The 142646-nt window shown below is 33.6% G+C and overlaps 15 protein-coding genes across 23 annotated transcripts; 7 read left to right on the top strand and 8 right to left on the bottom strand.

Annotated features, from left to right (window-relative positions):
• Positions 1–3191: 3191 nt before the first annotated feature.
• Positions 3192–10244, bottom strand: LOC110645530 (uncharacterized). Its single transcript, XM_058133771.1, has 12 exons — positions 10110–10244; positions 9819–9957; positions 9237–9279; positions 8585–8638; positions 8002–8065; positions 6762–6818; positions 6458–6576; positions 6315–6353; positions 5207–5295; positions 5027–5105; positions 4172–4219; positions 3192–3549 (listed from the first exon to the last, which is right to left on the bottom strand). The coding sequence occupies exons 1-12, from the start codon at positions 10219–10221 to the stop codon at positions 3469–3471; spliced, it is 924 nt and encodes a 307-aa protein (XP_057989754.1). The 5' UTR covers positions 10222–10244; the 3' UTR covers positions 3192–3468.
• A 1157-nt stretch (positions 10245–11401) lies between these two features.
• On the top strand, positions 11402–15406 carry LOC110645541 (putative receptor-like protein kinase At3g47110). The gene is made up of 3 exons (XM_021798747.2): positions 11402–14539; positions 14743–15137; positions 15268–15406. The coding sequence occupies exons 1-2, from the start codon at positions 11860–11862 to the stop codon at positions 15108–15110; spliced, it is 3048 nt and encodes a 1015-aa protein (XP_021654439.2). The 5' UTR covers positions 11402–11859; the 3' UTR covers positions 15111–15137; positions 15268–15406.
• Positions 15407–25559: 10153 nt separating this feature from the next.
• Positions 25560–27310, bottom strand: LOC110645527 (uncharacterized). 2 transcript variants are annotated; one of them, XM_058133769.1, is made up of 3 exons: positions 26736–27310; positions 26150–26192; positions 25560–25767 (listed from the first exon to the last, which is right to left on the bottom strand). In XM_058133769.1, the coding sequence occupies exons 1-3, from the start codon at positions 26924–26926 to the stop codon at positions 25696–25698; spliced, it is 306 nt and encodes a 101-aa protein (XP_057989752.1). In that variant the 5' UTR covers positions 26927–27310; the 3' UTR covers positions 25560–25695. The 2 variants fall into 2 exon arrangements, with proteins under 2 accessions (XP_057989752.1, XP_057989753.1); XM_058133770.1 differs by having other exon boundaries at positions 26136–26192; positions 26736–27295.
• A 316-nt stretch (positions 27311–27626) lies between these two features.
• LOC110645528 (putative disease resistance protein RGA3) lies at positions 27627–32800 on the bottom strand. 3 transcript variants are annotated; one of them, XM_058133768.1, is made up of 4 exons: positions 32660–32800; positions 28552–31973; positions 28402–28453; positions 27627–28025 (listed from the first exon to the last, which is right to left on the bottom strand). In XM_058133768.1, the coding sequence occupies exon 2, from the start codon at positions 31870–31872 to the stop codon at positions 28555–28557; it is 3318 nt and encodes a 1105-aa protein (XP_057989751.1). In that variant the 5' UTR covers positions 31873–31973; positions 32660–32800; the 3' UTR covers positions 27627–28025; positions 28402–28453; positions 28552–28554. The 3 variants fall into 3 exon arrangements, with proteins under 3 accessions (XP_057989751.1, XP_057989750.1, XP_021654427.2); XM_058133767.1 differs by lacking the exon at positions 32660–32800 and having other exon boundaries at positions 28402–28470; positions 28552–32650; XM_021798735.2 differs by lacking the exon at positions 32660–32800 and having other exon boundaries at positions 28552–32649.
• An 11318-nt stretch (positions 32801–44118) lies between these two features.
• On the bottom strand, positions 44119–46661 carry LOC110645536 (putative disease resistance protein RGA3). Its single transcript, XM_058134753.1, has 4 exons — positions 45845–46661; positions 45543–45785; positions 44864–45016; positions 44119–44330 (listed from the first exon to the last, which is right to left on the bottom strand). Exons 1-4 carry the CDS (start codon positions 46659–46661, stop codon positions 44119–44121), a joined length of 1425 nt encoding a protein of 474 aa, XP_057990736.1.
• An 8914-nt stretch (positions 46662–55575) lies between these two features.
• On the bottom strand, positions 55576–56570 carry LOC110645543 (protein LURP-one-related 14-like). Its single transcript, XM_021798750.2, has 3 exons — positions 56325–56570; positions 55965–56186; positions 55576–55805 (listed from the first exon to the last, which is right to left on the bottom strand). The coding sequence occupies exons 1-3, from the start codon at positions 56568–56570 to the stop codon at positions 55677–55679; spliced, it is 597 nt and encodes a 198-aa protein (XP_021654442.2). The 3' UTR covers positions 55576–55676.
• Positions 56571–58197: 1627 nt separating this feature from the next.
• On the bottom strand, positions 58198–60422 carry LOC110645542 (uncharacterized). The gene is made up of 6 exons (XM_021798749.2): positions 60091–60422; positions 59924–59990; positions 59737–59844; positions 59524–59622; positions 59079–59204; positions 58198–58483 (listed from the first exon to the last, which is right to left on the bottom strand). The coding sequence occupies exons 1-6, from the start codon at positions 60385–60387 to the stop codon at positions 58344–58346; spliced, it is 837 nt and encodes a 278-aa protein (XP_021654441.2). The 5' UTR covers positions 60388–60422; the 3' UTR covers positions 58198–58343.
• Positions 60423–69751: 9329 nt separating this feature from the next.
• Positions 69752–74170, top strand: LOC110645533 (cytosolic endo-beta-N-acetylglucosaminidase 1). Its single transcript, XM_021798743.2, is given in 12 exon segments — positions 69752–70274; positions 70430–70567; positions 70827–70936; positions 71048–71159; positions 71269–71376; positions 71543–71655; positions 72072–72091; positions 72094–72152; positions 72341–72421; positions 72622–72677; positions 72867–73002; positions 73229–74170. Coding segments are annotated over 12 exon segments (2058 nt in total). The 5' UTR covers positions 69752–69893; the 3' UTR covers positions 73973–74170.
• An 827-nt stretch (positions 74171–74997) lies between these two features.
• Positions 74998–79832, top strand: LOC110645532 (cytosolic endo-beta-N-acetylglucosaminidase 1). Of its 2 annotated transcripts, XM_021798741.2 has the most exons (13): positions 74998–75591; positions 75745–75882; positions 76128–76237; positions 76349–76460; positions 76554–76661; positions 76854–76966; positions 77326–77407; positions 77583–77663; positions 77844–77899; positions 78090–78225; positions 78431–79166; positions 79312–79427; positions 79516–79832. In XM_021798741.2, the coding sequence occupies exons 1-13, from the start codon at positions 75208–75210 to the stop codon at positions 79720–79722; spliced, it is 2379 nt and encodes a 792-aa protein (XP_021654433.2). In that variant the 5' UTR covers positions 74998–75207; the 3' UTR covers positions 79723–79832. The 2 variants fall into 2 exon arrangements, with proteins under 2 accessions (XP_021654433.2, XP_021654434.2); XM_021798742.2 differs by lacking the exon at positions 79312–79427 and having other exon boundaries at positions 79516–79659.
• Positions 79833–82946: 3114 nt separating this feature from the next.
• Positions 82947–90412, top strand: LOC110645531 (cytosolic endo-beta-N-acetylglucosaminidase 1). 4 transcript variants are annotated; one of them, XM_021798737.2, is made up of 13 exons: positions 82947–83532; positions 83736–83873; positions 84591–84700; positions 84793–84904; positions 85000–85107; positions 86486–86598; positions 87764–87845; positions 88000–88080; positions 88256–88311; positions 88474–88609; positions 88819–89554; positions 89895–90010; positions 90112–90412. In XM_021798737.2, exons 1-13 carry the CDS (start codon positions 83020–83022, stop codon positions 90334–90336), a joined length of 2526 nt encoding a protein of 841 aa, XP_021654429.2. In that variant the 5' UTR covers positions 82947–83019; the 3' UTR covers positions 90337–90412. The 4 variants fall into 4 exon arrangements, with proteins under 4 accessions (XP_021654429.2, XP_021654432.2, XP_057989749.1 ...); XM_021798740.2 differs by having other exon boundaries at positions 82952–83532; positions 89936–90010; positions 90112–90252; XM_021798738.2 differs by lacking the exon at positions 89895–90010 and having other exon boundaries at positions 82959–83532.
• Positions 90413–93422: 3010 nt separating this feature from the next.
• LOC110645539 (non-functional pseudokinase ZED1) lies at positions 93423–96046 on the bottom strand. The gene is given in 8 exon segments (XM_058134752.1): positions 93423–94395; positions 94588–94728; positions 94788–94800; positions 94835–95103; positions 95105–95277; positions 95279–95446; positions 95448–95614; positions 95921–96046. Coding segments are annotated over 7 exon segments (1869 nt in total). The 5' UTR covers positions 95601–95614; positions 95921–96046; the 3' UTR covers positions 93423–93443.
• A 2085-nt stretch (positions 96047–98131) lies between these two features.
• LOC110645534 (cytosolic endo-beta-N-acetylglucosaminidase 1-like) lies at positions 98132–106314 on the top strand. 2 transcript variants are annotated; one of them, XM_058133763.1, is made up of 11 exons: positions 98132–98715; positions 98905–99042; positions 99757–99866; positions 99959–100070; positions 100166–100273; positions 101811–101923; positions 102784–102865; positions 103478–103558; positions 104287–104342; positions 104752–104887; positions 105474–106314. In XM_058133763.1, the coding sequence occupies exons 1-11, from the start codon at positions 98209–98211 to the stop codon at positions 106194–106196; spliced, it is 2166 nt and encodes a 721-aa protein (XP_057989746.1). In that variant the 5' UTR covers positions 98132–98208; the 3' UTR covers positions 106197–106314. The 2 variants fall into 2 exon arrangements, with proteins under 2 accessions (XP_057989746.1, XP_057989747.1); XM_058133764.1 differs by lacking the exons at positions 99757–99866; positions 99959–100070; positions 100166–100273.
• Positions 106315–112744: 6430 nt separating this feature from the next.
• Positions 112745–113579, bottom strand: LOC110645535 (LOB domain-containing protein 12). Its single transcript, XM_021798744.2, has 2 exons — positions 113298–113579; positions 112745–113126 (listed from the first exon to the last, which is right to left on the bottom strand). Exons 1-2 carry the CDS (start codon positions 113451–113453, stop codon positions 112770–112772), a joined length of 513 nt encoding a protein of 170 aa, XP_021654436.1. The 5' UTR covers positions 113454–113579; the 3' UTR covers positions 112745–112769.
• Positions 113580–122898: 9319 nt separating this feature from the next.
• On the top strand, positions 122899–126160 carry LOC110635366 (ferritin-3, chloroplastic). The gene is made up of 8 exons (XM_058133765.1): positions 122899–123320; positions 123828–123911; positions 123988–124048; positions 124179–124266; positions 125197–125258; positions 125469–125534; positions 125663–125726; positions 125906–126160. The coding sequence occupies exons 1-8, from the start codon at positions 123013–123015 to the stop codon at positions 125959–125961; spliced, it is 789 nt and encodes a 262-aa protein (XP_057989748.1). The 5' UTR covers positions 122899–123012; the 3' UTR covers positions 125962–126160.
• A 2027-nt stretch (positions 126161–128187) lies between these two features.
• Positions 128188–135085, top strand: LOC110635352 (uncharacterized). The gene is made up of 12 exons (XM_021784654.2): positions 128188–128380; positions 128741–128828; positions 129467–129760; positions 130042–130200; positions 130937–131077; positions 131255–131311; positions 131680–131818; positions 132481–132585; positions 132728–132918; positions 133048–133089; positions 133473–134584; positions 134705–135085. The coding sequence occupies exons 1-11, from the start codon at positions 128268–128270 to the stop codon at positions 133635–133637; spliced, it is 1494 nt and encodes a 497-aa protein (XP_021640346.2). The 5' UTR covers positions 128188–128267; the 3' UTR covers positions 133638–134584; positions 134705–135085.
• The last annotated feature ends 7561 nt before the right edge of the window (positions 135086–142646 follow it).

The following is a 142646-nucleotide window of genomic DNA, read 5'->3' as shown; positions in this document are numbered from 1 at the left end:
TTGCAACTATCTAATTTGACCGAAGCTTAATAGGATAAATTTATGTTGTACATAATTGAGTTTAAGATGAGTTCGAATTTAAAAAATAATACTGAAATTGGGTTTTGGATTTTGAGCATTGGGTATCCATTAATAAAATATATCTTTGTTATAATAATATTTATAAAATTTTATATATTATATTTTAAATAAATATAATTTATAATATTTTATAGAATTATTAAAATTTTAAAATATAAATTATTAATGAAAAATATTTTTATATAAATTATTAATTAGAATATATAAAATGAAACCGGCTTGAATATTTTTCAACAATAATAATCATAGTCGGGATTAATTTGAGTATTAAGGATATTAATCAATTTGGATTCAGGTAAAATAATTTTAGTAAATACCTTACTTGCTTTTACCTCTAAGAGTGACTAAAAAGCAAATGAAATAAAAATATAAAAAATTAACTAATAAATTTTTTAAAATATAAAGAGTAAGTAGTTAGTCCCTTTAAAATAAGGGACTAAATAATAAGCTTCCCAATTGTTTAATTATATTGAAGGTGCAGGTGAGAATTGGTGATATTTCAGTGTCAAGTGGTTGGTACTCTTCCTTTTCTTTGGTTATTGACAACAAAAACCATGAGATAGTTGTCATTCAGCCTAAAATACAAATTGCCAGTTGGAATTCAGCCTAAAATATAATTGCCATCTAACAACCATAACATACACTAAAAAATTTATTATCTAACTAATGATTATTATTAAACTTAACAAAGATGGTGATGAAATGATCACATAATAAGCAAGAAAAATGATAAAAGAAATCTAATGTTTCTACACTTAACCAATAATCATTGCTAAGTAGACTCAATCATTAATTCGAATCAGTTCAATTTTAGATTAGGATCATTGATTTTAAATTGTGAAACTAGGAATTTAAAATTATATTACTCAATTTTCCCTAATTTTAGACTTAGATTTCAATTCTGATTTGATTCGATTTTGATCCATTTTAATGATTGAAATTATTTCAATTTTTTTTAAGAGAGAAAAACCAATTTACGTTTGATTTCTAAATTCGAACCAGACCGCGTATGGGTCTATTATAAGGTTAACAATCAATTTTTTTTTTTTCTTTTTTTCACATTTCTGTGTTTTCTTCCCCACAACTAGAAATAGAGATTAAGATTTGAAATTTTGAACTCTTATTAGTCTTGCTCAACATTAGGTTAGAGGATAGAAAGGAAAAAATGATTTGAAATTTTGAACTCTTATCAGTCTTGCAGTGCACAAGTATGGTTCAGAAATGAACAAATTTTCGAATATTAAGCAAGACTGTTATGCCATTATTTCTTCCACTTTCCAATCTTGCAGAAGAGGGTGAAAGGAATAGTTCTGAAATGAACAAACTTTCGTTTTATTAAAAAAAAAGTTCTCTTTACCTACAATAATAAATTTTCAAGTCAAAAAGAATAAAAATTATCTTTTTACTATTTTTTTTATCTTTATAATCAAATTAATTAATAAAAAATAATTATTATCAATAAAATTATTTTATTTTTATTTAAATTTATTAATAAAATTATTAAATTTATATATTTTATTTATCATTAATAAAAATTTAATTTATAATCACCTAGAAAAATAATAATAATAATAATAATACAATAATAAATTTTAAATTTTAAAATAATATTTTATAGTAACAATAAATAATAATTTATAAATTTATTTCGATTAAATATTAATTTAGTGATAGTTAAAAAATATATATATAAAAACCTACAATTATAAATTGAAGGGACTTTTTCTAAAATACAACTGTAATTGAGATATTTTATTTGAACAAATTATGGTGAAATGACTGAATAAAATAATTATCTAAGTTAAGAGATGGTCGATACAATTTACCCATTAAAAGAGGGCATAATTCACCATTATAAAATCAATACCCACTCCAAAGATTAGTTGAATTTAGGACACTATAATTATGATGACACTATTGAGCAGAAACCTTTCAAAATCAGTTAGGTAAAACTGGTAGTTGGTTGAGCTTCATCTATTCATAAGAACTAATCTCCAATAATACTAATTTTGATATGAGAAGAACAGAATCAGAAACAACAGGGACCCAACACCTTTCTCCAATTACAACCACATTAGCAAAGGTATTAAAAATGGCTGGTGAGTGATATATATGACCGTTTCTCCAATTACAACCACATTAGCAAATGTATTAAAAATGGCTGGTGAGTGTTATATATATGTATATTCTCAGTTTTCTTATTGCAGAAAACAAAAGACTTTGGAGGATCAAAGGAAAACTGTGCTGGGGCCAAGAAAGATAAGTTACAACAGCAGAAAGGATTTTGCAAATATTTTATTTTCTGGCCCTTTTCTCCCTTTCTTAAATTTGTTTCTCTAAGATAGCTATTAAATATCCAATCTGCACTGCTTCTTCTAGTCTATCAACATGCACGAAATAAAGTATCCCTACTGCCAGTTCTGTTTCAGTCTTCTGCCACTTTCGAGGGCGAAATTCCATATAATGCCTTCACAGTTGCTAAATGCTTGCAATGTAACACTACGATCTCATGCATCATCAAGGATTCAATTTCGCAATGCATAAACAAGAAGTTTCCCATAGGAAAGTACCGAACCAAACGTATAAAAAACACCAGGTACTCATCATTCAAGTGGATCACATGGCAGAATAAAGCTAAGAACAGTAACAGTAGGCTGAATGTGCAGATATCGATTGTCCATCCACCATGTCTGTCCAACCATGGTGGACGGAGGAGATACCTAGCAAAATTTTGGTCTGCCCCAGTTTACAGCAGTTTCATTGATACTCTCATGCAGCATCAACCACACACAACCTCCAAAAACTTTTGCAAATTTTCTACCGTGCAAAGACAACCATCAGTGAAGAATACAAATACCTGATAAAGTTTACTCAAGTAGGATTATCTGAGGCTTGAGGATGTCATTTTTCGAGGAAACTTGGGTAGAGGGGATAAAAGTTGCATTGTAGGTGGGGCAGTGTGGAGCTGAGGCAGAAAGGATTGGGATTATAGTGAGTAGGGTTGGAGTTAAGGAGCAGAATTGGAGCAATTGATGATGGATTACAGGTGAATAATGTACATCAAAAAACTTGCCTGAAGAATAGCTAAAAGAATTTCAATAAAAAAGAAATAAAAACAAACACTTAGCTACTAGAGATATTATAATCAAATAAATATTACTGAAGAAAGAAATTGTGGGAAAAAATGAAAATGGGGATATGGTTGCACTGGTGTACAAGTCAACAAAAGGGCAGGACATTTCTGCAAAGGATTTCCAAAGTCTACTTCAGTGAGATGGTCACCTTAGACCATCATCAATCATTGGCAACTTGTGTAAAAGTTTTATAGCACAGCCCAGATGTCTCAAAACTGATTCACCACTAAATGTGGAAACGAATTGTAATAGCTTAAAAATTGACTGGAGAATAAGAGCTTCGATAACCTTCTGTTGGTCTTCTAAATTTCCGCACCAGAGATGCACAATAACTCTGCAAGGAGATTAAAATAATACATTCCTAAGTTCAACAAAATGTTATTCTTTTCAGATGTTTTACCAAACATGCCTATTATAGGTAAAGTTTGATACTACTTTGATTAATTGAAGTAGTCAGCAAATTTATTTACATTGCACTCCATTGGCTTTTCTCATTCTACAGTTGATCAATCAAAAGTTGTAACTAAATTAAGAATTTCAAATTTTCTTCCTAATCTGTCTCACATTCAGAAATCCTACACTCTTATGAAACTTGCAGTTACCCAAAACCTAATATTTTCCCTCTTTTTAATTGCATCATAATTACACACTTCTTCATCCCCCTTTTGATAGAGATTAGAGTGAGGCAGTCTTACACTTCAAAATAAGAGATCACAGCTGCAAAATATTTCAACTTCGGGAGCTTTGCAAAAATAGATATCTGTTTTATGAATGAAACCTTAATGGACCTTAAATTCTGTGAGAGTATTATTTTGCATTAAATTTGTTTAATCAATGATTTCAATCCCGCACATAATGCCATATGTGCAGTCAAAGAATATTTGCATGCCGTGTTTTACACTACAGAAGCAACAGATGAAAAATTTGTGGCGAAACCAAATACATAAAATAAATACCTGTGTTCTCTGAGGCAATCTGACCCAAAAATCCAAGTTTGGAATCATCTGATAATTGATATAATAAGAAAACAGAATCAGTTAAAATTATAAGTTTGTAACTTACAGCAGCAGCCGAAGTAATGTTGATAAATTACACTATGAACTTGTTAACTTTCAGTAAAGAAAAACACGTAATGCTACTCGCAGATTTCTAAGCTGCTTGTGTTTAGTTGGTATAATAATATAAGAAAAGCAGTAAAATGGCCAAGACGCATGATTGTTTTCAATACATGACTAAGTTTGTGTTTCCAAATAGTGGAAGTTGGTATATGGAATGACACATATTTGAGAAACAAGAGCATTAGGTATCACATCTACTTCAATCTGAATATATTTTTTACTTCTGGTTGGAAAGTAAACTGATCAAGCAGCCTTATTATAGATCTTTGCAACTTTTCTATTGCTTCTCTGCCATCCTATAGATCATGTTTAGGACATTGTCATTTGCATTAAACTGGCTATTCATGCTAGAAGCCACTGGAATGACAAAGCACAGTGTTGCAGGCCTCAATAGTTAGTTGAGCACAGAATATCAACATATTCTACATGCTTGATGTTCCAAACAATCTAACAGCATGATAACCACCAAACACATAGTCCGTTTAGTCATCTTACAAAAAATATCTTAAGGAGACTCAATCACTTTCTTTATGCATATATTGCACAGATATGAACAATGAGGCTCCATAATGTGGAGATGACATGAAATATAAATTGCATTATTAAGCAAAGATGTCTTCTGATAAGATAGTGTGTCATTGACAGTAAAAATAGTTCAAACAATCAGGAAAGAGATTGAGAGATGAGGCATACATCTAAACCACGAACTCCAAGGAAGAAGTATCGATAAACTGCACCAACCAACATATACCCTCCAAAAAGGCATAAGATACTGAAAATTAAAACTATCAGTCAATCAAGATGACTCATTTATGATAGTTTAACCAGATCAAAACTATTCATGAAGAAAAGAAAAAGAATTGAAATCCTTACATGATTACCAAGATGCCAAACCAGCCCCATCCTCTCCCATGAACAGACACAACTACAGCACAACCTGAAGGATGTTGTAGTACTGCAGCCTGTTACAGTAAAAAATTACAAACTTGAAAATTTCAAACGCAAGTCAAATCCTATGAATCCACTACTTTTTTAAATGTTCCAAAACCTTAGTTGATTGGAACAAAATAGAATTACAAACTTAAAACTTTATCCATGATAAAACTACAAAATCCACAATTTTACTAGCTATCCTGTTACTTTCACATGCTAAAATCTTTTAGCTCACTGCAAAAAATACAGGTTCACTGGTTATAACACATTATCCATTATACATCACAACTTGCAACCAAAAGCAATGCCCTTAAAGAAGATCACAACACATGCATAACGTGGAATAGCATGGAATGGGTTGAGAACATTTTTTTCCATAGCAATGTAAAAGCTATCAATTGGGCCATTTAAGCCAAAGAAATCAGGCTGGATTCCTTTTTTTTTTCTTTAAAAAAATGTTTTTTATATTTCTAACTTTTAACTAAAGACTACCAAACAAATGATGCATATCATCATTAATCTCCAGAACGCCATCATTAGCAAGCAAAGGCCTTCCTGTTAAGTGAAGTAACAGCAGGGAGAAATGAACACTTCCAATCAAATCAGTCTCAAGAAATGTAGAATCAAGCAGAAAACTATATCCCGTGTCCTTGATTTTATTGAAAGAAAGCACGAGATAAGAAGCAAAAGAGCTATCAGTATAACATTAGGATTAGGTGATTACAATCTGTGATATGATATAGCCAACACCTGATATCCAAGACATGCAAAAACACAAAATGATTCTCAAATATGTAGTGATTGCCAGGAACTTGATTGTCAACAAATTCCAATGACACACCATTTATAATAGACTTAGAAATAATATTTATTGTTCAAATATACAATCCTGAAGAAGTTAAAGGGGTCTGTTGTACATTTAAACCTGTGAACTCAATCTGTGCAGCACATATTGCTTGCTGCTGGAAAATTTTTAGCAACATAGGGCTGATAAAATACTTTACAGAACACTGAGCATTTAAGTGATGCATGAATTTCAGAGACTTACATAATTGCAGGTCCCTAATTTCTCCAGTGAATGTGGCCCCTATGAAGCAGAGTGATAACGAAGTCAAGGAATAAACAAGGTACTACCAGCTTTAGAGAGATTTAATGCATTAGAATAAGCAGGGGAAAAAAAAATTCTCTCACTTGAACACCATTTGAATCGCAAATGACAGATACAGAGAGTGAACAATTCTCAGAGCCAGAGGACGTCTTAACATAATTTGACATCGTAACAATGACACCCTTGTGTGGATTCTGCTTATCTGAAAAATTGATGATTATAAAGAAAATGTTAGTGCTTGCAAGTGTATTCATATTGAAGGGTCGAGTGGATCACTCTCACAATCTGGAAAGCATCATGTACCTTACCAAGATACATAACTGACCCTCATAACAACAATAGGCACAAAATTTTTATTCAAAATATTTGAAGGAAGAACTATCTTACCAATGATGCTAGTGATAGTGCTTGAGACGTCTCCAATGGTAGTGCATACATCATAACCTGCAAATGTAACATAGGTCTATTTAAAATACACAAGGGAAACTCTCCAACCTATATGACCAAACCAATATTCCAAATGACAAAGACCAATAGTTGAGCTCCTTTTTGCCTAAAATTTACAATACAGGATTCTAGGAAACCTGTTATCCTGAGGGTGAGCCTGATGTTAAAGAAAAAATGTCTTCTTACCAAATCCTCCCTTCCCCATGGTTCCCAGGAGTATGAACCCAAATCTGTTACACACTAGCAAAAGTGCATTTTCCATGTCCTTCAAGTAGCTTTCTATTAGGTCATGCCAGAGTTTTTTTTTTTTCCCTTCATTCTTTGATGAGTCCTAGTTTGTTCTGTTTTTTTGGTCAGGGAAAAAACCAAGTTCATTATGGAATTCACAAAAATAAGGCTCAGATTGTTCCACAGGAATCAACTATGATTTCCCAAAAGGACCAATCCTTCACAATTTGGTAACTTACTATAACATTTACACAATGACATAGATGACAGTCATGCTCTGATAGGAAGGAAAGAAAACAGTGATACAGTGACTCCCATATCCGATAATAGTGCTGAGATTTTTCTTTTTTTTTTAATTTTTTTTAAGCAGTGGACTCATGTTCTCCATTATGCATACATAATCAACAATATAGTCAGTCTGCCTACATGAAAGAGACAAAAAGAACTTTTCCGTTTCAGCAAAAAGAAAAAAAGTTATATTTGAAGAATGAAATACGGAGAGATCAACTTGAATGTTACAGAAAAAGTTTGGATAGAGAGGGCCATTTACGTTTGTGATTGACATCTGCTATTAAATTGCAGGCTCAGGCTGTAACAATTTATGTGACTTGGGAAAAAATTTTAGCAACATTCTCTAGCTTAGTGCACAATGCAAATATACAAGGCATACTTCTTACATTCAAGAATTTAAATTAGGCATATTAATTAGAAAATTAGCAATAAAAAATATACAAGCCTTATCAGTTAGGTTATGACATGATAAAAAAGGATCAACACTGTTCAGGAATCAAATATTCTAGACATCTGAGTTCATTGCACTCTACAACTACTTGAAACGGACACTCCTAAACTAAAGAAACACAGCATAAAGAAATTATCCATGTACATTAAAATATCTGAAAAATAAATATGCACATGCCTCAAAGACAGGCATTTTTGCAATGCTATTTACCTCCTATGTTGTTTGCCAGAAGTGCACTACATTCCATGCCACAATGTAATGGCCCCCCACAATCCTACAGAATCAAAAAGACGGTTAAATCCAAAGAAAACCTGATATACATAATGTCTGAAGAAAACATTTACTTTATGATACCCAGCATACATAATTCAGTATAATAATTGGTGTTAAATGGAATTGGCAGGAAACAATGCTTGAAAATTGTTGCTTCTCCCACATAGTGCCTCATGAACAGGTAAAGCATGAAAAGTATTGCATTTTATCGAATATATGAATGTTTGGCACCAGATTCTAATGAAAATATGAAATGTTTTAACAGTCCAGTGGAAAATCTATACAAGGTTCTACTTAGAGAGTATCCCATATGGTCTAGATATCCTTCCACATGATAATTCTATAGTTCAAGTTGGATAGAATACAACCTTTCAGGGAAATGAATATGAAAATAACAGTACTTGATAGGAAGGTAAAATTATGTGAGAATCCTATATAATGCATACTTCACTAAGTTCTTGGTCTACCAATTTAAAATCGAAAAATAACTTCAGATATATCTAGAGAAGAAGCATTTTACCTGGCAGTCAACACATCTAGGTGGATCGTGATTAAAAATCATTCCATTGCATAGCTGGTCCACAGAGCCAAATAAGATAAATTCAATGGCAAATCAACTAAAAGTTATTGGCAATAAGTGCATAATGGCATCTAAAAGGTTATTATAAAAAATAAAAATAAAAGTAAAAATAAATAGCTATGTGGCTTTCACATCACACTTCTAACAATATCATCAACAAGTCTAGGTGGATCGTGATTAAAAATCATTCCATTACATGGCTGGTCCACAAAGTCAAATAAGATAAATTCAATGGCAAATCAACTAAAAGTAATTGGCAACAAGTGCATAATGGCATCTAAAAGGTTATTATAAAAAAATAACAAGAAAAGTAAAAATAAATAGCTATGTGGCTTTCACATCACGCTTCTAACAATATCACTGGGATTCCTTTTCTTTCTTCTTTTGTATGGCTCGTAGAGTTGAATTGCAATATGAAAATATAGCTAGCTTATACCTCAAAATCCAATTATCATTCATGACAACAATATACAATTTTCAAATTCAATTCAATTGGGACTTTAATCTCTCAAAAATAAAAACAAACTGCTTACAATAATCACAATCATGACATGGAAAATAAAGAAATTAAGAGTAACCTGATAGAGCCAACCTGAAACCAAAGCACAGATTCGTTCACTGCCACCTTGTAAAACCTACAGCAGAAAAAATGGGCATATTACTAAGGATTGGACCTAATTGACACAACTACTAACTTAATGCTACAGATTCCATTATCGAAAATTTTCATGCTGGATTAATATGTTAAAGAAATTATTATTCCCAAATGGGATTTTAATGTTTAATATAAACCTTTTCGATAAACCCCCAAGATTTCAATAAATTATGAACCATAAATACCAGGTCTATAGCACTACTAATATGACTTGCCAATAGTAATACAAGTAAAAAGCCCACCAATGCATTTGACCTTACAAGTTTCATTCAAATGCTAAAACGCTAAAGCAAATATTAAAAAATGGTTTCATCTAATTCCCTCCTTGATTAGCATGTACCAAACGGTTATCGTTCATTAGTAAATAAATAAAAAAACAAAAGAGTCTAGAATAATAGGCAATGGTCTAACACTAACGTAAAGAATATTCAATGAAGCAATGTATCAAACATTACGAGCACAAAATAAAAGAATCAAATGAGAAATACCCAGATCAAGAAACAGAGAAAGAGAGAATACCCATCTTCGCTGAGTACACCATGAGGGAATTTCGGGATAGGAGACGTTAAACTGAAGTTGAAAAGCTTGTGCCCATCAACAAAACTGAGTTGACAGACTGCAGCCACAGGGTTTAGAGACCCAAATTGGTGTAGAATCGCTACAGACACAATAGTTAGAAAAAAATTCAAAGAAATAATTCCTACTGTCATTTTTTACCAATTCAATTGTGTTTTGATCTTCCCTCTTTTCTTTCCGTTTTACCTATTCATTGTTAGCCGTAGAAGGCGTATCATAGAGAGAAGAAATTACATAGAAGTTGCGAGCTCAACGATGCTGGGCAAAGCGAAGGTCCTGAGCATTTATTAATGAGACGTGTGAAACTGAAAACGAAACGAGCAAAACTTCCAAAGAAAAAGGACATTTACTTTTCTTCGCTATTTATTTTTTCTTTTCATAATTCTAATAGAAAATGGCTTAACGTGCTGGGCCGGTCCGGACGGAGGTCCAGCTATATATATATATATATATATATATATATATATATATAACTTATTACTACCACTAGTTAATGTGAATTTTTAATTTCTTAATATTAACATAAAAATTTGATTAAAATTAATATATATCTATATTACGGATTATAATTGAAAAAAATGTATTTTATTGTTAACAATAATTAATTTTAATATGGTATATTAAATTAACTAAAATTCATTAATAATAATAATAATAATAAATATGTATAAATTTATCATAAACAATGATTAATATGTATATATTAAATAAAAATTTATTAATTTTATTATTATTACTAATTAATACGTGACTTTTTAGTTTCTTAATACTTAACTAAAAATTTTAAATAAAATTAATACACGTCTATATTTATGAATTATAATTATAAAAATTATTCATTAGTCTTATTAATATCACTAATTAATACATGACTTTTAGTTTATTAATACTTAATATAAAAATTTAAATAATATATATATATATATATATATATAATTTTAATGCATCTTATTTTTATCTTTTTAGCTATATTTTACCATTAATTATTAATAACTTATATGTATATATTAAATAAAATTTATTGTCTTACTAAATTTATGGTGATATTATTATCACTAATCACTTATTAATATGACTTTTCAATTTATTAGTTCTTAACATAACATCTATATAAATCTATATCTATATAAATAATATAAAACTGATTTATGAAATAATGTCACAACATAAAATTGAGTTATGATAAAAAGATAAATAAGCTTATGACAAGTAAAATGAAAAATAATTAATCAATATAAAAATGGCATATAAAAATTCCATAGTCACAAGTATACATGATGAATTAATACCATGTAGGAAAAATTCACAGTATGTACAACATTGCAGACGTCAAAACACGAGGGTGGAAACATTGTTTGCTAGTTGAATAAAGAATGCATGGAGGAAAGACAATTAGAATCTGGAAAATTTCCAGGATGATACTTTGTTAAATATAACAAATTCATGGGCCCCTGTGAATTTTTTTTTCACATATTAGTTTGAGCTTTTAGCCTGTGTAGTTTTTTGTTATAGAACAGCCAATGTGCTTTGTCTGTCACAGAAAATTTTTACAATCCTATTAGTTTATTCAGAATTCTCTGCAACATGTTGATCCTCTTGCTGACCGAGTTACTGAGTCAGAGACTTTTCATCAATTTCGTAAACGCTCTGCAAAGAATGATGTCCAATGAGTCTTCTCTACGTAGAAATTTTCTACCACCCTGCTAAGCTACAACTTCAACGAGTCTTGTCTATGTACAAATTTTCTACAACCACATTAACCTGTTCTGAAATTTCTACAACGTGATGTTTCCTCTGCAGACCGTGTCAACTGGGTGAATGCTGGAGAAGATCTACATATCAGTAATAGGAAAATGATATGGACTTAAAATTCCTGATATATACAAGTCTTTTCTCCATGTCTTGTTCGCTAAACCAACACCAATTAGGATTACTTAAATAAAAAGCTGCATTTGTAGTGAAACTTTTGCTTTTAACTTTGGGAATGGGGTGTGGATACTTCTGGTCATGTTTTTACATCAATACTGTTGTTTGTCTGTTGTTCTTTCCGTCATCGACATTTGCAATTGCTGGGAACGACACCGATAGACTAGCTTTGCTGGAATTCAAGGCCAAAATAGATGCTGATCCTTCTGGGGTTCTGAGCTCGTGGAATGGTTCCATCCACTTCTGCCAGTGGTATGGGGTTACCTGTAGTCGCCGGCACCAGAGGGTCACAGTATTGGACCTCAATTCCTTGAAACTTGTGGGCACCATATCTCCACACATTGGAAACTTGAGCTTTCTAAAGGTACTAGACCTTAAAAACAATAGCTTCCGCCAGTATATTCCTCCTGAAGTTGGTCGTTTGAGAAGACTGCATACACTCTACTTATATAATAATTCACTCAGCGGTGAAATCCCATCCAATCTTTCTACGTGCTCTGATCTTACTATTTTAAGTCTTGTAAACAACCACCTAGTAGGAGAAATTCCAGCTGAGCTTGGCTTGCTATCGAAGCTCCAATATCTTTCTGTATCCTGGAACAATCTATCAGGAAGTATCCCTCCTTCTCTTGGCAACTTGTCTTCTCTTGCTACTCTTTCTGCAGCGTTAAACAATTTTGTTGGGAACGTTCCTGAAGCTTTTGGGCGACTTAGAGATCTGACTTTTTTGGGCCTTACCATGAATCAGTTGTCTGGCATCATCCCTTCCTCGATCTTCAATCTTTCTTCTATCACACTTTTGGACGTAGGAAGCAATCAATTTGAAGGAAATCTTCCCACAGATTTATTCATCTCTCTTCCAAAACTTGAGACCCTGAGCATAGCCTATAACCAAATTAATGGTCCCATTCCTAATTCAGTATCCAGTGCTTCAAATCTACGAGAACTTCAGTTGCAGGGAAACAAACTCACCGGGAAAGTTCCTTCGTTAGAAAGGCTGAATGTTCTAGGGCTTTATATTGATCACAATCTTCTTGGAAAGGGAGAATTTGATGATTTGGGATTTATCTGTTCTTTGACTAATGCCAGCATTTTGGACGAGTTGTATATAAGCAGGAACAACTTTGGAGGGGAAATACCTGAGTGTATTAGCAACTTGTCATCTAATCTTGCAATGTTGTCACTATATGAAAATCAAATATCTGGAAAAATTCCAGCAGGCATTGGGAATCTCGTGAACTTGGAATCAATAGAGATGTATAAGAACAAGCTTTCAGGTATCATTCCCCAAAGTATTGGAAATCTGCAAAATCTAGTGAGATTGATTTTGGATGAAAACAAGATCTCTGGACCTATTCCATCCTCTCTTGGAAATCTAACAAATTTAAATAGACTTCATTCTGCTGACAATAACCTTCAAGGTACCATCCCTTCAAGTCTAGCTAATTGCAAATATTTGCAACTGCTGGATTTTTCTCGTAACAATCTTACTGGTACCTTACCCCCACAGGTTATTGGACACTCATCCTTGTCGATTTATGTTGGTTTTGCTCAAAACAATCTCAGTGGTTCCCTTCCAAGAGAAGTAGAAAATTTGAAAGACCTGGGTATCTTAGATGTCTCTGACAACATGTTATCAGGTGAGATACCAAGCAGTCTTGGGAGCTGTATAAGACTTGAGTACCTATACATGAAGGGGAACCAATTCCAAGGGCCCATTCCTTCATCTCTGAGTTCATTGAGAGGTCTTCAAGTTTTGGATTTGTCTTATAACAATTTGTCCGGCCAAATCCCTGAATTTTTGGGAGGTTTTAATTTAACAATCAATCTTAACTTATCTTTCAATAATTTTGAAGGCAGAGTGCCAACTGATGGGGTCTTCAAGAATGCAAGCATTACTTCAGTCATGGGAAACACTAAGCTTTGCGGAGGCATACCTGAGTTCCAACTGCCTGCGTGCAGCTTCGAAAGGTCTGACAAAAAGAGACTAAAGGTCATTGCTGCTACTATAGCAGGAAGTTTAGGAGCAATTTTGGTGGTTTTGTCCCTTGTATTTCTTTTGAGATTAAGAAAGAAAAGTCACAAACCCGCTTCATCCTACTCAGAAAATTCCCTTCTGAAACTTTCAAAAGTGTCATATAGAGATCTCCACAAGGCCACTGATGGGTTCTCCTCAGCAAATTTAGTTGGTACTGGCAGTTTTGGGTCTGTATATAAAGGAATTCTTGATGAAGGTGGACCAATGATTGCTGTTAAAGTGCTCAACCTCCAGCACCATGGAGCAGCTAAGAGTTTCATGGCTGAGTGTGAAGCCTTGAGAAATATCAGACATAGGAATCTTGTAAAGATAATAACTGCATGTTCAGGTGTTGATTATCAAGGCAATGACTTCAAGGCACTGGTATATGAGTACATGGATAATGGAAACCTTGAGAAGTGGTTGCATCCACCAGTATCAGTAGATGGCAATCATGAGGAACCAAGGAATTTAAATCTTCTTCAGAGAGTAAATATTGCAATTGATGTTGCTTCTGCAATTGAATATCTCCATCATCATTGTGGAAATCCAATAGTTCACTGTGATCTCAAACCGAGCAATGTTCTACTCAATGATGAAATGACTGCCCATATTGGTGACTTTGGACTAGCAAAATTCCTCTTGGAAAACATCCAGAATAATTCTACTAATCAATTCAGTTCTATTGGATTACGAGGAACTATTGGTTATGCTCCTCCAGGTTAGTTCATTTTTGCTCTTCCCATGTTATTCACATTAGCAGAATTTGAACTTCATAGCATCACAATACAATGCATTATTATTATTATTATTATTATTATTATTACTATTATTATTACCCTTTAAGATTTCTTTTTTATTTGTATACATTACATACAAACCCCTTTAAAATCTCTTTTACAATATCTGATGTGGGAACTGCAGAGTATGGATTAGGAAGTGAAGTTTCAACCTATGGTGATGTTTATAGTTATGGTGTTCTCTTGCTGGAGATGTTTACGGGGAAGAGGCCCACAGATGACATATTTAAAGAAGGTTGGAACCTTCACAAATTTGCAGAATCAGCTTTACCAAATAGAGTGGATGAGATTGTAGATCCAATTCTCTTTCAAGGAAAAAGCCATTTAGAGAATCCAAGGAGCGGAAGCGATAACAAAACTATGATGGAATGTTTTATTTTCATGGTTGGAATTGGAATTGCTTGCTCTGCTGAATTGCCAGCAAACCGAATGGACATCAGTGATGCTGCCAAAAAGTTGTGTCTGATCAGAGACAAGTTAATGGCCCCCTGATGGAGAAATGTACACCTGAACCAGCAGGTGATGATACCGCAGATATGTTTGAGTGATATTTTGTTTCTCTTTTCATTTGAGCAAGAGCTTGTTAATAAATCTCTATAAATAACTTCAATAGTTGATACCAGAGTTCTAAAATTTTCTACTTCTGTAGGTGCCAAGGTTGAGAAGTGTCAACACTTACAAAATATATTGTGCCATGCGCGGATATTGCAGAGATGCAACCTTTATCTTTCTATGTTGCATTTAGTTATCAACCTCCAATGTATAGTGTATATATATATATATATATATATATATATATATATATATATATATTGTTACTTATGGTTAGGAGCATACTCGGGCAGCTTAAATGCAGCATACATAAAGATTTTTAATAGTTTTTACCATTATTATTTTACATGTCTCTGAGAATTCCATCTGATCGAGTTTGCCACAAACCTGACCTGGAATAGTGGAATTCCAAGACCATCATGAAAATTAACAGGAGAAATCAAGAAGAAGAAGAAGAAGAACAATGCATTATAATAATCTACAAACATTTTGAACAGCAACTCAATATCAAATTTAAAACACAGGCTTTTCTCTAAATATGTAATTCTCTGAATTTAGGACATATATACAATTTAAGGTCGAAAAACACACAACGGAGAATATATAATGACAATAAGAAAAGCATTACAGATTACGAAAAGACACTTACACAACTGATTATGAAGAGCATACACACTACACATCTCCATTTATTCACTCTGATAGCAGGGCTTACGTTGCCTTGCTGTTTTAGTTAGAGTAGTCTTTTCATATAATAGGATTAGTAAGTCTACAAGGCTGCAGTTTACCAATTTGTGACTAATGGACTCACAAATTATAGGCTTTTTTTCAAAATAAAGTGACGAGAGTGTTATTAATGATAAAGTTCAGAAACAAAATAATAATTTAATTGTAATTGTATTTCTTTTATGATTGAAAAAATATGTTAAAATATATTTCAAAATAGATGAATAATTAACATATTTGACATAATAAAAATATTTAAGATAATTTTTTTTTTAATTAAAGAATGAAAAGTAATAATAATAATAATAATAATAATAATAATAATAATTTACACAATACTTTGAGCCTGTAAAACGAATTACAATTTTATAACAACCATGGATTATGAAGTGTTGAAGGAAATATTCTATATTAGAATTTTGATATCTCTGCACTTTTTTATAGAAAAACTGTGCGAGGGTGGTATGACGATGATCTCTTTGGCAGGAAACGCTCAAATTGGGAGGTGAAGTATAGCTATTAAGGGCCGGCAAATAGAATAATTAGGAAACTGTGACCCTTAGTATATATATAACAAAGAATGAAATTGACCTTTGTTTATCAAGCCGGCCTTGGCTTATCTTATTTTACTGCGACAGAGACAAAATAAAATATTGTGAACATTATCACTATTAGGGTAACAATTGCTGCCATTTTCTTCCCTTAAACAATTAAGTTAAATGTTAATTTAAAAAAACAAAAATAGATCAATGTGTTTTAGTTCAAGATAGTTTTCATGTTGTTTTCAGAATAGTACAAATTCCAGCAATGAAACAAACCATCTTTAAAATCTCTAAGCTAATTGGCATACACAGATGGAAATAAAATTGGAATCCTCAATTCCAATTCTCATGGAAATTGCAATTCCATGTTCTAATTCCAATCTACTATCTGTTTCTGATGGAAATAGGTCAAATCCAAAGTTCTGACTCAAGAATTTGAATCCTAATCAATAAAGTGGGAAGTAAATTAACTTACCAAGCCTAACACCTTATTATTACAAAAACAATGCTAATCCTTATTAGTGTCTGTATATTGAATATGAAATTTCTTAATATAATAAGGAATTTCATTAGGTTTATATGTAGAATGTAATTAGCAAACTTTGGAATTGGAAAGAGTAATATAATGTTCCCTTATTAATGTTTGTATAAAGAATATGAAATTTCTTAATATAATGTGGAATTTCATTAGTTCTATTGCCACACCCATTCTCCCTAGGACATGTATAACTTACACACAAACCAGACAGATTTGCTGCATGGCAATTGACTAGCTAGAACAAAGATCTACTATACTATATGAATTTCTCAAACACTTAATTTAAAATAAATAAATAAATAAGTCAATAAGCATTGACAAGTTAGATCATCTATACAAATTAAAGGCAATTAAAATACACCAATAAACATATTGCTAGTCAAATGATGCACTTACAATTACTGTTCACACTAATAGCTATAGGAGTTAAGAGTGGATACTCACAGTTATTAAAACAAAAAAAAAAAAAAGAAAAGTAAACAAGATTGAAAAAGGATAACCCAATTGTTGCAACTTGTGGGTTCAGCTAATGGTCAGCAAATCACCAAACTGGTGATGGGGACATAAAGAAGAGGCTCATACGAAATTAATGGCAACGTCATATGCTTGAATTTCATCGAAATATTGGATGTTAAATCCATAAGTTCTGTTTTCCCCAAATCTTGGGTTCCTCTTCATCTTTCAACTCACGGCTAAAAAAATGGAGGTTAGGGATGGTTGAATGAGAGCTAAAGGAACTAAATTCAAAACACATTGAATTCCCATCTACTCCAACCATCTTAACCCAAACCCAAACTACAAATTCAAAAGTTTACAGAATTTCAAAACTTCATAACCATAGCTCACAAAACAGATGAACTCAAAACTAAAACTCAGAAAATAAAGAATTTATAGAACCTTAAATCTTCAGCAGCAATGGCTCAAGAACTTCCATTTCTTTTTTCCTGCCAATGTTGGGTTGAGTAGTTGGAGGTAGTGACCTGTAGAGTAAGCCTAGGGTAACCACCATGGAAGCCTCTTCAAGCTAAAATTTCACTAGAGCTATGAGAATGGAAGCCGTAAGCTTCAACCTTCCAGAAATCAATTTGATTCTCCTTCAATCCATTCAAATCACTAGCCAAGAGAGTTTCTCAAGTGTCCACCAACAATGGGGAAGGGTCGAATGGCTGTCGGCATTGGAGTTATCAGAAATAACAAGAAGCATATATTGATCTGGTGTATTATCAAAGAGATGGCAAATGCACAAATGCATTTAGATGACAGTCATGCATTTAGATGATCTGGTGTATTACCAATCCTTCACAATTTGGTAAATTACGATAACATTTACACAATGATATAGATGACAGTCATGCTCTGATAGGAAGGAAAGAAAACAGTGATACAGTGACTCCCATATCCGATAATAGTGCTGAGATTTTTTTATTTTATTTTTTATTTTATTTTTAAGCAGTGGACTCATTTTCTCCATTATGCATACATAATCAACAATATAGTCAGTCTGCCTACACGAAAGAGACAAAAAGAACTTTTCCGTTTCAGCAAAAAGAAAAAAAAGTTATATTTGAAGAATGAAATACGGAGAGATCAACTTGAATGTTACAGAAAAAGTTTGGATAGAGAGGGCCATTTACCTTTGTGATTGACATCTGCTATTAAATTGCAGGCTCAGGCTGTAACAATTTATTTGACTTGGGAAAAAATTTTAGCAACATTCTCTATTTTAGTGCACAATGCAAATATACAAGGCATACTTCTTACATTCAAGAATTTAAATTAGGCATATTAATTAGAAAATTAGCAATAAAAAATATACAAGCCTTATCAGTTAGGTAGAATTTATGACATGATAAAAAAAGATCAACACTGTTCAGGAATCAAATATTCTAGACATCTGAGTTCATTGCACTCCACAACTACTTGAAACATGGACACTCCTAAACTAAAGAAACACAGCATAAAGAAATTATCCATGTACATTAAAATATCTGAAAAATAAATATGCACATGCCTCAAAGACAGGCATTTTTGCAACGCTATTTACCTCCTATGTTGTTTGCCAGAAGTGCACTACATTCCATGCCACAATGTAATGGCCCCCCACAATCCTACAGAATCAAAAAGACGGTTAAATCCAAAGAAAACCTGATATACATAATATCTGAAGAAAACATTTACTTTATGATACCCAGCATATTAAATCCAAAGAAAACCTGATATACATAATGTCTGAAGAAAACATTTACTTTATGATACCCAGCATACATAATTCAGTATAATAATTGGTGTTAAATGGAATTGGCAGGAAACAATGGTTGAAAAATGTTGCTTCTCCCACATAGTGCCACGAAAAGTATTGCATTTTATCGAATATATGAATGTTATATGGTAGTGAGTGTTGAGCACTGAAAAAGTCGTATGCATCTAAGATAAGAGTTGTAGAGATGAGAATGTTAAGGTGGATGAGTGGCCATACTAGGCTAGATAAAGTCCGTAATGAAAGTATTAGAGAAAAGGTAGGAGTGGTGCCAATTGAAGATAAGTTGAGAGAATGGAGATTAAGGTGGTTTGGTCATGTGAAGCGTAGACATACGGAGGCTCCAGTTAGACAAGTAGAGCATATTAGGTTAGAGGATAGAAAGAAAAAAAGGGGTAGACCTAAATTGACTTGGAGGAGAGTAGTACAACATGACTTAGAAGCATTACACATTTATGAGGATTTAACCCAAAATCGTTCAGAGTGGAAAAAGCGAATCCATATAGCCGACCCCAAATTTTTGGGATAAAGGCTTAGTTGAGTTGAGTTGAGTATGAATATTTGGGACCAGATTCTAATGAAATATGAAATGTTTTAACAGTCCAGTGGAAAATCTATACAAGGTTCTACTTAGAGAGTATCCCATATGGTCTAGATATCCTTCCACATGATAATTCTATAGTTCAAGTTGGATAGAATACAACCTTCCAGAGAAATGAATATGAAAATAACAGTACTTGATAGGAAGGTAAAATTATGTGAGAATCCTATATAATGCACACTTCACTAAGTTCATGGTCTACCAATTTAAAATCGAAAAATAACTCCAGATATATCTAGAGAAGAAGCATTTTACCTGGCAGTCAACACATCTAGGTGGATCGTGATTAAAAATCATTCCATTGCATAGTGTTAGGGTTCAACCCTAATTTATCCTCTGAATGCAAGATTGAAAACAGATCAAGAGAATAGAAGTAGATGAGAAGAGAATTTAGATTTAGATGAGAAAAGAAAAGATTAGAATGAGAGAGAGAAAGTCTGTTATTGATTCATTAATGGAATGCCTGAATACAGATAGGGTCTTTCCTTTTATAGAGCAATTACACAACTAACTGAGACCAGATTCAGTTCTTCCTTCTAACTTCCTCAACAACATTTCCCTCCAAAACATTCTCTACTAGATTATTCTGCCTAACATTATTATTTCTTTTCTTTCTTCTATAATATGTAACAATACCCCAAGACAATCTTCTTGTCCCCAAGAAGATTTGAAGTCAGGAAATTGGCTCTGGATAAAAGACTGATCTTCCCATGTAGCTTCCTCCTCCGGCAAATGAAGCCATTTAATGAGGCCTTGAAGGACCTGTTGCTGTTGCCTAGTTACAATTCTTGTCTTCAACACCCTCTCAGGAGCTACCACAATCATGTCATCCTGAAAAGTGGGAAAATCTTGGACTACAACATTACCTTCACCTACTTTTCTCTTTAAGAGTGACACGTGAAAAACAGGATGAATGGATGCTGTGGGAGGTAACTTCAATTTATAAGCAACAGAACCCACTTTAGCCTCTACCTGGAATGGACCATAGAAACTTGCTGCTAGCTTGAAATTCTTTCTTAGAGCCGCTGATGTTTGTCTCAGAGGGTGCAACTTAAGGTAAACCAGTCCCCACTTCAAAAGTCCTCTCAGACCTCTTTTTATCTGCATACTGTTTCATCCTATTCTGAGCCATTAGTAGATTGTCCCTAATTAGCTGAGACATGTGCTGCCTATCTTTCATAAAGTCAACAACAGCACCTACAACAGTATTATTCAAAGGCAGAAATGTCAAGAGAGGTGGCTTGTAACCATAGAGAGCCTCAAATGGAGTCATTTTCAAGGAAGAATGATGGCTAGTATTATACCACCACTCAGCCAATGGTAACCACTTGGCCCAAGAATGTGGTTGTTGATAACAATTACACCTCAAGTACCCTTCCAGACTTTGGTTTAGCCTTTCAGACTGACCATCTGATTGGGGATGGTATGCTGAAGTATAAGCCAATTTGGTTCCCAACAACCTGAATAGTTCTTTCCAAAAAGAACTAGTAAAAATCTTATCTCTATCAGAGATAATAGTAATAGGACAACCATGTAATTTGAAGACAAAATCCAAGAATAATTTGGCAACATCAGAGGCTGAAAAGGGATGCTGAAGTGGCAAAAAGTGAGCATACTTAGTAAATTTGCAAATAACCACAAGAATGGTGTCTTTGCCTTTGGACTTTTGAAACTGCTCCACAAAGTCCATAGTGATGTGCTGCCAAGCTTGATGAGGAATAGGCAAGGGCTGTAACAGCCCAGGGGTGGCACAAGTCTCAACCTTACACCTGGCACAAACATCACAACTTCTTATCCACTCAACTACTGCCTTAAGCATCCCAGGCCAAAAGAAATGCCTGCTAAGTCTCACTGCAGTAGCATTAATTCCTGAGTGTCCTCCTAAGTGTGAATTGTGATAGAGAGCTAATAAATGCTCCCTCAAATGTCCTGTTCTGCCCACATAAAGTCTGTCTTTGTAAAACAACAATCCATCTTTCAAAGAGTACCCAGGATGTGCATTTGCATCAATAGAAAGGTGAGAAATTAAGTCATTAGCTTGCTTATCAGTAGCATAGCTATGAATTAATTGTGACATCCAAGTAGGCTGCAGAGAAGAAGAATGCAAGGCCAGTAAAGTAGCTTCCAAAGGTGCAGGTCTCCTAGACAGGGCATCTGCCACCTTATTATCCACCCCTCTTCTGTATAGGATTCTGTATTGCAGACCCAGCAATTTAGAAACCCCTCGAAGTTGCAAGTTAGTATGCAACCTCTGCTCTAACAAATGTTTGATACTTTCATGATCAGTCTTTATGAAAAAGGGTCCCTGTTCCAAGTAATGTCTCCATTTTGACACAGCAAATGTTATAGCCAATAATTCCCTTTCATAAACTGATAAAGACCTTGTCCTAGGACCAAATGCCTTAGAAATGAAGGCAAGTGGATGCCCATCCTGCTGCAGCACAGCTCCCATACCCATACCACTAGCATCAGTCTCCACTATGAAAGGTTTTGTAAAATTTGGCAAGGCTAACACAGGAGCTTGGGACATAGCAGCCCTAAGTTGCTCAAAGGCCTGTTGTGCTTTCTCATCCCATTGAAATGCATCTTTTTTGAGTAAATCAGTAAGGGGCTTGCTAATTATTCCATAATGAGGAACAAATTTTCTATAGTAGCCAGTTAATCCCAAGAAACTCCTGAGTTCTTTAACTGATTTGGGAGTAGGCCAAGATATCATGGCTTGTATCTTAGTAGGATCAGTTGCTACACCTTTGCCAGAAATAATGTGTCCCAAATAATCAATCTCATGCTGCCCAAAAGAACACTTGCTAAGCTTAGCATACAGCTGCTGTTGTTGCAGGATTTTAAACACTTCTTCTAGGTGCTGCAAATGCTCTTTCCATGAAGAACTATATATCAAAATGTCATCAAAGAATACCAAAACAAACTTCCTCAGCAAAGATTGAAAAATGTGGTTCATAAGAGCTTGAAATGTGGCTGGAGCATTTGTCAACCCAAAAGGCATGACAGTAAACTCATAGTGCCCATGATGTGTTCTAAAGGCTGTCTTATGAACATCTGAGGGATTCATTCTAATTTGATGGTATCCAGCTTTCAAATCAATCTTAGAAAAGATTGAAGCACCATGAAGCTCATCTAGAAGATCATCTATAATAGGAATTGAAAATTTATCTTTAATGGTGAGATCATTCAATCTTCTGTAATCAACACAAAACCTCCATGAGCCATCTTTTTTCTTGACAAGCAACACTGGAGAAGCATAAGGGCTGTTACTCGGCTGTATGACTCTACTCCCTAACATTTCTTTCACCAATTTTTCTATTTCAGTCTTTTGGAAGTGTGGATACCTATATGGCCTGATATTAACAGGCTGAGCAGATGGCAGTAAAGGAATTGAGTGATTATGGCTTCTAAAAGGTGGCAACACTTTAGGATCCTCAAATATACAATGGAATTTGTCCAATAATAGTTGCAAATCCATAGGATAAGTAGTAGAGGATGAATTAGTTGCCATGGCAGTACTTTCAGCAGTAGACCCCTGCACTGGAGAAATTTGTAGACAGAATAATGGGGTTTGAAAGTCTCCTCCTTCTTATGAACTAGCTTACCACAGTTCATACAATTCAAAAGTGTTTCTTTGTGGAGTAGCATCTGTGATTCCTTGTAATGTAATCATTGTACCATACAGGAAACCGATCGAGGAACTCTCAAAGTCAAATAAAATTGGATTAAAAGTTTTCACCAATCAACTCCAAGTATTATATCAAAGCTCCCATATCCAAAGAATCAAGTCAAAACAGAAAGAATAATGATGCATTTTCCGGTTAAAATTAGGACTGATACAAGTCTGAAATTCTTCTCGCCATCACCATCTTTATCGCAAAAGCAATCACATCTACTACTGAGCACCTTCAAATCCCTTGCTACTTTAACATCTAAGAAGCTATGAATGCTGCGAGTCAATTAAAATCAATAACTCCCCTGTTATGCTTCCCTAACATCCTTATAGTTTTTATCCCTGTCTACCCTCAATAGCATGTACAGAAGGGTTATTTCATCTACTTCTCCATTCCCTTCCATAACATCATGCCACACTTCTTCCCCATCTTCCATATCCTCCCTTGCATTTGAAATGCATTCCTCATATTCACAAGATTGAATAGCCATCACAGATTTGTGTTGCTTACATTGATGACCAGAAAGTACTTATCTCCACATTTAAAGCAGGCCTTGGTTGTCTAATGTTGTTGGAATTAGGTGCAGATTAGGATTTGGTCTAGTAGCGCTTTGTTGTGAAGCTTGACTGTTACAAGTACTGGTTTTTGGGTGGAGATGGGCTGTTTGAGTTATTATTTTGATCGAATTGGGTGGTTTGGGTGCATAAGGAAAATTTTGATAAGTTGGGGCAGATTTGTAAGGAAAAGAAGATGATGATGGAACAAAGGAAGTTATGGTACTGCTCGTAGGTTCCGTGAAAGAATTAGGTTTCTTACTATAATTAAGTAGCTGTTCTTGAAATTTTGCAATTTCAAAAGCGTGGGCAAGACTAGTAGGTCTCATCATTCTCACCATGGGTCTAATGTCATCTCTCAATCCTCCAATGAAACCAGAAAGGAAATAGGCTTCTCCCAAACTAGGCATCACCCTTTCCAACCTTATTCTAATATCCTCAAACTTATCCAAGTATTCTTCAATAGATCTCTCTTGTCTCATCTTCATAAATTCTTCCACAATATCCTCTAGCCCTTCCTCTCTAAATCTTCCACACAATTCCCTTTCAAAATCATCCCAAGCATGAGATCCATCCCCCTTTATCCAATTGTGAAACCAGGCATCAGCCCTATCTATTAAAAACAGGCTAGCAATTCTGACCATTTGATCTTTAGGTACTCTATACACCTCAAAGTATTTGATACATTTCCTAACCCAAGCCCTAGGTTCCTTCCCATCAAATGTCACTAATTTGACTTTAGGCAAGATCTTTGACATACCTTCATTGTCTGCTGTAGATCCAGCATTATTATCTTCCTTCATTCTTGATTCCCATTCTCGTTTGGTTTGGGCAGAATTCCCTTCCCTCCGAGAGCAGCGATTCTGAGATCCAGCTACTTCATTTTCTCCAGAATTATTTCCCTTACTTTTATCCATCATAACAACTGCAAACAAGGATCGCATCTCCTCCAAGATCTTGTCTGCATTTTGCTAAATTTCTCCCCTCAATTCTTCCTTATCCTTCTTCGATACCTCCTGCATAACCCAAATTTGTTCCTCCAATTCAGCTATTTTGGCTGAATTAGTTGAATCCTGAGTAACTACTCCAGATCTGGTCATCATGCGACTGCCAGAATCACAATTGCAGATCTAATCCCGTCGTAACCTTGCTCTGATACCAAATTGTTAGGGTTCAACCCTAATTTATCCTCTGAATGCAAGATTGAAAACAGATCAAGAGAATAGAAGTAGATGAGAAGAGAATTTAGATTTAGACGAGAAAAGAAAAGAGTAGAATGAGAGAGAGAAAGTCTGTTATTGATTCATTAATAGAATGCCTGAACACAGATGAGGGTCTTTCCTTTTATAGAGCAGTTACACAACTAACTGTGACCAGATTCAGTTCTTCCTTCTAACTTCCTCAACAACATTTCCCTCCAAAACATTCTCTACTAGATTATTCTACCTAACATTATTATTTCTTTTCTTCCTTCTATAATATGTAACACATAGCTGGTCCACAGAGTCAAATAAGATAAATTCAATGGCAAATCAACTAAAAGTAATTGGCAATAAGTGCATAATGGCATCTAAAAGGTTATTATAAAAAAAAAAAACAATAAAAGTAAAAATAAATAGTTATGTGGCGTTCACATCACACTTCTAACAATATCATCAACACATCTAGGTGGATCGTGATTAAAAATCATTCCATTGCATAGCTGGTCCACAGAGTTAAATAAGATAAATTCAATGGCAAATCAACTAAAAGTAATTGGCAACAAGTGCATAATGGCATCTAAAAGGTTATTATAAAAAAATAACAATAAAAGTAAAAATAAATAGCTTTGTGGCTTTCACATCACACTTCTAAGGGATTCCTTTTCTTTCTTCCTTTGGATGGCTCGTAGAGTTGAATTGCAATATGAAAATATAGCTAGCTTATACCTTAAAATCCAATTATCATACATGACAACAATATACAATTTTCAAATCAAATTCAATTGGGACTTTAATCTCTCAAAAATAAAAACAAACTGCTTACAATAAACACAATCATGACATGGAAATTAAAGAAATTAAGTGTAACCTGATAGAGCCAACCTGAAACCAAAGCACAGATTCGTTCACTGCCACCTTGTAAAACCTACAGCAGAAAAAATGAGCATATTACTAAGGATTGGACCTAATTCACACAACTACTAACTTAATGCTGCAGATTCCATTATCGAAAATTTTCATGCTGGATTAATATGTTAAAGAAATTATTTTTCCCAAATGGGATTTTAATGTTTAATATAAACCTTTTCGATAAACACCCAAGATTTCAATAAATTATGAACCATAAATACCAGGTCTACAGCACTACTAATATCACTTGCCGATAGTAATATAAGTAAAAAGCCCACCAATGCATTTGACCTTACAAGTTTCATTCAAACGCTAAAACGCTAAAGCAAATATTAAAAAATGGTTTCATCTAATTCCCTCCTCGATTAGCATGTACTAAACGGTTATCGTTCATTAGCAAATAAATAAATAAATAAACAAAAGAGTCTAGAATATTAGTCAATGGTCTAACACTAACGTAAAGAATATTCCATGAAGCAATGTATCAAACATTAGGAGCACAAAATAAAAGACTCAAATGAGAACTACCCAGATCAAGAAACAGAGAAAGAGAGAATACCCATCTTCGCTGAGGACACCATGAGGGAATTTCGGGATAGGAGACGTTAAACTGAAGTTGAAAAGCTTGTGCCCATCAACAAAACTGAGTTGACAGACTGCAACCACAGGGTTTAGAGACCCAAATCGGTGTAGAATCGCTACAGACACTATAGTTAGAAAAAAATTCAAAGAAATGATTCCTACTGTCATTTTTTACCAATTCAATTGTGTTTTGATCTTCCCTCTTTTCTTTCTGTTTTACCTATTCATTGTTAGCCGTAGAAGGCGTATCATAGAGAGAAGAAATTGCATAGAAGTTGCGAGCTCAACGATGCTGGGCAAAGCCAAGGTCCTGTGCATTTATTAATGAGACGTGTGAAAGTGAAAACGAAACGAGCAAAACTTCCAAAGAAAAAGGACATTTACTTTTGTTCGTTATTTATTTTTTCTTTTCATGATTCTGATGGAAAATGGCTCAATCTGCTGGGCCGGTCCGGACTGAGGTCCAGCTATAGCTAGGCCTGACTGCGGGCTGAATGGCACAAATTTGAACCCTGACCAGCCTGGTCAAAACTGAATCCAAAATCGGTGTATGGGCCTAAATTTTTTTATTTTTAATTTTGAAGACATAATGTTCAACAATTTTTTTTTTATAAAAATGAGTAATTTTAAAATAAATAGATAAAAAAATTTAAACTCGAGAATTTCTCAATTTTTACAGATTAAAAATGAAGGAAAACTAATCAAAACTATCATTGAAATTAAATCAAAACTATATCATATTTTTAAAAAGGTCACATGAATAAATATTTAAAATTAATGTTAATTAAGTTTGAGACAAGTATTGATAGTTTACAATAAATTTCAATCAAGATTAAGATGAGTTTGGGTATTTAAATTATTAATCAGGTTGGAATTTAAATAGAATGATTTTCATGATGAGTATCTTATATGATACCATCTTAGGTGAATGTCAAGATTACACATGCATTTTATAAGCTCCATATACTACAATGAGGAATTCAACATATACATTTCACACCCCATGCTTTCAACTCAGCTTATAGAACACTTAGATACTAACACACACACAGAATGCAGTAATGAAAACCAACTACGTACGGAGGAAGAGAATCGAGCATAAGCAACAGATTCTCGATCCAAGCTTCTACCCTTGTTTCTCTGGCCAGAGTGTCAGGACTCAAGCCTCCACCCTCCACCCTTCCCTACACTGCTCACTGCCACACAGTTAAGATTCAAGCCTCCAACCCTCCCTTCTGCCTTGTTGCTCGCTTTTCCTTACACACTTCTGTTACAAAGATAGGCTAAATTAATCAATGGAAACCTGAAAATTTTGACAGAAAATTTAAGAACAACCAACAGATTGTATTCACAGGTTAAATAAGTTAGCCAAAAGAAAAAAGACCTACTTATTACTAAGAATCATTCCCCATCTTCAACGACCACAAATCATGCTACCAAATCAGATTCATAATCTCAGAAGCAGAACTCCAGGAGTGATTTCATAGTCAATAGCATAATTTAGGAAATAATTATGCATTATCATTGCTGATTTTTTACGTAAATGGTTCCTTAATTGTCTCTCTCTGAACTATAAACATATTTGCGATGAAAGTGAAAAGTGTGCAGCCTTAATAATATTATCGCTCTCACACAAAGCTTACCCAGGTTCAGATTTGTGCATTTAGCTTCTTCCTCAGCTTTACTTCTCACAATCTGCAATCCCAAAAATTCTGCAAATAAGTGCGTTTTTAGGGAGGAAAAAAAAATTATGTGAGAAGATGGACTGAGATTTTGAGAAATTTTAATCTTACCCATCATCTGAATTCACTGATACTTATTTCTGGGATATGAGAAATCTTGGACCACTCAGAGCCACTGTCCTTGGCACACCTTTCCTTAAGAAAGGGACAGCCATAAATTTTCAGCCTCCTTAATTTGGAGAGACCTTGCATTGTTGTAGGTAGATACATCAGTTCCTTACATCCCCCTATTTCAAGCTTTTCAAGAGATTTAAGTTTTCCCAACCACTCTGGAAAAGCTTCCACTGCAGTGAAATTAACAATCTGCAATGACTTCAAGGCAGTGAGGTCTTGAAGTTGACCTGGCAAAGACTTAAGTTCATTCTGCCCGCATATTAGGACTAATTCTTCAAGGGAGTCCTGGATTGAGTCTAAACCTAGGAAAACCTTCAATTCTTCAGAGCCAATTGTTAATTGCTTCAACTGAGTGAGGCAGCTTAAGCAGTCCTCTGGAGGTGAGCTAGCCAAACTTGGACAGTCTGATATGTATAAATAAACAAGAGAACGCAGTTCTTGCAAGTCTTTATGAACTGATGTTAGCTTTGTGCATCTTGTTATAGTCAATTGCTCCAGAGAAGAGCAGGATTGTAGCCCACTTGGAAGAGATGCTAGATTATAACAGCCTATAATGCTTAGTTTTTTAAGAGATGTGAGGCCCTGTATGCTTGGAATGGACACCAAACTATGACAATCTAATAATGATAATTCTTCAAGAGAAGTGAAGGCATGAAGTTCATCACATAAACAACTCAGTGCACCACAGCCATTGATGTTCAGTTTTATAAGTGATGAAAGATAGCTTATTGGAATGCTTGTCAACTGATGACACCATCTGATGGTCAAGTCTTCAAGACAAGGAAACGCAATTGCACAGCTTTCTCTGCCCACTACCGGCGCCATCCATTCAACTAGACCATTCATAAAAGCCAGAGAAAATTCTTTTAAGACAGGAAACAGTCTCCATGCACTGTTGGTGCTTTCACTGCCATTGCTGTAGTAGAACTCATTGCTGATACGTTTTACATTGTCCAATCTAGCTATCTTAAAAATTTTAAGATGAGGAAGAAGTCCAACTGTAGGGATTTGTTCACAGTTCTCACAGAATTTCAATTCCAGTCTCACCAAATTATTGAGGTGCAAGGAATTACCATGAGTAGAAGTGTTCATCAACAGCCATGATGGGAATTTTTCACCCCCATAACTCTCAATCTCCAGGCTTTCTATATTCGGATGAGGCTGGAGGCCCTCCAAGACACCCTCATCATTGCAGTTGTCCTCTCTTCTTGACTGCCATGCCAACCGCAACGCATATAATCCTGTTTTTTCTTGCAGGTTTGCTTTCTCAGCTTCTTGTTTGTCTTTGACCTGTTCAAGATTGATGATTGCCAAATTCCCTCTTAGTTCATTTAAGCATTCTAGCTCTTGAATGGAGCCCCCCTTATCTGGGCCCACAACAAATAATGGCAATGTTTGCAGATTAGTTAAGCATCCCACATTAGCAGGCATCTGGTGACCAAAAGAAAAGTGAATGTGCCTCAAGCTGATCAAGTTTTTAATATTTTCAGGAAGCTTTCTAAGCGATGTACATGCAACTAGTCTTAGTGTTCTCAAATTGTAAAGCTTGGTGATGGAATCAGGGAATGCTTTAATTTCAGTCCATGAGACATCAAGATATCTCAAATGTTTCAACTTGCCAATTGAAAATGGCAACTCTCTAATACCAGAACCAACCAAATTTAGAGTTCGCAAGCTTTTGAACTTCCATGACTCATCATAGAGCACAACATCCTTTACAACAAGAGATCTCAGTTTTCTTGAAACAGCTTTTGGCAATGATGGTGCTGGTTTCCCTCCACAAATGAGATTTAGATGACGAATATGTGACATGTCATCTACAATTGAACAAGCCTTCATAGCCATTGCTTCATTGTTTGAAACAAACATTGCAAGATCGTGCACAAGATCATGCATCTTACAACTTTTTACTTTTTCATACACATCCCTTTCCACATCTTGGAAGAAGCAATTGGCAAGCAAGTCATTAAAATACTTGTTACCAATATCTTCCATGAATGAACTTTCACTCGAGGTCCCCAGAAATCCTTCAGCCATCCAAAGCTGAACTAATTGTTCCTTTTCAATACAAAAATCTTTAGGAAAAATTGAACAGTATGCAAAACATGCCTTCAAAGCCGAAGGCAAGTGATCAAAACTCAGTTTCAATATAGGCAAAACTCTATCATTATAACCTGATACATCCCAAACATTACTTTCTTCAATTGACAACCAATCTTTAATCTCCCTTTTAACACGCATTGTCCCACCTAAGACCCTTGCAGCTAATGGCACACCTCTACATTTTTTGGCAATCTCCCTTCCAACAGCCTCCAAATCTGAGGGTATTGATGCTCCTCCATTTCCAAAAACTCGTTCTCTGATAATAAACCAGCATTCATCATTCAATAGTTCTCCTATTTTGTGCCTGCAATGAAGAGGAGTCTCCACCATGGATGCCACCTGCTCGCTGCGAGTTGTAACAACAATAGCGTTTCCTTTGTTCACACAAATAGTTAACAAACGACTCTTCAAACTCTCCCACTTCTCAGATTCCTCATTCCACACATCATCAAGTATGAGAAGAAATCTTTTCATGTTCAACTCTTTTTCCAGATGTTTAAGTATTGCATCCTTGTTGGTCATTCCACCTGTGTTTTTGTCAAGAGTTTGTAACATTTCTCCTAAAATTCTCTGCTCATCAAAATTATCAGAAACACAGACCCACATAGTTACATCATAAAGTTTCTTCTCCTTCACTGCTTTACACACCAATTTTGCCACAGTTGTCTTTCCAAGACCAGCCATGCCTACTACAGGAACAACAGTGAGAGGTTGATTGCAGGAGCAGGTCAGTAAGTTCACAACTTTATAGACATCATCTTCCCTTCCCACAACTTGGGAGTTATCAAGGTAGGAGTCTGTCACTCGGTCCAGACTTATTTGAGGCAACCTATCCATAACTTTAAGTCCAAATTCAGCTGCTTCCTTCTTTATTTTATCCAATGACCCATTTATATTCTTCACCTTATGGGACATTTTGACATGAAATGCAGCCTTCTTTACATAATGAGTACCTTTAAAAAATGAAAAGAAGTTGTGTACCTCAGTCTCTGTTTGATTCTGGATCTCCACTTTTCGTCGAAGAATCTCATAAGCAAACTCATCAAGCACATCTTCAGCATCATAGGCCAGATCTTTGAGCTTTTTCAGCCAACGCTTCACAGCTTTCTGAGTAACCTGTTGCTCTTCTGCATCTTGTAACACATCACGAATCATGGCTAGTGACTCTTGAAGCTTTTCCAGGTCCTCCTTGAGATTCCATTGAAGGATGATCTCTTCAGTGATAAGTGAAACCACCCTGGCTAGTGTTCCTTCCACTACAAAACTCAGGACAATGTCAGCCATATCTCCTTTTTCTTTCTTGGTGCTCTGAAATGACTACAGAAATATTTGGAAACTAAATAATGATGATTGTACCATGTGAGAATGTGAGCGAATATACAAGGGAATATTCGAACAAGATCAAAGTCCGTCATTAAAAATATATTTTTTTTTCCAATTGTGCTCATTATCAACTTGCATGTGGGGAAATTAATTTTCTAATAATCAAGTTGTAGGAATCTCTATGGTGCATCTTTATATGGACATAGATTAAGATAGATTATAGAATAAAAAAATTGTGGCTGAACTGGACACCAACCATCTGCATTTGTCATAAAGTCAGTCTCCACAATTTACTGTAATGAAATATCAGTATGAGGGTAGAGTACAGAAATATAATATTTTCTTTCTCAGCTTCTTGTTTATCTTTTACCTGTTCAAGATTGATTATTGTCAAATTCCTTCTTAGCTCATTTAAGCATTCTAGTTCTTAAATGTTGCTGCCTCTATCTGGACCACCACCAACAAATAATGACAATATTTGCACACAACTTAAGGATTCCATATCAGCTGGTGTCTGGGGATCATAAGAAAAATGAATGTGCCTCAAAGCTGATCAAAATTTCAATATTTTTTGGGAAGCTTTTTAAGCAATGTACAGAACAGGAGTATTGCTACTTACAAATCGTAAAGCTTGGTTATGAAATCAGGAATGCTTTGATTTCAGTACATGCCTTGGTACCCAATGCACAGTGCATACAAGACTCATAAGTGCTTCCCTGAGTATAGGTGATGCTGTTTGGAATCTCCACAGGTCACAAACTTCCAGCAAGATGAAAAACACAGGTATTTGTGATGCATAAGTCAGGGAACTGGAGAATCAAGGATACATCAAAGGTACAATAATAAGGAAGATCAGATATGCATACCTGACAGTCCCTTATATATGGCCGGGGGACATCTTTCAAAGTCCCTGTTGAACTAGGATTCTTTCTCGGAGTCCACTCGGCTTCGGATTCACACTCAGCGGTGTAAGTATCTCGGAATCCTGTCTGAGCAAGTGGAATGGACCTCTATGTTTGCCCGAGTGACAGACAGTTGGTTTTTCGGGTATTTTGGGCGAGTAGATAAATACCCAATAACAATTGATTATCATACAACATGTCGCACATGGTTCTGGAAAACAAGAGACTCGCTTTTCTTATCAGTCACTAGCCAATGCCCAGGAATAATTAATGAAAAAGTGGGCACCAACTCAATTTATGATGGATTTTCTGGATATTTCTCAACAAGCTGGATGAAAACAAAAGAATATGCAACTTAATTTGAAAAGTATCGGAAAGGTGAAATGTGCAAGCACACAATTTGAAGAAATCTCTTGAGAAGCTTAAAATGACTTCTGTTGGAAAAATTGAGGTTTTAGATATCTGTAATGGCCTATATAATTAATAATAAGGCATGTTAAATCCTGATTAAATATGTAAAAAGGCATCACACAAATGCAACTTCAAATTTAATATTGGCCATGGATGAACAGAGTTCCACTGTGCAAAATTTGTTGAAAGAGGGCCAGACACCATACATAATCCTGGTGACTGATCTTCCTACGTAATTTTCTAGAAAGTAAATTATGTGGAACCAAAATCCTGTAATAGTCGGGGGGAAAAAGGGGAGAATACATTATGACTTTGATTGGTTATAAAACGGCATTGAAGAACTCGAAGTAGAGTTTATAAAACGGCATGCCATTTCTATAGGATATTAAAAAAAATCAACCTGGTTAACAAATTCATTTGCTTTGATTTATCAGGAAAGTGAGAACCTGAACTTTCAGTCCCAAGGTTTTGAAGCATTCCTTACAAAAGAGCCTTGCATGCCTGGAGAATCTGCTCTTTGCTTGGAGCTTCTATCCGATAAGGAACTCGGCATGCTAAGATCCTCTGCGCCCTTATTATTTAACTTCGGCTTATAATCATTATCAATACTGAATAAAGGTGTGGGTATAAAGTGCTCTTTATATTTATATTTAATTTATTTAAAATATTGTAAGAAATATTTGTAAAGGCAATCATGAAAATATAAAAGAAAATAAATATAAAAAAATAAATACAAATTTAAAATAAAAATAAAGAACAAAGATAAAATAAGATGTTAATAACGTGTATGTAAATAAATTCTAATAAAATGAAGATTACTTTAATAATATTTGTGCAAATTATTTTTATTTTTTGTATGCATTGGCTACTAAAATATTATTTTGGTTGAACACCATATCTTTTATTTCTGTTTATATTAGGAGGTGACTAGTTTAATTTTTAACTTGTGATATTGATCTGTATAGCTTGTAACTATTATACTTAGTTTTTAAAATATTAATTAAATAGTAATTATTGTCATAAATTTTTTATTGTAATGAATTAAATACATAATTTTATTTATTGTGGATAATGAAAAAGTGAGCTTTAGTTTATATAGTTTATAATCATATAACTCTTAATTTTTTTAATATTAATTAAATTATAATTATTATCATAAATTTTTTAAATAAATGAGACATAAAAAGTTTAAAAAATAAAAAAAAAGAGAATTTTATTTTTAAACGTTTGATGTGACTCTCCTGGCAAGTAATGCTAACTTATGAATATATAACTTTTTCAATAGCTTGTAATATACATATAAAAAAATAAAAATAAATTAAAAATAAAAATAAATAATAAATAATAAAATACTAATAAAATGTATAAAAATAAATTTTAATGAGATAAAATTACTTTAGTGATATTTGTACAGATTGTTCCTCATCTTCTTTTAATGTCTTGATTACGAAAATATCATTTGCAAGTTTGAGAGAAAATCATATTTAGATATTTTATTTTCTAAAAAAGTGATTAATTTGATTTTTAATATGTAATATTGATTTATATAATTTATAATTATTACTTTTAATTTTCTTAATATTAATTAAATTGTAAATATTATCATAATTTTTTTAGTATAAGAAATTAAGTATATAATTTTATAATTATGGTAGACAATAAAAGGTAAGTTTGTTTTATATAATTTATCACCATGACTATTAGTTTTCCTGATATTTGATTAAATTATAACTATTATACTAATATTTGTTATTATTACTAGGATTCTTAGTTTTCTTATTATTAATTAAATTATAACTATTATCATACATTTTTATTATTATTAAATGTTTTATAGGTCTATCATCAATTGATGTAATGCAATTGATAGGAAAATAAGATAAAATAGATAAATATATATAAAAAAAAAATATCTAATGAAGCACTGCTTATTACTTTTCGATGAAGTTTATTTTAAGACCAACTTTATTATATTTATATAGATATAAATACATGGACGATTGTATGTTCTTCGCTGTGGAAGAATTTCAATTTGCTCTCACTCTCTAAAAGCTTTGGACTCTAGAATTTCTCTATCAATGGCTTCACAAGATTGCATAAATAATCAGCTTCTTTAGATAAGAAACTGAATTCCTATTTTCTGCTAAAAATTACGAGATAAGAAGGTGAATCAAAACTATTATAACTTCAATATTTTTGAGATCAGAATGTAATTCTATTGAGAGAGATGGAAGATAATTAATATTGTCTTGAAGTATGCAAAGATTTTTTTCTTTTTTTGTTATACTTGGTATGACGTAATCAAAATTATAATATGATCGTGATTACATTACATTTTTAATTATATTATTTAATAATATAAAAAAATTGACGTAATAGAATAACAATTATGTAGCATAAATAATTATATTTAAAATAACCTAATAGTCATTCCATATAAAAATAGATTTAATCATATTATTTATTTTAATTTTTTATTTATTATTAATATTATTGCCACCACTATTTAGTTATCATTGCTATAATCACAACCATGGGCAGAGCGAGCTGGAGCCAAGGGGGGCATTGGGCCCCTTGAAATTTAAAAATTTTTTGAGGACTTAATGGTAATTTAAAAAGATTATTATTATATTAAATTTTGATGAGTATAAGAACTTAAGAGTTTTAAAAGTTTTAAGTGAGTTTAATAATAATTATATATAAAAAAAAAATTTAAATTTTTTATTAAAATAATGATATAATAAAATACAAATCTTAAGATAAAAAAAATCTAAATCATTATTGTCATTTGGTTCTATAATTTTCATCAATTTTATTTTATTATTTTCTCATCTAATAAATCTACAATTACTAATTTCTATTCTTTATAATTTAAATTATTATATAATATCATTAAAAAAAAAATCTAACATAATTTTCTCTTATTTTTTCATCAATTTAAAATATTAGTAGCTTTTTTTTTTTATAATCTCATTACTATTTTGAATTTTTTTTCTTACTAAAATGTCTTCGTACTAAAGTTATAAAAAAGAAGTTTTTTTCATAATATTAGAAGTAAAATTATGTAATTTATTTTATTTAATCTATAATTTTAACTAAATTTACTTTTTATAATTTTTTTAAAAAATAGATTTGAGATAAATTGGATAAATTTTTTAATATTAAGCCATCAATATATTTTAGTTTTAGCAATTCACAATATTAATTATTCATTACATTTTTGAACTAATAGTACTTTCATTTAATTTTTAGCAAATCAATTTAAAAAAAAAATTTAAGCGTTTATTTTTATTATTATATCTGCTAAATGTTTTTGTTTTATAGTTTTGAGATGATTATCATCATTAATTAATTAATCCATTCAATCAATACCTAAGTAATTTATTAATAAATCATGTAATTTAATTGGGCTCCCCTAAGCCAAAGTGCTGGCTCTGTCACTTATCACAACTACTCCTACTCTGTCACCACCACTGCCATCACAATCACCACTACCACTACCACCACAACCACCTTGTTACCACCATCATTATCACTATCACTTGATCACCGTTATCACCACTTAGTTATTATCACTTCTACCAGACCACTATCACCACCACCACCTCAACTTACCACTAACACCATTATCTAATTACCGCTATTGTCACTACTATCATAACTTGGCCACCATTACCAGTCAACTACCAATCACTGTAATCATTATCACTTATTATTAATATTTTAAATAAATTAAATGTCAAAATGAAAATTATTATTCACTTACGCTATTTTTATTTTTATTTTACAACTAAATAGAAGAATGTAATAATAATTACATTACATTATATTATATTATAATTTTAATTATATTACATAATTGATTATATTGTATTACATTTTATTCGAGAAACTTGATTGCAACAAAGATGGACAGTGGCTTGGAATCCTTTTTTTGTTTGATGAGTCAAAAGGAACAGCAACAGAATCTTATGCCGGATATATTCATTTGCAAATGTCCTGCATGAAGTCATGAGCAATATCTCAATTAATTCATAATAATCTAAACTTACTAACAATGAAAATTTTCTGTTATCTGGGGGAAATAGAATATGGTTGATTTACCTTGGAACTCAGATGTCCGACTATCAGCTGGCTCATACAAAACTAGAAAATCATATTGAAGTTTCTGAGGTTGTGCATCTGAATTTATCTGGCAATCCTGCATTATTCTATGTGAAGTTTCTCAACTTCTATTTTAGCTACCATAATCTTCTACCAAAATTGAGCTTGCCGCCTTGTTGCATCAAGTAGGGAAAGTAACGGTTATAGAGCACAACTAATTTGGAGAAGCATTTCATGGCTTTAGAAGCAAGAATATCCATCAGGGCTGCAGAATTAATAGTCAAGGTAATGACCACTATGGAAGTGTGAACGCTACCATTGGAGAAGGTCCATCGCTGAGGAATAGTAATGGAGATGCTTGAAGTTTGGTGATGGAATGGGAAGTCTGTCAATACCCTCAACAGGAAGAGAGCCAATGCTAGCTACAATACAATTTAATAGCATATTGATACACAGCAGGATATGCAAAGTAAAAATTTGAATATCTAAGACAACATGATATGAAAACTTTTGCATATATATATATATATATATATATATATATATATATATATATATATATAAGAAAAGCTGGAGATTCATAATTTTTTTGACAACACTTACAAAATATTTTCAAATTTTAATGCTTACCTAATTTCATCTCCTAAATATTACTAATCCATGAAAGAGACCATGGTACCACTAGTATCATTTAGTCATTTATCTGAAATCGGTATCCTGTGAGAAATAATAATGATAATAGTAATGTTGTGATATTGATTGTTTTTGAATGCTGCCTTTTACAAGGGTCATCAAAATATTTTTATTCAGAGATAAGACCGAACCTTTGACTACAGGGGAAAGGAAGTGAAATATCAAATACCTGAACTAAAGTTTCCATTTCTGCACTTGATTGAGCAGTTAATTTTCAGAACCCTGCAAATTTACTGCCCAAAAAAAAGTCAGGAAAAGAAAGCACAAAAAGCATGAACAGAAAATGAAGAAAAATGCTAGCAGAAGAGAGATGGGTTTGAAGTTTGTTGAAAATGAATTAATGAAACTTACCTTCATTCACAATGATTTGTGAGATATGAGAAATCTTGGACCACTCAGAGCCAATCCCCTTGACACAACCTCTACTGAGAAGTGGACACTCAGAAATCTCCAGCAACTGTAACTTGGAGAGGCATTGCATGGCTGTAGTTGTAGGTAGATACTTGAGATTCTCACATGCCCAAATTCTGAGTTCTTGAAGGGAACAAAGGTTACCAAACCACTCTGGAAATATTGGAAAGGCAGCTGTTAGCTGCCACTTATTTTGCATTTATTTAGGGCATTTGTTTAGGAATTTTTGTGTACATATCTGTTCTTACCTTTTGTTGTATGATTCTGATACAATTTTGGTAGTTTAGCTTGATTAGGAACCTATTTGTTAGCTGTAATTTTTTATATATATCTTTGATTTCTGGGATAATAAACATCAGAATTCTTATTCCAAAATTTCTTAGTTCTTTTACATGGTATCAGAGCCATGGCTGATGAAAAGAAAAATGAGAGTTCTGGATCAGGGAAGAAAACTTCTAGTTCTTACACACTGAATTCGAATGACAACCCAGGTAACTTGATTACCCAAGTTCAGTTGAAGGGCGAGAATTACGAAGAATGGGCGCGAGCTATGCGGACTGCATTGCGGGCCAAAAAGAAATATGGTTTTATTGATGGATCTGTCAAGCAACCAGCAGATGACTCACTGGAACTCGAAGATTGGTGGACGGTTAACTCTATGCTGGTTTCTTGGGTGTTTAACACCATTGAACCGACGCTTCGCTCGACCATCTCTCACATGGAGAACGTAAAGGATCTGTGGGAGGATATTAAACAGAGGTTCTCGATTGGAAATGGTCCACAAATGCAAGAATCGAGATCGACCGCGAATTGTATGTAAGGTCAACCGATTGTGTCCTATTTCGGAAGACTCAAAACGTTATGGGATGAAATAAACAACTATGATCAGATACCAGTATGTATCTGTACAGGCTGCAGGTGCAATCTTACCATTGAATTGGAAAGAAAGCATGAAGAAGAGAGAGTTCATCAGTTTTTGATGGGCTTGGATGAAGAAGGATATGGAACAGTGCGCTCTAATATTTTGAGCACTGAACCCTTGCCCAATTTGAATCGTGCCTATGCTATGGTTGTTCATCAAGAGCGGGTGCGAACTATGACATGAACCAAGGAAGAAAGAGGCAATCCTATGAATTTTGCAATTCGAGCAGATAGTCGAAATTCAAGGGGGGATAAAGACATATCCTTAATTTGTTCTAATTGCAACCGAGAGGGACATGATGCTGAAAGTTGTTTCCAGCTGATAGGTTATCTAGAATGGTGGGGTAATAGACCACGTGGAACTTCTGCTGGACGAGGAGGTGGTCAAAAGCGTGGCAATGGAGCAGGACGTAGCAAGGGAGGAGTTGCTCATGCCAATGCCACACAAGCAACTGGAGTTGATGGTGGGCATGGAATTATGACAAATTCAGATCGAAAGGGTCTTAGTAGATTAAATGAAGAGCAGTGGGCTGCTTTGCTGGGCATGTTGAATTCTTGTCAAAATGGTGGTAATGAGAGGCTGACAGGTATGCAGAGGATATTTCCTTGGATTATTGACACAGGAGCTTCCCATCATATGACAGGAACGTTGGCATTTTTGAGTGAATTGCATGATATTGTGCCATGCTCAATCGGGTTACCTTATGGAGAAAAGACCTTGGCGATGAAAGAAGGAACTATGTTGCTTGGAGGAGACTTGAAATTGCAACGAGTCCTTTATGTGCCAAATTTGAATTGCAATCTGATCTCTGTGTCAAAACTACTTAATGATTCAAATTTGGTTATTATACAGGACCTAAATTCGAGGAACCTGATTAGAGCGGGTGAGCAACGCGAGGGGCTGTACTTTCTCAAGGAAGTGACATCGGTTCATGCTTGCAAGGTAACTGATGTGGGGTCTTTTGAGCTTTGGCATAAGAGAATGGGTCATCCTTCTTATAAGGTGGTAGAGTTAATTCCAGAAGTTGGTAGCATAGTTAGGAAAACTAATAAAACTTGTGAAGTTTGTTTTAGAGCAAAGCAAACAAGAGAGATTTTCTTTTCTAGTGACAATAAAGCTAATGGTTGTTTTGAATTGATACATTGTGATTTGTGGGGACCTTATAGAGTCCCAACTTCTTGTGGAGCAATTTACTTCTTAACAATTGTTGATAATTACTCTCATGCTATTTGGATATATTTACTGAATGGAAAACAAGAAGTAGCTTGTGTTCTTAAGAAATTTCTTGTGATGGTTAAACGCCAATTTGAAAAAAATGTGAAAATAGTAAGAAATGATAACAGAAGTGAATTTATGTGCTTGAAAGAATATTTTGATGAACAAGGGATGTTGCATTAGACTTCCTGTGTAGGAACACCTCAACAAAATGGCCGAGTGGAAAGAAAACATCGCCATATTCTTAATGTGGCAAGAGCCTTGCGTTTCCAAGCAAATTTACCCATAGAATTTTGGGGAGAATGTGTACTTGTAGCCAGATATTTGATTAATAGGACTCCATCTATGTTATTAAATGGTAAAACCCCATATGAGATGCTCTTTGGGAAAGTACCTTCTTACAAACACATTCGGGTTTTCGGTTGTTTGTGCTATGCGCATAATCTGAATCGGGATAAAGATAAATTTGGTAGTAGAAGTCGTAAGTGTGTTTTTGTTGGGTATCCATTTGAAAAGAAGGGATGGAGATTGTATGATTTGGAAACTAAATAATACTTTGTATCAAGAGACGTGGTATTCGCTGAAACAAAATTTCCATATGCAAATGAGAAAACAATGGGTGATGAACTCATTAAAAATGAAGTTGAGGAGTTAGGTGATGAAGTTGATGGTTTAGAGAACAACTTGGGAAAGGAGCACGATGAAAGTGTGGGTAGAGAAAGTGAGGTGAATCCTGAAACAGAAGAATTGATCCATGAAAACAGTGAGGGAGTGGATAGAGGTGAAGTTGTTGAAGAGCAACTAGGTAGGAGACAGAGGGCCAAGCAACCTAGTGTTCGTTTGAAGGATTATGTGACAAACGCCATCAAAACAAGCCCCTCGGTATGCTCACCTTCCCAACCTGATTCCTCAGGTACGCCTTACTCTATAGCATATTATGTGGGTTTATGATAAATTCTCTGCACAACACCGATGTTTTTTGGCAGCCATTACTACAGGACATGAACCAAGCTCTTATGCAGAAGCAGTTAAGGATGAACGGTGGAGAGCGACTATGAGAAAAGAAATACAGGCTTTGGAGGATAATGGTACACGGACAGTTGAAAATCTACCATTTGGGAAGAAAGCAATAGGAAGCAAGTGGGTATACAAAATTAAATACAATTTTGATGGAAGTGTTGAACGATGCAAGGTGCGGTTAGTGATATTGGGAAATAATCAAGTTGAAGGCATAGATTATCAGGAGACTTTTGCTCTTACAGCAAAAATGGTTACTGTGCACACCTTTCTTGCTGTTGCGGCTGCAAAGAATTGGGAACTCCATCAGATGGATGTCCAAAATGCTTTCTTACACGGTGATTTGAAGGAAGAGGTTTACATGAAGATGCCGCCTGAATTTGCTTCTCAATCACCAGGGAAGGTTTGTAAACTCCGTAAATCTCTATACGATTTGCTGCAAGCACCTAGATGTTGGTTTGCGAAATTGGCTGCATCTCTGAAAGCTTATGGATTTCAGCAATCGTATTCAGATTATTCTTTGTTCACTTTTCGAGCTGGGACTGTTCAATTGAATGTGCTTATTTATGTGGATGACCTTATTATCTCCAGCAATGATGTTTTCGCTGTACAAAAATTCAAAAACTATTTGAGTCATTGCTTTCATATGAAAGACTTGGGGAAGCTAAAATTTTTCTTAGCGATTGAAGTAGCCAGAAACTCGAATGGTATTTTCTTGTGTCAACGTAAGTATGCGTTGTATGTAATTTCAGAAGTTGGATTACTGGGTTGCAAGTCGGCTAAAACTCCTCTTGAACAAAATCACAAGCTGGCCCTTACCAAGAGTGATGATGTGGATGACCCTGCTCAGTATAGGCGTATGGTGGGACGGCTTATTTATCTAACAATAACTCAGCCCGAGTTGTCTTATTGTGTGTATATTCTTGCTCAGTTCATGCAACAACCGAAGAAAGCTCATTGGGAGGCAGCTGTTAGAGTTGTGCATTATTTGAAAGAAAATCCAGGTCAGGATATACTACTGCATGCCAATTGTAATCTCAAATTGTCTGCTTACTGTGATTCTTATTAGGCTAGCTGTCCTTTGACGAGACGGTCTTTGACCAGTTATTTTGTTCTTTTGGGTGAATCCCCTATCTCGTGGAAGACTAAAAAGCAACAGACAGTGTCTCGCTCATCCACTGAAGCTGAATATCGGTCTATGAGTACTACAACTTGTGAACTTAAATGGTTGAAATGATTATTGAATTCTCTTGGTGTGGCGCATGCTGAACCTATGAATTTGTATTGTGATAGTCAGGCAGCTCTGCATATAGCTGCTAATCCTGTCTATCATGAACGTACCAAGTATATTGAAGTGGACTGTCATTTTATCCGTGATGAGATATTGAATGGTAACATTCGAACAGATTATGTACGTAGTTCAATGCAACCTGCGGATATCTTCACAAAGGCCTTGGGAAAGGATCAGTTTGACTTTCTTCTTCGCAAGTTGAGCATTCGAAATCTCCATGCTCCAACTTGAGGGGGGTATTGGAAAGGCAGCTGTTAGCTGCCACTTATTTTGCATTTATTTAGGGCATTTGTTTAGGAATTTTTGCGTACATATCTGTTCTTACATTTTGTTGTATGATTCTGATACAATTTTGGTAGTTTAGCTTGATTAGAAACCTATTTGTTAGCTGTAATTTTTTATATATATCTTTGATTTCTGGGGCAATAAACATCAGAATTCTTATTCTAAAATTTCTTAGTTATTTTATAGGAAAAACTTTCATTGCATTGAAATCAGATATGATCAATGACTTGAGGGCAGTGAGGCATTGAAGTTTAACCGGCAGAGACTTTAGATCATTCTGACCTCTTATCTTTAAAGATTGGAAAGAAGGGAGGCCTTGGATTGAATCCAAAGCCTCGAACAAGAAAGAATCAATTGCTAAACTCTTTAATTGGGAGAGGGAGCCAAAAATGTCCCCTGGAAAGTCACTGAGACTTGGACAGTTAAAAATAGAGACTGTATGAAGAGAATGCGATTCCTGTAAATCTTGGGGAACAGATGCCAAGGCAGGGCATAGAACTACAGTCAAATCATCCAGGGATTGTAACCCATTTGGAAGAGATGTTAATTTATCACAGTTGCCAATCTGTAACTTAAGAAGAGATGCAAGGCCTTGTGTTCTTTGGATGGATGCCAAATTACAACAACTTATGGATATCCAAAATTTCAAGAGATGTAAGGGGGTGGTCTTGTCCAAATATTAAGTTACTGAATCCATTACAGCCAATGAATCTCAAGTGGACAAGTGATGAAAGATGAATTATAGGGATGCTAGTCAATTGGGGACAAGCAGAAATTGTCAACTCTTCAAGGCAAGGAAATGCAACTGTTTCTGTTGGTGTCATCCATTAAACTAAACTGCTTATTTGTTCTAGACAGAATCTTTCTAGTGCTGGAAATAGTCTCCATCCACTGCTTGTGCGTTCATCGTCTTTGCCATAAAACTCATTGCCAATACTTTTCACACTATTCATTCCTCTAATTCCAAGACATCTAAGGTGAAGAAGATGCCCAAGCCTTGGAATTTCTCCACACTTGTTGCAGCCTTCCAATCTCAGCACTAGCAAATTGTTAAATGCCAAATAGCGACCATCACAAGGGATTTTCATCATCAATAACCATGATGGGAAATTTTCACCCTAATAGTTTTGAATCATCAAGGCTTTTATCCCCGAGTGAGGTTGGAGGCCATCCAACACTTCCTCATCATTAAAGTTGCAGTTTTCTAGAAAGAGATACCTTCCTGAACTCCATGAAAATTGCAGTCCTTCTATTTTACTTTTCTGCAGCAGGTTTGCTTTCTTAGCTTCTTTTTTGTCTCTCACAAACTCAAGATTTGATATAGCAATTTCACCTCTTAGTTCATTTAAGCACTCTAGTTCTTGAATGCTACCGCTCCACATTGGACCACGACAAAAAAGGGCAGAGTTTGAAGATGAGTTAGATACCCCACCTCAGCTGGCATTTGCCACTGATAAGAAAAACTAATATCTCTTAACCTAGCCAAATTTCTCAATTTTCTGGGAAGCTTTTCAAGTAATTTACACACTTTGATGCTTAAGGTCTGTAAATTGTAAAGCTTGGTTAAGGAACCTGGCAACACTTTGATTTCATTATAAGAGGCATCAAGATGTCTCAAATGCTTCAACTCGCCAATTGAAGTTGGCAGCTCTTTGATATCTGCAACAACTAACTTCAGAGTTCGCAAGCTTTTAAACTTCCATTTCTTACAAAAAGCAGTGCTTGCTGAGAATAAAGAACGCAATTTTTCAGCACCATCTTTTGGAAATGTTAGTGTAGGCCTCCCATAAGAAATGAGATTTAGATGACGAATATGAGATATATCATTTTCAAAGCCATTGTTTCAGCCTTTGAAATGGACAATGCAAGATCATGCACCATGTTATGCATCTTGAAAGTTGTGATATTCTCATACACATCCCTTTGTGCATCTTGAAAAAATGAATTCAGAAACAATTCATTAAGATAATTGTTGCCAATATCTTCTTCACTAGACGGTTAAATAAGCCCTTCAGCCATCCAAAACTGAAACAACTCTTTCTTTTCAATCAAAAAATCTTTTGGAAAATTAAGCAATATGCAAAACATGACTTTAAATATGCAAAACTTGACTTTAAATATGAAGGCAAGTGATCAAAACTTAACCTTAGTATAGATTCTATACTAACACCTTTTTCTGATGCGCTCAAAATATTACTATTTCTAATTGATAACCATTCTTTTGTCCCAAAGTTACGACACATTGTCCCACCTAGAACTCTTGCAGCTAATGGCAATCCTCCACATCTGTTGGCTATCCCTTTTCCAGTGACCTCTAAATCCGAAGGGATTGAAGTTCTTCCATTTCTACACACCCTTTCCTTGATAATTGACCAGCATTCATCATCGGACAATAACTTCAGTTTATGCCTGCACTGAGGAGAAGTCTCCATTATAGATGCTACTTCCTCACTACGGGTGGTAACAATAACAGCCTTCCCATTGTTTCTACTAACTGTTAACAAACGATTTTTTAAACTATCCCACTTCTCATATTCTTAGTTCCGCACACACTCCTCTCAAGGTGTTGAAGTGTTGCTCCCTTATTGGTAATCCCTCCTGCATTCGCATTTAGTGTTTGCCACATTTCTCCCACGATTCTTTGGTCATCAAAATCATCAGAAATACAAACCCACATTTTTACATCAAAAAACTTCCTTTCCATCACTTCTTGACACACCAACTTAGCTAAAGCTGTCTTTCCAAGACCGCCCATGCCTACTATGGGAATAACAGTAAGAGCTTGTTGATTGCAGAAACAAGCCATCATGTTGACAATTTCAGAGACATTAACTTCCCTTCCCACAATTGGGTGGTCAATTATTGAATACGTGACTAGTTCAGAATTAATTCTAGGCATTCTATCTACAGATATGACTCGAAGTCCAAACCCAACAGCTTCATTTTTTATTTTATCCAAAGTTTCATTCACATTCTTAACCTTGTGGGCCATTTTGAGATGAAACACTCTGGAGATTAAAGTCTTCTTGACACGATAATAGACTCTGGAGAATGCAAAAAAGTTGTGTACTTTTGTCTCTTCTCGATTTTGGATATCCACCTTTAGAGATTGATAGGCCAACTCGTCAAGAACATCTTCAACATCATAAGCCACATCTTTGAGCTTCATCAGCCAATGCCTCACAGCCATTTGTGTCACTTGTTGCTCTTCTGCATCTTGTAGCACATCACGAATCATACTAAGCGAGCCTTGAAGTCTATTAAGTTCTTCATTAAATCCCCATAAGAGTTTAATTTCTTCAGTGATACTTGAAAGCACCCTACCCAGTGCTTCCTCCACCACGAAACTGAGGACAATCGCTGCAGCCATTTTTTACCGTCCCTAAAATAAATGAAGTAATGAAGGAGAGAAATTTCCAGAAATGGAGGATGATATTAGGCTGGGATTCCAAAGATGCCACTGTTTAGTAGAAGGCTAGTGTTGAAGTTTAGTTGAAGACTTGAAAGTTGAGTCTATGGTAGTGTAGTAGCAGTTGGTCCCACAAATCTTATCGCTGAGAACCTGAAAGGAGTACGATGGCATTGGGCAATTGCGAAAATCACACTCTTCAAATCTGAACTGCGTTGGTATTTTTAAAATTTGAATTTATTTAAAATTTAATTAAATTTTATTTTTAATTATTTAAATTCATTTCAAATTCGATTATTATTGTTCGATAAATATCCGAACCTATTTAATTTTATATATTTTAATTAATAATTTATATAAAAAATTATTTTTATTAATAATTTATATTTTAAAATTTTAATAATTTTATAAAATATCTCAATTTTATTTTATATGAATAAAATATAAAAAAATTATAAAAATTATTATAAAAAATATATATTTATATTTAATTAAATATTTATATAAATAGATTTGAGTAACAGATATCTAATATATAAAATATGAACCCAATTTAAACTCATTATGAGTATTAAATTTTAAATTTGAACTCATTTCAAATCTGATTATATATTATCTAATCCCATCTTATTAAGGTCGGATATCCATAAAAAATTCTAACCGTTGCTATTTTGATTAAAGGTTGGGGGATTCTACCTGAACTAACATGTCACAACTCTCGAGTGATATGGGTAATGTAAACTAGCAGCGTATGCTGCGGTAGCTATTTAATATATTTTTTAATAAATTTAAAATAAATGTTCGAATTAGCCAAAAATATTTTGCCTTTAGTGTTTCATTAAACTAATAAAGAAATTATTTCAACATTATTTCATTCAAATGATATATTAACAATATAGTAAAAAAAAATTGCTTAATCCATATCTAATTACTATTAGGTAGGAGAGATTTGAAAAATAGCACCAAGTTCAAGTCAGGTTGCAATTTTATAGGTTACATATCTATTATTTAAATTTATTTATATTTAATTAATATAAAATATATATACTTTTTATAATGATATTTATAAATTTTATATTTTTATTTTAAATAAATAGAATTTAAATATTTTATTAAATTATTAGATTTTTAACATATAAATTATTAATAAAATTTTTTTTATAAAGATTATTAATTAAAATATATAAAATTAAACGTATTTAGATATTTTTTGAATAATAATAATTGAGATTGAGATAAATTCAAATAATTGGTAATAAATTTTAATCAGGTCTAAAGATATAAAATTTCTATGCTAGAATGTTCTATGATCAAGTTAAGATAAAGAATATTTACAAAACAAATATAAAGAGATAAAAACTAATTACAAAAGACATTCAAAATAACTGAAAACTAACAAAATTAACTAAAATAAAAACTATATTTACAGAAGTATTCTTGATGCTAAAATCAACAAGGATATCATAATTTGGAATTGAACAAAGAAATGGACAAACAGAACTAGCGAGGCATAAAAGCTTACATAGCGCCTGATTTTGGGCATCCATCCGGAGTGAGAAACTTGGAGGAAGGCACAAGCTTTGCAGGGCCAAGTCCTGAACCGAGCAAGGCGAAGTTCAACAATCTTATTTGAATCACCAATTAACCCAATGGTAATTTGGAATTGTCGACACCATATTTTGGCCGATCACCGAAGTCAATGGACTTTGAAAATCGATCTCTAGCCGACATTCTTCGGCTACAAGTGACTCGATCAGGAAATAAACCGATCTCGTATCTAGTCGATTGCTTTCTGATCTCTCGTCAAAGGAGATCAAACCAATATCAGGTCTCCATGCCATCCAGTCTTATTTCCGATCTCTCCTTTACAAATATTGTGGAAAGTCGTTTAGCTAACACTAAGATCAGGTTCCTCACTTGTATATCTCAGACATTCCTTAAAATAAAGTTGAGGTTTCAGTTCGACTTAATGGTGATTCCAATCTTAAGAATTCAAATCAAGTCTTTCCAATTTTAAGGTTCTAAAGTTCTACCCGGTGTTTGGTCTCGGCTTAGTCCGATCTCATGCTTACAATATTCTTCCGACCTCTTATACTTAGATTAATAGTTACTTTTAAGTTTAATGTTCTAATACGTTCAAACAATCAAGTACTTATACAATTGGGATGCTTTCCGATCTCATCAAGAAATTGAACAAAAGAGAGAACTTCATTTCATTTCAAAATAAAAATTTACAAGTCATTCGGCTGGAGGGTCTCCCCCAGTCTGTTCTCTAAGTACATCATTATCTCTCTCATTTCCTCTCTCTCTCTCGGGCTCCTCGTCGCTCTCGTCTTCGGCCTTTGGAGCGAGCTCGTTCATTCAGGAGAAGTCCTCTTCAGGATACCGTTTCTTCAGCTCGGCCATAAGGTCATTATAGGCGTTCACATGAGCCTCGGCCTCCTTCGTAGTGCTCTCCTCTTACTTAGCTTGAAGCTCCTCATCCTTGGCTCGAAGCTCTTCCTCCTTCGCCTGAAGGTCTTCAGCATAACGAGCGAGATCGGTAGACCAACCAGCTCGAGAGTCTTCAAGTTCTCGTTCCACCTCAACTATCCTCTCCTCGTAACGCCTCATCTGATCCTCCATTTTGACGACGTAGTCGTTAGCAGAGGAGAGCTGAGCTTGTGCAGCGGAGGCATCTTGGACCGTTTTAAGGATCTCTTTCTTCAAGCCGTGGGCTTTCTCTCTGAGTATATGTTGGTTTGCAATGGCCTCTAAGCCTAAGCTCATTGTCTGAGCTAAGATATCATCAAAGCTCTCCTCTGCCAACCTGTTCCGATCTTCTTGGAAGCAAATGGAAGCTCCCATGACTTTGGCCAGGCCGGGATTCCCCCTAGTAGAGCGATTCCTTTCCAATGATTGGATCAGGAGTTGTGCGCCCCGGGAAAGTGTCCTGACCATGGGACTGGAAGACTCCCCTTCTACATTGGAAGAGGTCAGAGGAGGGGGAGGTGGAAGCTTGATTTGTTGAGGAGTCGGGGCGATGACCTCTAACTTAGGGATCGATTGCTCCTGAGATTGGGGAGGAGAGCTCGGCACCTCTATTGATTCACGACGAGAGGTTTGAGCATCGGCCATGGTGGCCCCCTTTATCACCCTCACTTTTCTGGAGACCTTCCTCTTTCGTTTGCGGCTCTCCTTGGAAGCATCACCGCCCGCCATAACTACACAAAAAAGAAGTTAGTGAGTTCGCTAAGATTCAGAGACCAAAGATATGGGTAGTACCAGGGCCGAGGTCAAAGAGCTGAAGCTCATATTCTTCGTCAATGATCAGCCGCATCATCCAATACTTCAGTTCGGCCATCACTGCGTCTAAGCAAGAGAATTTCTGAGTGGACGCCTGAGACTTTAACTCTTTCACCACGGAGTCTTCGTCCTTATTTAAGGTGATCTTTTTTGGGATCGGAGCGACCAGGTGTTGCCAACTCCATGGGATGCCCTCAAAGCCGTTCCAAATTTTGCTCCTCAAAATGAAGAACCGGTTCTTTCAATTCTTCAATGAAGAAGGGAGATCGGTAAAGAGAGAACAATGGGGCTTAGCTTGGAAGAACCAAAATTCATCATCCTTCATTCGGGCGAGCCTATGCAGCTCGGCAAAGATTTTGGCCGTAGGTTCCAGTCCCTTAGCTCGACAAAGGCCCCGAAAGGCTATTAGAGTCCGCCAGGAGTTCGGATGCACTTGGGCTACCGAGACATGGTAGAATTTTAGGACGGCCTTGTAAAATTCTTCCAAGGGAAAATGGAGCCCGACCTTCAGTTGCTCTTCATACACCATGATGAGATCGCCCTCATCAAAGAAGTGGTCAGCCTGATGATCGCCATGGCATTTGATCAGTTCAAAGGAGTCGATCCGCATATTGTACTCCTGGCTTATAGATTGGAGATTGGTTTCTCTCAAGACTAAAGGCAACTCATCAATTGGCAAGTTGTCTCTCCTCAAAGATGCCCTCGCCGGTCCGCACCAATCCGCCATCGACGAGGGTCAGGCTGGTTTGACCACCCGATCTAATCACGTCACCCTCTTCCGAGGTCCACGAAACGTGGACAACAGACGGACTCGCAACTCTTTGACCCTAGTGCCACTCATTTTCAAAGAAACCAAGGAAGTTTAACTAAGAAAATGATCAAAACCCTTATCGGAATGTGATCGATGCCGGAAATACTTGAAGAAGCGAGAGAATTTTGAAATTGCTAGCAAAGTGCTGAAAGTGACATAAGGAAGCAACTGATCGACCCTCCCCCTATTCATACCCGTCTGAGCATTTAATGCTCACGAAGTCCCAAGCGGCACATCGGTTAGCGGAATCGACCCGCTTTCCTGACACGTCGCGGGAAGGTTCCAGAAACACAATAATAAAATCGAATAAAATGAGATCAACTAGCTAGGGTTATCGGGTTGGGCGAATGATCAGAGTCACAGATCGGCTAATGACAATTCAGTTAGAGATCACTTTCCTCAAATCCCCGTATTTCTACGTTTTATAAATCCATGCGACACAAGATTGGGGAAATCGGGAAAGAACCCCTTTTTCTTTGAAAGCTCTAGCGCTTATTTCTATGAACAAATTTATCACGCATTTCAGAGTTTGGTTCCTGGGAGAGTCCTTCCAAGAACTTCGAGCCTACATGTGGACCCAATGAAGAGTCCTTCTTGGAGTCCATACGCTCATATTACTAGGGAAACGTTTTCTTCAAGTTCGGCTTAATTGAATAAAATACTATTATTGTTAAACACTAAACAGTTTAATATGAAACGATATGAGTAGAGGTTTTATGGATAATTATGCCGATGATGAGACCTTCCTTCATTAATTGAGAGTTCTCATTAGTGAAGAAAACTCTCTAGGTCATAATTAACACATCACTTTTGAATTAGAGTCCTAATTGAAAGGAATGAAAATCTATACTCTTATTGGTTCATTCACCACATACACAGCACCCTCAGTTATTTGAATGCTAATGATGAGGTCCTTAACAAGTGAGCCGAGAGTCCTCCTCACTCATCATAAATCTCCAGGCATCAAATAATACCTCTTCGGAATTAGAGTCCTAATTCAAGAAAGGAGGAATCTAATATATAATAAATTAAAACCGACACAAAATCCACTCACTTTAGGGTCATTCCATTTACTCGTGTTCTTGGGATGCCCAGAATAGTGAAAAATCAAATGTTCCTTGAATAAATAATAGGGATCAACATTGTAATTTAAACCCTAAAATTATCAGTCTTATAATGATTACATCGTTAAATCTACTTACCCTTATTGTGAGACGATGCGGGGTGCCTAACACCTTCCCTATACATAGGGATGTGCATTCGGTTCAAACCGAACTGAACCGAAACAAATTAAATCATAAAAATCAAATTACGTATTTTAGAAATAGAACCGAATCAAAATGAATAAAAAATCCAATCAAACCGAACCGCTCTATTTCTGTTTAGTTCGGTTCAAACTGATCGATTTTGATTTTTAATTGATTTTTTAATTTAGACTTGATTTTCAAATTATTTGGTCTAATTTTAACTTTGATTTGAACCTAATAACCATTAATCAATGAAATTAAATAATTTATATATATATAATTAAATATAATTCATAAATTCCTCATAAAAATAAATCAATTCAAAAATTAATTCGATTCGATTTGGTTCAATTTGAATATATAAAATTACTATTCGGTTCGGTTCGGTTTAACTGATTTTTTTCTCTTCAAAACCAAACCGAACCGAAATAATTGAAATTTTTATAATATAAAATCGAACCAAATCGATTGAATTTTAAAATCAAACCAATTGAACCGAATTAACTCTGTTCGATTTGATTTTTCAGTTTAAATTGAAATCTGCTCACCCCTACCCACACGTATACAGACCTCAAAACTAGAATCTTTATTTTAAAAGTGGTCAAACCTTTTTAGAATAAAAATGATTTTCTTTAATTTCTCTCAAAATTAAAGTAGCGATTTCACACTTTTTCACTTCGGTGAGAATCGTCTGGCAACCGCAATACCCTTGCGACAAAGAATATTAAATTTCTTTATATAATGTGGAATTTCATTAGTTCTATTGTCACACCCATTCTCCCTAGGACACATATGACTTACACACAAACCAGACAGTGTTTCTCCATGGCAATTGACCAGCTAGAACAAAGACCTACTATAGCACATGAATTTCTCAAACACTTAATGTAAAATAAATAAATAATTCAATAACCATTAACATGTTGGATCATCTATACAAATTAAAGGCAATTAAAATACACCAATAAACCTATCGCTAGTCAAATGATGCACTTATAATTTACTGTTCACACTAATAGTGCAACCAGAACAGGCATGCAAGGTTGAACCACATCCAAAAATCAACCAGCAACTCATCAAAAACGGCAAGTAATGCTATAGGAGTTAAAGAGTGGATATTCACAGTTATTACAAAAAACAAAAAGAAAAGTAAACAAGAAGGAAAAAGGTTAACCCAATTGTTGCAACTTGTGGGTTCAGCTAATGGTCAGCAAATCACCAAACTGGTGATGGGGACATAAAGAAGAGGCTCATACGAAATTAATGGCAACCTCATATGCTAGAATTTCAACGAAATATTGGATGTTAAATCCATAAGTTCTGTTTTTCCCGAATCTTTGGTTCCTCTTCATCTTTCAACTCACGGCTAAAAAAATGGAGGTTAGGGATGGTTTAATGAGAGCTAAAGGAACTAAATTCAAAACACATTGAATTCCCATCTACTCCAACCATCTTAACCCAAACCCAACCTACAAATTCTAAAGTTTACAGAATTTCAAAATTTCATAACCATAGCTCACAAAACAGATGAACTCAAAACTAAAACTCAGAAAATAAAGAATTTATAGAACCTTAAATCTTCAGCAGCAATGGCTCAAGAACTTCCTTTTCTTTTTTCCTGCCAATGTTGGGTTGAGTAGTTGGAGGTAGTGACCTGAAGAGTAAGCCTAGGGTAACCACCATGGAAGCCTCTTCACGCTAAAATTTCACTAGAGCTATGAGAATGGAAGCCGTAAGCTTCAACCTTCCAGAGATCAATTTGATTCTCCTTCAATCCATTCAAATCAATAGCCAAGAGAGTTTCTCAAGTGTCCACCAACAATGGGGAAGGGTCTGAATGGCTGTCGGCATTGGAGTTATCAGAAATAGCAACAAGCATATATTGATCTGGTGTATTATCAAAGAGATGGCAAGTGCACAGATGCATTTAGGACAGAAGGGTCCAGAACGTTCAAGAACAGTGATAGGTACGCAAAGTTTGCTATCCAGCTATGAAGACAATGTCCAAGTTGTTTGAAAATTTTCACTAAATTGTTATATTTCTAGAAAATAAATTTCTATAGAAACTTCACACGTGAATGGTTTACCTAAAGTTACCTTGATGCATTCAATTCTGAATTGAAAGATAAGTTCTTGATTGCTTATTTTAATGGCAAGAATCACTTGATTTGTAATCTGAAAGCAAAGTGAAGGAATATGTATGCTTTTTCTAAAGTAGTTGTTGCACCCCTTGAAGGGTGAAAGCAAATGAGATATGCAAATGAGCCTATAAGCCTTACAAAACAGACAAATTAAAGGTATTGGCCTCAGCAAAACCATCTATGTACCATTCTCTTGAATACTGAGTGTCTGTATGAGCTGAATAAGGGTCCTTTCTTCAAGGGATTTTCTTCCCATTTGCTTCAGCACAAAACTAAAAGAAAATTGCTTCGATTCTGTGATTGCCTTGAATGCATTACATTGGTTTTTGGTACATGAAGTGCATCCTCTCATGGGTTTGGAACACTCATTGTTTAAATTTCGTTGCAGTTTCCAATCATTTATAATTGAAATGAGGATTGTCTGTGGTTAATCGAAAAACTAGAACCGATGATGGAGATTTCAGAGCGAATTGAGGTTTCCCTCTCACCTGGGGAGAGGAAAATAAGTGATGAAAATGGTGCAATGGTGAACGGTTGGTGGGGCGGGCGGCAGAGATGTTGCGGAATCTGACCAGCCGGTGCTACGAAGATCGCAATCAGATTCTAACTGAGTTGAGAGAGTGGCTCTCTGGGTGTCGAGAATCTCTTTTGTTTTATAGATGCGAGAGAAAAGTTTCCCTCTTGTTCACTAACGACAGGAAAAAGTTGAACACAGAGAAAGGTTGAACGACAGAGGAAAATTTTACTTCTGATTGACGAACGACAGAGGCCAAAAAGAATCCTATAACAGAGGCCATTCCCATTGTTTTCAAACGGCAAGTCGTTCCTTCCATAGTCTCTTCAAAAATTATAAAAAAATAAAAAAAAAAAACCTTTTGGACATAAAATTTATAAAGTACTTTCTACATCCTAAACCTTTATTCTCTTCAGTGTAAATATAAAATTAAAAAGGAAAAAATGAAAATTTTTTCATTGATTTTGGTGTAGCCACCAAACTTAATTTATTCATTAAAATCACTTAATTTTAACTAGACTAAAATCGCCTATTCTAAATCATCTTTGAGCCTGACTTATATAGTCTAGTTTAGGGCATTCAAGCCATGACTTGAAACTGGCAATGGATTGAACCAAACTCTATCGAAAGGCAAGATGAGAATAGTGCAAGTCACATATGAAGCATTTTTTTACTTAATATTCAATGGATGTATAACTTAACACGTCCCCTCACACCTATGATTGACATTTAAAGCGTAAAATTTGCAAGACTGGACATCTGCTTTGAAGTGTAAAGTTTGCAGGACTGGATATCTGCAGGTGGCTCAATATCAAGATTAGAGTTGATTCTGATAGTATGTTGATAAATTATAGCAAATCTAATTCCACCCAAGTCATATAAAAAACATTTTTACTCAATATCGAGTCGATGTAACAAAGGTGTCTAGTACACATAAACTAAATTACCTTCACAGTTTTACAAAGATGATAAATAATGCTACATGTCAATTTCACTGAAAATAATAACCAATGCCACAATGAAGGCATAATCTACTCCTGGATAAACTTGTACCCTGAACTTATCACTACCTCCCAAGAAGCTTCCCCAGGTAAATTTGTGATTCACCTGTGAAGACATGTTATCAAAGTGACATTCTAGCTTCAAAAACTCATAGTAGCATTCAGTTCTTGAAAAATATAAGAAAAAGAAAAAATGTTTGTCTTTTCCTTTCATTTCTATCATACTTTTCATAAAGCCAAGGTACTGTTAGGAAATGGAAGTTACCTCTGCAACCAAAGTATCATCTTTGTAAACTTTACAAGACTGAGAGGAGTAGCAACCAACAACCTGGAAGTTGCTGATATCTTCATTGATGTTGCTAGCTAAGGAGACATCAAGCCTTGTTTTCACCTGGAAAGGATGGGATCGCTGCACACTGAAGAGGAGATCGTTCCTTTCTGAACTTTCTCCTTGATGAACTAGCCAACGATTTCTGCTTGTAAGTACCTTGGCAAATACCAAAACAGAAAAGCAAGATTTTTCTATCTTGTACAGATTGAATGTATTCAAGCACATGTACAATCTAAGTGTACAATTAATCACTCATATATTACTTCATCTTGTTACAAAAGACACAGAATCTACCTTTTCGCGCATTGTGAGGATAAGAAAACCAGCAGGATCACGCATGATTCTTTTCTTTTGGAAGTTTCTGTAGAAGCCATCAACTTGAAGGAAGAGATTGCCATTAACATCCTGTACTTCGAAGCGAGTATCAAAGAACCCATGATCTTTCTTCTTGATGACTAACTCCACAGGATAAGGAACACAAAAGCCATCCCTTACAACACTAACAATGGGTACTCCATATGCTACCTCATGAGTTTCCATATTTATTTTTTCCAGGAAATTTAGTTGTGCAGATTGGCAAAGAAAACAAGGCACCAAGGTTAGACAAGTCAAATAAAAACAAATAAATTTTATAGCAACTTTCTTTGAATTTCAACTGGTGATGAGGTCAGGCAAGAGAAATTTATTGTGCTTGTTTAGATCTACACCGAGTACAAATGACTGGATTATCTTATTTTATTATTTATTTATTTTGCTTAGTAATAACTTAAGAGCCCTGCATATATAGAATGTTTGGATAAACATGAATTTGCTTAAAACAACTCTTCAAATATCTGCCATCAGTCTTGAAATAAATATGATACTTTTCATATTTTCCTTCATTTGACTCATTAAAACAATGGGCAGAAAATTAAACAAACAATAGGTAAGTAAGATAAAACATCTACCAGATAGTTTCTAGAGTCAGATTCTTACAGCAAAAAATTTAAGCCCCATGAACATGAAGACAAGGGAGAACAAAGCTAGATGAGATTAGAAAGTCATCAGAGAAAACACACATAATCAACATCATCTTGAAGGCACAATGACTGATGCTGTAGATGCGAGATATAAACTTAATTTCTCAACATCAATGAGGATTTTAATTCTTCTCACCACATGGAATATTAATAATAAATCAAATTATTCAATTGTTGCTCTGGAAAATCAGATGGACCTTTGTGCATACATATGATAAATTGAAGCAGTTCATCACAAAAATTGAGTCAGCATTTCAGAAAACATGATATCTGATATAAAGAACAGAAATAGTAAGTAAATACAAAATAAGAAGATTCAGAGGGGAAGAAAAGAAGGGGGGTTGGTGGTGGAGAGAGAGAGAGAGAGAGAGAGAGAGACCTATCCTGAAAAATTGAAGCTCACACAAGGACTCTAAGTTTGACTAAAACTAGTTTCTTTTGAAAGCTACAATAGATTTGAAGATATATGGAAGTGCCTCCAACTACAACCATAAGTTTTTTTTTATGCGTAGCTAGTCTGAATAGGGCAACTAGGTACATTTTTTTTTTCTAATAGAATTCAAACATAGTAGCTGATGCTTACACCCTCCAACTCCAGTCCTGATTAATAAATGACACACATGGGCTAGCGTAAGCAACAGTCCACACAAAAGGAGTGAAATTGGTGGATATATGTTTACTACTATTTAAATGGCAGACCATCAAGGTCATTAACCATGTCATTGAACATTTGAATGGAAAAAGAAAGCTCAATGCTCCAAAAGAAAAAAAAGTTAATGTGCTAAACTGTTGAGATTTTAGAACATAGAAGCATCTTCTGCATGCCAGTCTGAGAGTTCTTGTTATGAGAATCCCTTATAATTTATGGCACCAGATCAGGCATATGAATGTTAAAGAAAAAAAAAATAAGATTAATGCTGCATTCCCTAAAGGATTTCGTGCTCTTAGCCGACCAGTTGCCAGATGATCCTTTTTTCAATTCTTCTAAGTTCTAAGATATGCATCTAGAGATTCATTTCTTTTGTGATTAAGCAGTTCTTTTTTGCAGAGTAAGTCACCTCAATTTGGTAAAAAAATTACGGAAAGAATAAAAGGAAAAATAAAAGAGATCTTTTTTTTTTTTTTTCAGGAGAAAGAAGCTAATTGCATAAAGCAAAATTTGAACTTGTTTTTATTAAAATTGCCAAAACTCTCTCTTTGTGAGATAGAGATCATCCTTACATGCTAACATGACTTCTTGATCTCATTGTACTTCCAGCTACAATCGTAAGGGTTATACCTTAACCACAAAATATCAACTATCATATCTTAGATCTTGTAATCTCTTTAGCAGGCTTGATTTGTAATTTTTTATTTCTGATTCCTCCAACGAATCTGGGGTAGACTTAATTACTGAAAAAGCCCCAGCATGGTGCAATGCTCCAACAGCCTCATCTGCAATTCCAGAATTTACAATGAGCAACCAAAGTGAAAAATTAAATTCTGGTAACTTCTTGGCATCGGTTGTATTCTTTACTTATAGAAGTTGCTCCCCAAGTGAATAAGTACGTAAACATATAATGTTACGGCTAATTGCTTTAAAATTGTCTTGCAAAATGAGTTTTAGATTAGATCTTTTAATGAGAACAAATGGCCTCCTATTAAACAAATATGATACATTCAAACTTGAGCATTGGAAAACTTGTATTCCAATATAAGTTCTCAAGTTACATTCATCAAGTGCCATAATAATGTAGATATCCACATCTAAAACGACAGCAAGTTCCTCACTTCATTTTCACCTTCAACTATGTTTTAACAAATAAAGGATCATGTGTTGATGTGCTTGTCGCAACAGTGAAGAAATTAGAGACTATAAGTCTAGAAATGTGATAAAATGAGGAAGATCTTTCATTTTCAAGTCTCACTTATCTGTCAATTTAGGAATGCCAAATGAATGTAGTTTTCTGACTTGGTACAACTACAAATATAAGAATTCATGATAAAAGATATAAAGTCAAACCACAGAATCCAAACATAAACATTTAACCTGAGTGTGAAAGTGCAGCAAGGGCCTTTAGAGCTGATATGCGAGTGCTGTCTTCTTTGGCATCCTCCAACATGTTTACCAACTCTTGAGCCCCACCCAACTCCACAATTTTCTTCCTTCTTTCATCTGGGAAACAAGAGGATACACAAATATGAAATGCCAATCTCATTATTCAATTATTGGTTTACATAATTATATATCAATTTTTAAAAAAGGTGGCATTAGAAGAAAAAGAAGGCTTAAACAATTCAATTAAACGGAGATATGGGATCAACCGAACAACATAATTTTACAGGCAAAAACCAAATGCATTAGGAAATATATTTTTTTTTTCTAAGCAAAAAAAATTTACAAGAAGACCTGAAAAAAACCCATCAGAAGAAAGCACCTAAAATGGATACTTCATGTATGCTTATGCTTAAAATTTTAAAAAAAGCTGCATTACCATCAACTGCAAAACGGGCTAATCTAGAAGCACCGGTTCTTTTAAAAAAGGGATCCTTGACTTGCAACAGCGAAATTGACTGCTGCACCAAATTATCTCCTGGGGAAATATTTAAAAAAAAAAAAAAAGTTCAGTTCTTCAGTTCTTTTCTAAGTCGAAAAATAGCAGAGAATCCAATACAAGATTGACTTAGAAGCATTCGATTGAGGTTACCCATGTATGGAAAGAACTGGTATGCAACAAAAGTAGCAGTCCCAGCAAAGAAGAATTTCAGTAACCATCCAATCTTCCTTTCAGCTTCCTCTTCAATGGAGAGCTCATCTGAAAGTATTCCAATTACTACTAAACAAAAACAAAATGAGAAATTGAACCAAAATTAGCGTGAGAAAGAGAGAGAAACCTCTGCTTCTGTTGAAAGATGAGAAATTGCGAGATTGAACATTTGGCGATTTGCTTCGAGACAGATACTGCACATTGAGAAAGAAAATTACAATGAATCAAATAGAAGATACAAAAAGAACCAAAATTTTGGTTCCAAACTAAAATTACGAAGCAAAAATCGATTACAGTGTTGAGCTGAGCTGCTAACGTGCGCATCATGTCGAGAAGCAGCTTACAAAGCCCTGATGCCTTTTGTTTTCTGATAAAAGCGGAGGTGGAGCGAGAATAATGTCGTTTACATGATGTTAGGGATACCAACGACACGTCCTTTAATAACTGAATGTCGCCACCTGTTGGATATAAAACGAATTGTCGTTCGGGGAAGGCCCGTCTAACCCAGACGCATACTCGACCCGACCCAAATCCAATTTTATCAGCAAAAGCCACCACCAAACGGTGTCGTGTGGCTGTTTTCATATGCATTTTCCTTTTCAGCGTTCGAAGGAAACCAACGAGAAGCAGTGGCAGGTAGGGCTCAGCGTTTGATTTAAATCTAATCAAATTAAATTAAATAATTAAAATTAAATTAATTAAATTATTATATTTAAAAATTTAAATTAAAATAAAAATTAAATCAATTGCTTCATTTTAATGTGATTTGATTTGGTTCAAAAAATTTTAATTTTTAAATTATTTTATATGTTTTAATTTAAATTTAATTTTTAAATAATAAAATTAAATAATTTATATATAAAATTATATATAATTCATAAATGTTTTATAAAAATAAATTAATTTAAAATTAAATTAAAATAATCAAAATTCTTAAAAAATAAAATCAAATTAAATCAAATTATCCTAAAAAGTAAACTGAATTGTCAAATTAAACGATTCAATTTTATTCATTCGATTCAAACCGAATGCTAACTCCGTCTAAGTAGTTTGTGCTTAGTCGGTCCTAAACCTGGATAAAAGAGGAGGGTTGCGATAGGTGACAATTAGCGTAAAAATTTCATCACACCTATGATATGGATTCAAATGATATAAACGTTGGAGCGTCCTCTACTTACAACGCGTTACATCGGAGCCCGGGTGTAGTGAGAAATATGCAAGCGTATACGGCGTTCATCGAAAGTGATGCACCATGCCGACGTCCGGGTGTGGTGTTAAGTAAGCAAAGGTTCCCACATCATGGACGGGTGTGAGTAAAGAAGTTAGTACATAGGTTAGATATTAAAACAGATAGTGGAACAGAACACAAGATAGACATAGAAAATAATAGAATATATCATAGAAGGAGACCAATTAGGAAGGAACAGGATAGGAGGAAGATCAGGATTGGTACTTGAAATGTTGGATCACTTACAGGAAAATTAATGGAGCTTGTGGATACCTTGGAAAGGAGAATGGTGAATATTGCTTGCATTCAGGAGACTAAATGGGTAAGAGAGAAAAGTAAGGAAGTGGGTAATTCCGGGTACAAACTGTGGTTTACCGGAAATGAGAAAAACAAGAACGGAGTGGGCATAATCATAGACAGGACATTGAAAGACACAGTAATAGTTGTAAAAAGAGTAGGGGATAGAATTATACTAGTAAAACTAGTACTAGAAGGAGAAACAATAAATATAGTTAGTACTTATGCCCCACAAATAGGACTAGACAGTGAGAGTAAACAAAAGTTTTGGAAAGATATGGATGATTTAATGCAAAGCATACTGAATGAAGAGAATATTTTCATTGGTGGAGATTTGAATGGACATGTAGGAATTGATAGATAAGGTTATGAGAATGTTCATGGAGGTTTTGGTTTTGGCAGTCGAAATGAAGAGGGAAAAAGCATCCTGGATTTTGCTATGGCATACGACCTAATATTAGCAAATACCTACTTTATAAAAAGAGAGTCACATTTAGTAACTTTCAAAAGTGGGCAACATAGAAGCCAAATCGACTTCCTCTTAACCAGGAAGACAAATAGAGCTCTATGCAAGGATTGCAAGGTCATTCCAGGAGAGGCTTTAACAAGTCAACATCGGTTGGTGGTCTTGGATGTCAAGTTTAGGAACAATTCAAGTAAGGTCAGAAGAAATAGTGTAGCTCGAACAAAGTAGTGGGAGTTCAGAGAAGTAAAGCAAGTGAAGTTCAAAAATAAGCTTCTCGAGTCCGAAGTATGGAAGCTGGATATGGAGGCCAATGATATGTGGATACAGATAGCATCAAAGATTAGAGAAGTAGCTAGAAAAGCCTCAAAAGAGAGATGGTGGTGGAATGAGGAAGTACAAAAGGCAGTGAAGAGAAAAAGGGAATGGTATAAGAAATTACCTAAATGTGATAATAATGAGGCATATGAACAGTACAAGATAGCAAAAAAAGAGGCAAAAAAGGTAATTAGTTAAGCAAGAGCACAGGCCTTTGAAAAGTTATATGAGAAACTTGAAACTAAAGAAGGAGAGAAAGGTATTTATAGATTAGCAAGGAGGAGAGAAAGAAAATGTTAAGATCTCAATCAAGTTAGGTGCATTAAGATAAAGAAGGAAAAGTGTTGATGAAAGATGAGGACATTAAAGAAAGATAGAGAAATTATTTTAATGATCTCTTTAATAATAGTCAAAATGGTAATAGCATGAATATAGACTATAGAATAATAGAAAAGAATGTGAATTATACTAGAAGGATTAGATCTTTAGAAGTAAATGAAGCACTTAAGAGAATGAAAGTGGGTAAAACCTGTGGACCTGATGAAATACCAATTGAAGTGTGGAAGTGTTTGGGAGATATGAGAGTGGCATGGTTAACTAAATTATTTAATAAGATTCTAAACTCAAAGAAAATGTCTGATGAATGGAGGAGGACTATTTTAGTACCTATTTTTAAAAATAAGAGAGACATACAGAGTTGCTCAAATTATAGGGGAATTAAACTCATGGGCCATACTATGAAGTTGTGGGAGAGAGTTGTGGAGCATCGACTACGTCATGATACTTCTATCTCTCTCAATCAATTTGGTTTCATGCCCGGTCATTCAACTATGGAAGCGATCTTTCTCATTAGAAGCTTGATGGAGAAATATAGAGATGTAAAGAAAGATCTACACATGGTTTTTATTGATTTAGAGAAGGCTTATGATAGTGTTCCAAAAGATGTCTTATGAAATGTGTTAAAACAAAAGAGGATATCTATTAGGTAGATACAAGTGTTGAAAGATATGTATGAAGTAGCAACTACTATTGTGCGCACAGTGGGAGGGGACACAATAGATTTTTCGATCTCAATTGGATTACACCAAGGATCAGCCATAAGCCCTTAGCTTTTTACATTAGTTTAAAATGAATTGATAAAACATATACAAGAAAATATTCCTTGGTGCATGATGTTTGCGGATGATATTGTTCTGATAGATGAGACACGAGAAGGAGTCAATAGAAAGCTAGAGCTTTGGAGAAGTACTCTAGAGTCAAAGTATTTTAAGTTAAGTAGAACGAAGATAGAATACATGCATTGCAAGTTCAGTGAAGGCCAAACTGGTGATAGGAAAGGAGTTAATTTGAATAGAGTGGTACTGTCCCAAAGTAATCACTTCAAATATCTAGGTTCAGTCCTTCAAGTAGATGAGAGATGTGAGGAGGATGTTAGTCATAGGATTAAAGCCGGATGGTTAAAGTGGAGACGTGCTACGAAAGTTTTATGTGATCGTAAGATTCCCAATAAGTTGAAAGAAAAATTTTACCGTACAGCCATACGACCAGCTATATTATATGGTAGTGAGTGTTGGGCACTGAAAGAGTCATATACGTCTAAGATAAGAGTTGCAGAGATGAGAATATTAAGGTGGATGAGTGGCCATACTAGATTAGATAAAATCCGTAATGAGAGTATTAGAGAAAAGGTAGAAGTGGTGCCAATTGAAGATAAGTTGAGAGAAGGGAGATTGATGCGGTTTGGTCATGTGAAGCGTAGATATACGGAGACTCCAGTTAGACAAGTAAAGCACATTAGGTTAGAGGATAGAAAGAAAAAAAGGAGTAGACTTAAATTGACTTAGAAGAGAGTAGTACAACATGACATAAAAGTATTATACATTTCTGAGGATTTAACCCAAAATCGTTTAGAGTAGAGAAAGCGAATACATATAACCGACCCCAAATTTTTGAGATATAGGCTTAGTTGAGTTGAGTTGAGTCAAACCGAATGCTCCCATAGCGGCGGATATTTGAAGCAATAATGTAAATGGAGCGTTAACGGAAACGCGCTTCTCTGATCTAAAACCTTCGCTCTCAAAGCCCGTTCTCAAAGCTCTAATGCAAGCTGTGACTGGGTTCGAATATTACACGCTGGTACAAGTAGCCACGATTCCTTTGCAATGCAGCTACAAGGATGTTGCAATCGACGCCGACACTGGCTCTGGAAAAACCCTTGCTTTCGTGGTCCCACTTATCGAGATTCTTCGCTGAACCTCCTCTCCTCCCAAACCCCACCAGGTATGCACCACTCACTTTCAATTGTTGGTTTTACTCGAGTTGAAGATGTCAAATTGGAGGACATCAAGTGCAACTAAGAACTCTTTGCAGTCCTTGAGTGTACCACATTAATCTGTTAAATTACAATTTTTCTCTTGGCAACTAGTTCTTGACATGATGCTTCTAATAGCTAATGACTGTAATTAGGAATATATCTTGGGAGAAACAAAGGATGAAGAATTTACAAGCGAAGAAAGAAGTACTACAGCAAGAACAAAAACCTCAGAAGCCCAACAAGACTCCAATGCTGCCCCTACAGTTATGAGGGAAAAAACAGCTAAGCAGAGACGACCTGCTCATACAATTGAAGATGAAGATGAATTGACTAGGGAATATTACTGAAAAAGCTAAAGAAGGGAACCATTAATGAAAGTGAATTTGCAAAGTTAACAGCACCTTTGTGAACTCACATGCTTAGATTTTCTGCCAGGACCTGACATTAAAGCTTTCAGAGGTGAAAAAGGAGTTAAAAAACACTTGTTATGCAGGTTGAAGTCACTGGAGGTTGTGTAGAAGACTAGATTCTCATTATAGCAAAGAAATTTCGGAATGCAGTGGAAAGAACTTTGACTCCCTGTTCTGCTTCTGGCATGACAGGTTTGAGTTCCATTTTTCTTTCCATTCTATTTCTATCTTAGATGAAATTTCTTGCATTGTCTTTAAATATTGCAAGAAAAGCACCACAACTAAAGGTTTGTATCTTGATGTTTGGTTATTACTTAATTTATATAAAAAATTTACAATTTTGCAGTGCTTGTAGCTAGGTTAGCGATTATGGTAATATCTTGAGTTTCATTACTTGTATGTTCGTTATTGGAAAATTTAAGTTGGGATTGTTTGAGATGGAAATATTCCAACAAATTTCTATTTTGAAATGCGACTGGGGTTATTTGCTGTGGCAGAGAATAACAGAACTGGATTTTAATGTGTTACCAAACCACATAAAGTTTGTGATAAATAAGAATTAGTTTTTCTGGTTGTCGTGCCATGCCTAGATCATATTTCTTGATCATATCAATCTCCATAGTGCATAAAGGTCTGTTCTTAGTGATAAAGAAATCAGAAATGGTGGAAGTCAAGTCTTCAACCCTCCCAGCAAAAGCCAATAATCTACACATAATCTCACGTCAACAATTAATATATACAACTCAACTCAACTCAACTCAACTAAGCCTTTATCCCAAAAATTTAGGGTCGGCTATATGGATTCACTTTCTTCACTCTAAACGATTTTAGGTTAAAACCTCAGAAATATGTAATGCTTCTAGGTAATGTTGTACTACTCTCCTCCAAGTCAATTTAGGTCTACCCTTTTTTTTCTTTCTATCCTCTAACCTAATGTGCTCTACTTGTCTAACTGGAGCCTCCGTATGTCTACTCTTCACATGATCAAACCACCTCAATCTTCCTTCTCTCAACTTATCTTCAATTGGCACCACTCTTACCTTTTCTCTAATACTCTCATTACGGACTTTAACTAGTCTAGTATGGCCACTCATCCACCTTAACATTCTCATCTCTGCAACTCTTATCTTAGACGCATACAACTCTTTCAGTGCCCAATACTCACTACAATATAACATAGCCGGTCGTATGGCTGTACGGTAAAATTTTTCTTTCAACTTATTGGGAATCTTACGATTATATAAAACTCTCGTGGCACGTCTCCACTTCAACCATCCGGCTTTAATCCTATGGCTAACATTCTCCTCACATCCTCCATCTACTTGAAGGATTGAGCCTAGATATTTAAAGTAATTACTTTGGGACAGTACAACTCCATTCAAACTAACTCCTTCCCTATCATCTGTTTGGCCTTCACTGAACTTACAATGCATGTATTCTGTCTTCGTTCTACTTAACTTAAAATCCTTTGACTCTAGAGTACTTCTCCAAACCTCTAGCTTTTTATTGACTCCTTCTCGTGTCTCATCTATCAGAACAATATTATCCGCAAACATCATGTACCAAGGAATACTCTCTTGTATATGTTTCGTTAATTCATCTAAAACTAATGTAAAAAGGTAAGGGCTTATGGCTGATCCTTGGTGTAATCCAATTGAGATCGGAAAATCTCTTGTGTCCCTTCTCACTGTATGCATAATAGTAGTTGCTCCTTCATACATATCTTTCAACACTTGTATGTACCTAATAGATACCCTCTTTTGTTCTAACACATTCCATAAGACATCTCTTGGAACACTATCATAAGCCTTCTCCAAATCAATAAAAATCATGTGTAGATCTTTCTTCACATCTCTATATTTCTCCATCAAGCTTCTAATGAGAAAAATCGCTTCCATAGTTGAACGACCGGGCATGAAACCAAATTGATTGAGAGAGATAGAAGTACATGATGTAGTCGATGCTCCACAACTCTCTCCCACAACTTCATAGTATGACTCATGAGTTTAATTTCCCTATAGTTTGAGCAACTTTGTATGTCTCCCTTATTTTTAAAAACATGTACTAAAATACTACTCCTCCATTCAACAGGCATTTTCTTTGAGTTTAGAATCTTATTAAATAATTTAGTTAACCATGCCACTCCCATATCTCCCAAACACTTCCACACTTCAATTGGTATTTCATCTAGTCCACAGGCTTTACTCACTTGCATTCTCTTAAGTGCTTCCTTTACTTCTAAAGATCTAATCCTTCTAGTATAATTCACATTCTTTTCTATTGCTCTATAGTCTATATTCACGCTATTACCATTTTGACTATTATTAAAGAGATTATTAAAATAATTTCTCCATCTTTCTTTAATGTCCTCATCTTTCACCAACATTTTTCCTTCTTTATCCTTAATGCACCTAACTTGATTAAGATCTTAACATTTCCTTTCTCTCCTCCTTGCTAATCTATAAATATCTTTCTTCCCTTCTTTAGTTCCAAGTTTCTCATATAACTTTTCAAAGGCCTGTACTCTTGCTTGACTAACTGCCTTTTTTGCCTCTTTCTTTGTTATCTTGTACTATTCATATGCCTCATTATTATCACATTTAGGTAATTTCTTATATCATTCCCTTTTTCTCTTCACTGCCTTTTGTACTTCTTCATTCCACCACCATCTCTCTTTTGAGGGTGGTTCATGTCCTTTAGACTCTCCAAGTACTTTTCTAGCTACTTCTCTAATCTTTGATGCCATCTGTATCCACATATCATTAGCCTCCGTACCCAGCTTTCATACTTCAGACTCGAGAAGCTCATTTTTGAACTTCACTTGCTTTACTCCTTTGAACTCCCACCACTTTGTTCGAGCTACACTATTTCTTCTGACCTTACTTGAATTGTTCCTAAACTTGACATCCAAGACTACCAACCGATGTTGACTTGTTAAAGCCTCTCCTGGAATGACCTTGCAATCCTTGCATAAAACTCTATTTGTCTTCCTGGTTAAGAGGAAGTCGATTTAGCTTCTATATTGCCCACTTTTGAAAGTCACTAAATGTGACTCTCTTTTTATACAGTAGGTATTTGCTAGTATTAGGTCGTATGCCATAGCAAAATCCAGGATGCTTTTTCCCTCCTCATTTCGACTGCCAAAACCAAAACCTCCATGAACATTCTCATAACCTTGTCTATCACTTCTTACATGTCCATTCAAATATCCACCAATGAAAACATTCTCTTCATTCGGTAGGCTTTGCATTAAATCATTCATATCTTCCCAAAACTTTTATTTACTCACACTGTCTAGTCCTATTTGTGGGGCATAAGCACTAACTATATTTATTATTTCTCCTTCTAGTACTAGCTTTACTAGTATAATTCTATCTCTTACTCTTTTCATAGCTATTACTGCGTCTTTCAATGTCCTGTCTATGATTATGCCCACTCCGTTCTTGTTTCTCTCCTTTCCGATAAACCACAGTTTGTACCCTAAATTACCCACTTCCTTACTTTTCTCTCCTACCCATTTAGTCTCCTGAATGCAAGCAATATTCACCCTTCTCCTTTTCAAGGTATCGACAAGCTCCATTAATTTTCCTGTAAGTGATCCAACATTCCAAGTGCCGACTCTGATCCTCCTATCCTGCTCCTTCCTAATTGGTCTCCTTCTATGATATCTTCTGTTATTTTCTATGTCTATCTTATATTCTGTTCCACTATCTGTTCTCCTATCTGTCCTATGGACTAACTTCTTTACCCACACCTGTCCATGATGTGGGAACCCTTGCTCACTTAACACCACACCCGAGCGCCTACATGGCGTGTCGCTTTCGATGAACGCCCTGCACCCTTACATATTTCTCACTACATCCAGGCTCTGATGTAACGCGTCGTTAGCAGAGGACGCCCCAACGTTTATATCATTTGAATCCATATCATAAGGGTGTGACGAAATTTTTACGCTGGTTGTCACCTACCGCAACCCTCCTCCTTTATCCGGGTTTGGGACGGCTAAGCGCAAACTACCTAGGCGGAGTTCAAAAATTAATATATATTGAGAAATTTTTGCATCATCTTGCAAAACATAAAGTGTATGAGCTAGTGATTGAGGAAACAACCATTCAAGAATTTGCACAAAATTAAGCAATTAATGTCCAACTACACCTTTGACTATATTTATATTGTAGCCGTATGACTTGGTGTGTTTAAAGCATATTATTCATAGTCCAGGAGAGGTCTGTTACAGTCTTTGCCTTACAATCTGAGTAATGATAAGAAAAATAAATAATTAATAAGTTAAGAATCTGCACATAATGTCAAGTCAATAATTAATATAACATGAAATTTTTGCATCATCTTACAAAACATAAAGTATGTGAACTAGTGATTGAGAAAACAACTATTCAAGAATTTGCACAAAAATAAGCAATGAATGTCCAACAACACCATTGACTATAACAGAGCCATATAAATTGGTGTGGAGTATTGTTCATAGTCCCAGAGAAGGTCTTTGCCTTGTAATCTGGGTGATGATAAGAAAAATAAACAATTAATAAGCCAGTGATCTGCACATAATTTGCATGAAAATAAGCAATTAATGTCCAACTATACTATTGAGTACTCTGCAGCATGAATTGGTGTGGTTAAAATTGTTCATAATCCAAGAGAGGTCTCTTGCATCTTTGCCTTTCAATATGGGTGATGATAAGAAAAATAAATAATTAATAAGCCAAGAATTAGCACATAACATCACGTCAACAATTAAGATAACGAGAAATTTCTGTATCTTCTTACAAAACATAAAAACTATGAACTAGTGACAGAGAAACCAATCATTCAAGAATTTTCGCAAAACTAAGCAATTAATGCCTAACTACATCATTGACTATATTACAACCACATGAATTGGTGTGGATAAAGCATTTAAGAATATGCATATAAGAATAGCTGTTCACCTTCGTCGCATCTTCCATTGTCAATGTTCACAGCCACTTCTCTCCTTATATATAGATCACCTGCTTTTGGTCTCTCTACCTTTGTAATTTGCTCTTCCCATAACCTACTTGTCTCCTTATCATGTTTCCAAGAAATGAAGCTCTATCCACACTTGACCCTCCTCCATTTGATCCATTACAGCCCTCTATTCCCATCTCCTACCCTTTGAAAACCCTCCAAGAACTCGAGTATCAAGCTTACTTCAATTCCTTTCACTACCCTTTTAACAAGTCCTCCGTTCCTCTTAAAAGCTCTGTTTTAGATAACAGGCCTAGAATTCTTGTGTGCCATGATATGCAAGGAGGTTATGTGGATGATAAGTGGGTCCAGGGAGGGAATAATGAGAGTGCTTATGCAATTTGGCATTGGTATTTGATTGATATTTTTGTGTACTTTTCTCATAATTTGGTCACCTTGCCTCCTCCTTGTTGGACTAACACAGCTCATAGACATGGGGTTAAGGTATGTTTGAGTGTCTTGTTCTGTTTTGAGTACTTACATGTAATGAGTTTTTATGCCATTTGGGCTAAAAGCCCATTAATCCATGTCAAACCATACAAAATTACTTAGAAGTTTAATCTTTTGACATTTTTTGTTTGTGCCATTGGAATCTGAAGGTGTTAGGGACTTTCATCACAGAAGGGATTGATGGGAGACAGACTTGCAATAAATTGCTTGCAACTAAAGAGTCTGCTCAAATGTATGCTGAGAGGTTGAGAGAACTTGCTGTTGATTTGGGCTTTGATGGATGGCTGGTACATAGTTTATGAATTATGCAAGCATTTCAATCTTATATTCTGTCTTCGAATAGCTCTAAAGTTCTATGACACATAATAGAGCTAGTAGATAATGGTAAGATGGAGAATATTCAGTGATGTATAACAATTTAAGAGTGGAACTGAGTCAGTTTCAGAGGAACAATTTCCTTCTAAGTTATGTTAGTAAGATTCTCATTAAATGTTTTCACTTTTTAAGGTTGACATGAATGTCTGACTGCTAATTTGCCACTTGCAGTTGAATATAGAGGTTAGCTTAGACACGGCACAGATTCCAAATTTGACAGAATTTGTCAGCCATCTAACCCAGATTATGCACTCCTCAGTGCCTGGATCTTTAGTAATATGGTGAGTCTTGTCAAACATTCAGTAACACGTGTTTTAATTACTTTAGTTTATTCATCTTGATGAACCATCTTTAGTTTTGTTTAATACATATTGATCATTGTTCATTTGCAGGTATGATAGTGTGGCAATCACAGGAAAACTTTCATATCAAAATCAGCTGAATGAAAAGAATAAACCTTTCTTTGATATCTGTGATGGGATATTTACAAACTATTGGTGGAATGTATTGTATTCTAATTTTCTCTCCTTTTTTTTTTCTCCCATATGAAGATTGGTTTCACTTTTTCTGTTTTTCATTTTTCTGGCATATAAGTCTCTTGCTTTCCCTGCAGGAAGACTATCCAAAACTCTCAGCAGCTGTTGCTGGTGATAGAAAATTCGATGTCTACATGGGAATAGATGTATTTGGAAGGGGTACTTATGGTGGTGGAAAATGGAATGTGAGTGCTACATTAATATGATTTTATTACATTCAACCTATGTAGAAGATAGTCCAAAAATCAATTTACATATTGAATGTGAGCTCATTTAGATTGTGTTAATGAACGATGTTTGTTTAGCTTTTATCAAATTCTTATGTTTTTACAAGAACAATTTGAACTTCAGACGAACATTGCACTCGACGTGTGTAAGAAAGATGATGTATCAGCTGCATTATTTGCCCCTGGATGGGTCTACGAGACCAAGCAGGCACCTGATTTTCAAACTGCTCAAAATAAGTAATGCATTTCTCTCTTTCATCAAAATTTTCATACAGTAATATTGTTATAATTCTTCAGACAGCATCTCATTTGAGCTTTTTTGCACCATTATTGTTAGTAAAAAATGCACAGAACCCTGCCATTCAGTTAGCAGTTCATTTCTTGGAACCTAGGGGCTTGGAAGCGTTGAAATCTTGAGAAGGTTTCAGCGAATTAACTGAACATTTAAATAAACTATGTAACCTGATTTGATATCTTTGAAACTATGAGTATTACTTCTATTTCTTTTTTTTCCTTTTTCCCTCTATTTGAACTGATCTTGTTCAATATCTGTTCTCATTGCCATAATAGATGTTTAATTGTTTAAGCACTATCCTATAAATCTTAAAACAATTGTTATTGGGAACTTCATTATTTGCTTCATTGTTTTGCAGGTGGTGGGGCCTTTTTGAAAATCATGGAGAGTAGTAAAATTTTATCCTAATTCACTGCCATTCTACTCAAACTTTGATCAGGTGGAAGCTACTCTTATGATACTTATAAGTATCGACTGAAGCTGCTGCCTCGAACCCTCTCTTCTTTTATGTGTGTGTGTGTGTGTGTGTGTGTGTGTGTGGTTATCAGAAGATATTCAATTTTTTTGCAATTAGTCATTATCTGTATAACAAAAGGAGGTAATATGAAATTGTTCGATATTATTTAGGGTCATGGCTATCATATTTCTGTTGAAGGAGGGCAAGTCTCCAATGCTCCTTGGAATAATATATCTTCCCAAGGCTTTCAGGTATGCACAAATTAGATCTGTCACCATGTAGAATTCATTTTTTCCCCTTGTCAACTCGTGTGCATTTTGGTGAAAATGTATGCAATTTTCTTTTTCCTTTTCCATTTAGCATTCCATAACTATTCAAATTTTCATGCTGGGATCATTAGATCATTCTTTCTTTCTTTTTCTTTTTTCTTCGTTTCTGGTGCTTGTGGCAGCCTTTTCTTGAATATAAAGACAATTCAACTCCAGATTCTATTCAAGTTCTTGTCGAGTAAGTGTAGTAGTGATATGAATCTTCTGTTCAGTTGAACTATGGCACTCCATACAAGCCGTTTCCAGTGAACAGTTTGATAGACCTTGATATTGCAGTTTTATAGAATACTAATTTTCTGTATCATATAGTTATTATTGGAATACAATTATCTGAATTAAACACATATGATATATCTGCAAATGGTAGTTTTAAGGAAGCATCTTATAGCGGAGGAGTAAACATCACATTTAAAGGAACTCTGGAAGACAACAATGACTTGACAGCAAGACTATTTCAGGGAAAATTGCTTCTAGGTGAATTGCCTCTCCGCATAACATATTCTGTAAGCTGTCTCTCCTTGCTTCATGCCTTCTACTCTTTTTTTCTCCCCTTTGTTTTGTTTTTGGTTTGATTAGGTTTTAAGTGGGGCTTAAAATTGAAACATCGCTGCCCTGAAGATAACTCTAGTATCACTAGGTCAAAGCTCATCAGTAGTCTTCTACTCTTTTTCTTAGAAGCTGTGAATCAATTTCGCTTACCTGTAAAGTCTTCAATCAACTGTAATGCAGGTAAAATCAGATGGAGGTTCTATGCTTGGCCTATCTCTTCAGTTCTCTTCCACCCTGAATGAAAGAACATCATCAGTACTTATTGCACCTTGGGGAACTAATCAATTATCAAACATGTTCAGCAAAGTGATTGTGCCACATGTTAAAAGACAAGAAATGGCTCCAGGATGGGTCATACAGGAGAGTATCATTGAAATGAATGGACAAACATTGACAGAAATCCATGCTGTATGTTACAAGCCAAAGCCTGAAATTGGCAAGCTAAGATTAGAAAACAAATCAGATGGACATAACATTACATTAGCTCAGAATCCATCCGAGTATTTTGCAGCGCTTGGTCATATCACAGTCAAGACTTTTAAAGATAATCCAGTTTTTCCTGCATCTAGTTCATGGCTAGTTGAGGGTCAGTATATTAAGTGGAGTCCAGGTTCTCAGGGTTCCAACAACCTGAGTGTTAAAATCACTTGGAAGTTGGAGGATGGAAGTAATTTTCAATCTTCCAAGTACAATATTTATGTTGAGAAGCTAGTGAAAACTGCTGCTGGAAATTCAGGTGGAAGAGTTGAAGGGACTCAGGAGTATATTGGAGTAGCATATGTTGAAGCTTTTTATGTTGATAATCTTTCCATTCCCTCAAGCACTACTAGTGTCAAGTTCATTATTCAAGTGTGTGGAGTAGATGGCGCTTGCCAAAAACTAGATGATTCTCCATACTATAAATTGGATGTTGAAGGTCAATAACTTATTCTTGCTTCTTGATGAAGAGTGATCATGTTCCTTTACTAGCAGTACCACTTAGCATTAGGTCAATAAGTGAAAAACCCTTGTTTCCCAATGGTTTTTCTATGGTGTCTGAGATGAAGTTTGCCTTCTTTTTTTTTTGTTTTATGTTTAAGTTTGTTTAATCATCTTGGTTTAAGCATTTTTCCACCTTTATTATTTGAGAGTCTGAAATGCTTATACTAATATAAGGTTTAAATGCATGGAATTAAATTTTAATATGCAAACTAAATGGATCTTTGTTATATTTAGTTTATATATTAAGAAGGAAATAAAACTTCATTGTGATTTCAATTGCAGGCGATATTTTTCCAATGAAATTGGAAGGTGGAGGGAAGCCATCACCAAGTAAAATAAAGCTATTAACCGCTCAACTGATCCAAATAACTTTAAAGTCCCAAATCATTAGGTCCAAAATAGTTCACCTAAATTATTTTAAGGGTTGAGCCCATGTGTTTATAAACCGTTGAACTTTTTTTCTCCCACTGAAGTGGGTTGCACACAGGAATTATTTTAAGAATTAGCTTTTCTTGTTGCCATGCCTTGATCATATTTCATGATCATATTAATCTTCAGAGTGCATAAAGGTCCAGTCTTTGTAATGAAGAAACCTGCGAGTCTGGAAGTCAACAGCAAAAGCCAAGAATCTGCGCAAAATGTCAAGTCAACAATTAGTATAACGAGAAATTTTGTATCCTCTTACGAAATGTGAAGTGTAGGAGCTAGGAGCTAGTAATGGAGAAAACTAATGTTAAAGAATTTACACAAAAATAAGCAAATAGCGTCCAACTACACCATTGACTTTATTGCAGCCGTATGAATTGGTGTGGTTGAAGCGTATTGTTCATAGTCTTCCAAAAGAGGACTCTTGCAGTCTTTGGCCGGCAATATGGGTGATGATAAAAATTATTAAAAAAAAAAAAATAAACGTCGTCAACTTTCAAAGTCTACTCTCTCCTTTTGGCGTTTTCCACCAAACATTGATTGCGGAGAACCAAACGGACCAAAACAAATATGCCTGTCAAAACAGCCGTGCACCTTCGTCTCATCTTCCAATCTCACTATCAAACTCTCATAGTAAAATCGCCATTATCAATGTTACATACATATATATATGTAGTGTGTGTGTCACCTGCTCTTGATCTCTCTATCTTTGTAATTTCCACGGGCTATAACCCTCTTGTCTCCTCATCATCATGTCTCTAACCAATGAAGCTTTATTATCTACACTTGACCCTCCTCCATTTGATCCATTACAGCCCTCTATTCCCATCTCCTACCCCTTGAAAACCATCCAAGAACTCGAGTCTCGAGCTTACTTCAAGTCTTTTCACTACCCTTTTAACAAGTCCTCTGTTCCTCTTAAAAGCTCTGTTTTAGATGACAGGCCTAGGATTCTTGTTTGCCATGATATGCAAGGAGGTTATGTGGATGATAAGTGGGTTCAAGGAGGGAAGAACGAGAGTGCTTATGCAATTTGGCATTGGTATTTGATTGATATTTTTGTGTACTTTTCTCATAATTTGGTCACCTTGCCTCCTCCTTGTTGGACTAACACAGCTCATAGACATGGGGTTAAGGTATTTTTGAGTATCTTGTTCTGTTTTGAGTACTTACATGGAATGAGTTTTTATGCCATTTGGGCTAATAGCCCATTAATCCATGTCACCACACAAAATTACTTAAAAAGTTTAATCTTTTGACATTTTTGTTTGTGCCATGGGAATCTCAAGGTGTTAGGGACTTTCATCACAGAAGGGTCTGATGGGATAGAGACTTGCAATAAATTGCTTGCAACTAAAGAGTCTGCTCAAATGTATGCTGAGAGGTTGGCAGAACTTGCTGCTGATTTGGGCTTTGATGGATGGCTGGTACATAGTTTATGAATTATGCAAGCATTTCAATCTTGTATTCTGTCTTGGAACAGGTCTAAAGTTCTATGACACATAATTAAGCTAGTAGATAATGGTAATATAGAGAATATTCAGTGACTTCTAAGATATTAAGAGTGGAAATGAGTTGGTTTCAGGGGAACCATTTCCTTCTAAATTGTGTTAATAAGATTCTCACTAATCGCATTCATTTTTTATGGTTGACAAGGATTTGCTACTTGCAGATGAATATAGAGGTTAGCTTAGACCCGTCACAGATTCCTAATTTGAAAGAATTTATCAGCCATCTAACCCAGACCATGCACTCCTCAGTGCCTGGATCTTTGGTAATATGGTGAGTCTCATAAAAAATTTAATATCACATGCTTTAGTTACTTGAGTTTATTCATTTTGATAAACCATCTTTAGTTTTAGTTAATACATATTGATCATTGTTAAAATGCAGGTATGATAGTGTCACAATCACAGGAGAACTTTCATATCAAAATCAGCTGAATGAAAGGAATAAACCTTTCTTTGATATCTGTGATGGGATATTTGCAAACTATTGGTGGCAGGTATTGTATTCTAATTTTTTTTTTCTCCCATATGAAAGTTGGTTAAATTTTTTTCATTTTTCTTGCATATAAATTCCCTTGCTTTCCCTACAGGAAGACTATCCAAAACTCTCAGCAGCCGTTGCTGGTGATAGAAAATACGATGTTTACATGGGAATAGACGTATTTGGAAGGGGTACTTATGGTGGTGGAGAATGGAATGTGAGTGCTACATAAATCCTGAGTTTAATATCTTATCTCTAATACAATTCTTATTACATTCAACCTACGTAGAAGATAGTCCAAAAAAAATTTACATGTCAAATGTGATCTCATTTAGATTATGTTAATGAACAAGGTTTGTTTAGCTTTTGTTAAATTCATATGTTTTTACAAGAACTATTTGAACATCAGACGAACGTTGCGCTTGACGTGTGTAAGAAAGATGATGTATCAGCTGTATTATTTGCCCCTGGATGGGTCTATGAGACGAAGCAACCACCTGATTTTCAAACTGCTCAAAATAAGTAATCCTTTTCTCTCTTTCTGCAAAATTTTCATACAGTAAGATTTTTATAATTCTTCAGACAGCATCTCATTTGAGCGTTCTTGCGCAATTATTGTTAGTAAAAAAACGCACAGAACCCTGCCATTCACTTAGATGTTCATTCCTTTGAAACCAAGGGCTTGGAAGCATTGAAATCCTGAGAAGGTTTCTATGAATTAGTTGAACATTGCATTAAACTATGTAACCTGATTAGATATCTTTGAAATTATGAGTATTACTTCCCCTTTTATTTTCTTTTTTTAATTGTTTAAGCAGCATACTATAAATGTTAAAAAAATTGTTAATGGGAACTTCATTATTTGCTTCAATGTTTTGCAGATGGTGGGGCCTTGTCGAAAAATCATGGGGAGTAGTAAAATTTTATCCTAATTCATTACCCTTCTACTCAAACTTTGATCAGGTGGAAACTAGTCTCTTTGCTTTCTCATCAAATTTTCTTATTATACTTTCTTACCTTCTATTTGGGGGAAAAAAAGTATTTTGTTATCAGAAGATGCTCAATTTTTGTTGCAATTTGTCATTAGAGGATAATAAAAGGAGAATGAGGTAATATGAAAGTGTTTAATATTATTCAGGGCCATGGCTATCATATTTCTGTTGAAGGAGGGCAAGTCTCAAATGCTCCTTGGAATAATATATCTTCCCAAGGCTTTCAGGTGTGTGCAAATTAGATCTGTCATCATGTTGAATTCATTTCTTTTCCCCTGTCAACATGTGTGCGTTTTGGCGAAAATGTAGGCAAAAATTTTTCTTCCTTGTTTTCGTTTAGCATGCCATAATTAGCCAAATTTTCATGCTGGGATCATTATATTATCCTTTTTTGGTGCTTGTGGCAGCCTTTTCTTGAATATAAAGACAATCCAACTCCAGATTCCATTCAGGTTCTTGTCGAGTAAGTGTCCTTGAGATTTGTATCTTCTGTTTAGTTGAAATATGACATTCTACAAAAAGCCATTTCCAGTAAACAGTTTGATAGACCTTGATATTGTAGTTTTATAGAATACTAATTTTCTGTATCATATAGTTATTATTGGAATAGAATTATCTGAAATAAACATATATGATCTATCTACAAATGGTAGTTTTAAGGAAGCGTCTTATAGCGGAGGTGTAAACATCACATTTAAAGGAACTTTGAAAGACCACAATGATTTTACAGCAAGACTGTTTCAGGGAAAGCTGCTTCTAGGTGAATTGCCTCTCCACATGACATATTCTGTAAGCTGCCTCTCCTTGTTTCATGTCATCTACTCTCTCTTTTTTTGGTTGATTAGGCTTCAACTAGGGTTCAAAATCGCAACCCGTCAGCTCTAGAGATAACTGCAGTATTACTGAGTCAAAGCTCATCAGTAGTCTTCTGCTCCTTTTCTTAAAAGATGTAATTCAGTTTCATTTAAGTAAAAAGGCCTGAACTGTAATGCAGGTACAATCAGATGGAGGCTCTCTGCTTGGCCTATCTCTTCAGTTCTCTTCCACCCTGAATGAAAGAATATCAGTTCTTATTGCACCTTGGGAAACTAATCAATTATCAAACAAGTTCAGCCAAGTGATTGTACCAAATAGGGTTAACAAGCAAGAATTGGCTCCAGGATGGGTCATACAAGAGAGTAGCATTGAAATGAATGGATACACTTTGACAGAAATTCATGCTGTATGTTACAGGCCAAAGCCTGAAATTGGCAAGCTAAGCTTAGAACACAAATCAGATGGACATAATGATAAATTAGCTCAGGGTCCATCAGAGTATTTTGCAGTGCTTGGTCACATCACAATCAAGACTTCTAAAGATAACCCAGTTTTTCCTCCATCAAGTTCATGGCTTGTTGAGGGTCAGTATATCAAGTGGAGTTCAGGTTCTCAGGGTTCCAAGAGCCTTAGTGTTAAAATCGCTTGGAAGTTGAAGGATGGAAGTAATTTTCAATCTTCCAAGTACAATATTTATGTCGAGAAGCTAGCAAAAACTACCGTAGGAAATTCAGGTGGAAGAGTTGAAGGGATTCAGGAGTATATTGGGGTAGCATATGTTGAAGCTTTCTACGTTTATGATCTTTCCATTCCTTCAACCACTACTACTCTCAAGTTCATTATTCAAGTGTGTGGAGTAGATGGTGCTAGCCAGAAACTGGATGATTCTCCCTACTATCAATTGGATGTTGAAGGTAAATAACTTAGTTTTTCCTCTTAATGCATTCTTGCTTCTTGATGAATAAGAGACCTGGGGGGCCAAACCCTCCCAAGGTCTTCTTGAGATAGGATACTTAGTTTGCTAACACCATTAACTTAACGCCATTGCAATGGCAACAGCATCTAATCATGTCACTATTCCTATTCGTAATTATGGTGAGATGACCTCATCAAGGACGTCTTGGACTAATGCAAATCCAGGGAGAAGATTATTTATCAGGCTCAAGGATTATGGGGTATTTTTTTTTTTTTTTTTTTTTTGGCAATTTGATGATTTCATTTTCAAAATTTTGTTGAGACTTGGGATTGTTTATCCGTATGCAGACACCTAGATTATTGGGGGACTTAATGGGGTATGATCGTCCTCTTCAAGAACGTGCAAGATATGTGTTTGTTGATATGCTACGAAGATTTGGCAAAATGGATACACAACTCCATACCATTGAAAGAAGGTTGCTGTTGATGTCTTTAGTAGTATTGAGCATGATTTTATGGGTTTTGAATCACAACGGTATGAAAACGTACTGGTAAGGTATTATGCTCATAAACAGTACACACTAGAACTGGATTATGTGAAATTGTAAACTCTGGATCACTGTTAATATGTTCCTCTTGCATAAAGAGTTCCTGTTTATGTGAAATTGTAAACTTTTTGCCACAGAAGATAAAAAAGAGAGAGGATGTAAGAGGCAAAAGAGGGGAGCGAGAAATTTTAAGCCGTATATTGTTTTAATTGTTTTATGTTATAAATTGAAATTTAAGCGTTAATATTATAATACCCTAAATTCAGGAACATTGCCTAAAATTTAATCTTCTATTAGCTAAGAATAATCTGCCTTAATACCTATTTTGAATTAACAAAACGTAGATATCTAAATTATTTTTATACTTATTTTGAATGACTTATTTGACGTTATTGTTGAGAAAAATATTTTTTTTAAATGTTAACAAAGTGTTTATTTGACATTAACGTTTGAGAACTAAAACTGCTTTTAAAAAAAAACTATTTTGTATATTGTTAAAAAAATTAAAAAATTATTGTGTAATCTTAATGGATCAGGTTATAGGTATAATTTGGTGTACCAGACTAAATAGATAATAACACGTTAATTATAAAAAAGTGAGTCAGAAATTTATTATAAAAATAAAATATTTTTTCTATCATGATGTGTCGTATTATTATTGGATGAGTGTATCACATTACCTAGTGATATAGTATACCAAGACTATTGTATAATTTTCAAAAAGAGCTAAAATAAAAAAATTATTTTATAATTAAATATTCTCATAATTAAAATTTATTAAAGTTAATTTTAAATTATTTTTTAATATTTTCTAATTAATATATTTTGCTTAATAAAGGGTTGTGACCCATATCTATGAAAAGGGTTTTAAAGTTATGAAAATTTTACTCAAAAAGGAAGAATGATCAAGGACAAAGCTTAAAGTTCCATATGCCCCTCTCTTTATCCACTGTGAACATGGTTTAAAATTCAAGTCTGGAAGCCTCCTCAACGTGGGTAGGGTTGAAGCCCATCAGATATTTACTGAGGTTTAACCGAATTCTAATATCATAGGATTAGGTAGTTTATAATCAAATTTAGAATGAATTTAAATTTAAATAATAATATTTATGTTTTATTTAAATTTTACATGTTAAGTATTAATTTATTTATATAAATAATTAATTAAATATAAAATATATTTTCTCACAATAATATTTATAAATTTATTAAGTATGATATAAGTTATGTGCTTCAGGCTATATTTTTATATTTTATTTTTTAAAGATTTGTCATTTAAAAAATAAATAAATCAATATAAAAATCATATTATTTATAATTTTGATGATTTTTTTTACGTTATTTGTATTTGATGAGCAATTGGATATTTTGATATTGTATTTAATGGTGTCATCAGTTTATTATTATAAAATTGTCATCCGTTTGTTAGTTGTTAGATGTGCAATATACACTTTATTAATCATGTTATTTGATGAAACTATTAAGCAAATTCGTAATATATATTATATAGAATTATCTTTCACAAAAATATTTGCATAAGACATTATTTTTATAGATAAAAAAAATAATGCATAATCTATCTATAACGATTGTCTACTAGGCTAAAACAAAGAATAATTAACTCATCAAAGGCAATAGTCTGTCAGGCTAAATAAAATAAAATGTGCTTAGCCCATCTATGAATATAGTCTACCAGACTAAATAAAGTGAGGATCTTAGTCCATCCATGACGATAGTCCGTTAGGGCTAAAAAATAAAAGTGCTTAGCCTATTTAAAGTAATAGTCGACTGGGTTCAATAAATGAAAGTGTAAGCCCACCTAAAATCAGGATAAGTAAATGGAAGGTGAAAATTTAACTAAGATGATAATTCGACATTATCAAGTTCAAGGTAGTAGTTTACACTCCAAAATTTATAAGGTGACAGTTAAAACTTTATTATTTAAGTACAACAAACCTAAAATTTATACTCAAAGAGGATATTAATGATATAGCAATATTGGTAGGATTGTAACAATCCCTATAAATATGCACTATAAATAAAAATATAATCTTATAATTATGCTAGTTAATAATATCCTTATAATTACATAATTGATTTACCATAATCAATCATTATTTATATTCTATATAAAGAGATCATATTATGTTTTTTCTCATTAAATAATCAAATATAATATTATCTCATACTAACTCTAATTTGAACACCGAATTCATACTCGATGAACCTATGACCTATTTATTTTATATTTTGCAGGTATACACTTATAAAAAATTTTCATTGACTGCAATAATTATATTTTAAATAAATAAAATTTAAATATTTTATAAAATTATTAAAATTTTAAAATATAAATTATTAATAAAAATTATCACTCTAAAATATGTCTGATATAGAATTAATAAAAAGTAATTATTAGTTTGATATAAAATTAATAAAAAATAATTATTATTCTTCTAACATTTAATTTTTTTTTATTAAAAATTAATATTTATAAGACTAATATTTGTCTCTTTATTTATTTATTTATTTATTTATTTTTACTAAAACATATGCTAAGCAATGAATAACTTTTTAAAAGATACGTTCACATGGAAACATAATTTTTCCAGCTCATAGATATGAGCACCGATTGGCAGTCTTTGTTGACTACTTCAACCATCAAGTTGGCATCTAATATAAACTTGGCATCACATGAAAATTTTTTTTATTTTTTTCAAACCCATACACATGCACACAAATAATTTAATGATAAGACATACCTTTAATAAAATTATAATAATTTATATAAAAATTAATTTAATAATTATTAAATTAAATATTTTATATTAAATTATATAAAAATTAATTAAAATATATTTAATAAATAAATGAAATACAAATAATTGATTGAATTAGACTCCTTTGTTGGTAAATTTCAGTTTGAACCGGTCTAGAATAAGCAATTCACAGTTCATCAAAAAAGGTGAACTTGAACTAGCCCTTGAATCCTAAAGATTCTATTCAAGTTTTGAATTCAGATTTGATTCAATACGGTTTGATCCTACTCAGTTCATATTTAATGATTCTTTTTTTTTATTATTTTTTTTTAATTTTTTAAATGAAAAAGTATGGTTAGGCCTGGAATTGGACCAAATGGTTCCAATTTTGTTTTTGTCTGGTTTATTTACCGTTCAAGCCAAGTGTGGATTAATTTGATTTCGGTCCAATTTAGATCGATCTGGTTCTGATTCTGAATGATGGGTTGTATGTGGATTGGAAGTCGTTAAGCTCCGTATCACATGATAGCCGCATCCATAAGCAAATGCTTCGCGCCTACATAAACCGTTCGAATCTTGCTCTCTCGCTCTCTCTATACAACTTCCTCACGCTAATCAGCCAAAAAAAAAAAAAAATCCAATCTTTCTTCATCTTTCCTACCATGTCTCAATCCAATGATCTTCAGCAACAATCCTCTGCCGTTGTTCCTACTCCGTTTGACCCATCAGAGCCGTCCACTCCTGTCTCTTATCCAATCAAGACCTTGGAAGAGCTCGAGTCTCGAGCTTACTTTGATTCTTTTCACTACCCATTTAACAAATCGTCTGTTTCTCTTCCAAGCTCAGCTCTTTCCTTGCCCAACAGGCCTAGACTTCTTGTTTGCCATGATATGCAAGGAGGTTATGGGGATGATAAGTGGGTCCAGGGTGGGTCCAACCCTGAAGCTTACGCTATTTGGCATTGGTATTTGATTGATGTTTTTGTTTACTTCTCCCATTATTTGGTTACCTTGCCTCCTCCATGCTGGACCAATACAGCTCATAGACACGGTGTTAAGGTACTATTCTAAATGTTTTAGTGTTACCTACATAAGTTGAGGTACCATATGTATAATTTACCCTTTTAGTATTTGAATTAAGCAATTCTTGAAGAAGGGGAAAAAAGAAATTTTCTTCACTGGTGTAATGGTTTGTGGGTGAAGGAATTAATGTATGTAGAATTGTTTCTTGATTCTGGTGCCAACTGCCAACTGGGTGTCAGGTGTTGGGGACTTTCATTACAGAGTGGGATGACGGGAGGCGTATTTGTGATAAATTGCTTGAAACAGAGGAGTCTGCTCGAATGTACGCTGAGCGTTTGGCTGAGCTTGCTGTTGCTTTGGGCTTTGATGGATGGCTGGTATGTAGTTTTTCTAATCTTAAGTCTAGATGCTTCCAGTCTGAGTTTATATTTGACCAGTACTTCCCTAAGTTTTACGGGAATTTCATTGTGAATGACTTATCTTGACAAGTGAGAGTGTCACTTCTAGTGCACTCATAATGCATTTCATAATACGATTGTAAGATAAATTTAACATTTATGCACATGTAGTGCACGAATATTCAATGGACTCTGCACTATTTATGGTATTTGTCGTTGAATTTTCAATAATCAAACCACTCAAAACCACCCCTAAGTATAGGGAGTTGAAAGTAACAGATTAAGAAAACTCGCTCAACTAAACCTAGTCCAAGCTAAACGGGTTTTGGCTATGCTTTTTTGGCATTATGCTCTATGTCTAGCAGCTAAATTGTTAAGATAATAACAGGAAAGGAACAAGAAGATTTGTTTAAATCAAAATTTTCTTTTGTAGAGGTAACAATGGTGATTAGTGCTGAGTATTGTCATTCTAAATTTTCCTGCTTAGACAAGAGTAATGTTTCACTTCCTTTGAATTTTGACAGTGATAATGGAATACAAAGAAATGATAGAATAAGTAATGCTTTTATGATTGGCGGCATCTTGTAAGCTTTTCCTGCTGAAAAGTGAAAGGGATATGCGATGTGTTTTTCTTTCTTTTTCCATGTTTTATGGGAGTATCAATAGCACATGCTTATAGGAATCACCGTTTTGCAGATCAATATGGAGATTAATTTGGAAGTGGAGCAAATTCCTAATCTGAAAGAATTTGTCAGTCATCTAACCCAGACTATGCATAGCTCATTGCCTGGATCTTTAGTAATTTGGTGAGCTTCAGAAATACCACATTCTTGCAAACTGCGGGGCATTCTGAAATTATATTGGAATAGTTACTGTCATGATTACTGTCACTTTGCAGGTATGATGCTATTACAATAGATGGAAAGCTTGAGTGGCAAGACCAACTAAGTCAAAAAAATAAACCTTTCTTTGATTTATGTGATGGCATATTTGTAAACTACACGTGGAAGGTACTGGATCCTCGTTTTTGTAATTTTCTTCCATGTAAAAGTGGAATTATTTATTCCATTTTTCAGGTAAGCTAGTTTATCATATTTCTGTTCAGAGAAACTATCCAGAACTTTCAGCTGCTGTTGCTGGTGCTAGAAAGTTTGATGTCTACATGGGAATAGATGTATTTGGAAGGAATACTTATGGTGGTGGACAATGGAATGTATGGATCTCTTGAATCATGTTTGCTTGTTAATCTTCATTGTTACAACTTATAAACTCTATATCTTTAGGTTGGTTTTCATCATCCTGATAAGAATTGTGCACACAAATTTCTCGTGTCCACGCCCCAACCCCGACCACCACCCCCCCTTCCCCCCCCCCCCCCCCCACCCCCCCAAAAGCATGGTAGTTTGTCTTCCTTGAAGTGGTCATGATTGTTGGTTGATTTCATTAATAAGGAATTAAAAAACAAATCTGGTCATCACTTGAGAAATAATTAATTTCTGCATTAGAGGAAGCTAAACTGCATTAGGCATCATATATCATTTATGTGTTTACTCAATGAAGAATTGGGGGGAAATATGTTACTTAAAAATAATAGGAGTGTTATAGTGGTGTAAACACAAGAACTCATAAGACATATGAGACTTCTAAGCATATGCAAGTCAGAATTTAACATCATTATTTCCTGATATGGATGTGATCTGGAGAGTTAATCGTGTTGCATGTGCTGCCTTGATAGTGCTTCCTTCATTTCTTCTGAGTAATAGGCCGTTTGTCTGTGCTTAGTTTTCTGAGGGTGAGGGCTGTAAACTGAGCTTTTAGTTAGACCTTCCATCTGATTTCCAGCAGAACCTGATTATTTTTCAAGTTCACTGATCTTTTTGAACATTCACCTAATTCCTTGTCACATGGAATCACCTTGTAAAGCAGCCATCAAATGACTGGGACCTAGTTTCATTTTTCTTCCTTCTGAAACAGTTGGTGACACCCTCAACATTTCTGTAGGAATTTTTTCTGTAGATTAATAGTATTCTGGACACAACTGTTAGGAGATACAATGGTAAATGGTAATAGTTTCCATTCTATATGGTCCCTGTTGACATGAGTCATGCTATGTGCTATAAAGATAAAATAACCACATCTGCATTGTGTTGAATCATATGTGTCATATATTTCAACAAAATAAAGGCCAAATTAGCTATGAATTATCATCTGACGTCCAATTAGTTTTAAAAACTTTGACGTTGCCAATTGGTCCACCACCATAATGACCCGTCATGTCTCATTTCACCAGCATATAGAGGACTGGTTTGACCAAATTAAAATTTTAGCCATATTTAGTGGACTAATTCATAAGCCAATTTGTCTGTCATTCCTGTGTTTCAACAGCACTTACAGTTGTAATAATATATTCTACAATGATATGAGTAATGAACAGTGAAAGAAATTTGAAGTTCATATCCATGAATTATTCCCTCATTAGGCACAAGATATTTTGTTGTTGATTTTAGCACTTCTTTACACTACATTAGCACTTGTTTGGAGCTTTCCTCCCTTCTCCTTCTAATAAATTGTAATAACTGTTTGGACATCAGACAAATGTGGCACTTGAGGTGCTAAAGAATGATAATATGTCCGCAGCCATCTTTGCTCCTGGGTGGCTCTACGAGACTAAAGAAGCGCCTGATTTTCGGACTGCTCAAAATCGGTAATGCAGATGTCACTTTTTTCAATATTATATGAATATTATAAGTTTACCTTTGATGTGGCTACAGTTTTATAGTTTCTGATTCAATCTTTGTCCTCTAAGTCTCCCTTAAAAGTTGTATAGCTAATGAGAAATGCATCCACAATTGATTAATCATCAATTTTGCTTTGGACAAATTTGGATTCTGTGTTAGTGCTGCCTATGTTGCTCTGATTTTATGAATTCTGACTCTTCATCTTAAGTTTTTCTTAGTGCCTTTTTCCTGGATTTGATAAGGGTTTTGTGATTATTCTTTACCTTCAATGTACAAAGTCTATATATTTGGATATTAACAGATACTGTCGTATGTTTGTACTGATCAATGTAGATACAGCCTCTTATATGATTGCATTGCTGTAGGATATGGGGGCAGCTTTATTATTACTGCCAGTGATTGTGCCTTTTCTAGAATAGATGCTTTGTACCCCTACTCTTTGTAGAACTACTCTCTTTGTCGAGAGATATGGTATATTGTGTTGTAAATAGAGGCTGTGAAAAAAGCATTGTTTACAGCATCCTTTTTCCAAGATTTGTAATTATTTGACTCTTTTTCTTTGGTGACACACATCGTATTTTTTCTTTTCTCTGAGCTTAGAAGCCTTTTTTGGTTATTTTAAAATTCACTAAATCCTTGAAGTTTTCAGTTAATTACCTTCTTGGTTGTCAATTTTCTTTCAAGGGTTTGAATTGTACTTATTTGTGGGTAAGATCTGCTACACTGAAAGATTGTTAAAAAATCTTCAGACAGCATCTCATTTGAGCTATCTTGCACCATTATTGTTAGTAGAAAAGCACAGAAACCTGCCATTCACTTGCAGTTCATTTCTTTGAACCTAAAGGCATGGAAGCATAGAAATCTTGAGAAGGTTTCTGTGAATTAAAACTGAATATTGAAATAAACTATGTAACCTGATTAGATATCTTTGAAACTATCACACATCCCCACCCCCCACCCCCCCTCCCCTCCTCTCTCCGTCTCTTTTTTTATTCTCCCCTCTATTTAAACTGATCTTATTCAACATCTATTCTCATAGCCATAATAGATGTTTAATTGTTTAAGCAGTATCCTATAAATCTCAAGACAATCGTTAGTGGGAACTTTATTATTTGCTTCAATGTTTTGCAGGTGGTGGGGCCTAGTCGAAAGATCATGGGGAGTAGTAAAATCTTATCCTAATTCATTACCCTTCTACTCAAACTTTGATCAGGTCGACACTATTCTCTTTACTTTCTTATTATTCATAAAATAAAGATACTGGCATGAACTCTTTTTCCTGTTCTTTTTCATTTTTGTTGCAATTGATCATTTTGAGGATACGAAAAGGAGAATGAGGCAATATGAAAGTGTTTGATATTATTCAGGGCCATGGATATCATATTTCTGTTGAAGGAGGGCAAGTCTCAAGTGCTCCTTGGAATAATATATCTTCCCAAGGCATTCAGGTGTGTGCATCTTAGATCTAACATCATGTTGAATTAATTTTTCTCCTGACAAATTGTGAGCATTTGGTTGAAAATGTAGGCAAAATTTTTCTTCCTTGTTTTCATTTAGCATGCCATAATTAACCAAATTTTAATGCTGAGATCATTCAATCATTCTTTTTTTTTCTTGTGGCAGCCTTTTCTTGAATATAAAGACAATCCAACTACAGATTCCATTCAAGTTCTTGTCGAGTACGTGTAATAGTGATATGTATCTTCTGTTCAGTTGAAATATGGCATTCTATACAAAACCATTTCCACTAAACAGTTTGATAGACCTTGATATTATAGTTTTATAACTATTGGAATACAGTTATCTGAATTAAACATGTATGATATATCTGCAAATGGTAGTTTTAAGGAAGCATCTTATAGAGGAGGAGTAAACATCACATTTAAAGGAACTCTGAAAGACAACAATGATTTTACAGCAAGACTATTTAAGGGAAAGCTGTTTCTAGGGGAATTGCCTCTCCACATGGCATATTCTGTAAGCTGTCTCTCCTTGTTTCATGTCTTCTACTCCTTTTTTTTTTTCTTTGTTTTATTTTTTGGTTGATTAGGCTTCAACTGGTGTTCAAAATTGAAACCTCACAGCCCAGGGTCACTAAGTCAAAGCTCATTACTAGTTTTCTACTCCTTTTCTTAAAACCAGTAATTCAATTCCGGTTACATATAAAAGCCCGAACTGCAATGCAGGTAAAATCAGATGCAGGTTCTATGCTTGGCCTATCTCTTCAGTTATCTTCCACCCTGAATGAAAGAACATCAGTACTTATTGCACCTTGGGAAAATAATGAATTATCAAAAAAGTTCAGTAAAGTGATTGTGCCACAAAGGGTTTACAGGCAAGAAATGGCTCCAGAATGGGTCATACAGGAGAGTAGCATTGAAATGAATGGATACATATTGACAGAAATCCATGCTGTTTGTTACAGGCCAAAGCCTCAAATTGGCAAGCTAAGATTAGAAAACAAATCAGATAGACATAATGATACATTAGTTCAGAGTCCATCCGAGTATTTTGCTGTGCTTGGTCATATTACAATCAAGACTTCTATAGATAATCTGGTTTTTCCTGCATCTAGTTCATGGCTAGTAGAGGGTCAGTATATTGAGTGGAGTTCAGGTTCTCAGGGTTCCAAGAACCTTAGTGTTAAAATCACTTGGAAGTTGATGGATGGAAGTAATTTTCAATCTTCCAAGTACAATATTTATGTCGAGAAGCTAGAGAAAACTGCTTCTAGAAATTCAGGTGAAAGAGTTAAAGGGATTCAGGAGTATATTGGAGTAGCATATGTTGAAGCTTTTTATGTTGATGATCTGTCCATTCCCTCAAGCACTAGTAGTCTCAACTTCATTATTCAAGTGTGCGGAGTGGACGGCACTTGCCAGAAACTATATGATTCTCCAAGCTATCAATTGGATGTTGGAGGTAACTTTTAACCGACTTTTTTTTCCTTTATATGCATTATTGCTTCTTGATTAAGAGTGATCATTTTCACTCTGGTTTGTGTTTTATCCAATAAGACCTTGACAAAAAGCAACATGTGCCTTCTTTTTTCCCCTTATATGCATTCTTGCTTCTTGATGAAGAGTGATCATGTCCATTCTACTTGGCAAGTGTTTTATCCATGTGCCTTCTTTTCCTAAAATAACACCTAACATGGAAAAGAAAGCAGAAACCTGGGGGGCCAGACCCTCCCACGGTCTTCTTGAGATGAGATTACTTTGTTTGCTGACACCATAACTTACCTCCATTCCAATGGCGACAGCATCTAATCAACTCACTATTCCCATTTGTAATTATGGTGAGATGGCCTCATTAAGGACATCTCGGACTGATGCAAATCCAGGGACAAGATTATTTATCAAGCCCATGGATTATGGGGTAACGTTATTTTTTTTTTTTTTTTTTTTTTTATTATTATTTTTTTTTTTTTCCTTTTGAAGAAAATCTTGTTAAGACTTGGGTTGTTTATCTTAATGCAGACACTCAGAATGTGGGGGGACTTCATGTGCTCTGATCTTCCTCTTCAAGAACGTGCAAGATATGTGATTGTTGATGTGCTACAAAGATTTGGAAAAATAGATGCACAAATCTATACCATAGATAGAGTTAAAGAAAGAGGTTTAATTTTATTGCTATTGATGTATTTATTAGTTGGATTAGGTATGATTTTATGGGTTTTGAACCATAATCTATATAATATATAAATGTGTGATAGGGAGAACATTGGCTTTAACTAAATTGCCCTTCATTATTTATAGTATTTGTAATTATATTTTTTAATATTTAATTTAATTTTAGAGTTTATATAAATTTAAAATTTTTAGGACTTAAAATTTAATTGTCTATATAATTCTAGAGTTTATATAAATATAAAATTTTTGGTCTTACTTGTATTTAAAGTCTACTTAATTAAATTTTTATTATAATATAATTTTAAATAAAATTTTATAAAAATACCTTCATGATTTATATTATTTACAAAATTAGGAAGGTATTTTATTTATATAAATAACTTTTTTAATGAATCTTAATAAATTTTTATCTTTATCTTATAATTATTTATGTAAAATTATTTTAATACAATTATATTTGAATTTATGTAGAAGAATAAGAAAAGAAATTAATTTTTGTCAGTCAAACATATGAATTTTTTATTAATATTTTTGAAATTTTCATTTAATTTAATTTTTTATAAATTCATTAAAAAATATTTCATACAAAATAAATTTATATTTTTCTTAATATATATATATATATATATATATATATATGGATAAAAAAATTCATATAAGTTGATTTATAAAAATATTTAAGTAGTATGTAATATATATTAAAATTATATAAATCTAAAAGTTTTAAATAATATATAATTACGTATAAAATATAAAAAAACAAATTATATACATGAGAAAAAATTTAAATAAATAAACATTTATTATTTAAAAAATTAATAATTAACTGAATATTTTAAGTTTAAATTTAATTATAAAATTAATATAATTAATATGATGGTTATAATTTATAATACTAATTTTTTGTAATTTTAAAATATCTATTATTAAAAGTTTAAAAATATTAATGTCTATATATATATAAAATAATATTTTTTAATTTTTTAATACTATAATATTATCTTAGCTTAGTAAATAGTGAATACGTATAAAAAGAATTAAAAATCACACTTTGAATATATAATTATTATTTTAATTTAATAAATTTATATTTAAATATAAATATAAATTAATAATTTAATTAAAAGAGTCACAATTTTTATATGAATATAAGTGTTACATCATTTAATAGAATTTTTATTTATTTGGATTCAATAACTTATTTTATTAAAATTTGATATTTACTCCTAGAAAATAATTATAAAATATTTAATTTAAAAATATGTTATAAGTTAGTTTGTCAAACTATTTTACTGTAAATCGAATAATTGTATATATATTTTTTTAGTGTAATAATTTCAATTAAAATAATAATATATTAATGTCAGTATTTGTTACTCTGTTAGGATTGATTTTTTTTTTTTATGTTTTACACAAATAAAACATTTTTGTTATTAATTTATTATTTATAAATAATTTATTAGTATGAATATATTTCTTAATTTTATTTTTAAAATTTTTCTTCATATCATAAAAAATATGAAATTATATAAAATATTATATATCAAATAAAAATTAATAATATTGATACTTATTGATATGAATGTGCATAACTAATTTTATCAAATAAAATTAAAAAATGAAATTGAAAATAACTAGAAATAAAAAAAATTAACATTATATAAAATTATACCAAAATAAATTTATTTTACTATTATATGTATAAACTCTTAAATAGCATTGGAAAAAATTTAGATTTTTCATATTAATTATATATGTTTTATAACAATTATAAAATAGTAAAGACTAATTAGTCTTGATAAACTTAACACTTGTGAATGAACAAAATAACAAATAGTTAAATTTATATATTTGTATAACACTTATAATTATAAAATTATATTATAATAATAAAATTTTCATTATAAATTTCACCTCTATAATTTTTTATTTTTATTAATATACTTTTATTTTCATTAACTTAACCTGAAAATGATAAGTACATACGTAACATAAATATTGTGAAAAATGAAAAATTATTATATTATCATAATAATAATAATAATAATAATAATAATAATAATAATAATAATAATTAATGTATTATAATAATATATTATATAAAAAATTAATAAAAAATCATATATAAAAATATTAAATTACGAGGGCATACATGTAATGCACATTTAGAAAAGAACAAGTAATGTGAAAATGTACTAGCAATTGATTATATGAAATTTTAAACTTTGGAACACTGTTAACAATATCATGTTGTATGCTCCTCTCTGATAAAGAGTGTTATGAAAAATTCATTAACACATGCTTTATGCTTTCCACTTCAAGGTAAGAATTGTTAACATGCAGGTAGGATAGTGTTACAATCACAGGAGAACTTTCATATCAAAATTAGTTGAATGAAAAAGGAAAGTCTTTCTTTGATATCTGTAAACACATCATTGTTAACAAGCACATATGATAGTGTCACAATCACAGAACTTGCACATCAAAATCTGCTGAAGAAAAAGACTAGAGTTTTCTTTGAAATATTTTTCAAATTACTATTTAGTCCGAAATCAACAATTTAGTCTCTTTATTTCAAAAAATATATTATTTAGTCACATTGTGAACTGTTTAGTCCTTCCCGTTAACTTTTCTATTAATGAAGTTACTCAACCATTCAATCCTTGTAATTAGAATAATACAACTATTTAGCCTTTGTAATTTCAAATCCATCAATTATTCAATCTCTGTAATTTAAATGGTACAACTATTCTCCCTCTTTTGACTAACTTGACTAACTAAAAGGTTAACTAAAGGATTAAACAATTTACAGATTAAGTAGTTAATTTATGGATGAACATTGAGGTTGAAATGTAATATTCAACCATGGTTCAATACATACTGTTCCAATAAATGGCAAGCTTAACTGGCAAAATCAACCAAATGAAGATTTTAATAGTAATTATTTTTTATACAAATATACTGAATCCTCTTACTGTGTGGCCAGATTTGGCTTCATCAATAACCTCAAAAAAGAAAAAAGAAAAATGGATGTAATGACTAACTCATGTATTGATGAATATCTAATACAAACAAAGGAAAAATAAACAAGGATGAGAAAAATTATTACTACCACATTGTCAAGCAGCTTACACTAACTATTATAAACCAGTTAAAAAAAAAACACGGATCTGATCAAATCAGAGGGTGGTTGAGGAACAAACCTCTATCTGCTTGAGTTCTCTTGCAATTTCTCTCATCACTGGTCTTTCATCCTTCTCAGTCTCCATGCATTTAAAAGCTAGCTTTACCACGGCTTCCACTTTCTGCTCATCAGATTCTTCTTCGTGCCTCTCTGCTATGTCTCTCATTACATGGTGGTCCAGGAAACATCCATACTCATCTTTATTTTCAAACAATTGAATCCCATTGCCAGCCGATCTTAATAAAATATCAAATAAAAGCACGCCAAAGCTGTATACGTCAACTTTCTCTGTTATTACACCTTCTTTTACATACTCTGGAGGCATATATCTGTTAGTACCATCAACAGGATCAACTGTGAGTGTTTCACCTTCATGGATTGATATGGATTGAGAGAAATTGCAAAGTTTTGGAACTTGACGCTCGTCCAAGAAAATATTTGCAGATGTTATGTTCCTATGGATCAATGGTAGAGGGAGTGCAGTGTGCAAATAAGCAACTTCCTTAGCTATTTTCCTTGCAATTTTTAACTTTATCCTCAAAGGTGTGGGAGAATACCAAGGAATGAGGTCGAGGAGTGTTGCACCTGCAGATTCATACATTAGAGTTGGAACCGGAGTCTCCAGGCAGTATCCTAACAGCTTCAACACATTCTTGTGAGAACTCAACTGAATAGAAATTCTAAATTCATTCTTTACGTGGTCAAGCCAATTCATATTACAAACTTTATATACAGAGATAATTAGGTTTCCCATATGACCTTTGTACCATATTCCAAGGTCATTGCAGCTGAAAATGTGACTAGGATTATAGTCATCTACTGCATTTCGAATCTCTTCAGCAGAGAAACTAGAGAGAGAAACTATGGAATGAGGATCGCAGGATGCAATAAACTCCTCCATGAGCATTCTTCCTGGCACCTCTTTTTCTCTGACTGTTGTTGAGGCCCTATAGACCAAAAAACTGAAATGAAATTGGATAGATAGAATTGCAGCACAAGCTAAAAAATGTTTCATCTAATGAACCCAAATAAAAAAAATTAAAGAAAGAAAGGTTTTAATATCGTCGAAGATTATTGAAAAGGAACTAGGCAAGAAGGTGGCAATATAAAGGAAACAACTAATATCATGAGAGACAAACCTTTCAATCTTTGTAAGTTGTTTTGTGACTTCTACCATTGTTGGTCTTTGCTCTTTATTTGTTTCTAGGCATTTAAGAGCTAGCTCCAGCAGAGCTTGCCATTGTTGTTGCTCATTATTCCCTCGTCCCTCAGCCAGAATCCTGTGAGTCCGTTATCTCATCATGGTGTGACATTTAACATAATGTTTTATGAAACTCACCGCCTGAGGATCTCTATTAGTTCTTATCAATAGCTCAGGAGGTCAACCTGTTAGAAACTCGAGAAGAAGTGCACCAAAGCTGTATACATCGATTTTCTCCGTTACCTCACTGGGCGTGAAAAATTCAGGGCTCATATAGCCGCAAGTCCACCTAATAGGCGTCTCTAGTGTTTCACTCTCATGGATGGAAATCGAAGATGAAAAATTGAACAATTTTGCATTATTATCCTCATCCAAGGAAATATTAGAGGAATGTACATTTGCATGTACGATAGTTCTAGAAAATGCAGTGTGAAGATATGCAACTGCATAAGCAGTCCCTGGCAATCTTTAACCTGCTTTTCCACGTCACGTGAAGATGTCCAGTTTCACTAGAAATTCTTATCAGTTCTAATAGAATTGCATTCTTCACATATTCGTACACTGAAATTGGAACTGGGCTCTCCAAGCAACAACCTATTAACTTCAAAACATTTTTATGAGCACCCATGATGTGCTGCTACAGAAACATCATTCACAACCTCATAAATCATCGAAGTTAAATCTCTCCATCCATCAAAAGCTTTGCAAATAGAAACGACTCGACCTTCAATGTAACCTTCGTACCAATTACCAAGGCGACCACTTCTAAACATGCGACTCTGATCATAGTTGTTTGTTTGCTGTCCTAAGCTCTTCAATAGAGAAGGTGCGGAAGGGATTATATCTACCATCATTCAAAGCAATTAGTTTCTCCTGCAACAATCCTCCATTCACCACGAATGATCTCTCTCTTCTGGCAGCCTCTCTTGATGATCTTTTCCACCAAACCATGAGCGACTAGCTAGCTGAACAAAATTGTAGGAGAAAAAAAAGATACGATTGGTAGACTGAACAGAATTGCAGCAATCAATCGTTTCCTTAAAATGTCCATTTCCAATTTCCAACTAACAAGACATACGGATCAGTGATTCTTCTTTATGCTTAAAAATGGATATCCAATACATAAGAAACTTAGATTCCATAGTAATATTAATTCATAGATGCAGATGAAATAAATAATTACTTCATTAAGTAAATATTCTCTGCATATGATCCCATACTAGTAATTAATAAAGCAAAATACAAGCATTGTAATTGTTATGTAAACGTACCAAAATAGTAGGAGATCTCTAGGCAATAGCAAACTGGTTGGCAATCCCTTGAATCTTGAGAACCCAGTCTATATACTAAGGAGTGCAAAGACCTGATATTGACTTAAACAATTTCTCTTTCCAGGAAAGGAGGAGGAAAGATCATGAAAGATAAGAAAAGCAAAAAGGTCTGTATTTTCAACTCCGTGTGGAGTCCACTTCCCAATTCATTAATGAATTTGGAAAATTAATCCAATTTTACAAATCAGTATGTGTTTGTATTCTGAAATTTGATTTTTATTAAAAGGTTTGAGAATATTCAAAGGAAGGACCCATAAATTGATGGGCTTTGAGCTCTCCATTTTGAAAGGTATAATTTGGGTATTATTATCTGGTATTTTCTTTTTCCAAGAAAGGAGGAGGAAGGTGGTAAAGGAAAAGAAAATTTGAAAGGTTGTGTGATTTTCAGGCATGTGGAGTCCACTTCCCAACACATTGAATGCTAGCTGTGTACCTGCGCCTTGCTGTGGGTCATCAGCTGATTTTTTTTTTTTTAATCAATAATAGTATTTGTTAGAGAAGTTTATTTAGTGAAATTTGTAGTTTTTCAAATAAAAAGTTTTAATTTCTTGTATATATATATATATATATAGTTTTTTTTGTGTGTTTTGATTATGGCTGTACATGATTCCTGGAATTCCGAATTGAAATAAAAAATTAAAATTAAAAAAATTTTATTAATGTAAAAATTAAATTGAAGTTATTTTACTATTTTGATTTAGTTTTATTTTTTTATTAAGAATCGAATTAAAATTAAATAAAAAAATTAATTATATATATATATATTTTTATATATTTTAAATATATTATATAATTTCTATATATATATATATAAATATAAATTTTTCTTATTTATATCAAATCTATTATAAACTCAAGATGTAGCATATCACCGATAAATATAAATACTAACTTTTCACAAGAAATAAGAGAAGAAACCTGCATACCAAAGAACTAACAGTAGAGATTTCATATCTTCACTTCTTTTTTTCTTATTTCTATATTAATAACAAAAAAAAATCCTTTGTAAGACAAATTTTTTTTTTTTAACAAGACAATTCTCTCTATTATTCCAATGCCCATTGACATGTTTCTTGGAAAAGGATTTCTTATTCCTTTCTTGCACCATGCTGATATGATGGTTCTTTTCTCACACTGAGCTGCCATGCTTTATACCCAAGTCAAATTATTCCTTATAGATTTAGTAAGAAACAAAGGTATGGACATCACCTATGAGCAGAAGCAAATTGCAAACCGCAGGTCAAGGAAAGAGCCGTAAAAAAAAGGGCAAGAAAGTCCACTTGATCCATACAAATGCATAGACAGTGGAAGGAGCCAGCTGACTTATAGCTAACATGGACGGGAAGAGCCGTACAAATGCATGGACATCTTTCCAATCTCTGCTTCTGGTAACATATTAGAAAGCGCATGCAAACGAGAAGAGCAGAAAAGAAAGAAGCACGCAAGCAGCAGGTCAAGGGACTGAACGATGCCGTTTTGCAAGAATGGCGTGGATAAGGGGAGTGGAGCATGATGGGTGTACGTCGGCGGAGATTTTTTTTCTATGGGACATAGCAATGCAGTCCTTAAAAGGGACAGTATTTGCCAAAATTATCTAAAATTTCCTTCCAATCAAGTGGTATCACATGCAATAATATTGTATGCCACTATTGATGTTAAGATAACCTATTTGTTTAATATATTTTTAAAATTTATAAATTATGCTATTTTTTTATTCTGGTATTTATAAATTAATTTGATTAAATATTTTACTGTATTAACTCATTTAAAATTAATATATTTTGTTATTTTATAATTTTTTTATATTTTAATAATAAATAATTTATAATTTAGTAACTGCTTATCAATCAAGCACTCAAACCTTAAATTTCAGAGTTTTTTTATTAAATGGGTGTAATAGAAAAAATATTTTATCAATAAAGGTAAATTTGAACTTAGTTACTAAATGAGGGTAAAATTGTGTTAACATAAAAGATTTGGGGGTAAAAGGCTAATTATAATAACGTTTAAAATCAGTTGTTATTATGAATAACATACACCTGATTTTAATTAAAAATTATTAAATAAAATAATTAAAAAAAATTTGAAGGAAAGCCCTATTGCCAAGGCATATTAAAGGTTGGAGTCCCCACACTCCCTTCAAAGAAAAAAAAAGGAACTTGGCAGAGAATTCAACCACTGCTGCTTTGCTTCTTCTGTTTAGATAATTGATTCTATGAAACAAACAAATGCTTATAGCTCTGCTTCGAACCTACGTAGACCGTCCAATGTTGCTCTCTCTTTACAACTTCCTCATTCTAATACTCAAAAAAATCCTGTTTTTCTTCCCCTTTCTCGACATGTCCCAATCCAATGATCTCCAGCAACAATCCTCTGCCGTTGACCCTCCTCCGTTTGACCCAATAGAGCCGTCCACTCCTGTCTCATACCCAATCAAGACTTTGGAAGAGCTCGAGTCTCAGGCTTACTTTGATTCATTTCACTACCCTTTTAACATATCCTCTGTTTCTCTTCCAAGCTCAGCTCTTTATTTGCCCAACAGGCCTAGACTTCTTGTTTGCCATGACATGCAAGGAGGTTACGGGGATGATAAGTGGGTTCAGGGTGGGTCCAACCCTGAAGCTTATGTTATTTGGCATTGGTATTTGATAGATGTTTTTGTTTACTTTTCCCATTATTTGGTTAGCTTGCCTCCTCCTTGCTGGACCAATACAGCTCACAGGCATGGCGTTAAGGTGCTGTTTTAAATGTTTTAATTTGAGTTCAGTTTTTGAATTAACCAATTCTTGAGGAAATTGGGGCTCTGGCAGTCATATGTGGAAAAAAAGAAATTTTCTTTACTGTGTTTTAGTTTGTGGGTGAAGGAATTAATGTATACGGTGTTGTTTCTTGATTCTTGATTTCTCTTGCAAATTGGGTGTAAGGTGCTGGGGACTTTCCTCACAGAGTGGGATGAAGGGGGGCTTATTTGCAATAAATTGCTTGAAACAGAGGAGTCTGCTCGAATGTATGCTAAGCGTTTGGTTGAGCTTGCTGTTGCTTTGGGCTTTGATGGATGGCTGGTATGTAGTTTTCTAATCTTAAGTCTTGATACTTGCAGTCTGAGTTTAGATTTGATCAGTACTTCAATAAGTTTTTTGGACATTTCATTTTGAATGACTTATCTTGGCAAGAGTCTCATTTCTAGGACACTAGTAATTCCTTTCATAGATAATTTTCACAATCATGCGCATGTAGTGCACAAATATTCAATGGACTCTGCACTCTTTAGGGTATTTGTTGTTGAATTTGCTATAATCAAACCACTTGAAACATTCGAGGAAAGAGAGATGAAAGTAACAGATTAAGAAAACTCTCAGTTAATCCTAGTCCAAGCTAAACGGGTTTTGTCTGCGTGTATGCTTTGTGGCATTATGCTTTATGCCTAGCAACTATAAGGTTAAGATAATAATAGGAAAGGAAGAAGAAGAGTAAGAAGAAGAAGAAGATTTATTTAAATCAAAATTTTCTTTTTAGAAAGCAATAATGGTGATTAGTTCTGAGTACTGTAATTTTCCTTCTTAGACAATATTAATGTTTCACTTGCTTTGAATTTTGACACTGATAATGGAATAGAAGAAATGATAGAATAAGTAAAGCTTTATGGTTGGCAGCATCTTGCAAGCTTTTCCTGAGGAAAAGTGGAAGAGATATGAGATGTGTCTTTCTTTCTATTTCTGTGTTTTATGGGAGTATAATATCTATTACACATGCTTCTAGTAATCACCATTTTGCAGATAAATATGGAGATTAATTTGGAAGTAGAGCAAATTTCTAATCTGAAGGAATTTGTCAGTCATCTAACCCAGACTATGCACAGCTCATTGCCTGGATCTTTAGTAATTTGGTGAGTGTCAGACGCACATCATTCTTGCAAACTGTGGAGCATTCTGAAATTATATTGGAATAGTTAATGTCATAATTACTCTTACTTTGTAGGTATGATGCTATTACAATAGATGGAAAGCTTAAGTGGCAAAACCAACTAAATGAAAAAAATAAACCTTTCTTTGATATATGTGATGGCATATTTGTAAACTACACGTGGAAGGTACAGGACACTCTTTTTTCTAATTTTCTTCCATGTAAAAATGGAATTATTTGTTCCTTTTTTTAGGTAAGCTAGTTTATCATATTTCTGTTCAGAGAAACTATCCAGAACTTTCAGCTGCTGTTGCTGGTGATAGAAAGTTTGATGTCTACATGGGAATAGATGTATTTGGAAGAAATACTTATGGTGGTGGACAATGGAATGTATGTGTCTCTTGAATCATGCTTGCTTGTTAATCTTTATTGTTATAACATATAAGCTCTATATCTATAGGCTGGTTTTCATCACCCTGATCAGAATTTTGTGCACAAATTTGTCATGCCCCCACACCCCCCCCCCCCCCCCCCCTCCTCTCTCCCCGCCCCGCAAAAAAGCATGATTGTCTTCTTCACGGTTGGTTGATTTCCTTTATGAGGAATTAAAAATCTGGTCATCACTTTAGAAATAATTTCCGCGTTAGGGGCTAACTAAACTGCTTTAGGCATCATATATGTTTGCTTACTGAAGAATTGGGAGAAAATATGTTCCTTAAAAGTAAGCATTAGGAGTGTCATAGTGGTGTAAACATTAGAATTTATAAGATGTATGAGATCTTTTTAGCATATACAAATTTGGTATTGAACATAGTTATTTCCTGATATGGATGTGTTCTGGAGAGTTAGTCTTGTTGCATGTGCTGTCTTGATAGTGCTTCCTTTATTTCTTCCGGTTAATAGAACTTTTGTCTCTGTTTAGTGGTGCTGAGGGTGAGGGCTTTAAACTAAGCTTTTAGTAAGACCTTTCATCGGATTTTCCAGCAGAACTTGATTATTTTTCAAGTTCACATAACTTGTTGAACATTCCCCTAATCCCTGGTCGCAAGGAATCACCTTGTAAAGCAACAACCAGGCAGTTGCTGAGAAATTCTTGTGGATCATCCAGTGTTGTTGAATGGTACATGCAGGGAGAGTGTAATTCAAGATGGCTACCACGTGAGAATAGGATACTTCATCCTCTGCTTTATTCTGTGTAGTCCAACCAATTGAGATCATTGAGACCTAGTTTCATTTATCTTCCTTTTGAAACAGTTGGTGATACCCTCAGCACTTCTTTAGGAAATTCTTCTGTAGACTAATAGTATTCTGGACACAACCTTTTATGGGTTATTGTGGTAAATGGTAATAGTTTTCATTCTATATGGTCACTGTTAACATGAGTCATGCTATGTGCTACAAAGATAAAATTACCACTTCTGGATTGTGAAAAATCATGAGTGTCATATATTTCAACAAAATAAATCCCAAATTAGCCATGTACAATCGCATGATGTCGAATTTAGTTTAAAAACTTTAATATTGCCAATTGGTCCACCATCACAATCTCTTCTCAAGTCTCATTTCACCAGCATATTTAGAGGACTAGTTTGGCCAAATTAAAATTTTTTGATTGACTTAGCCTTAAACACCACCAAATAGTTCATGAGCCAACTTTGGCAATCATTCCCGTGTTTCAACGGCACTCATTGTAATAATATATTCTAGAATAATATGAGTAATGAAAAATGAAAGAAATTTCAGGTTTATTACCATGAAGTATTTTCTCATTAGGCAAATGATGTTTTGTTGTTGATTTAAGCACTTCTTTGCACCAAGTTATGGATATAGTTTATCTTTGATAAATTCATACATTCTCAATGTAAGCAGTGGAACAACTTTTCCCCCTTCTCCTTTTAATAAATTGTCGTAACTGTTTGGACCTTAGACAAATGTTGCCCTTGAGGTGCTAAAGAATGATAATGTGTCTGCTGCCATCTTTGCTCCTGGTTGGCTCTACGAGACTCAACAACTGCCTGATTTTTGGACTGCTCAAAATCGGTAATGCAGTTGTCACTTTCTTAATATTACATGAATAGTATAAATATCCCTTTGATATGGATACAGTTTTATAGTTTCTTATTCAATCATTGGCCTTCTAAGTCTCCCTTAAAAGTTGTGTAGCTAATAGGAAATACATCCTAACTTAATTAATTATCAATTTGGTTTTAGACAATATTGGATGCTCTTTTTTTTTCTTCTTTTATCTGTTGAAGGAAAGATGACTTGTGCTGCCTGTGTTGCTTTGATCTTATGAATTCTGATTCTTCATCTGAAGGTTTTTTTAAGTGCCTTTTTCCTGGATTTGATAAGGGTGTTTTTGTGATTTTTCCTTTACCTACAATGCGCAAACTGTCTTTTTCAATATTAACTGATACAGTTGTATGTTGTACTGCTCAAAGTAGAAACAGCCTCTGATTTGGTTGCATTACCAAAGAATAGGAGGGCTGCTTTATTATTAATTCCATTGTTAGTGCCTTTCTATATGCTTTGTACCCCTACTCTTTGTAGAACTAATGTCTTTGTTAGAGATATGGTATATTTGTGTTATACAGAGGCTGTAAAAAAGCATTGTTTAGTTCAGAATTGATAATCTTGTTTCCAAGATTTGTAATACTCTTTTTCAATGGTGAGACATCGTATTTTTTCTTTGCTCTAATCTTAAAAGCCTTTTTGGGTTATCTAAAAATTCATTAAATCCTTGAATTTTCAGTTAATTACCTTCTGATTGTCAATTTTCTTTCAAGGTTTGAATTGTACTTATTTGTGGATTTTTTTTTTTTTTTTGGTTCCTTTAGTACCGTGTAAATCTGAGAGTTTTCTTCACTGAGATTTATTGTTGTGTACTTCATTTTTTGCAGTTGGTGGACCCTTGTAGAAAAGTCATGGGGATTAGTGAACAAATATCCCAAAACACTACCATTTTATTCAAATTTTGATCAGGTATCAGATATCAACATGATTAACCTTTGAAGAGATATATTTTCAGTTTGTTACCTTTTTTCCAAAGAAATTATGGAAGCTTTCTTGATTTCATCTTTCAAACTATAGCAGAAGCATACCACTGAGTAGGTTGTTTCCTAATAAGAAGTTTATGTTATTTGTTGGCCATTATCCTTCTGTGAGAAAGAGCTGTTATTGGTATTTAGTTTCTTCTAATAAATTTTTTCTGTTTTTAAGTGACCACTATCTTACTTTGATCACCAATTTGATATCTGAGACTGATCAATGTATGAATTTCAATTATGATTTATGTGAATGTAACATCATCTTGATAGTTTTATTTCCTACAAGGCTACATTGGATTGCTTGGAGAGAACTTATCTGGTCAAAGGAAGACTTTTATTTATTTATTTATTTTTCATTTTTGAACCTAATCAGATCTTACTTTAAGCAACGGTTTGTGTACATCATTGGAGCTTATGATAATTTTTTTTTAAATTACCAAAAGTAGATAACAATCAAATAATTTCAGGATGCGAGAAAGTAGCTGAGTTGTGCTTATGCTTCCTGCATGTATCAGTCCATTTACTGAGCATATTCGATGTTCTTCAGGGTCATGGATATCATATTTCAGTTGAGGGACAACAAGTAATGGAAACTTCTTGGAACAACATGTCTTGCCAAGGGCTTCAGGTTTGCACTAAATGAGCTGTCATTTTTCCGTAATTACTTGTATGTTTTCTTTTCCAATTTGTGTAACTTGTAGGCTGTAGCTAGGTGTTTTTTCTTTGGAAAAAAAAAAATCTTTCTGCTGCCTTTCCACAATGCAGTTTTCTATGATTATGGAATGGCTATTTTCTGGAGATATCCACCATCATTCCAAAAATGATTCCTTGGAATTTGTTTTATCTACATGTTCTTGTTCATAAGATAATATTATTAGTATGCTCCACATAAGCATCATATTATCACAAAATCAGAATTTGTATTCCTGCTCTAGTTCTACATTTATAGGATGCTTTAATGCATTTTCAGGGAAAGTACATGGCTGATGTTATTATATTATATAATGAAAAATAATGTACAATATTAATATGGAGGTATAAAATGGATGTAGATTGGTGAGTGAAATTTTTGAATTCTAGCTCGCAATTTGTAACAAATAATAAGTTCAATTTGTAACAATTCGTCATTCATGTAGCTGCATTTCAAGTTCCAACCTATGCATTTTAGCTTTTTATGTTTATGCCTATATGTTTTTTCTATTGAGTAAAATGATAAGCTGAATGTAAGGTCATATGCTTCATATGGGATGCTCAAATCATTAAATGTTATTGTCGAGCAAACCATCACTGATGCTTCTGAGACTGGATTAGCTACAATATTTCCTTCTTATCTTTTTACTCCCATCTTTGTGGCAGCCTTTTCTTGAGTCCATTGATGGCCCAACTCCTGAAACTATTCAAGTCCTTGTTGAGTAAGGTTTAATCTTCATAATAGCTTTTAATTAATTGATGTTGAGGCATTTTAAACAATATTGTTTGCACTAAACAGTTTGACATGATTAATATATTCTTGATTGAATCACATGTACAATGGCACTAAAAAAAAAAAAAAAAAAAAAAAAACCTTTGTTTTGTCAACAACTCATTATGCGGATTTGGCAATGTCTCAGTAAGCCTACCATCAAACCATTTATCGTGAACCATAACCTCGATAGCACGCTTAAGGCCTAAACACACCCAAGCATGATATTGACATTAGAAATGCGTTAGTATGTATCAATATTATGGATCCGATAAGTTACTTCTGCCTATGTAGCAAAATTGGCATTGATACTGCCCTTTTTATTTGCACTGATTTAAACTTATGTTTCCAAATGGTAGTGTCAAAGAAGCATCTTATAATGGGGGAGGAAACATCACGTTTAAAGGATTTCTTGAAGACAGTGCTGTCTTCACTACAAGGCTCTTTTTGGCAGAGCTACCTCTGGGCAATCAACCTCTCCACCTTACATATTCTGTAAGCCCTCTCTTTTGTGGCCTGAAGTGGATATAGAATACATAATTGTTATATATACTATTATTATATGACAAAACACCCATTTTGTATCCACCTCTTAAATGAATTCAATTGCCATCTTACAATTTTCAGATCGGAGATGTTATAAGTATGTTAATTTGAATTTGAAACTATCAAACTTATCAGTGGCCTTCCTAAATAATTACAACTTTCTGTTTGGCTGAATGTGAGTTTATCCAGATCAGGGAAAGACAAAATGAACTTACAGTTATAATAGAAACAAAAGTGGGATAGGAAACCATGGAATGAGATTAGATGGCACAGGTATAGTGTGTTTCTCTGTTATACCATTACTCATGTCCTGAATGTGACCAGCTAAATAGAGCTTTTGATGATATAAAGCTATTCCAGTTATAAGAAGAGTCTTTGTCTGTTCCATAGAAATTTAAAATTAAAGCATGTTGCTCCTGTGTGAACATATGTTAACTAAAACAGTAAACTGATATAGTGATTGTATAACATATCCCAGTCTGTGTTTCTCTTTCTGCTTCCCTGTAGTTCATCTGTGACATACGTAATAATGCAGGTGAAATCAGATGGGGACTCTCAACTGGGACTATCTCTTCAGTTCTCTTCTACCAATGGTGAGAGGACATCAGTACTTACTGCATCTGGGGATATGTACAAATTCCCTAGCAAATTCAGTAAAGTGATTATGGCACATCCAGTTAGAAAACCAGAAATGGATCCAGGATGGGTCGTATATGAAGGTCGCATTGAAATGAATGAATGCATATTAACAGAGATTCATGCTGTATGCTACAAGCTGAAGCCTAAGAATGGTGAACTGAGATCAGAACACAAAATAGATGGCCATCATGCAAAGTTTTTTTCAACGCTTGGTCACGTTGCAATTAAAAATTCTGAAGGGAATTTTTGTATGCCTCCATCCAGTTTATGGCTGGTTGAAGGTCAAAATATCAAAATTAGCTCAGATTCTCAAGGATCCAAAATTGTTAGCGTAAAGATCATTTGGAAATTGAAAGATGGAAATGATTTTATGTTTCCAAGTTACAATATCTATGTAGTCAAACTGGCCAAACAAGTTGAAGGAAATCCAGGCACAAGTGTAAAAGGTGTCTACAATTATCTTGGAGTGACACAAGTTACAGCTTTTTATGTTTCTGATCTTTCTGTACCTTCTGGTACTTGTAGTCTCAAGTTCATTATTCAAGCATGTGATTTTGACGGGGCTTGCCAAAAGCTGGATGATTCTCCATATTTTCAACTCGATATTGAAGGTCAGTAAATCTGATTGCTTCCATTGTATGAATTTATTTTTTCTTCAGAAATTACTGATACATTGGTTGTATCTGGAAAGTGCTGTGCCATGTCAATAAATTCTCTTATGCTATTATGCCTTAAAAGATGACTTAAAGGAATTGTTATTGAACTCTGAATGGAACCAAATGAGCTTTATTTTCTTGCACTGTAAAACAAGGCGAGAAAAATTTTGGAGATGAAAGTCTTGCATTGTTGAAATTTTAAGATTGTTGCTGTAATTACAAACACATTTCCACTTAGAAAAAATGGTCCGCTCTGTAGGAAATGCTGCATTTAGAGTGAACATAATCTTTATTCTTTACATATACAACTGCCTATTTCACCGACTGACAAACAACCACTAAAAGCACAATATTCCCTCACAGAAGCATCATTTTTCCCGTGGTAGAAATTAAAAGGTGGGAATCTAGAGGTATGCTGCCTTTTGAATGAACATAATCTTCATTCTTTACATATGCAACTGCCTATTTCACTGACTGACAAACAACCAACAAGAGTACAATATTCCTTCACAGAAGCATCACTTTTCCGTTGTTAGGAGTTAAAGGGTGGAAATTTAGATAAATCATTTGACTTCTAGAGGTTCACACAGCGCTTCTTGCTAGGATCCATCATACATTGTGTAGCCAAAAATAGGGTTAACATTTATAATTCATAATTGTTTTTAACCAGAATCATTATAGAAAAGATAGAAGATACTACACTAGCTACCATTTCAAACTTGTTGTCACCTTCTTTACTTAGCACTATTAGACAATAGTGAACCTTCTTATTAGTGAAAGAAATTATCATTAATTTTGTAATGTGAGTGCAAGTTGAATGTGGGTGAATGATCTAGCACATACTTGACGGCTCTTATTGCTAGGTCATTATCACATCCTGAAAATTTAATGATTGAAAGAGACTAATCGCACGCGAAATACAGCTAGATTCTTGACATAAATAGGATTAGTACATGTAACTTGAATGGTGGAAATAGAAAAAATTCAAACCAATGTTGAAAATAAGCAAGGAAGAAAAAAGAGGGAGAAGATTAATCAAAAGTTACATAACAAGACAAAGGAAGCTGCTCCCTTTTGTCTATTCTACTCTCTTTTGAGGGCTCTTGGATAATGCAAGCCAAAGCAAGTTGGTTTGGGTTTCAATTATCATTCCATCTTTTAGTTATTTTTTCTTCATCTTTCTTCTGTTCATCTCCCTCTTGTATGTCACTAAATTTTATATTTTTTTCTCCTTTTTTTGTGGGGGTGGCACTTTGCTTCAATACGAGAAAGCCTGATTGATTGATGGGATTTTATTTTTTGGGATTTTATTTTTCATAAGTAAGGCATACATTCATCCAAATTTCTCCTTTGGGTCCACCAACCAATAGCAAAACTGCAACAAAAGTTTTATTATGGTAATTTTTCTGAATATTCTTAACAATTCAAATGACCAAAAGTGCCATTTTTTTTCTTTATAAATATTGGGTGTACCTTATAAAATTAATAATTAATATGTTAGACTAATGAGGTTTTAGTTACCAGTAGTGAAATAGCTCCGAGGCTTTATTTGGCATTGTTGTTGGAGTTGCCGTTGAAAAAAATATTTTTTTTTAAATATATTAGTTAGAGAGTATTAAAAATAATTTAAAATTAAATTTAATAAGTTTTAATCATTAGAATACTAAAATAATATAATAATTTTTTTTAAACTGTTTTTTTTATCAGCATCTAAGATTATTGCTTTTTTCTTAAAAGCAGTTTTAGCCCTCAAATTATAATACTAAAGCTTTGCTCTTTCTAAAAAAGTAAAAAGCAGTTTTGGCTCTCAAACTATTACAATACTAAATCTATGAGGTCTTGGATTAAGTATTATTGGGAGCTGAAAGAAAAAAATAATAATAATCAAATAATATGCCAGCATTGAAGCAGATTTTATGCTCAAAAGTTGCCCTTGAGTCTTGTGTTTGTCTTTTGCCATTGTACTCTCAACATTTTCAACATGGAGAAAGAAACTTACTAATCAATCTTCATTTCCATTCTTCATTTTGAAGTATTGTTTATTCTACATATCATTGAAACTCTAGTACAATTCCAATTAAAAAAACTAAGAGAACAACACTTTCACTGAAGAAAAAATTCTTTGCATTTAAAACAAAACTTTCTAGCCACCCTCTTTATTTTCCTCAGGAAAATATATATATATATATGTTAGTATCATCTAGTCTTCTTTCTGAGTTTCATATTCATTGCACCTTTCATTTTCATTCCACCAACTCTGCAGTGGGATACTGAACAATCTGACCCCACTAGTTTTGGAGCTAAGAATGCTAATAGTTCTAACAAAATCTGAATTGTTAGTGGCTATTGAGGATTACTTCTATCATCTTACTATGCCTTTTTCTTTTTCCTCATCCTTTCATGCTCAAGTTGACACTTCTTCTTCTGAACCATACAAAAATGGGAAGTAAAAATGGATGGCTACTGGTTAATTAGTAGGCTTCAATGATATCCCAGATCATATGATCCAGAGTCAAGCCTGGATAAACATTTTTGACAACCACATATTATCATTCATTAGACTTGTTAGTGCGGTCAGTGGCGGATTTACTTGTACAACTGAGAGGTCAATTGATTTATCTTAAGACAGAGAAATGTATTTAATAGCATTAATAGGAAAATTCTAAAATATACTAAGAGCACTAAAAAATAGTCTTCCTATAGAAACAAATATCAGTTACTTCCTTGATTTAAGATGATTTAAGATGGGTCTTATGTGCTTTGTGAATGAGGAATTACAAACATTAGGTGCACTCAATAATTTCTCGCATTAATAATACTCAACTTAGCTAAGACTTTATCCCAAAAATTTATTGGGGTCAACTATATGAATTCTCTTTCTCCCTGCATACAGCCGACCCAAATAAATTTTTAGGATAAAAGTTTAGCTAAGTTAAGTATTATTAATACGAGAAATTATAGAGTACACCTGATGTTTGAAATGTAATTAATTCTTGATAGTTTTCATATTAAACATTGTTGGGTATATTGATATTATGTATTCTATTATTTATTTTTTATATGTTTCTGAATTGCCACTGAGTGATGTAATACAAATTTGTCTCTTCTACTTCATCCTTTCCCTTTCCTAGTGCAACATTCCAAATGGCTTAATTCAACTTAGGACTGCAACCATATCCTTTTCCAAGTGACAAAAATTTGCAGAATGTTAAATCTTGTTCCATTGCATAATTGATTGAAGTTTTATGGATGAATTGAATGGTATAATCTGATGTCACCCTAAATAAAAAAATTCAGATTTCATTAGATCCCTTAGAGATTTAGATTAAAGTTTACCTCGGTTGTGTACTGTAATTTATAAGTAAAAGTGGCAAATTTTGACCCAATTGATAATTCGACCCGAATTCATCCAACTCAAAATGATATGTAATCTGTTTCAATCCATACAAAATCTGAAATCGTCTTTACTCGAATAACTCAATAAAAAATGAGTGTTCAATTGAAGCTCAATCTCATTCAAAACTAATCTGTTTGGGTTAACTCTATCAACTCGAATTTTGATTCAAAAATTTAATTAATATTTTGATTTTTATAAATTGAGCTTAATTTGGCTCAAAATCATTTCTGTATAGCGACTTAATTAATAACTCGAATCAACCGGCAATTCGAAATGAACCCAATCAGATCGGGTTGAAAAAATATACAAAATCAGAATCCTCTTCAACCCGAAATAATATAAACTTGAATCAATTAAACCTATGTTATCGAACTCAATTTGTAACCCACAAAATGCTTTAAATGCAAATTTTGATTTACCAAAGTTGGCAATATTCTTTTGTTGTTTTACTTAGCAATAAAATTCTCTTAAATCTTAATAATTGTGGTGAAAGAAAAGGAAAATAATTGTTATGAATGGTTACTAGAAAACCTCCATCACTTTAGTGTTAGGTGAAGCTTTGATTGAGAATTTATAAATTGGGTGAATTATAATTTAATTTTTAGATAATGTCATTATTTATGAGTTAATTTTTATATTTCAAAAATTATATTAATTCTTAAAATCCGATTTCATTTTCCTCCAAAAATTCACAATACCTTATTATTTTTAGGGTGAATTATTATTTAACACTTATATTGTCATCGTTCACGAGTCGATCCCTTTATTTCGAAAATTATATTAGTTGGTCTACAAAGTTTGATACTTTCAATTAAAAATCTATTCATCCAATTTCAATCACATATTAACAATAAAAAGTCTCCCCATCTCTATTTTATGCTCTTTCTCTCTCTAGAATACAAGGATAGAGGGACTATTTAGTTGATGGAATCAAATCGCCTGAATTAATTGATATAATTTCTAAAATGCATAAATTGACTCATGAATAATAATAATAATATTCAAGAATTAAATTGTAATTCATCCTTATGAATATTAGGTGAAACTTGATTGGCCATATCTCTCTAGACAACAATTTTGATTCTTTTGTCTATTTCCAAAACTTAGAAATGTGAATCACCAATATTCTTGTTAAATTCAAATCTAGATGATTTCCAAAACAAACCAATACAGAAGAAACAAAGTAGAACCTTAGAGGGTTGGTGTCAAATTCCAACCCTAGTTAGAGCAAATTAAAAAAAAAAAAAAAAAAAAAAAATCTATTGTGTAAAACATTAAACTGGCATACACAAGAAACCAAAGCATGAGTGTACATGTGATGGAAACCAAAAGATCAAGGAGACATGATATCTCAGTAGAAGCTGTGAGTTGGTGATACAAATTTGACATCTAGCTACTTCTTCAATAATTTATTTAACCATAGTGTTCAATTCAATGAGCTTACAGCTTGAAATTGCTTCAAAAAGGCTACGAAAAGAGGGTGAATTTTATAGGCATAATAAGATAAAGCATAGAAGCTTGACTTAGGAAAATGCTTCCACATTAAATAAACAAAGCCAAATGAGGAATCTTTTTGAGTCAGTTGTTGCCCTTTGTTTTTTCTTTCCCGTTATAAAATATAGTTTTCACACAGACATATAATAGCATGGAGAGATGGATTTATAAAAATTGAAGATTGTCCTCTTGCATACTTCCCATGAACTCACCACTTCCTTGCACTGCCCTCCACGTGAACTAACTAGAAGAAATTGTGATCAAACTACAGGTGGCAGTAGCCCAATTTTCATCTTTCTTTCTACACTTGCTCTTGGCTAGAAACTAGTTTGATCATCGAGAAGCCAATGAGAATCCTGGAAAGCATGTGATGGGGATACTCAAACACGAATATGACTTCATGTCTAATTTTAATTTAATGGTATTAAAGTTATTTTCAAGATTATAAAATTTTAAATTTGAATAATTAAATTGTTCGTCTATAATATTGAGAAGTCTGGAATTTAAATTCCAATTAAAGTAAAATGAATCAAAAGAAAAAAAAAACATGAATTGATATTCTAGTAATGAAATATTTTCCTAGACTGCATTTGAATGTTGAGATTTTCAATTTTCAAGATTGGAATTTGAGCTTTTAGTTCGAATTCTGAAACTAATTTAAAGATTTGGATTAGTAAAAGAAGGGAAATAAGACACTTTTTTTTTTAAATTTCCGACTATTATATATCTAATCCCTGTTCATAAAACTGATAAAAAAATTGATCTACTCTAAACCTCATTCAAGTGTCTAAATCAAAAAATAATAATTATATATAATAAAAATTCCAAACCCCTTAATCAAAATGCTATCCTAGAGTTAATTAAGAAATTAGAAAATTATGCAGATCAAAATATATGGTGCCTTGCTATAATGACCTAGCTGAAATTTCTTGTTCCTGGGAAAACAAAAAGAGAAGAGGAGGTTTCTTTCTTGTAGAAGTGCCTCTCTGCTTTTGAATTGCAGGTGATTCTATATTTTATTTACCAAGAACTTGAATACCATTTTCTTGATTCATTTGGCTCTGACGGAGCTCGAATTCGATACCTCATAGCTAGGAAAACTACTCCAATTTTTTTATTAGAACATAGTAGTGGGTAGGTAATGTCTTTAATTTATCTCAGAATTGTGGATTTTGGTCCATTAAAATTGCACTTAATTGCTTACTTAAAGCAATTGCAAATTCTTCTCTAGTTATATATCCCCCTTGATTTTTTTTTTCAAGAACCTTGTATATTGCATATCACCGCAAACAATTAAAGAATTTATGTCTCAGATTGTTTGAGAAAACCACCGACTGCCTCAATTAATTAATAGGTAATTTACTCGATTAAAAGAAGGTTCAAGTTTACTTCACTCCTCACATGCCAGAGTTGACCTCATCAGTAGCCATTGTTACAAGTCACACTCTATCCCTTGTCTGTTGCCTTAATATTATTATTATTATTATTATTATTATTAATCAACTTTAACTAACATCAAGTAAAGACAACTCTCTCAGAATATATTAGCCAGCAGAATATTAAAATATATATGCTAATTAGTGATTAATAAGAGAGAAAAAGAAAAATTAAAAAGGATCATAGCATCATCAAGTTGTAATATTACTTAAGAAATAATGTCTCCAAAAATGCTCTCTCTCTTAAGAGAGTCATGAATTACATTGCTAGAAGAGGCAAAATTAAGGTACTGAGGGAGGTTATTTGGGTGAAGAAATGATGATGATGATGACCTGGCATCATCTGGGTCGTCCATCTGTGGGGTTGGCATGACTACTGGCTCATTCTGCATCTGAATGCATAGTATCTCTGCTTGAGCCACTGCAAGCTGCATTTGAAGCTGAGAAACCTGGTTTTGCAGGTATGATATGGCTCCTACACACCCATAAACTGGGTCTCTCACCCTTGCATTTGCTTCATACACTAAACTGCTTACTGCATCTGCCCTCTGATGAATTGGTAGCTCCTGCTTGACAAAAAAAAAAAGTGTTTAATACCCTTTAGAAAACCTGCAACTGTATAAACATATATCAACCTTTTACGCGTATACGCACGCGCGCACGCTCATATATATAAACAACGCATTACGCGTATAATTTGAAGGAGAAAATGTGAGAGAGAGAGAGACAGGAGAGACCTGCAACATTTTGCTAACATTGCTAGCACCAAAAACCTTGTGGACAATGGCAAACTTGTGAGGGTCATCAGAAGGGAAGTAAGGGGCAAAAATGCAGTCTTTAGCGCAGCGGCGTCTAAGCAACTTGCAGGAAGCACATGGAGAATTTCCACCCATTTTTGTGGAAGGTTTCCGAAATCTCTGAGAGGAGAAGGAAAGAAGGAAGGAGAGGAAGGAAAGGTATGTGTGTGATGGCAATAGGAGAAGAAGGGTAGAAAATTAACTTGGGAGAGAATGAGATGGGGAAGTGTATATTTATAATGGGTATGAATCATATGCACACACACTGTTTAGGGATATTAATGATTAAATAATTGACTTGGTCATTGTTTATTTTAATATTAATGATCATATGAACACATATGAGACTAGATGAGAAAGTAGTACTTGCACACTCGAGAAGAAAGAAAAAGGAGGTCCTACGGCACGCAGCACGTTTGAGATCAAGCTAATGTGCCAGTGATCATATAGGCAATTCCAAAGAACCCCTTGGCCCTTTGGGCCATTTTAGTAATTAAACAAAATATACTTTAATCTATTTTATTTTCTTGTCATGTACTTAATTTTTTTATAAAATAATATACTCAAAACTTAACTCTGTCTAATGAATAATATATTTTTAGCCACTGATCAAATAAGATTAGACATCTAAGAATAAGTCTTAAGAAATTTCAATGTGAAATTATTATACACAAAAACACTTTTTTGAGATTATAGTAAAAAAAGAGAAATAATTATTTTCTTCTATGTCAGTTCATACTTTTTCGAGAAATATAGATATTATTATTTTAGATTTTTTATAAAAAGATTAGAGGAGTAGATATTCAACTTGATATTTATTTAAATGAAATATTTTAATCATTAAATAAATTAGACTATAGCCACCATTTTGAACATTGACAAATAAAAATGAGAATTTATTTGAATTCAAAACTTTTACAAAAGCATAGTACTTAACCATAGAAGAGGATAGCCATGGCCACAAAAGACAACATTGATCCTTCCAAAGCAAATCTTTGAAGTTATATGTTCATGTAAAAGTTGATGTAATAAAGGACCCAATATTTAGTATAATCATTGCCCTTAAATAAAGAAGAGAAAGAGCTCTATGACTATGAGAAGAAGAAAAATGGTAAATGGAGCATTTAGAAGAAACCAACGGTTTCTGTTTTGTTGACCGCCGCAAAAGAGTGTGCAAAGGTTAGGTTTCCACGTTCTGTTTTGTCTCTTCAGAATAATTCTCAAGTTGACAATGAAAATAAAGCAAAGGTGATGAGAGAGCTTATTAGGGTTTGCATTTATAAGCAGTAGATGATTTTTGTGTATAATTTTATATGTGTGAAACCCTAGCAATTGCCAAACTCCAAGAGAGGAGACTCTCTATGAATGTTTGCTATAGACCCACAAATATTCACGTGAAACCTCACACACAAAATAAATCCCCCTTCTTCATCTCTCTCAAAATGTTCTTGCTTGTCTTAATTAAATACTATTAGTCATAATACACTAATTCTAATTAGGATGCAAAATAAAATAAAACTTTTAGAGTTTAAGTCCAATTGGAATTAGAAAATATAATTAATTTAGAAAGTATAATTAGTTTAGAAAGTTTAGTAGAATATAAATTATGAAATTTAATAATTAGAGTTTTAAAATGACTAAATTTTAGTAGCCTATATATAAGTGTAGTTGGTTGGCCATTATATGGAATGTATTACAGACAATCCACAAAGTGGAGAAGTGTGTTAAATTTCTTGAGTTTTGTTTGAGTATTTTGAGAGTGAAAAAAATAATTAATTGTTATAATTATTTTTCCTTAATAGTAAATTTATTGGTGGAGTAAGCTTACACAAAATCACGTTAAATTTTATGTTTTTTATTTTGTGTGGGTGTGATTTTTTCACAACAAGTGGTATCAAGGACTATTTTATATATAATTCATATATTGTTAATTAATATAAATAAATTAATAAGTTGATGTTGCATGAATTTTATAGCAAATATTGAATCAAGGACTATTTTATAAAAATGAGTTTGATTTTTCTAATGAACATATTTAAAGAATTTTAATAAGTATTTTATAGCAAATATTGAACCAAGTACTATTTTATAAAATCGAGTTTGATTTTTTAAACGAGCATGTTTAATGAATCTTAGTAAGTGTAATGTTACCTCGTTAAAAAGATCGAAACAAGTTTATAATAGCTACACCCTTATATTAGTTGCATCTTTCTTATTAAGCATATCATTAGTTGAAATAGAAGTGAAATAATCAATTATTTATCGGCTTAGTTTCATCCACCATCTCTGAATTTTGAGGATGTTCCATCATTGTCCCTTAACTTCAATTTGCATCATAAAAATGCTCAAATTATAGTGTAACACCATCCAAATTTCCTCTAGCTAAATTATGCTGGGTATTTGGCCAAAACTGGTTTGGACATGCTTAGATAGATTAGACACAATAAAAATTATTTTATTTCTATCATGCGAAGAGAACAATATCTCTAATCATATATTACTAATAACTTTTTCATTTTATCTAATTTTTCTTTATCTTTTAACATATCTAACTCTAAATTATTTTTATTATGTTTAATTCATTAGTCATATCCATATCAAATTTGGATGGAGTATCCACTGAAATCTTGTTAGAAGTACTTTTAATGACATTAAATTAAAGTTTGACTATTTTTTTATACAAATTAAAGTTAGGAGACAGATAATAAAACAACTCTCGAAATTGAATTACTATAAATGAAATTAAGCCATTATTTATCATGCAAGGCAAGAATTTGTCTTTTCAAAAGTTAAACTCAATGGAACTCCAATAGATATATCAAACTATAGTTCCTTATCACTTAGATACACAATATCAAGGAAATTAATTAGAAGCTAATGAGAATTTGCAATACAAACCTGTCAACTTCTTCCTGAATATTGTACATTTTTAGTTGGTTGTCAAGTTATTGTTAGTTGGTGACCACGAAATGTACACTAGTCTCGTGATGAGCTATAAGTAGTCTTATTCAATCACTATCCATGGCAGACTCAACTTGGATTAATTTCCAATAAAACGAGTACAATTTGTTAAGACCATTCCATCTAGGAAGTTTATCAGTCACGGCTAGGTTACTGTGTCTGCATAACCCACATCGCATTCCATCATTCGTCATTCTTGCCTGTTTACGGTACTAACAAATGCAAAAGTTTCATATATATATATATATATATATATATATATAATCCCTCAAATTATTTGTTAAGAGCCTATTTAACAACGATGTTGGAATTGATGTTAAAAAATAATTTAAAATTAAATTAAATAAATTTTAATTATAAAAATATTAAAATAATAAATCAATTTTTTTCAAATTATTTTTTTATAGCATCTAAAATAATTTTTTTATTGAGAAAAATAATTTTAATCCTTCGAATGTAATATCAAATTGACACTAAGCCTGAATATGCTAAAGACGTATAATTTATATAATAAATTCATATTCGAATTTTCTTTTTTTTTATCACATTAGTTAATTTTTAATTAAATTCTTAATTTTATTAAATATTTAAGTTATTTTAAATTTTATATGAATTAAAATAAATTACAAATTATTTTAAATCAAACGAATTCAATCTGAATTTGCAAATATCAAATCAAAATTTGCCCCAATATTATTGCATGTGTTCAAATACATTCAATTCAAACTTGACTTATTTCAAATATGTCTCTATTTCTTTGAAAATTATAAGTTAAATAATAATATTTGTTGGAAATTTCAACTCTCCTTCGATTTTATTCACCTTGGAAAACTAGACATAAATATGTTTATTATTAACAAAAGTCATGGTAAATAATATTAATTATTTAAATAGCTATTAATTATTTTAATATTTATTAATAATTAAATATTAATTATTAATAATTAATTATTTATATAATAAATTATTTTTTTAATTTTTAAATATTATTATAAATATTATGTCATTAAATAATATAAATAAAATATGTGATATTTTAATTAAAATTAAAATACTAAACTTTACCTTAAAAAATATTATTTAATATGATCAAAGTCTTCAACTTTCTGAACTTATTTCTTGCAAAACAAATAACATCAATCTTATAATTCAACTATGTAAGATATAAATCTGAAATAAATTATTTTCTAACTTATCAATTATCTGCACTTGTGTCTTCACAATTAAGAATCGGCATCGTTACAGGCATATCATTGCCATTTGCAAGTACAGCCCAAGCTTAGCTGCCCTGCCATGGAAATGTCTTCAGGCAAGAAGTTTCACCTCCATCACCACCACCACCACAACAGTCCTTTATAGCAGTTTTATAATAAAAAGAGAATCTAAATTGGCAGAAAATTAAAGCTAGCTCTTAATTAATTTGGACTCATCCTCACATGACCCATGATTTTATATACATATATATAGTTGGAAATCATGACATATATGATAAGTTGATAATTAATAAGAAGTGGGTGTTACTCAAACCAGAAATCAATTTAATAAATTAAAAGATAATATTGAAACATACCAAGAAATTAATGAGGCTCTGACATCAAATTAAGGTGTAGGGGATTATTAAAATGAAACCCATTTTCTAGAGACTAGAGAGATTAATATTGAAACTTGCAAGAGAGTTGCAGAACCCCAAGTCGTTCTTAGCTAGATATTAATTTCTTGCATGCATTTAATGTTCATCACATGATTCCACGCTTCTTTTCTTGTCTTTCAAAATAAAACAGCACTTCTTTCATTGTATGTTGGTCTCTCTTAATTATGATTTACAAAACTCATTTTTAATTAATTAATTTTTATGCTTTTTCTTGAAGTAATTGACTGTTGATTTTGTTGATGATGAATCTTTGGGCACCCCCACCACCTTCTCTCCATGATATGGAATTCACACCTTATATTGCAATGACAAGTTTCTCGCCTACCGACACTAAATCCAACTTATAGCAAATTCCATATATAATTTAATTAGAGATAACAAAGTTACAAGAGAATTGAATTCAACTTTTCTTGTCCAATATTGAAAAAATTAATCATATAGAGTACGATTAGAGATGACTATTACTTTTATTTTGTTTTAGTAAGTTATAGGTATCTTCTAACTCATTAGATTAGATCTAATCTTGCTTTCGCTATGGAGATTCATTATAAGAGTAAAACGTTCTCAGTATAAATTTTTTATATTAATAAGAATAAATACTTAATTTTGTTCAAAAGATATAGAGTTATTTAACACTCGTGTTAATATCATTTAAGGAAATGAAATTTTCCATTTTTTGTTCTAAAGAATTCTCACTCTTTATTCATTAATATTAGTTATTAAAATCATATAAATTACATAATTATATAAGAAAATAAACATTTAGTTATATATGACTATGTATTTTATATATCAAATATCCATATAAGATCAAAGAAAGAAATGAGTATAATTCAATTTATTGCTATAAAAAAAAATTCCATTTATTGAAAAATAGATATATGCCACTCCAGCAAATAACAAAGAATGAGAGTGATGAGTGCCCCAAAAGATATAAAAATATAGTTAATTAATTAATTGTTTAGAAATATTTGAGTTTCAAAACCCTAAGGTCTAGAAAGATGAGATGGAGTTAGACCAAAGGTACTGCCATGGAAAGAACCTTGTTTCGATTCTGGGAATTTTTAAAAGTTTGAGACCAAATAATTTAGAGGAAAAAAACAGACATCTTCAGTTCACCACCTTAATATAAGGTAAAAACATAATATGAGACCTCCAATGCATTTTGCATTAAATGAGCTTCGTGCATGGTAATCAAGATTCATCTTCGATATGCATGGTTTTCTTTTCTATCATCTCTTTTTTTTTTTTTTTTTTTTTTTAAATTAAGTCGTTTTATTGCTTTTTTTTTAAAATATTCTTGGTATCCTCAATGCTAACCTATGTGTCATTGTTAGGGGAAATCACCCCTTAGCCATATTTCATGTGGGATGTGTCTTTAAAGAGCTAAGCCCATGTTAAGGTGCCATTGTTTCACGATAATTAATTTATATATAAAAAATATTATTTATAAAAAAAATATTTTTTTAAAAAAATTTATTATTTAATAATAACAATAGATTAATAGTATATGTTTATTTTATATATATATATATATATATATATATATATATATATATATATATATAAAAGAGTTTTCATATTTAAATAAAATTATTAAAATTTAAAAAATAAAAAATAATTTTTTCCGTCAAAAAAAATTATTTTTCTTAAAAATAATTTAATTTTTTTATTGACAAAAAAATATTTTTTATTAACTAATTTTTTTAATGTAAAAATTAAAAAAATATTTTTTATAAAATAAACAGAACCTAAATTAAAATTATAAATAAATATATATGTATATATAAATATTTATAAATAAATAAATATTCATTCAATTTATAATTAACATGTAATTTAATATATATATATATATATATATATATATATCCCACCATTGAAAATCTATGTAAAAAGGTTTCGTATTTGATTTGAGAATTGAGAGGGGCAATAGTTCAAAGGACCCAAAAGATAAGGTTTATTTAGGCTCTAAGGCCCCACCAACTTAACAGAAATTGGTACAAAGAAAGGACCCAAAAAAGATCCTTTAGCAAAAGGACCTTGGGCTTTGTTAATGTTTCAGAACTCTAGCCTGGCGAAAGGGCCTTTGCCTTTTGGTAGATGTCCATAAGAAAGGCAATTTGCAAGTTATAATGGATAGTTTTGGGATGAAATTTCAGATTATTATTTTTTTTTATAATTTCCCTGAATTATAAAAGTAAAATAATTATTTTATTTATATTGGGTTACGGGTCATTTTGAATTTTATCTTTATTTTTTTTAAATATATTTAGGCTATTCATTTCAAATTATATATTATTTTTAATAAAATATTATTTTTTAAAAATAAAATTTTTTCTCAAATAATAAGTGAAATAATTTAATTTAAAAAAAATAATTTCAAAAGAAATATAAATCATGCCAAAAGTTATATGATTGTGTGAGAATTTAATTTAATTCTTTTTATATATGATTTATTTTCAAATGAAATAGTTATATTTTTTAAATATAATAATTAATTAAAAAATTAATTAAATTAAATTCTAGCAAATTTATAATTTTCAAACATTTTGGTTATCTAATTTGAGATCTAAAGTATTAGGATTTGAATTGTATCATATTTATAGAAACATTAACTATTATATTTAAATGATATATTTTTTAACTCAGAAATCTTTAATATTTTCATAAAAAAAAGCTTCATTTATTTCACGATAAATAATTTATATATGAAAAATATTTTTCATTAAAATTATTTTTCAATAAATTATTTTTCATTAAAATTGTTTTTTAATAAAATATTTTCTATTAAAATATTTTTTATTATTTGTCATATGTTTAATTGCCTAGTATTTTATGTTATTATTTGCAAAATTTACTAAGTATTATGAAAATTGAAAAAAATAAGGTTAAAAAAATGATTTCCGGTTTTAAAATGAAAAGTCATTTTCTCTTATTTTGAAGTTATTTTCCTCTGATCTAACAACTTATTTTTCTTTGACCATAATTTTTAAATACCCTTAAATATTAAAAAAATAAAAAATATTTTTCATTAAATAAATAAAGCCTAAATATTAAATAAATGAGCATATTTTACAAAGAGAAAGCCAAGAAAGCTATACTTTGTTTTTTTTGGATTGAGATAGGATAGACAATCTTTATACTTCCTTAAAAAAAAAATAAAATTTATAAACTATGTTTTTGTCTTTGTTTTTGTGACAATGAAAGGTATATTATATTTTTTTTTGGAAGAATCACCATAAAAATCCAAACATATAGAGAAAAAGAAAATTTATTTTATGAAATTAAGGAGCACTACAAAAATATTTTATTTTTAAAGTGGTCCATTCCTATCATATTTTAATCAGAAATCATAACTTTAATGTTATTTTCATCTTGTCTTTAAAATCATCACCCATAGTAAAACTTTCCTAAAAGGTTTGATTTTTCAAAGTAAAAGTAAGTTAATTTACATCTCATCATTGTAGTGTTTCTCCATTGGCAAAAAAAAGTAGACACCCTCATATTGCCACTTAAAATGTAATTTAAAAAATTAAAATTTTAATAATTAAGTATGAAATTGTTAATAAATTATAAAATTATAATTATTAATTTAGCATTTATATAATTTATTTTTCAAAATTTTAAAATGGGAAAGGGATGATTTGAAAAAAAAAAAAACAATCTCTTCACATATTTGATTATAAGGAAGACAAATATAAAAAGAAATGGTTGTTTTCTATTGATTTGACTCAAACTAAAATTTAAATTTAATATTTTATAATTTTAAAATAATTTTAACATGACTAAGCTTAAAATTAATTTATAAAGAGAAGTTGTTTTATAAACTTTTAAATTATAATTTTATCATTTAAATTTCAAAAAGTAAAAATAAATTTTATAATTTTATAAAATTCCCTTTCACTTTCCTTTCAATTTTAGAGAAAAAAATAAAAATAAACTCTAAAATTAATTTTCATTTAATAATTTAAAATTTTCTTTCTTTTTTATTTTTTATATAACTTGTTTGAAAATTAAAAATTTATAAAAATCCAATTTAATTAATTTTTTTTTATCAATTTTCATATTTAAAAATATAATAAGACAAAGAATTTTAAAATATATATTTTAAAGTTTTTTTTTTCAAAAAAATCAAATATAAGAAAAAACATTAAATTATATTCCCACATAATCATATAATTTTCTATTTTTTTTCCAAATGAATTCATTTTCAACATATTTAAAAACTAAAATTTATAAGAATTTAGTTTAATTTAATTGATTTTTATTAATTATTATATTTAAAAATATAATAAATAAAAAATTAATTATTTTAACTGTTAAAAAATTTTATTTTTAAAAATAGAGGCCAAAATGATAGTGTGTGAATTAAATTTAATTATTTTCTTGTATATAATTTTATTCCAAAGAAAGTGTTTTTCAGTTAAAAAGGAAGAATTAAATTGTTTCTCTTATTATATTTTCAAACATAAGAATTTATAAAAAAAATTAATTAAATAAAATTATTATAAAATTTTAATTTGTAAATAGATGATAAAAAAATAAAAATTTAATTAAAAATTATATAATTGTGTGATAATTTAATTTAATTATTTTTATATATGATTTATTTTAAAAAAGTCTATAAATAAAAATAATAAATACCTAAAAAATTAATAAAGAAATAAAATTATATTTCATTTTAATTTCCTTTCCTTACTAATTTTCCGTACATATTTGGGACCAAATAAATAAGAATTGCCAGATAAGGATTCTGCTGTTTGCTCCACGTGATCTCCAGAACTTTCTGCAGATAAGCCACGAGCAAGCCACGCGCTCCACTTCCACCTTTCAATCTTCACACTCCACGTGTCCAACTAATCCAACGACCAACATTCCTCCTCCTTCACTTCCCCAACACACACTAAATGCTCGTGCTTCCACTCAGATCCCTTGTCATTTCCATTTTGAAGTCCTCCTCGTCTTCTTCAAGTCCTCTCGTCTTCTTCAAAATCAAAAAGCTCAAAACCCCTTTCTCTATATCTTGAAATCCATAAGAAAATGTTGCTGAAGGCTTCTCCTGCTTTCTCTTTGTTGAGCACTCGTGGGGACAATCTGGGTCCTCTGTTTTCCTCTGTTTCTTCGTCATCTAATTCTTTTTCTCCTTCGACTCTTCGTGGAAAAGTGGGGACTGGGTTTGTAGTCTGTGCATCAAAGGGTGGAAATGATAAGCCTTTAACTGGTGTTGTTTTTGAGCCCTTTGAAGAGGTTAAGAAGGAGCTCGATTTGGTCCCGACTGTCCCTCAAGTTTCTCTTGCTAGACAGAAGTATTCTGATGAGTGTGAAGCCGCCATTAATGAACAGATCAAGTGAGTGTTAGAATTTCGGGTCTTCTCGATTTTATTTCTTTTGTATGTGTCCAAAAAAAATGATCGGTTGATACGGGGATGAAAATTTTGTATTCCTTTTTCGTTTTGGTTGTATTTTGTCTTTGTTATCTGCTTCTTGAACTGATATTTTCTTGTACATTTTGTATCTCATACTTCTTTTGTTTGTGATTTTCCATTGGCATGTGCACTTGGAATTCCATTTTCTTGGAGTTTTTTTTCACTCTTTATGGGCGTAATTTTGGCTTTATGGTTGTTTTCCATGTATAATTCTTTTTTGAACTGGGATTTCATCGTTTTCTTTCTATCTGTGTTTTCCCCGTATGCATTTCTTGATAAATTAATGATTACCTAGTGTCTTCAGTAGAGCTCTAATATATAGATTTTATCTCTGTGTTTTTTTTTTTTTTTTAATTTTTTATGAACACAATTTGTTTATATCTGTTTATATTTCTTTCTAAAGATTTTGTCATTTTTTTGTAATGGCAGTGTGGAATACAATGTCTCCTACGTGTATCATGCCATGTTCGCTTACTTTGACAGGGACAATGTTGCGCTAAAGGGTCTTGCCAAGTAAATTTCTCTCCAAATTTTCTTTGCTATTCTTGTTTTTGGGGTCAAAAATTTACTTGTGGGCTTTGTTCGATAGGTTTTTCAAGGAATCAAGTCTTGAAGAAAGAGAGCATGCTGAGAAATTGATGGAATACCAGGTGCTTTAACCTTTGACGTTTCTTGTTTTTATACATTGTTTGTTGTCTTTTGCGATTTAGGCTCTTGAAGGTTCAATGGTTTCGTAACAGAGATGAATCCTTAGTCTTTTTTTGTTTTTTAAATCTTCAGAACAAAAGGGGTGGAAAAGTTAAGTTGCAGTCTATCGTGATGCCTCTTTCAGAGTTTGATCATGCGGAGAAGGGAGATGCATTGTATGGTAAGTTTCGAATTATATATATATATATATATATATATAATGATGCGAAGCTACAGTAAGTTGATTGAATTTTTATTTACAGAGGCCTTATGTTTTCTATGTAAAATGTAATCTGCAGTCAATATTTGTGAATGGTTTGCTCCTTGTTTGATTTATGGACACCATGATATGATTTTGTAAATTTCAGGTGGAATGATTTTCTATGATTTTATCTTGCTTGTGGATAGAGGAATTTGAAATGCGAAATTTGAATTTGATTTTGTATAGCTTTTCTTCATTGATTAGGTTCATGAGATTTAACTTGGGTTAATAAATGCTGGAAAAACTTAATTTATGAATGTCTTGAAATGTCTTGAAAAAGGGTGTCCATATGCATTGATTGCATTCTCAACTATATTTATGAATCTACATTTGCTCATGAATCTAAGTAAACAATGAGATCTCAACTATCCACCTTATATGACTGCTCGGTTACGTTTATGAATCTAAGTAAACAATGAGTTAACTTCCTGTCAAAACAATTTAAACGAAAATCAAATTCTCATCTTTTTTTTTTTCCCCAAATTATTGCCTCCAAACTCAACACTCAGGTAGATTTATGTGTAGTGGTTGGTTTTGCACGTATTCATGTTAAAATCTGCTTATACATCATTTATACCTTTCCAAGCCTATGATCTGTTATTATTTGTATTTGTTGTTGATGTCAAATATTTTAGACCAGTGCATACTACTATGTTTGCATTAATTGCTTTCAAGTGGGTGCGGTCAATGAAAAATTACAAGGAATTCTCTCTCTTGGTTTCTTTATTGCTTTGCGGTGCAATTGAGAAAAAATAGGTGAATGAGTTGACATCCATGCTGTATTACATTTTTGTCTTGTTATGTGCTGTATATCTGTTAAGTTGTTACTAGTTAATTTTCTTGGTTCAGCAATGGAGCTTGCTTTGTCTCTGGAAAAATTAACAAATGAGAAGCTCCTGAACTTACACAGTGTAAGACATTTCTACTACTTGATATTGTTGCTTTAGTTTGAAGTAGATGCATTTTTTATTCATAATAAATTTTAGTTAAAACAATGCGTGACCTATGAAATGGTGTCATCCCAGAAGCAAGCTTCCTTGATGTTTAATAGACCAAATGTTTTGAAGTTTCTAGATTTGTTAGCCATGTCATCACACTTTGATTCTAATTTTGACCAACAGGTGGCTGAGCAGAATCATGATGCGCAATTGACAGATTTCATTGAGAGCGAGTTCTTAGCAGAGCAGGTATGACTTTTAGGTTTACCTACTTCATTAGGTCCGTTGGGATATGTTATTAACAACTATTAGCAGCTTAGACGATACTGATATATTGTTGAAATTCAAATTTAGCCTTTCAATGCTTTCCTTTGCAGGTGGAAGCCATCAAAAAAATTTCTGAATATGTTGCTCAGCTGAGAAGAGTGGGCAAAGGACATGGTATGAAACCAAACTCTCTTCTTTCATAGCCATTTTTTTCATAACCATTTTTCTTAAACAAAGTTCTCTTACCATTCCATCATACATGGATTTTTCCTCAGACAAATCGTCATCCTTTAAATACATGAGCTTTTTCTTGTGTTTTTCTGTTTTCTAAATTTGTTTTGGTGGATTACCAGGTGTATGGCACTTCGACCAGATGCTACTTCACGAGGAAGAGGCTGTTGTTGCATAATGATGGAAACATCTTGTTTGCTGCTTAATTGCCATTTTGAGGGTTATTCATTCTATCATTTTGAGGGCTGTGTTTAGCTCATATATTAGATGATATTGATAGATATGATAGACGAATTAAAAATGGATTTAGTCCCCTTACTTGACAATGGTCATCCCGTTTAAAATAGTTGAAATATATGGATATCGTTTATTTCTAATTTTTATGGTGTCTTTGTTGCTAGCACAAAGTATTGACAATGGCATAATGCTATATGATTCATCGTATGGTTACATAGAACACTGAATTCTTAGCCATGCTTAAGTGGAATAATGAGTCAATTTCACTCGTAGGCTTGTGGTTCCTGTGCCTGGACTATGATATGCTAGAGTCCAAGAAATTCTTGTTGCAGTTCATTTATCTCTTCTATTGAGCACTTTAAGAGATGCAGTAGCATTCTTTTGGTCGGTCCCCACCGTATCCTTCCTAGGCCATGCTCTTTTTGACATATTTGTGGTATTCCTCGTGCTTAAGTGGTTCTGGCTGCAATCAATGTGCAGATCAGCTTGCTTAGATGATGTGTAGTTTTATCCATGTGGGGTTTAAGCATGCCTCAAGAATTTCTCACTGTGGCATGTCTTATTCAATTGCTTATCAGAGTAATCATGTTGGAACGTTGTAGTGGCTTCCAGCTGCACTGGAAAGGGAAGGGTTCGTCGGCAATTGAAATATGGGAGGTAAGCCATAGCTTGGACTTCTCTTTCAGGCTATAGGAAAACGCAGACAGGGTTTATTTGGAGGTTTAGATACGTCGAGGTCACAAACAATGAAAAGGACGTATTTATTGGTTACTAGATGTGCTCACTAACTGCTTACACATGGGAGGTTTCCAGCTGAGCAGCTGAGCTTTCAGTGGCGGCGTCCACAAATTTTCAATGCTAGACATCAACATTTCTGTGATTACTTAATGCCAATTCCCATGACAGCGAAATCGACACCTAAAAATGTATGGAATAAATAAAATGCTGCACAAAAGTTATTACATGTGGAATAATAATTTTCAGATTTATTCAAATTTACCTCTGGAGAGGTCCAAATTTTAGTGATAGATTCGTCGCTAATAATGTAGATTATTAATTTGAGGCCTTTCGCAACAATTGTAATTTGTCACTAATTAATTATACTAATCACTAATTAATTTTATTGGCGACAAAATTTTGTTCCATAGCTAAATCCTTCACCAAATTTTCTTTTAGTGATAATTTATGATAAGATTGTATAAAATCATGTGATAATGAAAGTAAATAAACTTAAATAAATGCTCTTAATGAGTGGAGATGATAATAAATAAAGCCCATAAAAATCATTATATCTGAGCTTAATTTTGATTAAAATTTATCTAAATTATATATATTGATCTAAATCTAATTACTTATTTTTAAGTCTATTTAATTTTATATATTTTAATCAATATTTATATAAAAACTTTTATTAATAATTAATTTAATAATCTTATAAAATATGAAATCTTCTAAAATTTAAAGAGCATTTTATTTCCAAACAACGGAAATATATAAAATATTTAAAAAAGCCATTTAATGAAATTAAGACTTCATGGAAAATAATTTATATTTAAGTTATCAATCAAAAGAAAATAATCTCAAAATAAAAAAAATGAATTTTTATTTTTAAAATGGAAAGTTATTTTCCTAATCTTATTTTTTTAATTTTCACTTAATATTTTTTATGAATAATAACATAAAATATTAAGTAAATAAAATATTAGGCAAATATATTTATCTAGTATTTATTTGCCTAGTATTTTATGTTATTATTCATAAAATAAATCAAGAAAAAATTGAGAAAATAAGATTAGAAAAATAACTTCTCATTTTAAAAATAAGAATTCATTTTTCTTATTTTGAGATTATTTTCTTTTAATTGATAACTTATTTTTATTTGATTAAATTTTTTAAACACCCCTAAATATTAAAAAATAAAGAAAATATTTTTTAATATTTTATTTCAAATAAATAGAGTCTAAATCTATAAATATTTATCATTTTCAATTAAACTATTCAATTTCTATTTTTGTTAACATGAAAATTTTAAAAATAATTTTAATAAATAATAATAAAAAATGTCTTTTAATAATAATAATAATAATAATAATAAATTTAGTGAAACGGCAGCGTTCTGTTGAGCACGAGGCACCATGCGAGGACTTGAATCTCCTTCATGAAGAGCGAAGAGGTTGCACAGATTGGTATGAAAGTAAAGAGAGAAAAGCAAATATCAGTGTTTGGGAAATGTTCCAGAGCTAGAAAATGAAGACGTACATGGCTGCCATTTCTTTGGTCCTTTTCTGGTTTGCAATATTCTCGCATTCTATAGCTGATCAAGCCTTCGATGTCCGTCAACACCTCTCCACTGTAACAGGGTCTCTCTTTCACACTCAATCTCTCTCTCTAATTCGGCTTTAAGATTCGTTAGGTTTTGGTTTCTCTCGTTCAAGATTAATTGTTACTGATCTGAATTTGCTTTTTATTTTTGGTGGAATGCGAATTAGGTTCGTTAGAAGCTGAAACTACAGTGTTTTGGCTTTTCTGCTTCTTTTGATCCCTTCTATTATTTTTTTTTTAATTTTTTTTGCTTCAGATAAAAGCAAATTATAGTTATGATCATCTCCGTTTAGGTTTTTTTAGGTTAATTTGAAGGTGGAGGATTGTTGGTGTTAATTTTGAATGATAAACACTGTGTTATTGTTTAATTAAGCTGATTTTTTTTTTCATGGGTGCAGGTATGGTGCTGTGAAAGATGTGGGTTGTGTTTCCCTTGAAAAGTCTAGTATTCATGAGGGGTGCACCCCTATCCACTTAAACCTTGTGGTAATTTTCTTTTGTGATGTTTGGATTGTTGTATCATCATCTTCTTCATTTATTAGCTACTAATCGTGTAGTGTCCAATTTGTGGTCATTTTTGGGGAAAAGTGGAACTGTTTTTTGGTGTAACTTCACTGATTAACATTGACTTGATGATTTGATTTTATTTTATTTGTGGGGGCGAGGGGTGTGGTTTGTATTGTCTGAGTTACTTTAGTCAAATTAGCTGACCCTACTGTGAGGTCATCTCACTGATCCTGATCCTGAGCAATATCACGTTTACATTAATTTTCAAATTAACATGCTGTTATGAGTGAAGCAGGTGGAAATGAACTACCAAATCAATTTTATTTACTATAGTAGGCATTACATGGTGAACAAGTTTAGAGTTTCAACTTGGTTGATTTCTTTTTATTCCTGAGAGACAATGATTGGAATTGTCATATTCTTGCTTAGCATTTGTATTGTCACTGTCACATTCTGTTTTATTGGTTATTTGATTTTCCTTCATCAACTTGGGGGGCTTCTTTTCTGATTCAATTTTCTAGTTACTTCTGCTGGTTTTGCTGGAGTAATCACTTGTAGAAGAATGCTATTAAAATCTTGAAAAAGAAATGAGTGTTAATTTGCTTTTGGCTTCTTAGGCAAGACATGGAACTCGTTCTCCAACAAAAAAACGGATGAGAGAGTTGGACCGGTTGGCATCTCATTTGGAAGGACTTATAAGAGATGCCAAGGAACAGAACTTATCTTTGCAGAAAGTTCCGACCTGGTTACTGGGTTGGGAATCTCCTTGGAGAGACAAATTGAAAGGTGGAGAATTGATTAGCAAGGGAGAAGATGAATTATATGATCTTGGAATCAGGATTAGGGAAAGATTTCCAGATTTGTTCAAGGAGGAATATCACCCAGATGTGTACCCAATAAAGGCGACACAAGTAAGTTCTATTTTAAGTTATGTTTTCTTTTCAGTTGTAGTCAAATGACATGCCTTATAGTTTGCTTCTCTGCTAAGATTTATGTCACAGAACTTACTTTCTGTAGTCTCTACCACTTCTGATTTATTTCGGAATTTAGAGTTTGACTTTGTGGCTTGGGCATCCAATTAGTACCTTTATCTTCATTTCTGGGTCTGAGACACCAATCCCATTAATTCTGAATGTATCTTATTTCCTCCTTTTTTTTTAACAATTCATTCCCATTTGCTCCAATTTGATAGGTTCCTCGAGCATCAGCTAGTGCTGTGGCATTTGGCATGGGTCTGTTTAGTGAGAAGGGAAGCCTTGGACCAGGGCATCATCGAGCTTTTGCAGTCAGCAGTGAAAGCCGTGCAAGTGATATAGTGCTTAGGTTTTATGATTGTTGTGAAAGCTACAAGGTATGTGTGTGGTTTGGCTTTTTAGTTGTCATGGTTGATTGTGTTTGGATTCAAATACACAATTCTTAAATCCCAAGTTGATGAGCTTTATACATTCTTATTTAATCTGGATGCTTGAACTCTAAATTTCTATGATGTCAGAAGAAGAGAATAACTACTATTTGTCGGGTTCATTTTTCATGGCTTTCTCTCAATCTTCCCATTTTTTGAGCCCAAAACCATTTGCTTCAATATAGCAGCATTTTCCATGCTTTGGTCCTTTTGGAACCTTCAACTCGATCTAATTAATGCCTCCTATCTTTGTTATTGTTGTTGTGGTGTGGTTATTTTTAGTATTAATTGGATTGTGTTGAGAACAATCTTGGATGACTTTTCCCTTTCATGTTTCACATTCTGTCACCTCATATTGTACTATTGGACAAAATTGAACTGTGAAATCACTTTAATGAATGGCTACTATGATTTTCTGGTGCTAGAATTTTTTTTTTCTAAATATAGAATTATGGGCACTGTAATTCTGAATTCTGGGAGATGTGCTTTTCTTTTTGTTAAGGAAGTTGCTTTGAAGTGGCTCTTCCTTTAACAGATGCTTTTGAGATTTACTTCTTATTTTTTCCAATCATTTTTAAGTTATTGAAGTGAGACGGATTGGGAATTTGTGAATTTGGCAATTTACATTCCTGGTGCATTGATCTTTTGTCATTTGATTTCCTATAAATGCTTCCCATGGATGCAGGATTTTAGGAAAAGCCAAGAGCCAGGTGTCGACAAGCTTAAGGAACCTATTTTAGATGAAATTACAGCTGCAATAGTGAGCCGTTATGAGCTTAATTTTACAAGACAGGACACGGCTTCTCTCTGGTTTCTCTGTAAACAGGTGATTAATTTACTTATTTTGCAATATTTTGCAGTTTTCATCATAAAAAAAAAATCCTTTCTTTTATGATTTTTCAAATTTGGATTAATTTAGTCATTTGAGCTGACTTTTGCTCTCTCTCTCTCTCTCTCTCTCTCTCTTTCTCTCAATGACCCCCTTGAATTTTCAATTTGGCAGGAAGCATCCTTGTTGGATATAACAGATCAAGCTTGTGGTCTCTTCAATCCTTCTGAGGTCAATCAGATTTAACTTATTTGTGATTTTACTAATTTTTTTATCTTGTTTCTGCTTGGGTCATTCTGATGACAAATAAATATTCTGTTTGTAACAATGCAGACAGCATATGCTGTGCATGTCAGTAACACAGCAAAGTTTGTTGAGTATGATAAGTTTATCCCTTCTTAATTTGGTGCTTTGTATTGGATGGCAAGAAAGTTAAATGACGGTTGATTAGCTTAAGAAAATGAGTATGTTTGCTAGCATGTGATGGATCATTTGTATTAGGGAAGAGAGGAATGCTATTCAGAAAATTCAAGTTAAAGAATTATACTTGTTTTCATTCTTGTATGGATATTGACATGCAAAACATTTTCAATGCTTAGGTGGCTTTACTGGAGTGGACAGATGACTTAGAGGTGTTTATATTGAAGGGTTATGGTAAATCAATAAACTATCGAATGGGAGTGCCACTGCTTGAAGATGTTGTTCATTCCATGGAGGAAGCTATTAAGGCACAGGAAGGTAATACAAGTCATCAAAGTATTGACTGTATGGTCTTCTTTGTATTTTATGCTATGCCATGTCTGTTGCCCCTGCCTTTAACTCATACTTCTGCATCTTTTGGATGGAGAAGGCTTGAAGCCTTGAAATTTCATCTGGATTTGTAAAATTTGGAGGATGAGGAGGAAACTGATGAAAAATTTTGTTAATATTATGTTATTTTTAGATTTTCCTTTAACCATTTGATTTTGGCTTATTAACTTTGAATCAGAAATGAGCTGGCTTGGTTTGGTGCTGACCTTCCCCAACTGTCACTGATTAGGAATGTGATTAGCTATTGATTTGATAATTTATAATGAAAAAGAAAAAAAAGAAAGAGAAAGGAAAGAGAGGAGGGGGTGGGGGTGGGGGTGTTTGAGATGTGTTTCTATCAAAATTTTGTGTTGCTTTCTCATTGATTGCTATTTTAAGTTTGTATTGTTTTTCCATATATGTATGTTCTATCTGCTAAGAATTAGGCAAAGCTAGTAATTCAAAGTCTTTTACGTAGCTAGCATTTAAATATAGGGAAGTAAAGTTAAACCCTTTCCTTCTCTATTAATGGTCAGTTCGCTTTTTAAAAGTTTGACAATGTCCTCCCTCTTAATCTAGAGCTTTAATTTTTCTGCATTCTATTCTTTTAGAACAACTTGCTCCTGGAAGTTATGAAAAGGCAAGACTAAGGTTTGCACATGCAGAGACTGTAGTTCCTTTTACATGTCTGCTTGGTCTTTTCCTTGAACAATCAGGTGAGTGCTTTGTCTGTGGAATCCTCATATTCTGATGGAAATCTCTGTATCAATGCAACATATAAAATCATTTGTGTGGTTACATGTCCATAAGTGGCTTCTGCTATATGCTAAATACTTGGTTATCTGTGGAATCCTTCAGAATTCCAGAAAATACAAAGGGAACAACCTTTGGAACTTCCTCCAAGGCCTCCCCACAGTAGAAATTGGTGGGGCAGCACTATAGCGCCTTTTGCTGGCAACAACATGCTTGTCTTGCATAGTTGTCCAGCAAATCCATCAAGCAAGTACTTCATCCAAGTACTACATAATGAGCATCCCATTACAATGCCGGTATGTTTTTCTGGTCGATCAATCAATTGCTTTTTTTTTTCTTTGGTGCTGACCTGATTGTAATTTTAATAATTTCTGATCTATACCTATTAATATTTAGATATTAATGTTGTGTGTTTTTGTGAATAGGGTTGCAATAATTCTGATTTCTGTCCATTTGAAGAGTTTAAGGTATTAGCTTCATCCAACTTTAGGACTTGTTTGGTTCATGGAATGGAATAGGGTAGAAATGAAATAACTATTCAGTCATTGAATAGCTATTCTTCATATTTTGAATTTATATCATACTGATTTAAATATATATATATATATTCTATATAATGATTATTGCACAATTGAAAATTTAACCAAAAAAAAAAAAAAACTAGAATTATAAAATTGCTATTCCATGGAATAGTATTCCACATTTAAATTTGAACCAAATTTAGGAATAGCTATTCTATTCCCAACCTATTTCATGCCATTCTTTGAGCCTAGCAAAGCCTAAAAGCATACTAATAGAATCACTTCTCTTATGCTTAGTATAGATGCATTTACTTTCTTTCTTTCTTCAGGAAATGATAGTTGCTCCCCATTTAAAGCACGACTATAATACACTCTGCGCTAAAAGGCTGGAGCAACCAGAGCAGAAGCTTGAAACTAGCAAGTTATCACTACTGTTTCGTTGGCTCTTCTCAATGGGCAGAGATGAGACGCAGTCCACCAAAGCTGAATTGTAGTTCTTGTTCAAGAAACAAAGAGGGAACCATTCTTACAGGCTACTTTTTCCTTGTTGGCACTCCATTATTTATGTGATTTTCAGCCAAGGGGAGCTCTTTCTTTTAGCTGAGTTCCCACCTAGATTGATCCTATTATCAATATTGACACGAGTTCACCAACCTCACTCCATATCCCGATACAATTGTTTGATCTGATATATGTGAACACACTATCCGTTTCCCTTGATCTGTTGTGCTCCTTGTAAGTCATGTATCCAGATTGCCTAGTAGCTTAAGGATCAACCTTTTTCTGCCCTTGATGGAACTTTTACTGATTTTTCTAGAATAATGAATTAACAGCATTTGGCATGCCGTTGGAATTTGAACTCTAGTTTGTACTTGTGTAGAAATGGGCTTCACGTTAATTATTTTTGTACCGTCCGAGTTAGTGCTTTAGTTCGGGGCTTGTGAGTTGTGAAACCAACAGCCCTATGGAAATGGTTCAGATGCCTAAAACAAAAAGAAAATAAAAAAGAAAGTTGAAATATAGTAATACTAAATTTACTAAAATATAATTCAATATCCAGTGATTATCATATAATAAATTAAAATCAAGTAATTATGCTAAAAATTCAGTTATCATTCAGGAAATATTAAACCTTAACAAAAACATTTCAGCTAGTAGGAATAAAATTTTTTATTTTTTACTAATTAAAATCTCAATGTAATATAATAAAATCTTGATGTTTAAATGGGCTTGAGAATATCTCATTGGTAAGAATTGGGCCTCGTAATACCCACTATTTTTGCAGATTGGGCCAGAAAGCCCAAGCCCCGTATTAAGTGCTTAAGAAGCTGAGTGGAGAGGCGGAGAGGAGGAAAGCGGGGTTTTGTACGAGAAGCTTCCATGTCAAAGGGCGAAAGGAGAAAGTAACTTCAAAGCAACTTTCGTTCGATTCTTCCGATAGGTGAGTTTAAATTTCGTGTATTTCATAAAAATCGCCATAAATCTTGATATTTCTGCCTCTGATCAACTCTGCTTTGCCAATTTCCTTTCAATTTGCGTCTATGAATCCATTTTTGAGCAGTGATCTGGAGAAAGCGATGGTGGACAAGACAAAGAAGGAGGAGAATAGCCGTCCTTTGTTTTTTAATCTGATTGTGATAATTGGATATGGGTATCTTGCATATGTGATGTGGCCTGATATTAAAGAGCAGATATATAACATGAGAAATTCTGGGGTGGAGGGCTATGCTGTTGTTATTTCAACTTTATTTGCAGTTATTCTACTCGTTGTAATGCTTTGTTTCTTTGATTTGCTCAAACGAATCATGAAGTAGGAGCAGTTTTGTTTCTGCACTGTACCCTTTTCTATGAATTCTGTCAGACTGTGATAACTAATCTTGTTCCTCTTTTTGGCTTGTTATTATGTGTGTGAAATAAGATTTACAAGACTGTCTTAAGACTATTTGGTTTAATAGAAAAAAAAATGCAGCGAAATATTTTACATTTGTGGGTTTGGAAAGGATTGTTGCATAAAGTCTTGGAAGGTGAAGGTTGATATCTACTACAAAACCTTCCCAAAAAAAAAAGGGGAACCTGAGTGAAAACAAGGGAGTCTTATTTCCAGTGTCTTGGGTTGAGATCTGAGACTGATCGGCGTGCTTCACTAGCTGGTTATTTGGATTCCACATCGGTGGTAAAAGAGTGTGTGAGCGGTTTACATGGAGACAAGGACTGTTAAAATTATCATGCAAAGAAAAAAATCCAATCGGAAGGGAGTAGAAACCATTATCGGAACAGAGAAGAGGAGTGTCTCCCCTACTCATAGCAAAACTGACAGAGGCCGAATGCCTAAAAAAAAAAAAAAAAAAAAACCATCTGACCAGGAGAGGAGAATTGTCTCTCTAAAACGTTAATCGGGTCAATGATTGCTTGTGTTGAAGGAAAATTCTAAGATTGTGGATGCTGCCGTGGTGTTCTCACATCACAGTATAGCGTTCTTGATAAGGTAAAGCGGCATCCAAGTGCGTTGCTTTGCTTCCAAAGGATCATGGAAGCAAATGGAGTTTATAGTTATCATATTATTTGAAAATACTCTTTACCATAATTAATTAAATTACGCAAAATGTTTTGAAAATCATTCAAACCAAAAAGACCATAGATAAATTTTTCTTATCTCGCTCAGACACGAATCAGACGTCCTCTTCAGTCTTCATCTTCTCGTCTCTCTTTTCTGAGCTCATTCGTCCTCTCTGCGACTGCGCCTCCCAGGGCTTGTCGTGCGGCTCTGTCGACCTCACCTTCCCGGAATCCCTGATCTCAAAGGCTCACCGCTCACCTCTCATCACATCTCTCTCTGCGACTCTGCCCGCCGTGCGTCATTTGGGATTTTGGTCCGTTGTGAAGAATTTGAAATGGCAAATTAGCGTAGGTCCATAGCAATATGAGTTATTCGTTTCCATATTATTGTTACTTATACAGATGCAACTCTGAATCTATCAAAAAAAGTTAAAATCTGTGCCTGTGCTTTCAAAGGCCCTAGTAGATCCCTAGCAAAAATCTTATTGTTTCTTTCCATGTGAAGTGGCATCCTATCATTCTTCTTGCACTTCCTACCTAGAAATTTAATTGAACTCCCTTTACCTAGTCAATTGAACTGAGTTATGCCTTCACTTTGTGTTATTTTGGCTAGATTGTTAAACTTTTCTCAAAATTGTTCCATTTTCATATTAATTTAAGCGGAATTGAATTGAGTAAAGAGTTGCATAGAATTTTGCTAAATAGGTGTAGTTGCGCTGTTGATTTTGTTTCGTGAATTGCAAAAGTCCGGTTTGCAGCTGAGGGTACAAACCCAGCAGGCCAAAAAGCCACCAAGGCCTCCACTTCCAGCGCCAGTTGGTTTTCGTGATGATGATGATATCATGATAATGTTGAAAAGGAGAGGAGGTTTCACGGCAGGCTGCCAAGAACCTGCCTCTCAAGGATATGTTTTTTTTCCATCAACAAATTACTTTGTACTTCTTTTCCTACGTTGTGTTTTTCACTTTTTTATTCTTTTTCCTTTTTTGGTTTTAAGATTGAGGAGCAGCATAAGAAAGCATTGGAAGAGGACCCTTCAGTTTTTTATTATGATGGAGTTTATGATGAGATGAAACTAAAAATTGCTCGACCACGAGAACAAGATCGTGAAGAAAGAAAGGTATTAATTTTACATGACACTTAATTGAAATTTGACAGGGTTTTGTCTATTGAATGCCTCATTTCAAAACTGTAATGCCTATTGTAAGATTGAGATTTTTTTTCCCTTAACAAGAACAATCAGTTAATTCATGCTAAGTAGATAATCTTCGATTCTTGCCTTTAATTTATGAAACCTTTTTTTCCATAGTAATGTATAAATGATTGGGCAAATAATTCTTGCTTTTGTTAATTGTACAACCCACCTTGAAAATTGTTAGGAATTAAATGGCAAAATAATGTATCTATGATCAAATATTAGGGATGAGCATGGATCCTAGTATTTTTGAACTGAACCAAATAACTAGAGCTAATTATTAGATACATGGCAGCACTAAAAAATTGTAACACCCTAAGATTTTAAATTTTATGAGCATTTTTGGTATTTTAATTTTATTTAAATTTTAGAAATTTTTTTGAGATTTTTCGGATTTTAAAAATCGGGTTCAATTTTTCGAAAATATAAACTTTGATGAATTTTAAAAATTTATTTAAAGACCACGTGGCAAAACTAAAAATATATTTGGAGTCTACGTATTTTTCTCTCGAAGTTTTCAATTTTTTGAATTTTTGGACCTCTTTCTGGCCCTTAGGCGTAGTAATTTAAAATTTTTTTCGAATCGATCTCCGACCAATCAGTATCGACGACCGATCGAATCTCGGACCGGCCTCCCCTTTTTCTCCTCTTCCTCGCCGCCCTCTCCTTTTCTCTCTCTCTCTCCTCCCTCCGCCGGGCCACCACCGCCACTACCACCGACCGGGCTCCACCGCTCGCACCTCAACAGCCTGCCGCCTGCACGGCCAACCGCGCGAATTCCTCCTCACAAGACGCTGGGCAAAATCATCTCCGCCAACCGATCGATCGCCACCAATTGACCGGTCTTATGTCTAAAATCATCTATCGCGATGGCGAGCTTTCCGACACCAAATCCATCGAGCAAATTGTCCAATTTTTGCGAAGTTTTTAGCCCATTTCAACTTTTGGGGCTAAATTTCAAATCAGAATCCTAGAGAAAACCGAGGGTACCATAAGCTCCACTGGCCGAGAGCTTCGCACGACATAAATTTTAAATTTTTCCGATAATTTTCTGGGTCCCACTTTAACATCGCAGTTGTTTTTCCGAGCATTTAATGAGCTTAGAAAATTTCAAAAAAATTTATGTACTAACCCCCCGTGTTATGGGCTTCGTAAGTATCCTCGATTCGCGAAATTGACGCTGACCCGGTCAGCAAAATTTCAGAGTTGCATCGTACTAGTCTCCGAATTGGACCGAGGTTTTGGCTAGCCCCCATTGTCGACGTCCCGAGCGCTGCTTGCTTTTCTAATCGCAAATAAGATTAAAAACTGCTTTTTCGTAATTTTCAGTAGCTATAAAATTAAAATTCTTTGCAATATTCTTGAGTAGCTAGAAAATTACGATTCTTTTGCAATAGTAATATTTTAAGAATGGGCAAAGTTTTAGAATTTTTAGAGTCGATTTGGGATGCGCTTGTAAAATGGTCAATTAGGGATAGGGACTAAATTGAAATTTGTACATATTGTGATGGATGATTGATTTGATGGGCCCATATGGGCTGTGAGGCCGTGTGATGTGATTGAGGATATATGGATTGTGAGTATAGAAGTGTGTTTTGAACCTAGGTTGGGTGCAGGTGACTCAGTCCTAGGTATAGACTCGCCATTTTCATGACGATTTAGGACGAATTGGTCTTTTCTTTGTTTGTATTGAGTCGATTGTATTAAATAATTGTAATATAATTGTCGTGAGCAGATGTCTTTCTTCTCCGCCACCACACAAAGTGATTGTCACAAGTCCGTGAGTAAAATATTAATTTTAATTGTAATTTCGATATTATTATATGTTCAACATGCCCATGCATCACTTATATGCATATATTTATGTAGTTAACTCTAGGCACGATGGCACGATAAATGTTAAATGCATTGATAAATGTTAAAGTGCCATGATGTTGTTGTGGTAATTTGGAGCAAGCGTATGTGATGTGGTGTGGACTATGGATAGACGGTAGTCACCTTGAGTTCTTCGCCGACCCGATCCTTCGAGGTAGTCACGCTTGAGTTCTTCGACTGACGATTTGGCTTATTGCCGAAAGTCCCATTGAGTTCTTCACCGCACCAAAGGGATTTAAGAGAGTCAGATAGGGATCGCCCCACCCCATATGTTATGATTGATGCTACAGGGTGCGTGAGTGCTCCAAATTACCTTTTTGATGTTATGATGTGAAAATGATGTGGATGTTGCATTTCACTCTACAGGGTACATTAGTTTTAGATAGTTATAGAGATTATGGTTAAAATTGATATTTTACTCTCGAAACACTCACCTGCTCAATATTTTTTCAAAGGAGGATTTTATTTTGGTTAACTCGCTTTTTCCTTCGCAGGTTGTTTATCAATATTTGTGTAATTTATTTACTCCTAGAATTTCCGCATGTGTTAGAAGTATTTATTTGATTATGGTCTGTAATATTATTATCATGTTAGACCTGTAAACGTATAATGATATGCCTGTTTGATGGATTGGATGAGGGAGCTCCCATTTATTTTTATGAGGATATGAGTATGTGGAGGGTGAGCCGAGCTCCCCATTTGAGTATTTATTATGTTTACAGTCGGGTGAGTCTAAAACTCCGTTGGAAAGTCCATTTTATGGTCGGATCATTCGTTGGCCTTGATATGGGCCCAAATGGCCTTAGAGTTGGGTTAATGAATTATAGGCTTACTACGCCTGGGGCTTTAGGGTCGCCTGTGTCCTAGTGCTATCCTACCCATAGGTTGGGTCGTGACAAAATGTGTATCGTAGCTTAGGCCCAGCATTCTTAGGGAATGTTGTCTAAAGTGTTGGGAAGAGTCTACTAGAGAGTCACATGCGAAATATAGGGTCCACATTCTTGCATTGTCATCTTTGCTTCTAGTTTCGCTCCATGCTCCATGTTATGTATAAATATGAGTCTATAGATTGTAATGAGCTGCTGAATTTTGTGGGCTAATGGCTATTGAATTTAATTTCAGAAAATGTGTGAGAGAGAAGGTGAGCTACACTGTAACCAGATGTGCCCGACTAAGTGAGGCGCCAGTGAGGCGCTGAGAGGAGGGGTAGACGGGCCTAGAGCAGAAGTAGAGCAGCACCTCGCAGACAGATCGCCTTATGGCAGGTCCCATGGACCCATGGCGCTACCAGTCATGGCAGAGGACCATCAACATGATGGCGCAATATATGGTCCACCCTCCATGCACAGCTGAAGAGCCCACCGCACCAAGAGGGGAACCTACAAACAGATCATATTTCAAGAAGTTGGTGCCTCGTACTTATGATGTGTCGACGATGCATATCGGTTTTGGATTCATACAGGTGTGCAGAAATGTATAGCTAGATAGACTAGATGGAGAGATATGTATGCATGTCATGGGGCCTATGCCTGACAATGGATGAATGACTACGTGTTACCTGGATGGAGGGTTTGACATGGGCTTTGTGGAACTTTTTATCAATCGGTTTGTGCGTAAAGCTTCAGAGATCGAAGCGGTGGGCCTTTGAGGCCTTAAGGCGAATGGCGGTGCTGTGAAGCGAATATGCTCTGCAATTTCTGGAATTGAGCAGATATGCCCCTGCAGCAATAGCTACAGAAACTATGAAGGTGAAGAGATTCCTAAAGGGACTTGACAGGAGGTATGCGAACCTAGCCATGATGTCTGATCAGTCTTTTGATGTGGTAGTTGATCGAGCTAGACAGATAGAGATTAGCTATGCTATGGATGACAGCGGAAGGGCAACGAAAAACAGAGCAGAGAGTTCCTCAGGTGTTCCTTCCATGGGTACTCCGGATAGTGGTGGCCAGAGTAATTACAGAGGAAAAAGTAGGAACAAGAAGAGTGGTTTTAGACACAAACCTCGAGGATTCAGACTAGGGTACGGATCCAGCAGTGGTCACAGTTCAGGGTACAGTAGTTCTGGGTCTGGTTCAGGATCCTCCTTGGCACCTTGTGCACAGTGTGGAAGAGGACATTCAGGACCTTGTTTGATGGGATCAGGAGTATGCTTCAGGTGTGGCCAACCCGGTCACTTTGCTAGAGAATGCCCCGTTTTCAGTGAGCCACAGATGGGGTCACAGGGTTCTGTTGCAAATGTTCCTCGCCAGTTGTATCCGGGTACTTCCAACATGGCAGCGATCGATTCGGTAACAGGGCCGAGGACAAGGGGGACGTGGATTTGGAGGCAGATCAGGAGGTAGAAGTCAGTATCAGGGTTCTGCCACTCAGGGTAGGGGTCAAGCTCGGGTTTTCACCCTGACCCACCAGGATGCTCAGGCTTCCAATGCAGTTGTGGCAGGTATTCTTCTGGTCTGTTCTTATGAGGCTCGTGTTTTGATAGATCCGGGTGCTACGCACTCATTTGTCTCCCCTGTGTTTGCCATGAGGTTGGGTAGAAACCCTACAACTTTAGAGTGCCCTTTGTCAGTAGCTACCCCACTTAGTGACAACATAGATGTAGATATGGTTTTTCCGGGTAGCCCAGTAGTAGTGGATGGAAAGATTCTCCCAGCAGACTTGGTTCCTCTACCAGTAATGGATTTTGATGTAATTTTGGGGATGGATTGGTTGGCAACTCATTATGCCACTTTAGACTGCAGGAACAAAAAGGTGTATTTCCACATACCTGGTGTGGAAGAGTTTAGCTTTGACGGTGACAGGAGCGTGGCTCCATATAACTTAGTGTCAGCAATTAGTGCTAGAAAAATGTTGAGGCGTGGATGCCAAGGGTATTTGGCATTGGTGAGAGATACATCTGTAGAAGGTGTCAGCATGGAAAATGTTCCTGTTGTCAGAGAATTTATGGATGTCTTCCCAGAGGAGCTTCCAGGGTTGCCACCAGGAAGGGAAATAGAGTTTTGCATTGATGTTGTGCCGGGTACAAACCCCATATCGATGCCACCTTACAGGATGGCACCAGCAGAATTGAAAGAGCTGAAGGAGCAACTACAGGAGCTTTTGGACAAGGGTTTTATACGTCCGAGCACTTCACCTTGGGGCGCTCCTGTTCTATTTGTGAGAAAGAAGGATGGGTCATTGAGGTTGTGTATCGACTACGCAATGAACAAGGTGATCGTGGAAGAACAAGTATCAACTTCCTCGTATCGATTATATGTTTTATCAGATACAAGGGTCTAGATTCTTTTCCAAAATAGAACTTCTATCATGCTTCGATCAATTGTGAATCAGGAATGAGGACGTGTCCAAAACGTCTTTCATTACAAGATATGGTCATTATGAGTTCTTGGTGATGTCTTTTGGACTCACTAATGCACCAACAACCTTCATGGACTTGATGAACAGGGTGTTCAAGTCATTTTTGGACCGTTTTGTCATCGTATTCATAGATGACATTCTGGTATACTCTCGGACCGAGGAAGAACACGTGTGGCACTTGAGGATGGTGTTGCAGACGTTGAGGGAGCACCAGCTATATGCCAAATTTTCAAAATGTGAATTTTGGCTAGAAAGCATCTCATTCTTGGGACACGTGGTTTCTAGTGACGGCATTCAAGTGGATCCCAAGAAAATTGAAGTCAGAATCGATTGGCTTAGGCCTACAACGATCCAACGAGGTGCGAAGTTTTAGGTTTAGCTAGCTACTATAGGCGTTTTGTATAAGATTTCTCCAGGATAGCGGCTCCCCTAACTAAGTTGACCAGGAAGAATGTTCCATTCATTTGGACAGATGACTGTGAGGTGAGTTTCCAGAAGCTTAAGGAGTGTCTAACCACTG

Source organism: Hevea brasiliensis, chromosome 14, assembly GCF_030052815.1.
Source record: "Hevea brasiliensis isolate MT/VB/25A 57/8 chromosome 14, ASM3005281v1, whole genome shotgun sequence".
Classification (NCBI taxonomy): Eukaryota; Viridiplantae; Streptophyta; class Magnoliopsida; order Malpighiales; family Euphorbiaceae; genus Hevea; species Hevea brasiliensis.
The sequence above is the reverse complement of the archived record's forward strand: the minus strand, read 5'-3'. Positions and strand labels throughout refer to the sequence as shown.

Bases quoted from the DNA above. Each gene is read 5' to 3' on its own strand.
- LOC110645530 (XM_058133771.1), bottom strand. From the start codon at position 10,221: ATGTCCTTTTTCTTTGGAAGTTTTGCTCGTTTCGTTTTCAGTTTCACA. The intron at 5,106-5,206 runs GTAAGGATTTCA...TTTAATTTTCAG, and splicing joins TTTGGCATCTTGGTAATCAT to TATCTTATGCCTTTTTGGAG. The intron at 3,550-4,171 runs GTATTTATTTTA...ATCTCCTTGCAG, and splicing joins GATTGCCTCAGAGAACACAG to AGTTATTGTGCATCTCTGGT.
- LOC110645541 (XM_021798747.2), top strand. From the start codon at position 11,860: ATGGGGTGTGGATACTTCTGGTCATGTTTTTACATCAATACTGTTGTT. The intron at 14,540-14,742 runs GTTAGTTCATTT...TGGGAACTGCAG, and splicing joins TATTGGTTATGCTCCTCCAG to AGTATGGATTAGGAAGTGAA.
- LOC110645527 (XM_058133769.1), bottom strand. From the start codon at position 26,926: ATGACAGTAGGAATCATTTCTTTGAATTTTTTTCTAACTATAGTGTCT. The intron at 26,193-26,735 runs GTATTCTCTCTT...TTTCTGCTGTAG, and splicing joins GGTGTCCTCAGCGAAGATGG to GTTTTACAAGGTGGCAGTGA. The intron at 25,768-26,149 runs GTTGGCTCTATC...TCTGTGGACCAG, and splicing joins AATCTGTGCTTTGGTTTCAG to CTATGCAATGGAATGATTTT.
- LOC110645528 (XM_058133767.1), bottom strand. From the start codon at position 32,001: ATGGCTGACATTGTCCTGAGTTTTGTAGTGGAAGGAACACTAGCCAGG.
- LOC110645536 (XM_058134753.1), bottom strand. From the start codon at position 46,661: ATGGCTGCAGCGATTGTCCTCAGTTTCGTGGTGGAGGAAGCACTGGGT. The intron at 45,017-45,542 runs GTGGGACAATGT...CTTTATTCTCAG, and splicing joins ATTAGCTGCAAGAGTTCTAG to CAAGCACTGCTTTTTGTAAG. The intron at 44,331-44,863 runs GTTCCTTAACCA...ACAATTTGCTAG, and splicing joins TGAAATCAAAGTGTTGCCAG to TGCTGAGATTGGAAGGCTGC.
- LOC110645543 (XM_021798750.2), bottom strand. From the start codon at position 56,570: ATGGAAACTCATGAGGTAGCATATGGAGTACCCATTGTTAGTGTTGTA. The intron at 56,187-56,324 runs GTAGATTCTGTG...GTATTTGCCAAG, and splicing joins TCCTCACAATGCGCGAAAAG to GTACTTACAAGCAGAAATCG. The intron at 55,806-55,964 runs GTAACTTCCATT...ATGTCTTCACAG, and splicing joins ATGATACTTTGGTTGCAGAG to GTGAATCACAAATTTACCTG.
- LOC110645542 (XM_021798749.2), bottom strand. From the start codon at position 60,387: ATGCATATGAAAACAGCCACACGACACCGTTTGGTGGTGGCTTTTGCT. The intron at 59,845-59,923 runs GTTTCTCTCTCT...GAATACTTTCAG, and splicing joins ATCTTTCAACAGAAGCAGAG to ATGAGCTCTCCATTGAAGAG. The intron at 59,623-59,736 runs GTAACCTCAATC...ATATTTCCCCAG, and splicing joins CCAGTTCTTTCCATACATGG to GAGATAATTTGGTGCAGCAG.
- LOC110645532 (XM_021798741.2), top strand. From the start codon at position 75,208: ATGTCTCTAACCAATGAAGCTTTATTATCTACACTTGACCCTCCTCCA. The intron at 75,592-75,744 runs GTATTTTTGAGT...GGGAATCTCAAG, and splicing joins CTCATAGACATGGGGTTAAG to GTGTTAGGGACTTTCATCAC. The intron at 77,664-77,843 runs GTGTGTGCAAAT...TGCTTGTGGCAG, and splicing joins TATCTTCCCAAGGCTTTCAG to CCTTTTCTTGAATATAAAGA.
- LOC110645531 (XM_021798737.2), top strand. From the start codon at position 83,020: ATGCTTCGCGCCTACATAAACCGTTCGAATCTTGCTCTCTCGCTCTCT. The intron at 84,905-84,999 runs GTACTGGATCCT...ATTTCTGTTCAG, and splicing joins TTGTAAACTACACGTGGAAG to AGAAACTATCCAGAACTTTC. The intron at 88,081-88,255 runs GTGTGTGCATCT...TTCTTGTGGCAG, and splicing joins TATCTTCCCAAGGCATTCAG to CCTTTTCTTGAATATAAAGA.
- LOC110645534 (XM_058133763.1), top strand. From the start codon at position 98,209: ATGCTTATAGCTCTGCTTCGAACCTACGTAGACCGTCCAATGTTGCTC. The intron at 99,867-99,958 runs GTGAGTGTCAGA...CTTACTTTGTAG, and splicing joins CCTGGATCTTTAGTAATTTG to GTATGATGCTATTACAATAG. The intron at 103,559-104,286 runs GTTTGCACTAAA...TCTTTGTGGCAG, and splicing joins TGTCTTGCCAAGGGCTTCAG to CCTTTTCTTGAGTCCATTGA.
- LOC110645535 (XM_021798744.2), bottom strand. From the start codon at position 113,453: ATGGGTGGAAATTCTCCATGTGCTTCCTGCAAGTTGCTTAGACGCCGC. The intron at 113,127-113,297 runs GTCTCTCCTGTC...TTTGTCAAGCAG, and splicing joins ATGTTAGCAAAATGTTGCAG to GAGCTACCAATTCATCAGAG.
- LOC110635366 (XM_058133765.1), top strand. From the start codon at position 123,013: ATGTTGCTGAAGGCTTCTCCTGCTTTCTCTTTGTTGAGCACTCGTGGG. The intron at 125,259-125,468 runs GTAAGACATTTC...TTTGACCAACAG, and splicing joins AGCTCCTGAACTTACACAGT to GTGGCTGAGCAGAATCATGA. The intron at 125,535-125,662 runs GTATGACTTTTA...TTTCCTTTGCAG, and splicing joins GCGAGTTCTTAGCAGAGCAG to GTGGAAGCCATCAAAAAAAT.
- LOC110635352 (XM_021784654.2), top strand. From the start codon at position 128,268: ATGAAGACGTACATGGCTGCCATTTCTTTGGTCCTTTTCTGGTTTGCA. The intron at 131,078-131,254 runs GTGATTAATTTA...TCAATTTGGCAG, and splicing joins TCTGGTTTCTCTGTAAACAG to GAAGCATCCTTGTTGGATAT. The intron at 131,819-132,480 runs GTAATACAAGTC...CTATTCTTTTAG, and splicing joins AGCTATTAAGGCACAGGAAG to AACAACTTGCTCCTGGAAGT.